Source organism: Neovison vison, chromosome 12 (genome assembly GCF_020171115.1).
Source record: "Neovison vison isolate M4711 chromosome 12, ASM_NN_V1, whole genome shotgun sequence".
NCBI classification, from domain to species: domain Eukaryota; kingdom Metazoa; phylum Chordata; class Mammalia; order Carnivora; family Mustelidae; genus Neogale; species Neogale vison.
The window spans coordinates 50,954,675-51,098,853 of NC_058102.1; the positions used below are offsets into that span (position 1 = coordinate 50,954,675).

Here is a 144,179-nt window from a genome sequence, read left to right on the forward strand (position 1 = left end):
GACCCAACTCTATGTTGCTTATAGGAGACTCATTTTAGCTCTAAAGAAGAACACAGGCTCAGAAATGAAAGAATGGAGGATGATATTCCAAGCAAATGGAAAAAGAAGGTGAGCACAGCCACAGTTATATCTGACAAAATAGACTTTAAGCCAAGATGGGTAACAAGAGACAAAGAAGGTCAATATATAATGATAAAGAGGTCAATGTCAAGAAGATATGGTAATATAAGTATATATATGCTCCCAACACATGAGCACTGAAATATATTAAGCAGTTAGTAACAGATTTTAAGGGAGAAATAGACAATTCACTATGATAATTGTAGGGACCTTTAGCTAGACTAAGAGCAAATGAGAGAAAACATAAATAAATAAAATTAGAAACGAAATAGGAGACATTATAACTGATATACTATAGATGTACATGAGACTACTATGAACAATTATGTGCCAACAAATTACATAACCTAGAAGAAATGGATACATTTCTTGAAAGGAAGAAGTAAAACTTCTTATTTGCTGATAATAGGATCCTACATATAGGAGATCTCAAAGAATCAGTCAAAAACCTGTTTGAATTAGTCAACAATTTCAGTAAAGTGGCAGGACAGAAAATCAACATAGAGAAATCATTTGTATTACTTTACATTAATGATGAAGCATCTGAAAAAGAAAGAAAATAAAGAAAACCATCTCATTCACAACAGAATTAAAAAAAAAAAAACAATGGAATACTTAGGGATAAATTTAACCAAGGAAATGAAAGATCTGTAAAACATAAACCACAAGACTTTGCTCAAAGAAATTGAAAAAGACGAACAAAATGAAACCCCTCCCATGTTCATGGATCAGAAGAATTAATATCATAAAATGGCCATACTGTAGGTTCAATGCAATCCCCGTCAAATCACTGAAGACATTTTTTATAAAAATAGAAGAAACCATTGTAAAATTTGTGTGGAACCATAAAAGAATCCCAACAGCCAGAGTAATCCTGAGAAAAAAGAACAAAGCTGGAGGTATCATGCTTCTGAATTTTGAACTACACTACAAAGCCATAGTAAAAATATACTATGGTACTGGCACAAAAAAAGAGACATATCAACCAATGAAACGGAATAGAGTCCATAATTAAATCCCAGTACATAGAGTCAATTAATATTCAAAAATATCCAATGAAGAAAAGATAATCTCTTCAACATGTGGTGCTTGGAAAACAGGAGAGACAGGGAGAACAAGGAAATTGGATTCCTATCTCACACCGCTCACAAAAATGAACACAAATAGATCAAACACTTAAACAGAAGACATGATGCCTTGAAACTGGAAGAAAATATAGGGAAGATGCTCATCGATATTGGCCTTGGCAATGATTTTTGGGAAATGATGCCAAAGCAAAAAACAATAAAAGAAACAGATCAGTAAGTGAGATTACATCAGACCCAAAAGCTTTTGCAAAGCAGAAGAAAAAATTAACAAAGTGAAAAGACAACCTACAGAATGGGAGGGTTTTTTTTTTTGTTTTGTTTTGTTTTTGTTTTTTGCAAACCATATATTAGGAAGTAGTTAATATCTAAAATATATAAGGAACTAGCCAACTCAACATCAACAACAAACAATCTGATTAAAAAATGGGCAGAAAGGGGTGCCTGGTTGGCTCAGTGGGTTAAAGCCCAGAGGAAATGAAAACAGGATTTTGATAAGATATATGCACTTCTGTGTTTACTGTAGTGTTATTCACAATAGTCAAAATATGGAAACAATCCAAATGCTCATCAATAAGTGAATGGATTAAAAAAAAAAAGTGGCACATATACACAGTGGAACTGTGTGGAGTATTGTTTAGCCATTAGAAAGAAAACTCCTTTCCATTTATGACAATGTGGATGGACCTTGAGCACATTATGCCTAGTGAGATATATCAGAGAAAAATAACTACTGTATCATGTCATTTATATATCAATCTAAAAAAGTGAAACCTTAAAAAAAAATACAGTAAAATAGTGGCTACCAGGAGATGGGGTGGTAGAGGGATAAGAGAGAAGGTGTTTAAGGGTACAAACTTGTAATGAGTATTAAATAAAACCACTGAGATCAACATACAGTATAATGGAGATACTAATACTGTATGACACTTCTGTAATAAGTATATAATGAAATAAATGTTGCTATAGCAACAGCCATCTTACAATATATAAATGTATCAAAGTAACACACCATATACCTTAAACTTACACAATGTTACATATCAAATTTATTCCATTTGAAAAAAAATTTCTTTGATTCTAAGAACATTTGGTTCTTAGACTAAAACATTTAAAAATAGTTCTACAAAATGATTTGAGTATTGAGTATTTCCCAGCAGCTATAATAGTTACACATGGAAATTGAATTTAAAAAGCTGAATCATGATTTTAGGCATTTCCTTTTCTGAAGGAAAGAGTCAGTCAATTTATTTGTAATCTCTTAGGTTCTCAAGGACTACAAAGGGATAGTTTATGGGTTGTGAGCTCTATGATACTTAACTGAGTCATATCTCTCCTAGAACCCTAATTTAGCAGTATTTTCTTGGCACCAGTGAAGGGCTGACTTTAGCAGTTGAGTTGTTTTCCTTGGAGGAAGTTTAATATTCAATCCGAGAAATGTTAACTATTCCCGAACATTAGCTTATACCCTTTAATTTTTTAAACAGTTGTAGAAGGCAGTTCTCTTTCTGCCACACTCTCACACTTCCAGAGCACAGGCAGCTCCCCGGTCCTTCCAGAAAATACCTTCTTCCTGGACTCACCCTCAAGGTTTTCTCTGGATTAATGTCCTTTTCTTCAGAATCCATAAATTAAAATCTTATTCCTTCTTCCGAAAACCAAATGTTTCATTCAGCTTGTCTCCAAAATCTCTATTTCACACTCAAGTGGAGCTAGCTTCCGATAAGCCCCGAACTCCCTAACTCAGGTCAACTGTTCTAAAATGGATAATTCTCTGATTGATATACCACCGGTTTAAAAACCATGTATCTTTGTTTATACTATTCCAGAAATGTCTCTCCGAACTGCACTTCCTGATCACATTCATTGAATTAAATATTTTACAATTTTTAAAGATATTATTTATTTACTTGAGAGAGAGAGAGTGAGAGTGCAGGAGAAGGGGCAGAGGGAGAGGGACAAGGAGACTCTGCGCTGAGTGCGGAGCTGACGTGGGGCTAGATCTCATGCACCTGAGTTGAAATTAAGAGTTGGACTCTAAACTGACGGAGTCACCCAGATGTCCCCAAACATTTGTCCCCGAACATTTTTAAATTATAATTCAGGATTAGATCATAGACTTCATTTTATATCATAGACTTCATTTTATATCAGTCAGATGATAATAGAGCAATATATTCTTTACAAAGTGGGTACAGTCCAGTTGACTTCACAACAGCCATCTGAAGCAAGTAACGCTGTTCAGATTTACTTGGAAGAAGGGGGACCCTAAAGCAGCGAGTGACTTGAAAGAGATGACAAGGCCAGTATATAATGAAGTGACAACGTCAACCCACGTTGTACAGCTCCCCATCTTTTGTTCTCCCCACTCTACCACACTGTTCTGGCAATTAGCTTATTCTGTGTTTGCTTTCCTATGAAAAATCCATGCTATAAGCAACCATCTTCTCTCATGCACAAAAATAGCACTTTTTAAAAGTAAGCAAAAAAATCTAGCTTTCTTGGACGATGATTTCACTAAGAAAAAAAAAATGACCAACCAAGAAGAAAAACTGCAAAAAAAAAAAAAAGAAGAAGAAGAAGAAGAAAAACTGCATCTTGATGAAATAATTTTAAAGATCTTAGCTCAAAAGAATGTTTCTAATATATTTAAAGAGCACATCAGTATTAGAAGACTGTTTTCCTAATAACAGTTTTTCTCTGAAAGGAGTTTTCTCATTGAAAAGTTCAAGATGTCTCGGAAATATAAATAGCATCTTGTTTGTCACTAGATTTTTATAAAAGTAGGAATCCCATCCTGTTATTCTTATCTTTATATGTATACTTTCCTTCACCCTTTTCTTCTATTGCCTTCAGAAAGTCTGTGGGGGAAAAAAATTTTTTTTTAGTCAAGAGGGCAAAGGCTAAATTTTCTGAGATAACTTCTAATGAACTTTTTGGTTGGTTTCCTTCCCTCTTGTATATCACCTGTTCTAATATGTGATCATGTTTAAAATATTAGCTATAAATGCCATGGTGCCTACGACACAAGCTATACATGGTCACATTTCCTGTATCTGTGGTGTTTATAATCTTACGTATTACTTATTATTGTCTGTGACCAACATGTGAGGAAGAACAAAAATGCCTGCTTCCCACACAGATGCCATACAGGTCTTTCCTACATAGGTCCCTCATAGGCATCACCAGACATTTCCCCCCTTCATTCCCTGTGGTTTTCTCCTCAAGAAATCTATACATCTCCTGCCTTTAATTCCTTGTTCTGTACGGTCTCTCCATTCACTGGCTGGTGTTTTTGTGCATGTGTTCATTTCTTTGGAATGTGACCACCCATGACACTTATTTTTTACCCATGATATATATAAATACACATTGCCATTCAGAGGGAGTCATTTAAAACACTCCATTGAAAACCAGCATATATGTGTATAATATTTATATATATTTACATTAAGGCATAATTACTAGTCCGAGCTGTGGACGCTGACCACTCCATGCTCCAGCCTCAGAGAAGCTGTGCAGACCACACCAACAATGGAAAATTCCCAGAGAGTCTTCACAAACAGGGAAATCGCCCACCCACCTGGCTCAGCTGCTAACATACTTCCTGTCTTCTGCATGAAGTAAATATTCCAAAAAGGTTTTTAACTGAGTTCTAAACCCTAAATTTCCAGGAAGAAGTCCTCTTCCTGGAGTCGTGGTGATACCTTTCATTGATCTCCTAAAAGCTGCTGGTTAGAAATGGTGATGATTCCTGACTACACTCCTGGATTCAGGAGGAACTCGGGTACCTCTGCTCTGAGAGTTACCAACATGGGAGCGACAGTTCTTCCTCCCAGCAAGGCCGTCGCTGACACAAGAGAGCTACCTTTACGCAGATCCAAAAGTGACACAGGAAAATGGGTATATTTTTAAAACATGAGAAGGCATATTAAATACGACTTTATCTCCCTATATTTCTTATAGATCAGTGTATGCGGGGAAGATTAATGGAAATTAAACTAATTTATAAAGATGCGGTTAATAAATTCTGATGAATCTCTCAAGTATCCCAACAAAGAAATTTCCTCTTGTACGCTTTTGGGTACAAAAGGGAACCCAAATGCAGATGGGCGTGATAAAGACGTTATTTATCTAACGTGACGCAAAGCCTGGACAAAAATGCACCTCCAGAATTGGTTAATTCAGCAGCTTAAATTCAGTGGATTAAATCTGAGGCTTCAGATTCTTTCTATCCTTCTCCTCCACTATCTTCGATTTATTCTCAGCCTGTCTCCCTCAGAGCCCCCAGATGGGTTCGGCTGTTCCTGGTGGCGGTTCCAGGAATGTCCACATCCAGTGGGAGAGGTGGTTTCTTCCTATGGTCCCGAGCCAACTGCCCTGCAAGGGGAATGGGGTCGCATGATTGGCTCTGACCAACCAGACTTACCGCAGGCTAGGGACAGGGTCACTTCCTGTGAACAAAGGAAGCTGGGTAATGGCTACAGAATCGTGACTGACCTGGCTTTGCACATTTTACTAATCCCTGTCTTTGAGGGCTGTGGTAAGAAGTGCGCTCTTGACTCTGAAATTGGCTGCACAGGTTTCCTTTGCCTTGTTCGTCCTGTGTTAGGGCATGAAACTTTGGTCTTTGTCAAGCATTTCTTTGTAGAATGCACACATTTCTGTTTTCCAGTTATTATGGAGAGGGTGTCTGTGATTTTTGCTTTCCTGGTCTGTTTGGAATTTTCCTCTGGTAAATCCAGATTTGCATTCATCTCCTTGTGGACCGAAGGGTGTAGCTGTTCCTGACAGCTAGTTAATGAGTGTGCCACGCTGCCTAAAAACCAGCTGTAACTCATTGGTCATGTCCAGAAGGAATGCCAGAGATGGGTAGTAAATAACTAACACGAGCTCCTGCCCACATTCTGGATGCCGACTAAATGTCTACTTTTAATGGGAGTCGAGTGGAGTTCTGCTTGGTTACACTGAAGAAGGGCAGAACCTGCGGGTGCGCGGCGGGGGGGGGCCCGCTGGCTGGCTGGTAATAACTACCCTCTTTGTCTGACGCTGCTCTTCTGACTCCCTGTCACTTCCCGGGGAGTGCCCTTACTCTGTGAATGAGTTGTCTATTGAAAAAAAGTGCTTGTCTCTCTGTAGATGCCGTGGGCTTCAACTCCTGGCTCTAGATGATACATGTTTTGGTATGTCTGGGCTTACTGCCAGATAAGGGTAGGTATCTCTGCTCTTAGGAGGAACTGTTGGTGGTGGAAGTTTTTTCTTTTCCTTTCCTTTCTTTTCTTTTCTTTCCATTCCTTTCCTTTCCCCTCCCTCTCTTCCTTCCTTCTTTCCTTCAGTCCTTCCTTCCTTCCTTTGTTCCCTCCTTCTTTCTTTCTTTCTTTCTAAAGAGGGATGTCTATAGGGTGCTATTTTTGATTGTAGTCGCTGTTTCCAGGATACGGAAGCTGCTTTGGAGTATCACAGAAGCAGCTTTTGGCCTTGGGGAAATTCTCCCCCAAGCAACTCAGTGTCATTTGTAAGGGTTTGGAGGTGACATCTTTGTACCTGCAGAGATCCATTCCCTTCACACACAGGGAAAGGAAGTTTAAGACAGTGCTACAGAACGCGGCTCAGGAGCCAGAAAGGCCACTGAATTCAGGTCTGGGATCAACTAGGCACAGGCTATGTGACTCGGGGGCCACGTAAACCTTAATTGACCAATTTGTATAGTGTGGATACCTCATTGGTGTGTTGGGCTGATTAAAAACAATTAATGTCGGGGTGCCTGGGTGGCTCAGAGGGTTAAGCCTCTGCCTTCAGCTCAGGTCATGGTCCCAGGGTCCTGGGATCGAGTCCCACATCGGGCTCTCTGCTCAACGGGAGCCTGCTTCTTTCTCTCCTTCTGCCTGTCATTTCCTCTGTTTGTGCTCTCTCTCTGGCAAATAAATAAATAAAATCTTAAAAAAGACAAGTTTTTAATTAAAAAAAAAACCCACAAAAAACGATTAATGTCTCTTAACTACACGGCACAGCTGCCTGCTTTAAGAACTTAATAAACACTGCAGAATCGGATTAGGGAAGGTGGCGGTGCTGGTAGAGTAGGGGCAGCAGTGATGGTCGGAGCAATAGTAATCCTAGGAGTCCTAAAAGCAAGGGCAGCGGCGTTCCGCATTGTTTCGGATTTCCATTGTTCTCTATCAAAGAACGAGGTGTCCTTCTGGTGAATGATTACCGGACGGTCTGCATCACATATTTCAAATCCACACTCTCATTTGCCCGCAAGTCCCGTAGGCCGTGCCATTTCGGTGGCCTTCGAGATTCTGGTTCCGGTCACACAGGAATGCGCATGGCAACCAGAACAGGACTTTTTACGTGCTTTGTTCACCTAACTTGCGCAGGACAATGGCAATTTCCTTTGAATTGTGTGATGCAGAGTTCATAGGCAGACATTTGACAAAGATGTTATCTAGCCCAATTTCCTTCATTCAGCTCTAGTCCGGCTATTTAAAGCCCTTGATTTGTGGATAGGGATGTCCTCCCCCCACATTCTTGTAAGGCCAAAGAGGAAAAAAAAAAAAAAAGAATGGAACAAAAGATTTACAGAGAGGGCAAAGAACACACGCATTCATAATATTAACAAGGAACCATTACTTAATGGTAAAAGTAAAACGACTTAATAATAGTGGCTCGCAAACCCATCTGACCCACAGATCCCATTTGTTGAATGGATCCAGCCATAGGAACATTAAAGCTCTGTATGTGTTAGGCATGTTTGAGAATTCCCTGCAGCTTTTTTTTTTTTTTTCATAATATTCCTGTAATATGATGCTGCATCAAGAATACAGCGCCCCAAACACTTAAATGCGGCCCTGCAAGACTTTACAGCTGAAAGTGCTTCCCTTGTTCTCCTATCTTCAAAACACCCTGGGCTGCTGGGAAAGAGAGCCTGGTTTTAAAATGTACTATTGTCAGGGATTTCTTTTGAAAGGAGGCTGTATTTTATTAAATATAGTTAATGATTACCAGTAAGATTGCAAGATTAAAAAAAAAACCACACAAAAATGAAATTCTTTATTCTCTTCAAAAATGACCTCTCTCCAAAACAAACTTTCAGCAAGTTACAAAACTGGAGCTTCAGTGAAAGTAAACTTAATTCTCCTTCTTCCAGGTTATGTGTTGCTTGCAAACTAGCTCTAGAATGCTTAGGCTGTCGAGAGAGTCAAGAGATTGCTTTTTAAAAGGATAACAGCAGCAAATACTCACATCGTGTCTGCAAGTGTGTTACACAGACAGGGGGGAAAAAGCCCTAATTCAAACAGATGCCTTTAGGCTATAACGAGCATGTATAACACACAGCAATTATGCAGATATTTCTGTCAAAAACATTGCATGTATTCAACAAATTTTCGGGTAGCTACTTCTTGCTACAATGACTAACAGACTATTCTCTGACAACTGTTAAGCAGCCTCTAAGAGATGACATTTCACTCTGAGTTTACTTACTTAGCAACACTTCTAATGTTTCTGATAATTGATAGTGCTCCCTGTATAAACATAACCTTAAAATTAAGCTAAATTTCCAACCTATCGTTGGAGAGTCAATAGAATGCAGAGCTAATGTGAAAAAGCTTGGCTCTTCCAACAATCTAATTTTCCTGATGTTTACCCCCAAAGACTCAGCACATACAGTATCATCAGGATGCCCAGCCACACACATTCTGTACGTCTCCTACTGGGAAGCATTAAAGCCAGTACTTCTGGCTGTGGCGACACGGGTAGAAGAACCAAGGAAAGAAGAGAGGGTTTGGCAACCACTCAGTTCGGAAGCCATCTTTCTGTCACTGCTGGAACCTGTAACTGACTCCTCCGCTTTCTCTGCTCTGACCACCTGCACAAAAACCTACTCCTTTGTTCTCTCACCCTCAGGATCCCTCCAGGTTCTGCGGGATCACACAGGCTTGGCTGCCAGAAAAGTAGCTAAGTCAGAGTCTCCTAATGTCCTTGCAGATGCTACTGCTCCTTCAGGATCTTCAGGGAGAAGACGAGGAGAGACTGAGGGAGAACAATTTGAAGAATGGGAGCCTCTGAGTTGAGTGCTTACCTTCCCAGTTCCTCAGCCTACTTGTAGACCACGATCAACTTGTGAGCTTTCATTCGTATAAACAAAGGTAAGTATCCGAACAAAAGTTCCTCAGTTCTGCTCATCACTAAAAGATGGCCTGTGTGGGAGCCCCCCAAACTAGGGGTTCTTATAGAGAAAATGGAGGCACGATGAACCCAATTTGGCATGGAGGCTGAGTTTCCCATGAAGGCCAATTCTGTATCCTTCAGAATAGCCTCGACATATTAGATAGTAAAACCACATGTATATGAACAAGGGACCTCGGGTTTACGAGGAACCATTCCACATCATGAATCCCAGTATTCTTTTCATAAAAAGCAAAGAGACTGAAGCATAAAAAGATGCTAATACTAATCAAGAACTTGACCACTGCTTACAACTGGAAAAAGTGCCACTGGATCCAGACAATACTGATTTGTCTACTTACATTTTACCAATGTCACAAAGTACCACAGTTGAAAATCTGTATAAATTTTTGATTACTCAAACTGTGTTGAATAATATCATACAGTATATCCTTTAAATGGGACTTAGAGCCTTGGCACCATATTTTCTTTAGGTGGTTCTTTTTTTTTTTTTTTAAATTACACAGAGAAAGAAAGCCTAAGCAGGGGGAGTGGCAGGCTGAGGGAGAAGCAGGCTCCCCACTGAATAAGGAGCCCGACGTGGGATTCGATCCCAGGAATTTGGGATCATGATTTGACCTGAAGGCAGACGCTTAACTGACTGAGCCACCCAGGCGCCCCTAAAGATTTTTATTTACTTATTTGAGAGAGAGAGAGAGAGAGAGAGAGAGAAAGAGTGCATGCACAGGCACAGGCAGGGGGAGGGGCAGCAGGAGAAGGAAAGAGAATCTTCAAGCAGACTCCCAACTGAGCACAGAGCTAGTTGCAGGACTTGTTCCCAGGACCCTGAGATCATGACCTACGCCAAAACCAAGAGGAGGACAATCAATTGACTGAGCTACCCAGGCGTCCCTAGGTGGCATTATTTTTTTTTAACCAGATGGAAGAATTCTCTTATCTGTGAGGGCTACTGTCATGTGACCACACAAACACATGTAAACATTTTCTCAGAAATTCAGCCAGCTGACAGAGACTTAATATCTTCCAAAAGAGAGACAATGTTATGGCAAAGCGAGGCAAAAATGGAGATAAGGTATGGTTGATACAGGTGTTTACAAGATCTCTGTGGCTGCTTCTGAGAGCTCCTTTCTGCACAGGCTTTAGTCCCAGAACAGTTTCATGCTGCGGATAAAGTGGGTCCCGCTGGAACTGCCTTCCACACTCTGTGCTGATGTTTGTGATTCGTGTCTCCATGGTTTTAAGCAAATTAAGGATAGGCTGATTCTCCTTAGACATGGTGAGTAACACTTTAGTGGTTAGAAAGTATCTTCACTTTTGTTTATTGCTTACAGAAAGCAAGCTAATGTTAAAAAAGATAAAGATGGGGGAGCGCCTGCGGTGGTTCAGTCAGTTAAGCATCTGCCTTCAGTTCAGGTCATGATTCCAGGGTCTGGGGATTGAGTCCCTCATTGGGCTACCTGATCAGCAGGGAGCCGTTTCTCCCTTCCCTCTGGCTGCTACTCTGCCTGCTTGTGATCTCTCTCTCTCTCTGCCAAAAAAACCCCAAAAAACAAAAAAACAAAAAAAGATAAAGATGGGGACACTGGGTGGCAGTCAGTCAGACAGAGGGAGCCCTGTATCGGGAGCATGCTTCTCCCGATGCTTCTCCCTCTCCCTTGACTGCTACTCTGCCTGCTTGTGCTCCCTCTCTGAAATAAATAAAATAAAATAAAAGATAAAGATATGTTTGGTAGATAGTTCCCGCCATCTTTTATATTTATTCTTTCAGTGAAGAACCTTTTCAGAACAATAGACTTACCTACGGAAGGCCACTTGAGGAAACGGTATCATTTTGTGACTATTTTTGGTGATCTTTGTATCCCTTAGCATTAATTACCTTTGATTCACTGTACAGATTATTCAGTATATGAAATGGGTTTTTTTTTTAAAAGACTTTATATATTTATTTGACAGTGAAAGACAGGGAGAGAGGGAACACAAGCAGGAGAAATGCAGAGGGTAAAGGAGAAGGAGGTTCCCTGCTGAGCAAGGAGCCCAAAGCGGGGCTCGATCCCAGGACCCTAGGGTCATGACCTGAGCCAAAGGCAGATGCTTAGAGATTGAGCCACCCAGATGCCCCTATATGACATGTTAATACAAACTGGCTTTCATGAGAAATTCAATCTATTTTCCAGACTCTATAGAGATTATTTAGATGGGATAAGTGAAAGGGTAACTTGCAGCACAGCTTATGCACAGAGGATGCATATTGAGGAAAGTTGAAAAAACATTTTGAGCTTGGTGTGATTACTGATCAGGTGGAAGCAATCTTCTGATAAGGGTAGCAGTAATCCAAGTAACCAGCTTTTACGGAGGCTTGTCAAGGTCTTTTCTATATATCTCCACCTTTATGAAGACAGAGGAATGGACTGAAGTTCCCCAAGACCACCCAGGCAGCTGATAAGCAGCTCATGATAGATGATGCAGACGTTTGAACCTACATTTGTCTGTCTCCAAAGGCCACAATTTCCCTCCACATTATGCTGGAACAGGTGTGTCATGATGGTCAAGTATTGGTATGAATGCAACCCACCCCCCAAAGTATCCTAGCCCTAATTCTCAAAGTGGGGAGCAATGCTGTTCTGGGGCAGCCCAAGAACAAACAGTGTATGTGGAACGGAGCCGCGCTGCACAAAACTGGCAGGCTGAGGTCTGTGATGTGTGCCAAGAATAACAAAATGGCAGCAGCACGGAAAAGACCACTGACTGATATTGTTGGGATACTTGCATTTTTTTTAAAGATTTATTAATTTATTTGAGAGACAGAGGGAGTGAGAGAGAGAGAATCCCAAGCAGACTCCATGCAGAGAATGGAGCTCCACGTGGGGCCCAATCTCCGGACCCTGGGATCACAAACTGAGCTGAAACCAAGAGTTGGATGCTTAACCGACGGCACTCTCTTAGGATACTTGTTTCTTAAGGAGTGAGGGAACTCTTTGCAGAGGTGGCTGCTCTAGTTTTTTGACTTGAACACTCATTTGGCAGGTGGTAGCCTTGTCGCAAGGCTCAGGGAGTGCTGCAGCTGCGTAGGTTTCTTCCAATTTCATGAGACAGTGGTCAATGATAGGAAAGGTACTGTCATGTTCTGAGTACTTTTCAAGGAGGGACTGGGAAGCACTGGCCTGGGGATGAACATATTCGTTCCTGTAGTCCACATAATTTGTGACCCTATTGCTCTGTCTATAGTCTCGGCTACCACTGTGTCTGGTCCTACACCCAAAACAATTGAATCTTTGAACTCAATCTGTCCCCACAACTACCTACTGAACTTATTGATTCCTTTATTTCTTCACTTCTTCAACACACACTCACTGAGTGCCTTCTATGCTCCAAGGATGGGATGGGGGGCATCACAGTTCCTCTCATATGGTGAGCATTCAAGAAATGAGAAAGGAAAAAGGGTGAAAGAATATGATCTTTGCCAGTTGACGAGTCTAGTGATGCTTGGGCTAAGGATCAAACATCATCGAGGAACACATAAAATTATATTCAGCGCATTGATTAATGTAGTCAGAGATACATGTACTATGTACATTACCCAGATTTTCATATATAAGAACACTATTGAAATTTAAAGTTAAAAAATTAAAGACATTAACATTCAATTATCAGGAAAATTGATATCTTCAGAAAGTCCAAAAGTAGCTGAAATTTTACAGTATCTAGGTTTGACTCCCCCTCCCCTGGCTCTTAACTTCCCCTTCCTTTTGGGATGGAAGGGGGCAATGGCAATGAATGTTGAGTATCTCGCTTTATACTTCTCAGGATGAAAACATAGATTTCTTACACTTGAAAATCTGGGTCTCAAAGCCAAACTGTGCCACACAACAATTAGAGAATGAAGACGACTATTTAAATTAGCCACATTTAATAGTTTAAATACGAATAGTTTCTTGGATTTGGTAAATATTTTCGTCTGGCATTGGTTGTGGTAATTTGGTCCCTGGCAACTAATAGGTCCACGCACTCAGAATTTTTAGAGAAAAAAGAATAGATGCCTCATCAGCAATTTGTATGCTAAAAATACTATGTAAATTTGGACACACAAGATTTTCAACACGTATGCACATGAACACACACACACACACACACGTCGCCACAAACTTTGTTAGCTCCTGGGCTCCATTCTTATTGCCCTTGATAAACAGAGGAGTTATAGTCATAGAAAGGATATTTATAGTTGTGAGAATCTCTAAGTCTTTCAACATTGGATTGCTTTATGTGGTTGTGAGATGATGGTTTTGGGAGGAGGAAAGAAGGAAATTCCAAAATGTGAATGGTATTTAAACCTCTTAAATTTTTTCTTCAAAGGAAGAGAAAAAGAATAAAATTATGTTTTCCTTATTCAACAAGATGGCATGCAGAAGGCTGTTGGGCAGCAAAGTAACTAAAAAGAATATAAAGATCCAGTGACTTGAGTCCCTTTCATGAAATATGCGAGTTTAAAAAAAATCCAATAACCATAAAACAACTTTTTCTTTGATGCTGAACAAAAAACAAGCTTGAAATTTAGTGCTGCTGAGCAAATGAATGAAAAATACAGATGTTTTTACCTCCAGCTCAACTCAGATTTGCCATGTGAACAGTCCCACGCTTAACTCTTTGTACGACTGACTAAATGTTTCCACACATTCGTTAGCAACAAAGGTTTAGAGTGAAACTTAAAAATACCTATTTTTCCTTCTTTAAAAAAAAGAAATCTCTTAATGAATTGGGAAATTCAGCTGCGTCGTATCCCCTTTTTTGTCTTCCATGAATTTAAACTTTAAAATAATTTTACAATAAACTTTAATAATAACACGTTAAGAACAAAACATGCTATGTCTTTTCCTGGTACAGTACTCCAGTTTGATTTTTTTCAAATTAACTAAGATTTTGATCGTCTTATTGAAAATGTAGGACGTTGGTGTTACTTTACTTTTCCAAATTATCGGCTCATAATACCAATTTTCCTGAAGGTTAAAAACAATATATTAAGGAAACACCACCTGCTACTTAGAGCTTCCACAGGAAATTTGCCTTTCCACTTTGTAATGTATTATTTGGGGGAGGAAATGACAACCTACTTCATTATCCAAAGCCTAGTATCCCAGTAGCTGCAAAGCAGCAGACAAAAAGAAAGAAAGCCAGTGTCCACTTGCCCACTGACATTTCATGGAAATTAAAAATTCAGTAGGCGCAAGCAAAAAGCACATGTTGCACCATGCCAACCTCCCCCAAACTCTCTCTTCTATTTCCATTAAAGCGAGGCTTGCCTGCTAGCCTGCCTGAGTGGCGCTAGTTCCACGGAGGGGCACGGAGGGGCAGGCATGGGCCCTGGGCACATTTTTCAACCTTTTGTAAACAACCGCTTACGGAATAAGGTGGTGGTCATGGCCCTGCCCTTTAACCCGCCTCCAAGAGTGAGAGAGAACACATGGAGACTCGCTTTCCAAAGCTCAAAGCCCTTTTCTACAGTGTTATTTACAAACCAAACAAGCTTGAAGATAGATGACTTCCTACTGTCCGGCTCACAGGAAAGAAGCATTTCGTTCAGGTACAGTATACACATCAGGAAACAGAGGAGTTGCTGAAACCATCTCTTACAAGCATTCAACTATGTCGGGGTTTATAATAGATTTGGCTCTGAAAATCGTGCCTGTTAACTCAGCTTTTCTCGAGTGTGTCATCTCCTTCTTTTTGCCTCTCATCTATTTCCAGCGTTCATGATTTCCCTCTCTCCACAGTTCTTACCATCATGTAAGAACAGCCTGCTCTTCCCCGGCCATACACTATACTTGGTTTGTCTGATCATTAGAGCAACCTATATCTTGGCACATTAGAAAAATTTGTTCAGTAATCAATCAGCGATTTTATCGGGGAAAGGGCAAACAACTTGTTTAACAAACTATTTTTGCCTAGTGAGCTGACCGACTATCCTGCTTAAATTACAGTTATTTTTCCGTTGGATTTTGTTTAAAATGCAGTGGAAATGGCTATTCATTGAGGAACTTAACATAAGGTACCAAAGAAGAGACGTAAGACTTATTCTGTTATCTACAGTGAGAACTGGCTGCTTAAATATGCGTGTCTTCAGGAAAGATCCAGTTGATAAGTTTGTTGTTGTTGTTGTTGTTTTTTTTCAAATTTTAAAAACAAGGGTGAGTTAAAATAGGTCTTCAGAGATGAAAATTATTTTATTTTGTGGTCAGGATGAACAATAGCTAGCAAAACAAAACCCCGCTTTTTAAAAAAGAAAGAAAGAAAGAAAGAAAGGAAGAAAGGAAGGAAGAAGGAAATATTCAAGATATGACCCTGAAATACAGGAATGGAAAACATGAGGTAGTTTTGCTCTTGAGGGAAATGGTTCAACAAACTGGCCAAAGAATACCCGAGGGGGTATAGCTCAGTGGTAGAGCATTTGACTGCAAAGAATACCCGGTCTTTCTCTGGGCAGCGGTTGTGAGAGCAGAGAAATATAGGACTCGTCTACACAGTATCCAAGTACCTGTACAAAAATGTGGGGCCAATTCCCCGAATAATTTGGTTCAGATTCTAAAAGCCTACTGCACACAGACCACGTCAAAATGGTGGGAAAATTAGAAAACAGAAATCTCAAAGTAAATGAAAAGGAATTGGATTGTTTGGTTTGAAGAAGGCAAGGATGTCAGTGACTTCAGAGCTGTCTCAAGGATAAATATGTAAAACAGAGACACATAACCAGACTTTATCTTCTGTGAGGGCACTCTAGGAAGCATGTGTACTAACTTAGTGAAGGGGTGTCCTTGGTGGAAACAACAATGAACTAAAGGAGCTATGAGATCTCGGGCAAGTCTCCCAAACTCTCTAGGTTTCCATATCTCCGTCTCAAAGCAGGGGTGGGGGGGTGGGGGTAAGGGTGTCACGGACAAAGTTTGCAATTCCAGCATTTCCACATAAAGAAATGCTTGTGTCCTTGCCCTCTTCAAAACTGAAACAATTACTGGGGCGCCTGGGTGGCTCAGTGGGTTAAGCCGCTGCCTTCGGCTCAGGTCATGATCTCAAAGTCCTGGGATCGAGTCCCGCATCGGGCTCTCTGCTCAGCAGGGAGCCTGCTTCCCTCTCTCTCTCTCTCTGCCTGCCTCTCTGTCTGCTTGTGATTTCTCTCTGTCAAATAAATAAATAAAATCTTAAAAAAAAAAAAAAACTGAAACAATTACCAATTTTGTCTAGAACCTGGCCACTTAAAAGGGAAGGATTGTCTTTTCCAATGTGGTTTAAACATCTGGCAGCACAAATGAACACCCAACAGAGGTAAAATAAGAAATCAAAAAGGCAAACAGCCTGCAATAAAGTAGAGATTCATCTCCAGAAAGCTGCAATCCTTTCCTAGAACAGATGGAAGATCACAGAATTAAATTTCAGAAAACGCTCTTGGTTTCCGTATGACGAAGGGAAGAAATTCAGTTCCTACCAGTGGAGCCATTAGTAGGCACCCGTGGCCATCACGCTCTGAGGGAGAAAGGGGACATTTTGTGAAAACCATTCGGGGCTCGAACTCAGGCTGGTTTGAAAATGGTGTTAAGTCGTACTTTTAAAACGAGTGATAGAACTCCCATGTGTTGAAAGAAGGCCATAAAACACTGCCACTCCTCCTCCCTTTACAAAAAAAAAGGACAATCCAGGCCTTTTTTTCCTAGGAGTCGGCTAGAACATACCATCCCAGGGGTGGGACGCGTGAACAGCGGGAGGACCCCTGTTCATGTCACATGTCCCCACGACGATGGCCACACAGAAGAGTAAAAGCAAGAAAACTCCCCTCCACCCTCCCCTTTCCTTGAACGAACCCAGGGCTGCTTCTGGAGTTGGAAGTTGCATTTTTCCCCCTTGCACCTCCCTCGGAGCCCAGTGTGTGTTGCAAGACAGCTGAAGGAGCTTCTTGCCCAAAGTTTCATGGGACAATGGGGGTGTTTCAGGGCTTCCCGCTGCTGGTGGTGATCCTGCTCACCCCTCCTTTGTGATTTTAGCAGTTAACAAGACTGTAAAGCAGCGTCCAAACTGATTGAATGCAGGTTTAAAGGGCAAAAGAAAAAAAACCGGTGGTTGTTTAATGATTAAACAGCTTTTTTTTTTTTTTTATGGCTAAACACTGAAGTTGTTTTATTTTAATGCATAAATCAGTGCACAGGCAGGTTGCAAACTGCCTTCGGGTGGAAACAGAGCCTCACCGCACTGTGGCGCTTGGAGGGGGTAGTGGGGGAAATGGCTGCGATGACTTTAAAAACTCAAATTTGTCAACTAGCCTTGAAGGCCTGGGCTCCACCTCTCCTCTTGCCTCCCAGGAATTAATTCTATAGAGACAAAGTTAAACACATAATTTGTAAAACTATTGAGAAGTCAACTCCTTGTTCCACAGTAACCAGGGTAGTTGTCAAAAGCAGATAAATCTTCAGCCCCCCACACTGTTTTGAAAACAATTCCTAGGCTTTGCCCCCTGTAGAAGTGGATTGAATGCACAGGCCAGAGGCCCAACTGGGCTCCCCGGCACTCACGGCTTTTAAGGACAAAGTTAACACTTCACAAAAATCAGCGGCCTCCCTAGTAAACACGATGATTTAGTAGAGGTTTTGATCATCTGGGGTTGGTGTCCCTGAGAAGACAGGTTTGATGTCTTTCGATCTAAGCAGGTGGGTGTTGAGAACAGCAGCTGTGCCGATAAGAGGTCCCTAGGACTTGGTAACAAGCACATTATCTATCCTGTGTGGTTTCCTCCCCAAATAGACTTAATGGAAAGAGGATGCCTAATACACCCCTTCTCAAAGGAAGCATGCCCCCATACAGAAGCAGTCATTCTGCAAACAACTTTCTGGCTCTGTAGTCAATAGCTCTATTTTCTCCCCTTTCCACTTCCTTCCTTTTCCTGGGGAAGAACGTGTGTGTGGACACACGCACACATTCACACATTCGTATCTCAGCACACACACGACTGAGAATGCCCCCGAGATCGGCAGCCTTACTCCTCCCTGAAACTCCGGTCATTACTTGACGCTGTTTAACCTGAGAACTTTATAATGCTTCTCATTTGAGGTCCTTTTCACTCCAGATCTGATGGGGAAGAACCATTAGTTAATTAGCCTTGGGTTAAACTTGGTTCAGGGAGCAATTACTAAGCACCCCATGCTGAAGTCTGTATCAGACACAGAGACAAACAGAAGTGTTCACAAGAATCAAGGAGCAGCGAGCAGAACACGGTGCTAGAGGTAGAGGTGGCCTCCCCAGCAGGATCAGAATGCCAGCCTCCAGATGGCTGAGTAGCATCGATCGTAAGCACACACCTCAACTGCGAGTCAGACTCCTTCCCAAGCCCTCAGGAACGAGACTTCCTGGCTCTACTTACAGTGTTTTCCTTAGTTATCTTTCATAAGCTAGAACGTTTCCTCCTGCTTGAGGCCAACCAAATCCTTATTAGAATAGAAACAGTCCAAAAGTTGAGTTGGATATCGGGTTTTTGTTTTTTGTTTCGTTTTTTTTTTTTCAAATTTGGTAGTAAATGTTTCCCGTTGAGTGATAAATGGTTAAAAAATGGTGGTTAGGGTCTCAGGCACGGGAGACAAAAACCTACCTAAAATGTAGCACGTTCACAATAGAAATTTTAGGGAAAAAAAAATACTTCTGAGCTATTCATCATTGAAAGAGTTACACAAAAGTTTGTAAGTAATATCTTTAAAATTCATCTTGGAATTTGATGTTTGAGGAATACCAGGGTTTAATAAAAGACAGTGAATGGAAATTCTTAAGAAGGGTCTGAATGGGAGCTTCTGGGCATTTTCAAGGGCTGGAGATTAATGGCATTCTTTCTTTATTCTATTAAATTTTACCTCAAAACATATGGTTTCTTTCTCCTCTGATACATGTATTCCCAGGGCCACTCTAGCAATACGACAAAATGGTGGAAGAGGCGTGGGAGGAAATGAGAAGACATGTTCTGAAGAGCTGGAAAGAGTTGGAAGAGTGAAGGAAAGGACAAGTCAAATGGATATCTGTATGAAAATATGTGTGAGACCACTATCTTGAGAAGATGCAAAGGTAGGAAGAATTTCTGAGCCACCCAGCACTCTATCTAGTCCAACAGTACAGTTCCTGCTATCCAGAAGGACTTCCAACATGTGTGTGTGTTGGGGCTGGGGGTGGGGAAGCTGAGGCAAGAGAGAGGGCAAGTGGGACTTGTAACCCCAAGGCACTTACAAAATTTGAGTGCCTATCCCGTATCCAATTCGTAGCCCAGAAATTAACAACATTGTAGAAGCTGGAGACGATCTTCAGACACGGCAAAAAGAAGAATGAGATTAGATGCAAGTCAGATGAAGATATATTCAAATCATTTTATACTTTAATTTGAAGTGGGCTCATTTATTTTTATTTTTTTTAAAGATTTTACTTATTTATTTGAGAGAGAGAGACAGTGAGAGAGAGCATGAGCGAGGAGAAGGTCAGAGAGCGAAGCAGACTTCCCATGGAGCTGGGAGCTTGATGTGGGACTCGATCCCGGGACTCCAGGATCACGCCCTGAGCCGAAGGCAGTCGTCCAACCAACTGAGCCACCCAGGCGTCCCGTGAAGTGGGCTCATTTAAAAAGAAGTTTCACGACAGGAAGGAGCATAGGAAGTAGGGAAAACTTCCACTGCGCAGAGTCAACCAAGACAAAAGAGACCTCCATTACAGCAAAAGGTATTGAAGTTAGCGTTAAGTAGTATCTTTCTCAAGACAGGCTGGGGTAGGAGTTGGGGAAAGCTTTCTTGGGAGTGTAAAAGTTTGGCATCTTTCATCACACAAACTCTAGGGTTCCCATTTGAAGCCGTAAAACGGCTTCATTGAACGTACCGTCCTGGGTTCTTGCTGGATCCTGGAACCTATAGGAGTCGTTTGATCCTCAGCATCTCTACACATTCTGTTTGGTCCAGTGCCAAATCTGGCAAGCGGAGCCCACTACTGTACCCGCTTAATCCTTAAAAGCCTGAGAACTGACAGTGAATCATGTGTAATATAGTAAGAGTGTTCTTTCATTGAAGAATCCTCCTGCTTCCCTTTCCTCCCCACGGCCCCTTGCTTGCTCATAATCTTCAGAACATCATAATCTTCAGAACATCAACTTATATAAATGATAAAAACAGAGCTGCTCTGCTTTGGGAGTGGGAAAGGACCCAGAGCTCTTAGTCCTTCAGGAACCTTCTTATAAGTACAGCCGTAGGGATATTTTCGCTTCTCTTTTACTTGGCTGATTTACCTTATTCACCAATTAAATCAGACAGAGGAACAAGTCACCCTTCCTTGGGGCACACCAATTAGTGGGGAAAAGCAGTTGCACCTGGTTTCCAATTTTGTGATACCGAAGAAAGAGTCACATCTTTCCCAAGGCCAAGTGTTTAGCAGTAGGAGAACTGGATCTAAAATACACATTTTCAACAAATTTTCCACATTTTCCTTACCCTTTTCCCTCCCCCTGTAATTTCCTATTATATTTAAATGGGCTCGCTTCTCTTTTACTTGGCTGATTTACCTTATTCACCAATTAAATCAGACAGAGGAACAAGTCACCCTTCCTTGGGGCACACCAATTAGTGGGGAAAAGCAGTTGCACCTGGTTTCCAATTTTGTGATACCGAAGAAAGAGTCACATCTTTCCCAAGGCCAAGTGTTTAGCAGTAGGAGAACTGGATCTAAAATACACATTTTCAACAAATTTTCCACATTTTCCTTACCCTTTTCCCTCCCCCTGTAATTTCCTATTATATTTAAATGGGCTCTTGTTGTTTTTCGGGAATTGATAAATCCCCCAAACTCACAGTCTCTAAATTGGGAATCCAGGAAATATTTTGCTCAGGTTTGGAGATGTCTCTTAAAACTGTATTGCTATCTAGAGGCAAGAGTTTCCTGTGCATATCCTCATACCAAAGGATAGCTCCCTCTCCAACTTTTACCAAGGATTCATTTCTCACTTGGCTGTTTTCACACAAAAAAAACCCTCCCAAAACCCAAAATGGTTCAGTGTCTTTGAGGAAGTTGCCGTGTCAACTCAAATTAGGAAAAAACCAGGTATCATCAGGATCTATCAGTGATGGGTTGGCTCACTTCATCCTCAAAGTGAACGATTTTCTCCCAAGCTTCATCTTCTAGGAGCAAGAATTCAACCTCGTGCCTGAAAAAAGTGGCAAACCTCTCAATGTCACGGACTCCAGCGTCCATTTTTGGTCACTAAAAACTCACGTTGCCTGAGGTCCAATGTATTCTTTTTAAGCAGCCTTGAATCCTCTATGGATTGAGGTAAAGTAGGATAATATTCAATTAAGACACAAATAAACAGAGAACAGGTGTGAACACTACCTGCTGAAATTTTTTGTTCTATTTTGTCACTTACATATATATTTAACTACCTGTTGGAGTCCATGACATGTCTTTGAGTGATGCTGATGGGCTCTCTGACATTTTCATTCTCATCAATCTCATGGCAAGTCATAAACTCATAAACATGTTACACTTTTCCACATTGTGCTCTACAGTTCCCGAAATGGGAAAATAGAAGATTTACATAAATCTTTCAGAATAGTTGCACTTGACTTTGAAACAATGCTTAATTTCTGTTTCTTAGATTCTATTTCATCTGCAAAGATCTGAGCTGGAAACACCTGCCCTTGCTAACTAATTACAACTTCACCTGGGTTGCGAACTTACTCTTGCTTCTAACGCCTGGAATTAACATAGGATTAGATACCTGCTTTCTGCAATCATGCTTAAGGCTCCTTCACTGTCACCTGCTCTTAGGAAAGTCAGACAAAAGTGGAAGAAGAAAAGTACACATTTTTACTTATTTTTTTATTTTTTTACTACCACCTTCATCATTTTAGGAGATCTCTCGCCTAATTCACTTTAGCTTTCTTTTGACCCGGGAACTCATGGGCAACTGCTGTGTTTTCTTCAGTGAGACTGTCTTATGTATCATTTCACAAGCACCCCCAAATGCCTAATGTATACATCAGTGTGAATGATGCAGACTTGTTATCATCCCTCCCAAGATGCCAGTCTATATATTTCTCTCTTAAACATTTGGGATTTAGCAAGGCTATGCTGCACAGTGTTCCCAAGGAGAAGTGCCCGTGACGTCTGCGAGTCTGATAAATGTTCTTATCTGATATTGTTCCATTTTCTGTTGGGAAAGTTCTATCAGATGAAACAAGTGTAGACCCCCCCATTCCCTTTCTCATCTCGCTGCTTTATCAGAATGGTACCCCTTCCCTACTGCAGAAACACGTTTTCACCTCTAGAAGTGCTTCGAAAGTCATGGTCAACCCACCGGTATCTCTTGCTTTACAGGGTCACTGACATCACTCCTAAAAATAGGGACTGCTGCCGGGAACTGGATGCGACAACTCTTATATATTTAATAAAAATGGATAACACTGTTGCCTCTTCAACAGTCTCTTTCCTTGCCCTTCTTGGAACATATGTGGTAGAACATTATAAAGTTATAAACACTTGACATGGACTATTTTCAGTCTCTAGCCTCCTGATACTTGTCAAGGTGGCCATCTTGATCCTCCCTTTCCCCCAAAGGTGAATTTTATTTCTTTTCTTAAAAGCCCGGGGAAAAAAATGTGCTCAGGTGTTTTTAAATTAGAAGAAGGTGAAAATTACACTTCTGATGCTTTCAAAGTCATTTTTCTTATTCAGATCGTTACTGCATACAAATCGGTTGAAAATAAAACATTTGACACTTTCCAGGTGTCCTGCATTCTTTGAGGGAGATCTCGCTGACTGCGTGTTGAAGCATTTCCCAGGTTCAAAGTTAATTAACTGCTCCACCCCATTTTCTCACCAGCCCTGCTTAGCTTTCCCATGTGTACATTCCACATTACTACACAAGTTTGACCTTTCTTAATAAGCCCTTCTATCACAAACCTAAATGGATGTCTGATTTCCCTCCAGATGGGCACTGCCTTTAATTCATCTGCCAATACTTTCAGGTATTCTTATGAAAATGGAGTCAGGGAAGCGAAAGCAGCACATTTCAAATCTTCTAGGCACATTTCTTCATGTTGCTTAAATTGTACTGCTGCCTCTGAAGGACGTTTCACAATGTATCTAGACACTCTCTTATGGGTAGGGCTTTGGGTAAATGATTTAGAAAACCAAAGTTTAAAAAGCCTCCTTTGAGTGGAAAAGGGGTTATTTTACTTCGATTTATCAACTGGATGTTTGCTGTGACTAAATTTCTAGATAATTATGTATTTTTAGAAAGTACTGAAAACTCGCCTTTCTTTCCTTCAACCTGTCAGTAAGTGTAGAGTAAACACCTATATTAGGTACTGAAGAGACACACCAAAGTGGTTCTTGTCTTTGCCAAGAAGCTTCAAGTCTCTATCAGAGAGACGAGATAAACATTTGAAAAACAGCTAGAGATCCACACAAATTAAAACCCAAACCCATACATTTAGGTTGTTCAAGTCTCCGACTTCACACTCCAGGAGACCCCTGGCCCTCTTCACTCACTACTCCTATTTCTCCCACCCGTCCCCTTTGTGATTTCTTCCCTTCACTCCCTTCCTCCCTTCTGCCCGTTTTATGCGTTAGCTGCGAAGTGACACTTACAGACCCTGCTCAGTACTAAGTTGCACTTACTAGTTACGATACTGTTATCCTCTTGCTCACGCGGAAAAACCCCTGATTACCCAGAACTGCTCATCTGACTGATCCATTGTCTCATTCATGCACACATTCATTCATTAAACGAATGTTACCTTACAAAGGTAACATGGAGCCAGTGAGATTCTGCCCGGGGGTTTTGCCTCTCTCTCTCTGCAGTACTCGTTTGTGTTTGTCACTTCTCCAAGAGCCATCAAATACTGGGCAAAAGCTGAACTTCTCAGCAGCTCCCTATTCCAGGGATCTGGCCGCCATTCACACTGTGATGGGATCTCCAACATCAAGGCATCAGGGGCATGTGACTTAGGCTATAGGGCTTCTCAAATATCTCTGCCTGCTTTATCTTTGCCTTTTCTCTCTTCCCTTGGTTTGTTATCACTTAGTGTCCCCTGGCCTCAGCTTGGGGCACCTTGCTTTCCTCTTCCTTCTCTACTCACTCGCTTGGTGCACCACTTGGATTCAATTAGCACCTACATTCACGTGTGCCCCAGAACCCTACCTCCAGCCAGGACTTTATACCCTCTCTTCAGCCCCATGTTTCTCAATGTCTACGAAAGACGTCAAGTGGATATTTCACTGCCGTCTAAAACAAACATATCAAAACCAGATTTTATTATCTCTCTTCCCAAAGCTGCCTATGTTGGCTGTCTCTCCATGAGCAGCAGAAACGCGGGTGTCCCCAGTTCTCTGGTCCATCTTCCACCAGGCTCCTCTTCCGACCCACTGTCCCCTTGACCCTGCACCCTCCCATCCAGTCTTCCGTAAGCCCTACTCATGCTTTTGCTGTACGATTTCCTCGGACCCAACCTCTCACTGCTATTTCCCCAGCCCAAGAACTATTCCAGATATTAGCTGTCTCCAAGTAAAAATATACATCCATATTAATACACTCAAAGAAGTGATAAACAGTTAAGCTTTCTCGGGGCATCCTGCACACGCTCAAAGAGATCAGGAACGGTTCCTGTCACATGTTTTCTAGTGATTTATAGAGCATAAAAGAAATGCTTCAAGCTGGAGTTATATGAATATTTATTAGGTTTTTCTATTTACTTAACTCAATAGTTGTTTAATTGTTATGCTCCCAGGGAGGCAATAGCCTAACAGGCACATTAGAAATGGATGGAACAAAATGGAGACCTGGCAGATTTAATAATGGCATTCCATGCGCCTACATCAGAAGACGTATCCGAAGTCAGTACAACATGCTGTCAGGAAACTCTGCCTCTCGTTTATCTTCAAGTTTCTCATTTCTTCATTTGTATCCCTTTTCACATTAAAAAAAAAATGGTTTTTTGCATTATTCTTCTACCCCCTTGAGATGAATTTAAGTATAACTATCAGTTAACTGGATAGGAGAACAAGCTGACTGAAACTTGTCACTTCCCCCATCTCCAGCATTCCCTTGGCTGAGCTTTGGAAAACTTCCACTGTTCACTGCACTCCCTTATTTTTCTATGTGGGGCTTGTCCACGGTTGTGAGCTTAGCATAAAAGGCTCTTCTTTCCTGTTAAGGAAGAGAGCATCATAGTCCTCTTAGAACCGTGGGACTTCCACTTCTCGGCAAAGTTCTCAGTGGGTGGCTTATCTAAGTCTCTCAGCAACCCCTCTCCCCTTTTCTCTCATTACCTCAGTGTAGGCCATTTAGATGCTTATTAAAGTCATCTCTAACGTCGTCTCCAGAGGGAAGAGGGAAAGCAACACTGAAATAAATCATCTATATGGATTTTGCCAATTTGCTTCTATTAGGAATCTATTAATAGAATGTTGGAGTTTTCAGGAAACTCAGCTGGGCTTAATCCCAAATTGCACAGTTTAAACATAGAGAGTACCTCCCCCGACCAACCAAAAAATGGAAGTCAAGGCAGATATTCCAAAGTGCATGTAAGGAAACTGCGAGAACCAATAGAAATAATGAGAATAAATGTGAAGCAGGGAAAAACATGTCATTTACAGACTGTAGAGGACTAACAGAGGTAGCTAAAGGAAAAGGCCAGTGGACTAAGGGACGTGTCCTACTGGATGATACCAAAGAGACAATGGAGGTGAAGTATCTTATGAACATCTGTTTTGTGAAATTAAACGATGCCAGAGCCAACATCAGGGTTTCTACAAAAAGGTTAATCCGTGCAAGGGTGCCTGAAGTCCTTCCAGCGAACCCCCTTCTCCCCTAGCTGTCCTGCCAGACATGGCACTGTGCCAGCTGAGAGCAGGTGACATTCTCTCATTTCCACAAGGTGCTTCATGGAGCTGCAGTAAAATTGCATCCCGGGGTCCACCTAGAATCTACGAATGAGTAACTTGGTATGTTAAAGTGATCTGAAGGACATCTGACATGTCCTCCTGCTGGAGAGAGCCATGGGTGAGCCGCGCAGAAGTAACCGGAGAAATTCTTCAGGGTGAAAATGAGGTCAAGAGCTATCCTGGACTCCTCCAATGTCAAGTAAGTGATTCTTTTTGAGATTGTTTCCCCATGATGTTTTCTTCTTAGAGCTGGTTCTTGGAGGTAGCACATGGCAATGGCATGAATGCCTCAGAGGGCTCTAGTGATGGAACAGCATGATAGGGGGAGGCGGAGAGCGTGCTCTTGAGGAAAGGGTAAGCAGAGTTATTTCAAATTCTTAACACTGTGCTCAGTCTTACGCTCCATAACTAGAAGGAAATGACCTGATGTAGGAGAGAAGCACCAAGAGAGGGAGAGGGGGAGGGAGCTAACATTCATCAGAGCACTGATGATATACCGAGAACGTTACAAGCGTCATCAGTTCTGGCAAGGAGCCTGTGAGATGGGTCCCATTAACCCCACCTGACAGATGAGGAAACTGTAGTTCACAGAAGTCAGGTGCTGTGGCTGGGGTCAAACATCTAGTGAGTCACACTGGCCCAGATGTCAACCCAGGTCTGACTACAAAGCCCATATTCTTTCAATTACACCATGCAGCTTATTAAAAGGCTGAACAGTATGCCTGAGGAGTAAAAGTTAAAGGAAGTTCTATAACTCATGCTTGACAAAAAAGACTGAAAAGTGATATAACGTTTTTGAAGTAACGTCTAGAAAGGACAGGGCTAAAGGATGGTAACCAGCTGTTTTCAAACTTGTTTTGAAGACATAAGAATAGGAAATGGACTTCAAGTGCAACATGAAGGAAAGCTTCCTTACCAGAAGGGTTGTGTGGAGGGGAGTTGAGGCTAAGCACCACTGTGGAATCGTCTTCCTGTGCAGAAGTCAAGACAACTAACCCCGAGGAGGACATGAAAGGTGGAATTTGTTTCAAATGGAGGAAATCGTTGAAGGAGTTCACTAGAGAGAAAGAAGAGAAGGAAAACTGCCCCAGAATGGCAGGGGACAAAACAGCACAAAATGGCAGAAGGAATGGAAAAATAGAAGAAAGGTCGGATGGGGAAATAAATAAAAAACAAGAGAATCAGGATTATAAATAATGCGGACATTTTTGGTTTTGTCACGTCTTGTGTGACTCTTTGTGAAACAAAGATCTACAACATTTCTTTCTCTGAGGGTATTTTTCAAGCAATGTAGGTTGTATAATCTGCCCCAGAGCAGGAATATGTAAGTACTAAATGACCACTTCTGGGGATTTGGCAATCCTCAAAGCAGCTTATTCTCTAACTTTCTTTCTCTATAGATTTCATAGTGATGTCAGTTTTAAAAATACCATGCCCTGTTTCATTCTCACCTTCCCCTATACATGAGGCGTAATGATCCCGTGACAATTTACATTTCAGAGTTACATAAAACTGTGGCCCAGAGAGCCTAAAGGACTTCCCTAGTTAGTAACTGACAGAGTTAAGCCTTGACATTAAGTCCTTGAATGGATCCCAAGTCCAGGATTCTTTCCAGAAACTTAACCTGCATTTCCAAACACATACGGAGGGTTGACTGTCAACCATACCACTCCGCGTTGTTCCCTTCACTTAATTCGTAAACTCTAGAGACTGCTTAAAAGGGCAGAAGAAGAACTGCAGAGGAAAAGTGACACTGAGAGTAATAGAACAATGAAAAGGACTTACGCAGACCCCCATGGCCCTCTACAGACCTGTGACGAGATTAGTTTCAAACAGCTCTAGATGTGGGAAGCGATGTCTAAAAGCTTTTGCTATGTATGTTGCTGAAGCCCACTATGAAGACTGTGCCCAGAAAACACGCTTTCTTTCATTTGCTTATTCTTTCTTTCTTTTTTTCCCCCAAATTTGAAACAGGTAAGGTCACAAGTCTTCATCCATTATTATTACAGTACTGAAAATTTTAAAGTACTGTAACCTATGGAGAAATAAGATATAAAACACACATCAAACTCGCTTTAATGTTTTAAAAGGTTTTAATTGCTTTGCTTCCTAAAATAATAGACAGAGATTTAAAGAAATTTTAAAAACACTTCTCGTTTATTTTAAGAATCCTTCTGGGAAATGCGGTAAGGATCGCAACTATTGAGTGTTTGGGGCTTGGATGGAGAACGTAAACAGAAAAACTAACGGGAAGAAAGTATAGTTACAGATAATAAATATTAAGGAATCTACAGTGTCTAACTCGAGAGTGTTCCATGTAGTATATTATCTATACAGAGAGATATGGCCAGATCCACAGAGTGCAGAATTTAGTATAGAAAACGCCATCATAATAGTCTCCTTCCTGGTGGGCCGTGCTTGTAAAACAATTTCAAGCACAAAATCGTTGATAAATGTATAAATGAATGTGCTGAATCCCAAATCTCAGATATTCATCAATACCGAAACTTCTGTGTGGTATTCCGTCCACACAGATGCCCTAAACTCTAAGTGATGGGGGAGGGCTACAGGGTGAGGAAACCCATGAAATAAAGAAATAGAATTGAAATTGTTTGATATGAGGGAAATTTAAATGCCCAATTGCTCATTAGGAGTCTTGGCTTTAGGGATGAGCTCTATTAGTGGAATTGACCATGCTAAGGCCATAGGAGAAATAGACAACTTAGAGTACGTGATCCAGCCCTGCTACCCGCCTGCTAATTTCTCTGTCTCCACACAGCTTTTCCTGGAGCTCTGCCTAGCAATGTGCCAGCAGGGAGGCTGCTGTCTTGGGCAGAGGATGTGGACCCTATCTTGCCACCTGCTTCTGGCAAAGGCTGAAAACATGTTAAGGTTTTCAGAAGGCTCACCTTCCCAATAACCACCTCATCCCCATTGTTAAGCTATTCTTTTATCTATAACTATTATTATTATTCTTATTATCATTTTAGAGAGGGAGAGAGAGTGGGGGTGCAGAGCACAGAGGGAAAGGGAGAGAGAGAGAAACTTAAGCTGGCTCCACATCCACATGGAGCCCAACTTGGGGCTCAATCTCACAATCCTGAGATCACTACTTGAGCCTAAATCAAGAGTTGGACGCTTAACCGACTAAGCTACCCAGGTGCCCTAAAACTAACTTTAAAGAGAGACAGAGTGTCTGCTATGCCAACCTTAGAATATTTGTTTTTCTAATAAAAACCCACTTCTTTTGCAGACCCAACACTGGAGCCCAGCGGAATCTTCTAAACTTGGTTGTGTCTTAAGCTTGCTAGTAGAAGTTATCAGAGTATTCCAAATGATTATACATATTAAGTCTTGTTTTGAAATAAAGAGTTGAGTTTCTACTAGATCCACATTAATTTTTAGCACTAGAAAATGTCCATCCTTCTTCTCAAGCCTCATTGCGTCATGCTGTTATTCACAAGGATCTTGATCCTCATGGCAGGGTCCGTGGGGCTCTACGCTGAAAGGAACAAGCTTCGGCAGTGGGGGCGGGGAGGGGGGAGATCCGGGGAAGGTTAAAAACCAGGTCTTTTTCCTGACATTTGGTGACTCCTCATTGCTATGACTTAGTCTATATCGTCAAAAACTTAAGAGCTGAATTTCGGGGTTTGAATTCAGTTCACCCTCAAGCAAAAGGTACTTAATTAGCCTTTTGTACGAAAAAGGAAGCACAGAAGAAACCAAAGGAAAACCATGAAGGTGTGCATTTCAGTTTAAGTTGGACAGTGCTCTGAGAATCAATAAGGAGCTATTTTTAAAAGGGGGGGGAAACAAGGAGAAAACTAGGGAAGGTGGCCTGGATCCTGTATCCAAAGTTCCCATCTGAAGATATCCATGATAAATCAGAGACCACGGTGAGGGGAGTGGGGTGGGGGTGGGGGGCAGACAGAAACACACACACACAGAAGCAAAGAGAAAGCAGCAAGGTCTTCCGGAGCATTACCAACGCCATGTGTTTATACTTGTGGCTAAAGCTATAGGACATCTTGCTCAATGATTTCTGAAATTGAAATGATAATACCACTTTTATAGAAGTGAGGATTGAGTAAGATGTCAAGGCTTTTAAGCAAGAGATAAAGATTTAAGAGAGTGTTTCAGCAAGTGGTCGCTACTTTCACGGTTGTGATATCTGTCTTCCAGACACTACTTGGATTATTGGACAAAAGAATAAAAAGACTTGGAGAAAGTATTCATTCCTGGTGATGAGGACCTGTATCATGAGAATGGTTAAGACAATGACTCAGTTAAGAGATCGAGTGGAGGCCCCTTTTTCCAGCGGGAAACAGGAAAGGAGCCTTCTGTCAGCTGTGGTGTCCCACGGGGTAAGTGTTCAAGGCTAGGCTGTGACCTGGGAAGGACTGGATGTAAGAATTATCCGGAGCACGAATAAGGGAGCTGGATAGAAGCAGACTTAGATTGCTTTGGTCTTAGCTCTTTGGTCCCCTTCCCTCTTTTCTTCCCTCTGTTTGTCTCTGTCTCTCTCCTTCCTTCCTCTCTGGCTCTTTTCAATATTTCTTCCTTTGCACTATTAACTTTTGTCTACCTTTTTCTTCGGTGGTGGGGGAGAGGGGGGAGGTTCCTGGTGACATTTGACACCCGAGATGATACGCGTGCTGCCATCTCATGTCTGAGCATCACCTGGGCCCCTGGGGGTGTCCACAGGGCATTAGTGTATTGGTGACCCAAGTCACTGAAGGTATGCCAGTATGTGGAAGGAGGACCTCTTCATTTAAATAGCTGGGTGGACATGGGTTTCTCCTTCCTGTTGAAAATCTACTATCTTCCTCCATTAAGCAGAATATAAGATTGGGTTCAGTGGATTTCTGACTATGCAGTTTATGTCTCCAAGGCTCTGCCTGTGGATGCTTGACTTCTGCATTCGTTTCTATATAGGCAAAACAGAGGCATGACATCAGGATTGACGCATAATGACTTGGTTATTTTCATCATTCTGTTTGTTTGTTTTTTGGTCTGTTTCTAAGTAGACTTATTCAAATAGAATCTCTTTCCCCCCCTTCCCATAGTTAGGTGCTGCTTTAATACCACTAGCTTTAGAGATTTTGCATTGTCAAGCGAGACTCAAGTGAGAATAAGAGGACTTTCGAATTTGTCTTCAATAAGAATGCAAATTCAAAATACGCCTGCAAAAAGATTAAACAGAAGTTAGGGATGCTAAATATCCCATATTACAAGAACAAACCAGAGTTAAAAGGAAAAAAAAGGCAATCCGTAGTTTAAATTTCCTGCCTGCAGGGCAGGCTACACCTTACATCCTCTTAAATTCCACAGGTAATATAATTTATATTAAATGGGACAGGTCCCAGCAGAAATTTGTACTGGCGCCAGGCAAAACAATTACTTTGATGTGCTCTTTTGAAAGCATTGTGGCTCCCAGGTATGGGGGTGACATGCAGACAAATGGTAGAAGAGATTTAGATGTGCTATCTGCTATTAAAATTATTAAATTGCTAACATATAATCATTGAGTAAAATGCACAAACAAAGCTAATCTATTTCTTTGGCTTTTTAAAAAAATTAATCAACAGTGTGGAAGTCAGAAAAATTAAAGTCTGATAGTCTAATAGTTTGCTAAGCTACAGTTTCCTAGAAAAGAAAGCAAACCCATCCTCTGCCAGCAGATGCGTTCAGAATGAAACCTTTTAAAGTAGATGGCAGGATATATATTGTAAAAGCAATTACAGTGGAATTCAGGTGGGGACAAAGTACATCAAGATTACAGTTCTGCAACAAAAAGCCTTTTGCTGTTTTTTTGACCACGTTTCGGGAAGTCCTCAACCAACCCTGGAGTTGAGTTCCAAAAGTCTGTTTGTAAGTTGACTGTTTGGACAGCAGAATGAACTTTCTTATTGGAATTACGACAGTCAGAAACGGGAGCGTTTATTACATACCCGTTAGATGCCGGGTAAGCCGCTGAAGATACAGGCCCCTTCAAGGCAGGGACAAACACAGGTCACATAATTCCAAGTGTCTTTGGGTTAGAAGACAGAGGCTGGGCTTGAGCGGAGAGAACACAGAACTATGGAGAGCTGAAAGAATACAGAGAAAGACGAAGGAAAGAAATGAAGAAATGATGTGGAGAGGGGAAACTACAGAGATGAGTGGACTGTATGACTGAGATGAGGCAGAGTACAGAGAAGATGCTGGAATGGGCGAGTAGGGAATTGCACAGAGTAGGAGACCCGCTGAAGAGAAGAACCACAATGTGCCTGTGAGATACCCCGATTTGAGGGGAACAGCTCATGGTTCGTGCCAATAGCTCCCTGAGGGCAAAGAGGAAGCCCACGGAACAGATGTTTCAGTCAGACATGGGTAATCCCATGGGTAATCCCAAGTCTCAGGAAAATTCTTGGTGCATTTGATTGTCTCATTTGGCTCTTTTTTCCTCCACAAGGAGGGAATTTCATTTCCTCTAATGCTTACTCCTACTCTGTAGGTACCGTTTTGGCCTGAATGTGTCTCCCCAAAAGTCACAGGTGCAATCTCAGCCCCCAGAGTGATGGTATGAGGAGACAGGACCTCTGGGGTTGATTGGGTCATGGGATTGATGCCTTTCTAGAAGAGGTTCCTGGGAGCTTGCTTTCCCTTTCCACCATGGAAAGACCCAACAAGATGTTTGCAACCCAGAAGAAGGACCTCACGAGACTGTACCACCTCCCCGATCTTGGACCTCCTGGCCTCTAAAACTGTGAGAAACAACTTTCTGTTATTTAGAAGCTTCCCAGTCTGTAGTACAGTTTTATACCAGCACAAAGTGACAAAGGCAGGTATGGTATTAGTTTTTTTTTTTTTTTTTTTTAATTAAAAAAATATTTTATTTGCTTATTTGACAGACAGAGGTCACAAGTAGGCAGAGAAGCAGGCAGAGAGAGAGGAGGGGAAGCAGGCTCCCTGCTGAGCAGGAAGCCCGATGCAGGGCTTGGATCCCAGGACCCTGGGACCATGACCTGAGATGAAGGCAGAGGCTTAACCCACTGAGCCACCCAGGCGCCCTGGTATTAGTTTTATTTAAAGGAATAAAAACTGAATAATTTAGTGGAAAGAGACAGTCAAGTTCCATTTGTACACTGGAAAGTGGCGGCCAAAGCTGACATGGGCTGCTAACATGGAACTTAGGTCACAGGAGTAGCTGATATCACCCAGGAGCAGTAGAAGGACTGGAAATTATGCTGAAAACCCAATTACATCGTTACTATCCAGGGCAGCTGCTTAATCCCATGTCTACCACATCCCAGAACCACTCAGTCACAACAGGATTGTTACCTAGAAACATCCTTACTGGAAAAATTAAGCACTGGTCCAATAATTTCCCGTTAGTGACCAATTTCCTAAATGTTGGCTTGTGTACCTCCTAAGTGGCCACTCCATCTTTCTGCTCCCTATCCCCGAATTACTGTCATTTACAAAGCACTTCCCCAAGGAACAGACCTTCCAGATGCTTCGAAAGAGGGGCATGGACTCCTTTTGAAATTTCTCCATCATTTCCCCCCTCACACTCATTTAATCGTGAATTAACTCCTAACTTCAGACAAATGCCGTGAGGCCTAGGACTCCCGGTATGGGACTCCACCAAAGTCCTTGTCCCTTTTTATTGAAGCTAACCATTCATGTGTTTGGTTTCCATTCATCCTCTGCTACAAGGTCTGCCGCATTCGCCTTGGAACCAGACTCTAACCTTACTTTGGTCCTGGTACACGGTAGATGATCAATAATTGTAAGTGAAATCCAGTTTAACAAGGCATTGATTCCTAATGTTTGTAGCAATTATGACACTCCCTTTGATGCGGAGCAGATGGAACGACTATTAAGACCTCAAAAGTCAGTATCTCAACTAGTCATACCTTACAAGCATGGTTTTCTGTCCTCAAAGAACTTACAATCAAAGAATAAAAGAAAATTGTAAATTCTTGCACTGATACAACTTCACATTCATCACGATTTATTATTTTTAACCTTTTCCGTCTTGATCTCCGATGTCCTTTTCTTCCCCCACCACCCCTAACAATGTCCCTGAACAGCGTCTGTGAGCTGAACTGACTCACGGTCCAAATTCTAAGTGTTGGTGGTGGGCAAGACGATAGAGTCACCTTCCTGTTGGAGTCTGGGTGCAAAAAACCACATGCCACTGAGAATTCTGCTTAGCTTTTCCCTTCCAAAGCCACAGAGCCCGCTAATAAACACAAAAACGTATGCAAATGCCTATTAACGAATCTTGCTGGGCTACTGCAAACAACTGTTCGAGGGCTCCTGTGAAATGGCAACAAATCCATAGGCCTGTAAGACGCTATCACCAGAGACACTGACCACCCCCTCCCCAAACCCCTCCCCCGCCCCCAGTGACCCCTCACAGTCCCCCTCTGACAAGACTTCCAGAGGAACTCCCCTCTGGCCATTGTTACATGCGACCTCATGGCAACTTCCAGACATGAGTTTAGCTGCAGGCTGATGTCTAAAAGTTCAGGCACTATAAAAACTGGTTTATTGGATGCAAAAGAGAATTAGGACTTCAAAGACTCTTACTCTGTCAAATTAAATTAACATATGGAACAGCAACTAAGCTATGATTGGTATTCATAGCATCAGCTCTTCGGGTAAGGCTCTGGCTGGCTTTTAATGCAGCTCGTTCACTGTTTTAAGTGAGCTATTGCTGATGTATTCTGGTAACTTAGAATACTTAATGGTGTGGGAAATGCTCACAGTATATTGTAAAGTGTAGAGAGCCAAATACAAATTATATGTAAAGTATAATCCAGATTTTCTAAATAAGATAGGCTCTGTATTACACTTAGTTAAAAAAAATATTCTTCACTTTGTATAAGAATTATACCAAAATACTAATGCAGACTTCCTCTGGATAGTAGGACTATTTCTTGTACTTTTATGAATTATTCAAAATTTTTAAAGGAGAGCATATTACTTTAATAATCTGAAAAAAGAATATATGTTATTAAAGAAAGTGGATTTTTAAAGGAAAATACGCCTTATGTAAGAAGAAAGGTATTGCCACAAATAGTATGCAAAACAGAGACAAGAATTTACAGGCACACTCTCGTGTGCTAGTTTCGGAATAAGTGTGGTCAAGTGCTTATGTGCCTGCGTGATACGGGCAAATGTCCATGCATGGGACAGATTTTGACATGAAGTATCTTATTTAACTTTTTGTTGATTCTTCTTTCTATTCCTCAACCTGGAAAGCTGTAATAATGAACAAAGGAACAGAATAGTGGAAAGATTTCTCTCTCTCTCTTTTTTTTTTTTTCCTGGAAGATCAACCAGTTTTAAAATACAGTGGAATGTCACTAAGAAAGTTTGATAAAGATTTAAACAAAATCAGGTAGGTTGAAGCCTCTGAAACAAACAATATTCAATCGTGTTTGTCTTACAAAGAGAGTAATTTCATTTGGTTTAACGGAATACATCAATATCACTAACTATATACAATAAATATCCATTTTTGTATTTATCCTTATTACTTTTTTTTTTTAAGATTTTATTTATTTTTTGACAGAGAGAGATCACAAGCAGGCAGAGAGGCAGGCAGAGAGAGAGGAGGAAGCAGGCCCCCTGCTGAGCAGAGAGCCCGATGCGGGGCTCAATCCCAGGACCCTGAGATCATGACCTGAGCCGAAGGCAGTGGCTTAACCCACTGAGCCACCCAGGCGCCCCTCCTTATTACCTTTTCATATACGTCTGTATGTATTTGAGTATAAAGGCAATTTACTATGACCTACATCCCCTAAAATCAGAAAGCCCAACCTATAAGAGAAAGACATTAAGACATTCATTTCAGAGTCGGATATAAATAACTTGTCTGCAAGTTATTTTTTTAAAACGCTGTTTCACTCCACAAGCCACCTGAACGAAAGCTAATCTGGCTATAGCGTTGTACATACACGGAAACTTAAAAGGTAGCTTCAAATTAGAAGGCGATTTAATCCAAATATCAAAATGATGGTTTGAATCTATTAATGCCATCATTCAGACTCATCAGACCAACCGAATGGGTGGATCAGAACCATTCTGGGTGCACCTTGCTTTCTTGATCTGTAAAACCGCAATATTTCACCTGTTAAAATCGTCACTAAAAAACTGGTTCAAGGACTAGGGGATTGGGGGATAGGAGTGCCTAGTGCTGTTATCTTGATTCTGGACGCTTTCCATGGTAAGAAAAACAGGATATGCCACAATCATATGTTGAAAGAGATTAACTGATAATTGTACAATGCCTGATATCAGAAGTTATTTCGAATTAACTGCTGTGCAACTTGCAATTGTTACAGGAGTTTATAATCTAGAAGCAGATCCAGTGACGGCAAGGCTTTGATCATTCAGCCGACTGCGTGAGCCAAAAGGCAGCGCTGGGCGGAAGCTGTAAATCCGGACTCCAGGCCCAGCCTCTCAACCCATGAGTTCTACGACCTTGGAAAAAATCTCCCAAACCTCCCTAGCTTGGGGTCCTCTGGAAGACAAAAACTCATGATTCATCTATCACGTGAAGTGGTGCTTTGCCAATTACTCCACAAATTAAATGAATTATAATTACCATTCATGATAGTCGCTTTGTGATGCGTTTGGCTTGGTCATTTACTATTACTGGCAACTATAACCCCTGCCTCCCCCAAATGAAACATTTCTGTTCCGTTTCCACGAGGAAATCAAGCAGCTCTAGGCAGCTACCCCGGAGGTAAACGGGTCAGTGTTGAGTTTTGTTCCATTCCAGCAACAAAAATGAACATTATCGGGCGCCTGGGTGGCTCAGTGGGTTAAGCCGCTGCCTTCGGCTCAGGTCATGATCTCAGGGTCCTGGGATCGAGTCCCGCATCGGGCTCTCTGCTTAGCAGGGAGCCTGCTTCCCTCTCTCTCTCTCTCTCTCTCTCTGCCTGCCTCTCTGCTTACTTGTGATCTCTGTCTGTCAAATAAATAAATAAATAAAACTTAAAAAAAAAAAAATGAACATTATCTGTTATCTGCTAATTATCCACAGAAGCCCCGTATCTCACCCACCAAGAAGCCAGAAGACACGACCTAGCGAAGGGGGCAGATATTCCTGTGATTTAATCCATATTCATTTTCAAGATGAAGGAACACTGCCCTTGGAAGGCAAACAGCTTCTCCAGGCCCAGTGATGCAGTGTTTGACAGGGCTGTCAGAAACATTTTGCTAACATTTGACCTAAATAAATACTCGCTGTGACACCTCGAACCTTTTGCATTCGATCCCTTTTACAGTGGCTCCTCTAGTCAGGGACCATTGTTCTGCCTCCCCCAGACAATGTCTCAGCCTGCTTGGCCTGCTCCTGGGACCACAGTTTATCCAGATTTCTCCAGAAGGTATTTCCCCAGAAGGGATTTTTCTCTCCTTAGATTTTACTGTGTGCTTCGGCATTTCTCCAAAATCTCCTCAATAAATAGCAATTTATATTGCTTCAAACTGTTGACTTAAAATAAAGCAATTAATAAAAAAAGAAAAAAGAAAAAGAAAAACCCACCCTTCTCTTCATTCCCAGTGTGAGTTGACCCTGTATATATTAAACTTTACAGGTTTTGGGGGGCACTACTTCAGTGAAGTGTCCCAAGTTTCAGGCTTTTTCACCAGCAAAGCCACAAGTTCTAAATTGTGTGTTTTACAGAAAACATATAAACAATGAAGTCTCAAATCAATATACAAAAATATATAAAGCAACTAAACAGAGGTGTTATTTCCCATGATACTTCAGGTCTTGGCTCTTTTTTTGCCCCTTTAATTTTTTTTTTAAGGTTTTATTTTTATTTATTTGACTGAGAGACACACAGCGAGAGAAGGAACACAAGCAGAGGGAGTGGGAGACGGAGCAGCAGGCTTCCCACTGAGCAGAGAGCCTGATGCAGGACTCGATCTCAGGACCGTGAGATCATGACCTGAGTTGAAGGCAGACGCTTAACCATCTGAGCCACCCAGGGGCCCCTTTTTTCCCTTTTAAATACACATATATCCTTAGGCTAATATTTATATTTACGAACAATGTATTCTCTCTTCCTTCTGGTATATCACACTTTGGCTTGCTTTCTTTTCTCTCTAATCATATACTACCTGGTTAATATGACCATCTCAGTCCATATGATTGAGATATAAAATTTGGGGTTAATACTGGTAAGTAGCACATTGCCATTTTCCGTGGGACAGCAGTAAGGAAGTCAGAATTCCATGGGGCCACACTGTGAGTTTAATAATTCAATTCTGTGGCTTGAGCAGGTCAAAATCTTGGCTGTACTCGAGATGACCAATGAGACCAGAACACGGTTCTCTAACTTTCCTCTGAATGTAAAACATACCAGGACAGCCAGTGCTCCGTCTTGTTCCCTCATTTGTGAGGCTATCTTCTCCTACCATGCCACCTACTACTGAAAACAGGTCTGGGCATCCAGAAGTCATTGAATTTTGTTCTTGCACTTGCAGAAAAGCATTTCCCCAGGCTACGTGTGTGATCAGCCATGATATACAGAAGAATATAAATGTGGGGCATTTTTTTTTTTTTTAGAGTCTCTTGGGGTGAAAAATCTTTTTAAGAAAGACAGAATTTTTGGATCAGAAGGAGCTGAACTCAAATCCTATCTTCATCATTTATTAACAGTATCACCTTTAATGTTAAGTAAAATGTCTCATTTTTGTATAAAATGGAGATATTAGAACCTAGCTCAAGCTTCTTTAAGAGATCAGTTTTGAGGAATGTGCCTGGTACAGAATGTAGCATGTAACAGATGATTGATATTGTTGGTTTCCATTCCATGGTAAACAGACTACCATCGGCCTTAGCTAATTCATTAACAATTTTCCTTAAGAAACTGAGATTGACCCTTTGTTTTTACAATTTATTTGAAATGCAAAAAAAAATCATGGGATGATCTGTATTGTGAACAAACATTTGAACTTGACTTGAAAAATTGGAACCCAGTCTTATCTCTGTGTGGAGCCACAGACAAAGACTGGCACACGGCTGGTTCTCAAAAAATAAATTAAGATAAAAATAAAAATCAATGCCACCAATTTTTATTATACTCGAAGCACAATTCTGTGTGCCTAACATAAAAGGCTGTTTTCTGATCTACTTTTGTGGATTTCAGATATAAGTACTTTGATTAGATTTTCAAAGACAAAGTAGGTTAGTAGTGGTGGCTTTTCTTTCTTAGGCATGTGTATGTGTGCGTGTGTGTGTGTGTGTGTGTGTGTGTGTCTTCATTCTGTCTGAAAAGTTCTGCTGGTGTCCTTGGAATAACAAGGACCTAAAAATAAAACAACAGGAATTGGTGGAGAATTTGTGAATTCAGTCATAAAGCTTCCATTGTCTTTGTTATCTGGTAAATGATTAACACCTGGCTCTCCAGGAGGGGGGGGAAAAGTGTGCCTGTATACACTTTCACAAGTTTATTGTAAGTTTTGTGACATAAAAAATGTATATTGAACAATCTCAAATAATAACAAAATTAACACTACTCTATTTGTGCATTCCAAACATCTATGACTTCAGTTTGAAATGCTGTTTCTTGCAAAATTTACTATCATTTTTTATAATTCTATCATCAAATATAGTGTCATAAAATCAGACTATAAATGAATATTTGATTCCTTTTCCATTCAGCAAAGAAATGTCCATGTAATTAACAAATCAGTACAATGCCAACATAAACATGGGCTGATATTTTTGTTTACATTAATAAGTAAAACCAAAGTGAAACTAGTCGGAACTTCACTCATTCATTCATCAATAATAAGAGTGACTTCTCTGCCGAATTGGATAAAAGTTTTTGAATACTCAAGGAATATTTACTCAGATTTTTTTGTGTTTTATTCACAATGTGAAGGCTATAGACACAACTTCCTTAAGTTTAACCTGCATTATTAAAATGTTCTTGATAACTTTTTTAAGTCTGAAAAACCACCAAAACAATATGTCAAGCCTTATTAGCAGCATTTGCTAAGTTCTGTGACATAAATGCTCCCAACCATGGTCGATCTCAGGCTACCCATGTGTCATCATTGAACACAAAGTTGGAAAGAGACACACAGTGGCACACATCATGTACTATTTTCTCCATACAGATTCAGGAAGCACATATAACCTCAAAGGCATCAATAGTAGTAAAGTTCAGTAAAATAATTTGGAAATTATTAAGTTTTGTGTGTTACCTTTTTTTTTTTTACATAATTTAAGTTTATAAACTTTGATTTTTAGTAATTGCTCCATTTAACAAAACTTTCTGAAATTTCTGAAAATTTAATAATCTGCTCCAAGTTGGCTCCTATACACCCCAAAATCTCCCTTAATAATCCTTGGGTCTATCTAGCTTTATCTGTAAACAGGTGAATTTAGTGAGTCTTTAGAAACAACTAGAGCTTCTGTTGCACAAATTGGGCTAATTTTATTCAGTTGCCTTTTCGAGAACAGGAAGCTATAAAATTGTTACTGTGGAGTCTGAGTACCCCACTCTGGGCATTTATTACAGTTCACTGAATTGGTCAGTTTCCTTTGACACAGTTGGTCCTTGACCAGTGGCTAAGGCCAGGCTGCTTTGGGTACTAAGAGGAAAAGTTAATGCCATTTGTCTGATTCCTACCCGAATCGTGCACAAGATTTCAGTCTGATATGCTCTGAGCCCCGGCACTCCGCTGTGCTCTGAACTAGCAACAGATTCTACATAGTTTGATAACACCCTGGAAAGGAATCCTGGGGAGAAGAGCCTGACCATACCCGGGAGAGTGAGAACAAAATGAGTTCTCGGAATAGTAGTGTGGGAAATGTTAAGCTATTTAATAACATAAGATCTAGTACTTTTGTAACAAAGGCTCATCATGCACAAATTTAGAGTGCAGGGGGCCTGTACTAGAGGATGTAGAAACTGATCATTACTGTCCTTTCCCTCTGAGAGAAAGCAATGACTGAAATGCTCCAAGGGGAGGGATTGCAATTCAGACAAATTGTTTTCATGGTCAACACAGCACATGTGACTTATTTGCTACTAGTAATTAGCAAAATAACCTAAACTGCATATACCAAATAGTCTAAAACAATGAAGTAATTATCCTATATATCAGGGTTTCGGAAGACAAAATATTCAGATGGCTGAGACAAAAATTTTCTCCCCTTGTTGGGTTTTATTATTTATTTATTATTTTATTAAAGTCCCCGCACAGCTGCCTCAGCGTCTGACTTCACGGGAAGTAGAAAAACCCAAGTTTCAAGATACTAGTCACATAGGTGGCAAAAGTGTTGACAGAGAAAATGTGATAGTGCTGTTGATGACAAAACTAGAAATACCCATATTCCTAAAATGGAGTCAGATATTCGTAAATTAAAAGGAAAACTATCCAAAGATCAAAGGTCTCCAAATCTCAGCATAAAAATAATGCAATCTGGAAAATAATCACTTTCTTCCTTAGCATGTAAAAATGAAAGGGTACAGACCATGGTCAAATATCTAGAATGTAGAGAATATTCTAGAGCAGTAGGCTTTTCTTTAATAGGCTTTCAGGAACTTGGCCAGAACGTTTCCATTAAATTCCCTAGGACAGAATTTTTCTCACCCAAAGATAAACTTGACTCAACACCCATCCCCATCTTCCTCTACTCAAACTTTCTGCAGTTCAGAAAATATCTGGCGGTTATCCCAAGGCAGATTTGAAAGTGCCTATGTCCTGTGCTGATGAGGAAGAAAGCCAGTGAAGTAGTGGAGTGAGTTCTGAAGCAGGAGAAAGTAGAATCTGAAGCCACTCTTGGGGTGTGGGGGGAGTTAAATATAGGTACTATAGAGAATAAATCAACACTGGAAACGACATGCTCCCAAACATGTCATAAACTACAAGCTACGAAGTATAAGGATATTTGGAAACATTTGAATATTTGACTAAACCTTTACATTTTCATCTGTTTGGAAGCATTGGTTACAGTTGGACAAGGGGTACAACAGGAAAAACACAGCCATTCCAGTTTGTAGGATGTGGTTGGAATCCAGGTCCATTACCCTCTAATACCATAACGTCCCCCAGTCCCAGCTTCCTCGCCTGTAAGATGGGAATAATTGTAGCGTGACCCTCCGAGGGTTGCCAGGAGGACTAAAGAAAGTGGGAATCAAGTCTTGATGTAGCTGTGTTCAACCTACATGGCCATCACTGGGACCATTGGAGATAAAAATGAAATTGAAGCCCTTAAAGGATGTCGAATATATTCAATAACTATGTGTGAAACATCAGAATATTAAGGAACATAGATGTTTAAAAACTCATGAAGCTTTCTTAATAGAAAAAAAAAAATTGACGCCTAGTTAGCAGGTTTTGGGGGCCGATGGAACAAGGCTCTGCAGGAAACACCAGCCGCTGCAGGTTTCCGCTGGGACCGGGAAGTTTCACTTTGCAAGAGGTGCAAAAGTCATTGAAAAGATCTGAGCACTGGTTCATGATTTACAATGGAGTGTACTGAACCGGTTATAACAAATAGCGTTAATCAAAAAAACCCCAAAAACGAAAAAAAAAAAAAAAAGCCACCCCCAAAACAAAAATAAACAAACAAAAAAAACCACATGAAACCTGAAAGAAAATTAATAAAACACTGTTGGACTGAAGAGAAGATTTTCTACCCTCGTTGTGCTGGCCGTCCAACTTTCTCCCTGCCTGACCTCCAGGGCATGTGTATTTAAAAACGTACTGACATGGGGATCTTTGGCGGCTATTATGCACATCTTAGCTGGAAAAGAGCATGGTATCACGTGTTACACACAGGGCCCGAAGCTCGCACTGAAGTGTCCCCACGGAACCACATCACACCAGAATTACGATGAAGAATTGACATCGGTGGCTTGTGGAAACAAACCATTGTGTTATCCTTTCCTACAGACCAATCATTTGTCTTTCTTCTATAAGAGAAATGGAGAACATCCTTCCTCACCCTCCCCATTGCTCTCCCTAACATCCCTTTTGAATTTAAAAACACTGATCCGCATTTTTCCTCAAAAACCCATCCGGTTTTGTCCTTTTCCCTGCCCCCCACATTCCAAAGATGGACCATAAGAAGACGCATTGAGGAACAAGTAGCCTAAAAGTCTACTTGTTCCCAAGGAAGATTTCCATTTAAGATAAGAACGTTTTCCTGAATTTTCTGGGACCCCTAAAATGAGGTAGATGATGCAACTGGCATGTTTGCTAGTTTGCCACGTTCGTTTCTCTTCCTCAAACACTCGTGTTCTGTCACCGAAGAGAACTCTGACAGCCCGATTTTTTTACTTCTTTGCTCTTGCCGAGATCAGGCTTTGGCTCATCAATTCTATGGAGACGATCCCCACAAGGACCCAAGGCACCCTGTGAAGTCTGACACTGACAAGACCGCTCGAGACGTTCCGGGCGGGGCCGTCCCCCACCAAGCCTGCTCCTTAACGTTCCGTGTTTGTTCCCACACACTCATTCACCACAACCACCAGATATTTTCAGTATTAAATGCCTGCAGGTCAGAAAGATCTCTCTAAATCAGATTCTTCATGCAGGGTTCCTCCAATGTTTAATCAATTAGAAAAACACAGACCTCCCCGCAGGCTGCGGAGCTACTGTAGATCTGCTTATAGGATCTTCGTAGGTCCGACAAAAGCCTGCAGTTGGCCACTGACTTACAAGCAGCAGCAAAGGTCAGGAGATCTGCTCCGAGAGACGGCCACGCTGTGCACACACACTGAAATGTACATTCACAAAAAGAAAGGGGAGGAAAAGACCGAGAGGAAGAAGGGAAAAAAAACCAAAAAACAAAAAGCAAAAAAAAACATAAGAAGAGAGAGAAAGAGAGAAAGCACGACACCTCTGACAACAGCAGCTTTGTGACCCCTCTGGTAATGCTACCCAGTTTTGTTTATCGTGAAAAGATCCCATTAATGCCTCAGCCCCATCAAACAGCAGACCAAGTCCATGAATGGCACCTATCAGAGCCCAGGGTAAATCCAATGATTAGAGGGAATTTGCCAAAGGGCCTTTGTAGCTGAGAAAAATGCCTACTCCAGTGAGGAATGCAGAAAATTCCTGGGAGCACAGGCCCTCCTTTGTTGGCAGTCTGGCGGTATTTTGGAGCAAATAAAGGGACAAAAATGGGATCTTAGATGCAATGAACATTTGAAGAAAATGTTTTTCAAAGACTTCCTTGAAACATTTCTTTGGAAAAAAAAAAAAAAAAAGATTCCTTGATAAAGATGAGCTACAGAATTTGGACCCAAACCACCATTTTATGGAATACTGCACCAACCTGGAGACTCTCCAAAGGAATAGAGTTTCAGTTAGCTCTCCTTTGTCCTGCTGAGTTTCCTGGTTAAACAGTAAGCCACAGTTAAAACTTTGCAGATAAGAAAATACACACATAGACACACGCACGTTCACTCACTCCCCTCAAATTTACTGACGGGATAAACTGAGTCTTAGCAACCCACAAAGGCATCGGGCAAGGAGAAGGGATAGCATCTAGTACTGAAATGAGGGGATTAACAAAACTCGGGCCAGAACAAAGCATAAAGAATATGCTGAGCTGTCACCGTTATCAAAACACGCAGACAACCAACCGGAAAGAAAATCTGCCAGGCCAACTGCATAGGAGGAAGAAGGGAAGTAAAGGTATAAGGCTCCTAGACACCCATAAGTCTTGCTCTCATGGGTTCCGTACACAAGCGTAGTATTTGTATTTATTTACTAAAAGCCCCTAAGTGAAATATGGCAAGAAGGACATGCCTGATGCCATTTTTTTTTTTTTTTTTTTCATTTTTAACCACTCGGCAGCCTCGTCTACCGGAACATGCCAAAGCAATGTTAGGCTCACGAAACTTCTCTAAGTGCAGTTTTCCTGAGGAAAACAGAATCTTCCAGTTGTGTTTGTTGAAAAGCAGCCGACAGCTCGAAAAATGAATCAGAACTTGGAGGTGCACTGGTGTTTTAAACCTTCAACCTCAGGTAGTCGTCAGGAAGGCATTTGGGACATCTAAATTTCTCATTTTTCTGAAAAGGTAAACCACCCCCCACACTCCTTCCTAAGGGCCAAACAATTTTAATGACTCTTCTGCACAATGCGCCCCTAAGTGCAATACCTTTCCTCATAAATCTTGTTATAGACTTATTTTATGTTCCATTTTAATGTTTGCTGAGTTGAGGGAGGAGCAAAGTAATAATCATGTAATTCTACTTGAAGGTTTTCCTCCCCTTTCTCGTGGGCTGAAATCTAATAAAATATTATTTATTTGCATCTTTGGACAGCTATTCACTAACATTTTCAAAAGTGCAGTAAAGTGGTTGCAAAGGTGGTGTCTTTATTGCTTTGCAAATGCTGTTCGTTTTATCATATGTTTTAAATGCCATTTTATTGGTATCAGTGGATTTACATTATAAAGCTGTAGTAGGATGCTATTTGGGATACACACAACAAACGCAAGCCTTTGCTTTGTGCTTCTCCGTACTTCTGTTTGCCCATGTAACCATATAAAACCATATAAGTCTCCCAGACTTCCCTTCCAAATAATTGAGCATACATAATTGTGGGGTTATTGCATCACTGTTTCTGACCAACCTTGCCCTTTCTAAGAGTTACTCCAATAAGTCTCTACCTTGGGGTGTACGCCTATAAAGTTTATACATCTGTGCACCAAAAGGAGAGGTCAATTTTACTTTTGCATCATTAAATATAGAGTTTTGCAAGCACTAATGAATACAATACTTTCTCAACGTACCTGATGGCTTAAAAAACAATTGGCATACTTTCCTGATGCATTTTGCAAATTTCCTCTTGTGTCTGGACTGAAAAAAAGGCTTTATTATTAGAGTTCTTATGAATAAAGTGCTTAGTTCTGACCATGTAAAAAAAGATCCATTTGAGAGAAATGTCCAGAGCAGAAATAAATTTAAGCACAGAACAAAATAAATGCTCTCAATGACCCTGATGCAGGATTCCCCATAAATGGAGTGTACCTCTCAACCACTGTAGAGTTCTCTGAAATCGAGCCAAATGCATCAATCTTGGAAATATCTCCTAAAAGATAAGAATGAGCTTGGAAAATAGATCATCAAAGAAATATGCAGAGCCTATAAAATAAACCACACACACCACACACACAATTTTCATGTACCAGATCCTCTTTCACTAATCTAGCAGATGGCAGAAGTTTTAAAACTAGTTTTTTAAACTGCAATCTGATTTTCTATTTAAAGCAGAATCCTCAGCATGGTAAGAAATATATACAGGGGATATAATATAATCACCAGGGTCACATAACCGTGCTCATGTTAAGTGGGCCATGGAAGAGAAGAAAAATTAGTAAGAATTGTGAATTCAAAAACGTAACACTCGTTGTTAGGAGTATAAATTTTTACTCCTCTGTGTCACTTCTTTATAGTACCATCATCTTAAAAAGAGCATGGATTAAAAAACACCATGCAAGCTAGGTTCTAATTCAGTGAGGGACATTTTGGGGGTACTCAGAACAAAAACAAACCATGGTAAGCATCAGCCATCCTGGACTCCAAAGAGAGCCTAAGAGTTAGACCTAAATCTTGCTTTTTTCTCTCCCTCTTAAGAGACTCAAGCCATTCTAATATCTTGGCCTTTTAATTCCCATCCTCCAAAACCAGAGCAATTAAACTTTTTGCCATTTAGTTGCTGAATGCTTGAAACCACGGCTCTGATTTAGCTGTTTGTCACCAGGGACTTCAAGGCCAGGTAGAAACCATGAAGATGAAAGTCAAATCAAAGAACGTTCTGACCAGCCACGGCTTTGGAACCTTACAATGTTTGCCACAGAGGAACCTCGTGTACAAGGAGGTGGTTTCCAGAACACGCTCTGTTCTGTCACCATTTACAAACACTAACAGAAACCTCTAGGTGGACTCGAGTGGGGGTAGTACCCCTTCTCTCCTCTGCCCCCCAACCTTTTAACATTTTAAACTGGAGCTCTCTGGAAGAAAAAGGCTTCCCTGTTGAAGCTATAAAAACCATAACAAAAGAGGCTATTTGCTCTTTGGTTCTTTTCAAATGTATCTGTTTGGTCTGTAGGCATACAAGGCTGGGTTCTGGAGTGCCTTGTAACGGCCAATGTCATTGGGAGGCCAAGCGCCTTGCAGCTCGGCCAAAACCCCACTGACTGTGAAGGGCCAGGAGATCTTAATATGAACAAAGTTGATTCTCGCTGCGGCCTCTGAGGTCCTCCTGTCCTAACAGCATTTAGAGAGCCGAGCTGTAATTCCACCCCTCCTTCACGCAGGACCTTGTCTCCCTTTCTACAGGAAATGGGGGCTGAGTTAGTGGGGCATGACTATAATAGGAATCCGTGACTGTGGCGCAGGGTAGCCATCAGTATAAATCTGTCATAGACACACTCAGAGAGGAAGAGGGACTTCCATACACTGCAGCCTTTACACTTTTTGATGCGGACACAGATTTATGGCACACGGGAAGCAGAGCGCCTTTGAGCCAAAGGGGCCCTGTGAATCAAGACCATTTTGTAAGTTTCCGCCGCTCGAAAGAGCTGCACATTTATAATTGTGCTTGAAGTCAGCTCCTTTCCAGCCCCAGGAGGCAGCACCATTTGGTTGAAATAAAACGGAGGACTTTTCCCAACAGCTGGCCAGCTCCAGTTTAAGTTTTAACAACAGGATGAATGGATTGCGGATTGCTGAACGGATCAAAAAGTATTATGCCAGACTTTAGGAGAGACACTTTACCTGGCTACATGGTTTGCATGTATCAGAGTCATTCAGGGATGATGAACTCTGCTTTGAAGAGTCCCCTTGCACTGCTCACCCAACACAGATGACTCTTTTACCAAGATCCTTAAAAATGATCCAACTGAGACCTTGAGGACATGTCTCAAAAAAGTTTCAGACAAGAGAAAAAGGAGTCCACTAGGAGTAAATGAAACGCCAGCCCTGAGTTGGTGTTAATTAATTAAAAACAAAATTTCAAAGCATCCTTAATAGAAGACTTCCTCCGTGCAGCCAGTATCTGATTCAGGGAGTGACTCAAGCAATAAAATCACAGTTGGGACGACTCTCGTGGGGCGGGCAGGCCAAGTTCAATATTTTCCCTATGAGGCATGCCTGTACTATAAAAAGAATGTGATGTTTGAAAACGAGTGTCTCTGCTCTCTCTGTGCTGGCATTAAAAGCCTTCCCTAGCCCTCCTGCCACATTTCGAGAGTACAGTATGAATCACAATCATGTGGCGAGCCTCTCCTTGCCAAATTCTTTCCCACTGCTACCACGGTGCATTCCCTCGTAGGCTTCTGCCAGCAGCCTCTGTCCCCCGGCCAAGACCTTCAGTGCAAGCATCCACGGAGGAGCAAGCACTCCGCCCACGTTCACCGACAAGGAGGAGACGAGGATGCACCGTATCCTACAAACCCGTCATCGCTGAACTGACTGAGCGGGAAGGAGAGGTAGAAGTCAGCTGAGAGAGAAGGCAAGAAGCGGTAAAGAAAGGACGGGACGCAGAGAAGAGCGACTGACAGCGTCCAGAGTGTCGTCCCTGTGTCCAGCACGGGAGTAGCTTCTGTAACTTCATGCTCTCACGTACTACTTCTGAGAAATGATCGCCGGTATTGGGGGTGAAGGAACGGAGAGCCACAGGTACTGGAGAAATGGTTTGGTGTGTTACACAGCAAAGGGCAGCTGAGCTTGGGCAGGAACTCGAGCTCTTGCCCCTGTTGCTTTCTTCTCTCTATCCTGCCTCCTCTGATTCTGAAGCTCAAGCTCAGAAAAGCCACTATCTGATGCTCTTCTACTGCCTTGATCTTTTTAATAGTCAAGTCACTCTCTTAACTACCACTGTCCCCTAAGTGCACACAATGCCACTGTCAGCAGTACCTGTTTATTAAAATATTTGTCAGCCAGACTAACATCCACAGACCCAGCTTCCACAGCCATGACCATGGAACCCACCCCAGACCTGACGGAGATCCCCGAATGCCGCTCCATGGTCATAAAGGGAGCTGGGAGAGTGCAGGGAGGGAAATATTATTGTAGTTCAATGTCATGAATCACTACTGATGGAACCACTCAAAGTTTATCCCCTACTTACATCTGCATTTCCTTTGTGTTCATTTATTGCTGTGGTTAACTACAGATTAATCGACTTGCCAGTTTTCTGGCTGAGTCTCCTGTAAGCAAGCCTAGCATTGTCTGGCCCCCATGAGGCAGAAATGGATCACGAAACCAGGAAGCTCCCTGGAGTTACAATGCTTGTTTATCCCAGTCTTCTAAGTGGCCTGTTAGGTATAAGGGTTTTGAATCAAAAAGCAGCGTTGGAGGGGCTAAATTTCCACGTTCCACACTGAAAAGAAAGCCTGTCCCAAAGGCTGGCAAGCTATGGAAAGGGGAGGTGAGGAAAAGAGTGGAAGGATCAGGTCACATGCAAGGGTGCACAGAAAAAGCAATAAAGGGTCCTCTTAATCTCAGCCTAATGCAGGAAGGAGGTAGCCCTTCATGGGGTTCTGGTCTACCTGAATGAAGGGAGGCGTGGAGATGGGGGTGGGGGTTGTTGGTTTTCATGGCACATGTAGCATGGCACATGTAGCTGGCTGAGTCAGTAGTATAAGATGGCTGCAAAACAAATAAATAGAACATAAAAGAAGGAAGAGACAGAGTGAGAAAGAAAGAAAGAAAGAAAAGAGAGGTTGATTTACATCTTAGGGGCAGTATTCTAGAAACATTATCTCAAATAATACTAGGTGCTGATCTCACTTTTCTTTGTATCCATCAAATCCCATGAATCTATTAATCAAAGATTAAGTCAGATTTTGAAAGGACTCAAAACAAAAACCTATTACTATATTCTGTCCATCCTCCATTTAACAATCATACATTGTGCAGCTATTATGTCTCAGACACTGTGCTAACGGATAGACATACAAAGATGCATAAAACACGGTCTCTGTCCTACCAGAGTTGAATACAGTGAGATAACACAATGCTCTAAGTGCTATATTTTAAAAAATGGCCTGTATGTAGTAACCGCTTGGTGGTATAACAATTTTTGAGAGTTGGGCAATTCTCACCTTGCTTAGTGTTTTTGCTGATAAAGTTAGCCCAGAGGAATTTATCAGATTCTTTGCCAGTGAGGAACTCCGTGAGCTGGTGATGCTGTTGTACAGATCCATATTTGTGGCAGTGAAGGAAAACGTAAAGTGGGTAAGAATTAGTGGGAAGACAGTTTGGATAGTCTTCCATCCAGAAGGCGGAAGAGTCTTACAGAGTGATCCACCGTACACGTGGGGTTAGGGTATAGAAAGAAATAGGGAGTCAGATATGGCGGCTCTGAAGCCAACCTGCCCTGCCTGGCTCCATCATCTACTCCTTAGCAAACCCGTCCACCCATCTGTGCCTTGGTTTCTTCACCAGTCAAACGGGGGTGACACTTGTATTACTGCATTGAGCACTATGAGAAAGAAATGAGATCATCCTTACAACATAGCCGGTATGTGTACTTTCCTAGGACCTAAACCACTTCAAAACTGAGATTTGCCAACCACGAGCCACCCACCTCTTTGAATTCGTACCTGGATTCATTCCCCATTCTAGAAAACTAGAATACTCTGTCCTATACCTTGCTGGCCTCGCCTACTGGGTGTTTCACTTAGCTTTCCTGGAGGGGAAACTCTCTACAGTACTCAGCTGACTTTATCTGTGTGTCTGTATAGTTACTAATTAGATATGTATTTATTACGTATTTACAGTAACAGGTCACCTGGACATCTACAGGGTATCTCTGAGCACCCTTGATCCAGTGTCAAGATCACTCTGTTGGGAAAGAGGAGGAACAAACACCAGATAATACTGGTAACTCACAGTGCACTGAGGATATTTTGTGGGAATTGTAGAAAAAAGGCTTTTTCTTTTCTGGGACGTGAGGGAAAAAACCTGATGGTGTTACTGTGTTCCTTACAACAATCAGTCTTATCAAATCCAAATGAAAGAAGTCTTCAATATGTGGGATACTAGAGTTTCTGCGACAAAGCAGTAAAGAAAACACCTAGGAGACTAAAATGGGCAAAATTGATACTTCTTTTAAAAGATGTTTCCTATTTTGGATATTTTGGAATAGACTGGAGGACCGTGACGTTAAAATCAAACGTATAATAAGACAAACTATCAAGCTTGTCATCCTTCTGACTAGTCCACATATGGAAGGCAGCTCACTGCTGGCAGAAAGAGCACAGGGTCGGAAGCCAAAGGACCTGAGTAGGAGCGCATCTCCAAAAATCTCCCGAGTCATCTGTGTTGTAAATTACATGAGATAATCTGATCAAAATGCCTAGAGCACCGGAGGCACACTCTGTGTATTGATGAAAGAATCAGTGAGTCAAAGGTGTAAGCCAAGTTTTACTAAAAGCTTTCTTTTTAAGAAAATATCTGCGCCTCACTAACTGGCAAACTCCATCCTATGCCCCTACTCCACAAAGGAAAAGCGCATTAATAACCTCCTAGAAACAAACTGCTATTTCTTGTAGTCTTTGTGAAGGTGTGTGTGTGCGCCTTTGTACGTGAGACAGATCAAGGGGAAACCCTAAGACCTAATGGGTAATCTAGGAGACACAGAACGCTTTGGGATCAAAGGCAAGGAAGGCATGATTAGAATAAGAAACCCAAAAGCTGTTTTGTTATTTTTTTTAAAGCTTACCTATAATAGGCTATGTTGACTATAGATCTTACTATCAAGGACCTAATGATCAGAATCCAAAGAATCTTTACTGTTTAATTAGTTTAACTGTAAAAGGTATGATCTGACTACACGGTTCCCTAAGGTTTTTAGAATTTCACAGATTCCAAGCATAAAATATCTTTTGTAATATTCCTCCATACGATGATTCATTGGAATGTCAACTTGAAAAAGAAGAGTCGAGGTAAGCATTCCGTTGCTTTCACAGAACGGGCCTCAGAGCAAGTCACGCAACTTCCGCCTTTGAAATTCCGCACTGAAATAACATTGACTCGGACGGGGCCTTTTTATTTTAGAAAAAGCATCACTTAAATTGCCAAATAAACAGAGTGAGGTGATTGGCCTTCTACAATTCTGGGCCACGAAGAACACACATTACTTTCTAAATGAGCTCAAAGTCACTAAAAATCCCAAGAATTTTATAATCCAACCTATAGTTCGAGAGTCTTGCTTCCTTCCTCAAGGGTGCTGGAGGAAGGTCAAGGATAAAGCAGGAAATGAGACGTTCAATAGGCTGTGCCTTCCAAACAGCCAGAGCGTGTTCAAGATAAGACAGAGCGCAAGACTGACCACGGCCAGGGAGCTCCTGGCTGGGAAACTGACAAGCTCTGTCTGGAAGTTGCTCTTGATTTCAATGGTACACCCGGGGTGGATTTTTGCCTCCCTCCCCAAACACCACTGTGTTGTCTTTTCCTCAAGGTCCCTCTCAGGAATCCACTGCAAGAATGATGGATCAAAAGAAGCTTCTCACCAGGAGGAGGGAAGTAAGACTGTAGGCGCTAGAGAATTTTCAACCTCAGTGAACCCTCAGCTTGAGAGCCTGAGGCCGGTCCGGTTTACATTCCACTCAGCAGCCTAACCTCCGAACGCTGTGCACCCTTGATGGAGTCCGTGAACATTTTTAAAGAACGATGACAGTAGAGGAAGAAAGCTAAGATACAGAAGCCAAATTTCAGAAGACCGACCTTTTTACGTAGTAATTTACTTTTTTTTTTTTTAAAGGGACATTTCCATGGCATAGGTCTTTGATATCATCAAATCGAATTTTATTTTTATTTCTTTTTATTTCCGAAATATTTATTTATTTGCTTACTTGAGAGAGAGCGAGAATGTGCGCCTGCGGAGGAGGACCCGAGGGGGACTGGGAGGGACAAGCGGATTCGGCGCTGAGCACGGATCCCCACGGGGGCCTCCATCTCCTGACGCTGAGATCATGACCTGAGCCGACACCAGGAGTCAGAGGTTCAGCCGACTGAGCCACCCAGGCGCCACTCAAATTGAATTTTAAAATAATTTTGAAACGGTGCTTCTCAAGTTATAGCTATTAAAAAAGTTCTCATATCATTGTTGTGATTATTGTCATTTGACCCAAGAAATGCGGGCGAGGTGTCCTGCCTTGAGATTATTTTTAAAAAGGAAATTGGGTTTGAGATACCTAGAGCGTGCTGTAAGGTGCACGAATGATCCCGCTGCCTCTAAGCAAACTATTTTCCAGCATGTTATTTATTCCCAGGGATTGCAAACATTCCAGATGACATCACCGAGGCTGCTAGTGCACAAGAAAATAAGCAAATGAGACACACATTGGCTCATGTGGCAAATCACTGGGTTTGCCAAATGGAAAAGAACAAAAACGGGGAGGGAAAACATTTTGTTTTCAATCTACAAGGATATTAATAAAACTCAAACCCAGCATTCTGTGGCTACATTTCCCAGGAAGAAGAGTCTCTTCTGGCCAAAAGAACATAACAACAAACTTTTGTATCTAGAAATATGTATCTCGTGATGTCATTTTAAAAACCGCTATTTATCACAACTAGGGCTGGAAACGTGTTTCTCTGAAACTTGGACACAAAGAACAGACACAAAGAATTATTTTAGGTAGAATTTGTCCTCGACAAATTCTACCTAAAATAATCTGTAGTTCAGCGTAAATCAGTCCAGTGAGGGTAATTTGACCCATTATATGTCACAGCCTAAAATCGAAAGCTTCTCTAGATAAAATTCTAAAGAAGAAATAAACAGCAAGTCATCGCTGATTATAGTGCCAAAAAGACAGGATGAAGTAAGAGAATATAAAAATTTCTTTAAAAAAGGGAAGACTTCTTATGCAAATGTAATTTATAGACACCAGAGAGAAATGGAAAAAAGCAAACTGCCTATTGCTGATCACCAGTTAAAAGTAGAATCATTTGGAAGGTTTATTATGATTTAAAATTTGTTGGACACTATCGTAAAACAATTCCAGTTTGGAAATCATCAGTGATTAACAACAGGAGTTAACACTTACAAAGCACTTACTTTGTGCCAGGCACAGCCTTGTGTACCATTAACTCATTTAATGCTCTCAACAGCCCAGGACATTAACATAGTGATCCCCGAACTGGTCTCATTCTGGAGCTGAGGCAGCTCAGGCCCAGAGAGATCAAGAGCTTGTCCAAAATCACGCAGGTACTGAAGTATTCGCACCTGTTAATTTAGATGAGGCTAACTAACAAAAATTTAAAGATACTAATAAATACGGAGAATCTAAAGGCATAAACTGTGCATAAACTGTGAAAGCGAAGTTTCAATTAGTAAAGTCATAATGCCACACTTATTGGGACCTCTTACTGGGAGGCTGCAAATTACTTGCACAAATGTACAACCTTCCTTAGAGATAAAGGCCAACAAATAAAGTGTAAAATCTCCCTTGATAGCAAAGGAAGATACACAGGTGTGCTGGTATCCATCAGTCACTCTCAGCTGAGCGGCCACAGTTTGGTAAACACGTTCCTTTTCCCCAAGGGCCTGGGCCTGCATTCATGGGAAAGCATCCCACGGAATTATTTTTCCCAGTTTTTAACCCCTCCTTGAAGTGTCCCATTTAAAGGACATGTGCCTACGAGAAAAACCACTGGTGCCTTGATTTGCACGGAGTAGTTGGAAAGCAAGACTGCTTATCGTACGCCGTGCCTCTTTCTGGAAACGTTTAGAATTGTCTCAGCAATCATGCGGTCCAGTCTTTCATGTCCAGGGGAGAAAGCTCCAAGCCAAGGAGATGAAAGGCACAGGTTAGTATTAGCCTTAAGAGGAAAGCTGGACAAAGCCCCGGGAACAAGAGCGTGGGAGCGCTTCAGTGCTGAGGGGCCCGTCCAGGTATTTTACTTTTTTAAGCCTCAGTGTTCTCATCGCAAAAGGGGGAAATGCAAGGTTGTTGCGGATAACAAATGAAGTAACAAACAGGGAGCGTGTGGCACATTCCCTGAGCCCCAGGAAGGGCTCCGTCAGTGGTCATTGCTCCTGTTTCATTCCCTTGACTCAGTGACTCGTAAGTGGGTCGTGTCCCAACTGGATGTCAAGCACCTCTGGAACCGGCATCGTTACAGGCTGCTTCCTTATTCCTTGGGTCTACCGAGGGAAGATCCCATCTCGTTGGTTGTTTTCCCCACACATAGTAGTATCCATTCCCTACCACCTCCTCTTTTACCCTAGAAGAATCCTTCAGCCTTTTCTCAGGTGTTTTCCATCAGGACAGAACTTCGAGGTTGACCATTTCAAATGCTCGGTCAGGAAGGCTCAGGGCGCGCTTTCACAAAGGGGATAAACATAGATTCAGGAAGTCTGAACAGCAAAGATTCCACGGCTCACATTACCTGCTTCCTCGTTGTTCAAGTCCCGTTCTTCCTGGCAGGGGGAGGAGAGTCTGCCGCTGATTAAACATTGCAGTCACATCAGCACTGGGCAAAACCACATAACCAACTTGATTTGAACTCAAGTACGCTCACCCCTACTTGGGGCAAGCAGCCCTGTTTTCAAAACCACTTGGACAGCAGATCAGGTGTTTACGAACGACTCCCAGTCTCTCCTGCTCCCCTTCAAAGAAGCGGAACAAGCAGGGAGGGAGCCAGGAGAGAGCCAGGGTTTCGTAAGCCACTGGCATTGTGCCAAGAACTCCGTCTACGTTCTCACGGAATTCTCCCAGCCACCTTGAGAGGGAGACCGGTATTCTCCTCATCCCCATTTTACAGATGAGCTGGCTGAGGCTAAGGAGAGTAAGCACCTTGGCTAGGGTCTCATCTTTAGCATCAGATCTGCTAAAAATCAAACAGCCCTGTGGACGGGCCCTCGGGAGACCTGGCTTGGCCACTGCCCAGATAGGTCTCATCCTCTCCAGGCCTCAGTTTCCCCTCTTTGTGGGGATGCAGCCACTCTTGAAGTTCCCTTCCTGCCTGACATTCTCTGGCCTGCTGCTGCTGCTGCAGGGCAGGCTTCTTTGTTTCTAGGCTCAGCTGCTCTGGCGGGGCTTCCCTGGGCTCTGCCCTGTTTTGTTTTTGCTCTGGACCTACTACAGATGGGCTCCTGGCAGCGCAGCCCCGGAGCACAGTGGAAGCTTCCTCTTTCGCTCAGTTCCTGGCCGCTTCAGCATGAACAGAAAAGGTGGGCAGGGGCCAACTGGCAGAAGTCACAGAAATAGCAGCGCATGATTCTCATACGAGCAGCGGAAAGGTCGGCACGCAGGACCCCGACGTCTGCCGAGCTCTTTCATTGACTAAGGTTGCTTTTGGCACGCACCGGCACCACGGGTTTCCGTGCTCATTTCCCTCCAGTCGGAGCCGAAGGCTTTGGAGGTAACGCTCCGCAGCCCCATGCCAGCAACTGACCGTCCAGGGACAGGAGATGGAGACATTCAACTGCAAAAGCCACCGGGGAACCCACACTCGGATTCTCTCGCCTCATTCGGCAGTGCACAACCTCCCCGGGAACCTACCGAGGCTCCGGCCACCTCGGAGCACAGGGACAAGGTGTGTGGGTCGAGGATGTGTAAGCAGCCATGGGCCAGCCGTCCCGACACAGGCGTGGAAGGCACCCCCACACCCCCACCACCACCACCGCAAGCAGGCAGGCTTCCTTCCCCAGCATGCTGCTCTCATTAGTCGTGGGGGTGGGGGGATTTGTTGGGGGTGGGGGGGTGGAGGGGGTGGGAGGGGAGGGAGGGAATGTGTGCAGTGCTGTCTGGGCCCCAGCGAGCCAGGAAGATCTACCCTTCAGCCCAGTCCTCCTCTTCTGCCTATGCCCTCCTCCACCCTGGGTCTAGGACAATCCTCCGGCCAGGCCAGTTCCAGTCATAACTAGATCTTTCCACTACTGAGTAGCACACACAGGAGGATTTGTGGGAGTGGTTTTCTGTTTTGTTTTGTTTTGCTACTATTAAGCTAGATTGCTTCATAATCCTTTAAGTGTTTTTTAGCCAACTTTTATTTACATATCTGGGCCAGCAAGCATGTGATTCACCCAAGGATGTCACGGAGGGAAGGCAGATGCTACCGCTGCGGTGGGGGGAGAAATCTGATGCTGTTTCACTGAGGACACACGAACAGCTAAGCTGTCACAAGGACAACTATCTCTCGGGCCAACACCACACCAAACTCTCAGCATCTGGACACCCTCACAGACAAGAAGAAGGAGCGGCTGAGGTAGGGACACCGATGCAGGGAGTTTTGCTTCTCTCTCTTTCACTCTATCTGCTCCAGGGACAAAGCTTTGGCAGAGCCAGATGCCCCCGGCATCTCTACGTGTGAATGGTGGCAGACGTCTGTCCATTCTCTGTACCACGACCATCCACTTAAAATGTGCTGTCTGCCGGCAACTTAGACACCGTCCGGAAAGCACGCTGCCCTGGCATCCACAGGAGGGCAGTCGGAAGCACGCCCCTAACGGCCCTCTTTCCAAGGATAGTGACTGGGTGGTTTCATGGGCTAGAATATTGTTAGATCTATCCAGGAGCTCTTCCTGTCTTTCACCTTGTGACAAGGAAAAAGCCTGTTACGATTCTTCTCCTTTCTTAAAAATGTATCTGAAGATCCATCAGAAGGTTAAATGGATCCTGAAACATCAGAGAATGTTTTTTTTTTTTAAAGTAAAAGGAACCTACAGGCTTAGATTCCTGGAATAAGGATCTCTTCCCCAATGAGAAAGCCTTAAACACTAAAATAAACACTTGCCAGGAGATATCAGTGAGGTTCTGCCCACATAGAGTCTGATTCTCAGGCAAAACACACTGCAGCACAGTTGACCTATGTAGTTCCACTAGCTCTCCACCTAGGTATGCAAGTTTAAGCGAGTCGCTGGTCTCTGAGTATGTATTTTATTATCCTTTTTTAAAGATTTTATTTCTTTACTTGTGTATTTGAGAGAGAGAGAGAGAGAAAGCACAAGTGGGGGGAGGGAGACCAGCAGACTCTGCAGAAGCGAGGGGCCCAATCTGGGGCTTAATCTCAGGACCCTGAAATCACGACCTGAGCTAAAATCAAAAGTTGGACACTGAACCAACTGAGCCACCCAGGTACCCCCTGTATTTTATTATCTTAATATGAAAGGATTCTGTTAAGGATTTCCAATTTCCCATCTAGCTGTAAAATGAAATATTTGTTTAACGCAAGCATCTATTAACATTGTCAATGGCAGCTTTTTAGTTCAATCGTTAAACACAAAGGGCAATAGTGCTTGCCGTGCAGGACAAAAATGTCTCATTGCCGTGACCTCAGAGAGGAATATTTTTAGGAAGTTTTTCTTGCTCTTCTTGGAAGAAAACACCACGTCATCGGGCCCTTTGAGTGAGGCTTGCCAGTGATACAGGACGGGGACGGGGCTTTATTTACTGGCTTTGAACTGAAAATGTTTTGGAAGTGTTAGGCTGCTCCTCATGGAAAAATGCCTTTTGCCTCTAACCTTATCTCCAGTGATCAACAGTCAGTGTCAAAGGTTTGTGAATGGATTTCAGAATGTGTAAGTGGCACCTCCCATCGTTAGCTGTCTACATTTTTTTTTTCTAACCACTTGCATACTTTTGGTCAACCGCTGTAAAATAAACAGCCCTTCCCAAATGTTTTTGTTTTCTTTGACAGCATTGCAATAATTCACTTGGAATGCTGTAGACTAGAATAGCACTTTAATGCTGTTGTAAGACTAGGTTTCTATCACTTGTATTCGTCAAGCTGTTTTTAAGGTAGAAGACGCCAGACTGAAAAGAACATAGAACACTTGGGAAGATGCGTTATGGTTAGATCTTCTTTCCCTATCCCTTCCAAATAGATACACATATGCGTATCACCACACTTGTGAATGTCCATCAACAGATGTGTATACGCATACTCTATGTGTATATTAAAAACAATCCTCACCTAATGTGTTCGCTGTTTTTGTGCCTGTACGTTTGTTTTTTTTTGTTTTGTTTTGTTTTTTGTACGTTTTTTTTATACTTGAGAAGTACAGCATCTAAATTAAGGTACAGTTTACTGTTCAGCAAAAGATGGTATGAATTCCTATTTATTCCTGCCTAGAAAGTTTCAGAAACCAGGCCCTAATACACTCTCTGCTAATTAAGTTAAAATATTCTTTCTTGATCCCTTTTTTCCACTCACGCACTTACTACAGAAGTTCAGAAAAAAAAATGTATAAAAGTTGGTCGAGAGAGCTTTATTTTCTTTCCTCTTGGCGGGGAGGGAGTGGGGATTATTGTCTCAGATTCATGTAACAGAAGTCTCTATGTCTGTTTCAAATGTGGGAGGACAAAGGTTGACTTGGGGAACAGGACAGGACTGTGTGCCCCACAGCCAGGGTAGCTTTCTAGAAGACAGCGCTGGAGTTGGGACTGTGCTCCCCTCTTATCTCAGCCATGCTCCTCTCTGAGAAACCCATCTCTAGTGCACACAGCATGACTCTTCACCTGCGGTCTACGGCAAGCACGCATGCGTCCTGTCAGCACAGAGTGTAAGTTAAGGGGCCGGGGGTCCATCCCCGGGCCACCTCACCTGTATTCCTTGCAAGCGGTTGGAGCCCAGAAGGCCTGGCTTAGCTTTGGGCTTCTCCAGCAGAGAGCAGTGAAACACTGTCAATAAACTTAATTCTGGAAACCAGAGTAGCTTCCAAGCTAAGAAAATGGCCAAGGCAGACCTGGCAGACTCATCAGAGTTGCAAGCGAACTGGGGAAACTGGGCTTGGAGATTTGAAAAGCTGGCTGTGTGCTGCAAGCTGTGCACATGTGTGTCGAGACGGACGGAACTGCGTTTATTTAGACATTTAAATGTTAGTCACAGTAGCACTGTGGAGCAAGACGGATGACCCCCCAAGAAAAAGCGTACGCTTTCCAACACGAGTTTCTCATTTTGACCACACTATTATTGTATTCTAATGCATGAACGAGGCCACCTTCGCCTGTATTCAACATTATCACAGCTTTAGCTCGGGAATCCCTATCTCAGGCCACCTACCTTGGCAGTTCTGCAATCATCCCTTGCTGGCAACGGAGGACCCGCTTGGTAGATGAAGGGCAAGAAGCATTGGATGCATATGCATTCCATAGGAGACGTGGTTCCCGAGAGCCATTTTGAGCAACTTGCAAACAGCTTTCTAGAGCTCCAGGGCAAGAGGAGGTTCACAGTGGGGACGTGTGAATGGCGTTTGTTTCCAGGTAAAGTGATTTACAAAGTGATTTACGACATTACACATGAGCTTGTTAACAATACCAGCAAAAATGCAAAAACTCCCCCAAAGACCAGCCCTTGGCTGGGTTGTGAATGGGTCCTTCTCCTCCCAGTCAACAAAAGCTGATGACAGAGAATACTAAGGAAGGGAACAGGTTTGCACTAAGCTGCTCTCAAAGAGAACAAATATTTTCACAAAGGAAGTATGAGCATTTACAATCCCATGACGTGAAGTGTGTGATCTGATCTGTTACTTTTCTTGCACCAAAAGAGAGTTTTATCCATTTTTTTTTTTTTTTAAGCAAAGCTATCAGAGAGATTTTCTCTGAAGAGATCTAAACCGAACCCAACAAAAACAAGCTGAGTGTTCATTTCCCTTGTTGAAGTAGGAAGTAACAAGGTCTGTATCCCTCACACAGACTTTTTACTAGTGCCTACATGGGCTCCCATCCGGAAACATTTTTTATCATCTTCAAGTGCGGGGTTCAGATGCCAGGTTCTCAGTGCTGGCTGCCCAAATGCTAAGCGAGGCAGGGGACACTACACATCAAAGGGGACAGGACAGCATGGCACCATGCCCGAAAAGCACGCTGTTCGAAGGACGAACTTGGAAGCGATCAGCTCACATCAAAAGCTTTACACTCCCCCAGTGACCAGGCTCGTTTTACCTTCCATGGGAACCTCCCTGCAGCCACTTGTCGAAGGAAAACTTCCCCCTTTCTTGCTCCTCTCAAAGCCCCTCTCCCGAGTACCATCTAGCAACAAGGAACATCTCGCTGCCAGAAAACTACTTCCAAGGGGCAGACAAAGCTGCCCGGTGCCCCCACCTCATGGCCAGGCTTCCCGGCCCCAGAAGAACGCGCCCGACACAGAGGCTGCCTTGCTTGGGAAAGCGCAGCCCGGCTGGTCCACCTCAACATTCCACCCCCTCGGCCTTTCCCAAGGTCTCAACGAGAAAACCATTCCCCCCCCCCTTCTTTCTTTCTTTCTTTCTTTTTTTTTGTTCTTATCAGTTCAAACAAGAACAATGAATTCCTCAAGCCCACAAGAATGTGACAAGGTGTCAACAAAGCCAACCAGGAAGGTGATGTATGGCCCAGAGGCTGCGGCTCCCATAAATCACTTCACAAACTAGAGATGCAAAGAATGAGCCCTGCAACCTGGAGCCCAGAGTGCCAACTCCTTGCACCCTTAAGCGTGTACCCCACCAGCCCTCCCCCACCACACACACACACACACACACAGTCACCCTCCTCCAGCATCCTTGCCCAAGCCCACCTGCTCAAGGGTTAAGGTCTTTTCTTTCTGTGGCAAATACTGCTTACACATGGGGGAGAACTAGATAATTTAATGCCCTATAGGGAATGGGGCTGACCTGGCTTTGTCCAAGGCTGTCTGGAAACATCTACCTAAAGCCCTAATTTCAAAGGTTTAGAAATGGCCAAAGTATTTATTCTTTGATCAAAATTTGATCTAGAAGATAAAACTCAGTGGCTAAATGATGTTCTGGTTTTCAGATATCAGATGCCAGAAATTGCTCTGCCTGCTTCATACATGATACCAAGAGAAACAGAACAACCAATCTAGAATTCCTTTCTGCGTTCCTAGAATGTGGCTTTCTTCAAAGAAACGTTGGATGTTTAGCCACGGTATGTGTGAAAATTAGGAGGGGACTTAGGGTATTTGACATTGCCTTAGGCAAAGTAATTTATAGACAAGCACAGAATTACCAAATAAGATATTCTCTGTCACTGTTTTAATGTCTCTCATGTATACCTTATACCACAATTTGGGAGTGAGCGTTCAGTGTAAGCTGCTAATGCAAAAATCTCCTGAAACCATTTAAATACAGATGATTGACTAATTTTGCAGAAACTTAAAATCTACTCTGTGACAAAGATAATACAGAAGTATGTTGTTTGAAAAAGGGTCTTAAATGCATATTTAACTAACAGACCGCAACAGCTAAGCAAATCATTTGTAAATAGGTATTCATATGACAGACGGACCCACAGCCAATTTAGTCTCGTATGCCAAGTTTAAGACAAAAACAACTTGCAAAGAATTGGTTCTGTTGAAAGCTAGAGGCAACAACAAACGAGAATAACCTTACCAGTGCCCGTGCTAATGGAGACCGGGGTCAACATTTCTTCCCTTCAACCACTTTTTTTTTTTTTTAATCAAAGATTCTAAAAATAGCAGAGCAGCAGAGACGAACGTTTTCTCTACTGACTAACCTTGCTCTCTAATGACAGTAATATTAATTCAAAGAAAGAGTGAATGATTAAAAAGAAAGTACCCACGAAACTGGTAGTTCAAACCCATAGAAAGTTGACTTACAATTGATAAGCCTTGGTCCTAAATAGGACAACTAAATATGTGAAAATCTGAATAAGGCATTCTTTGCAGCACAGTGTGATCTTTCAAATAATATACTAAGGTCATTATAAATGATAAGTTCTTCTAGGGCATGTAAAGAGGTCAACTTTGAATGATATCATTTACTCATTCAAGAACTCAGCTATTCAATTAAATGAAGTACATCTAGAATTACTACCAATTAGACAACCGACAACCAAGGAAAGTATGTACACCATCAGTGTAGCTTCTAAGACAAGAAGGGGCACATGGAAGTTAAATTTGGGACTACTTTGGAAGAATTACCTGTTCCATTAATTCTCTCTGAACAGAAACATTTCCTTTTATTTTTACACATGTGTGATTTTGAAAAACAACCAAATAAAACTCACTACAGCCATAGTATCAAGGTACATAGTAATTCTATACAGTGTTCCTAGGGGAATACAGACTTTCTGGTTGAATAAAGAAAGAAGACAAGATAGAATAAGCACATGCAGATCTTTGAGATCCCGATTTTCTTGCATTGGAATGGCTTATAGAAAGTGCTATACTTGCTTCAAAATGTGATTTTCCTGAGATGGAACTCCAAATTGGAAAAGGCAAAGAAGATGACATTGGGGATGACCACTTAAAATCTTACAATATTTCAAAGCATTCTTATGAAAATATTAAACTTCATCTACAAGAGAGAATCAGATGAATTAGAACCATGAACATCTATTCTTTCGTTAAAAAGAAAAAGAGTTTGCTAAACCTTTAGCAATTTCCATGGGCAAATCTGGGCCGCCTGCGGCAAGTTAGGAACTGGCCCAAAGAACAAGTGTACACAGGTCACCTGTACTCCACTCCAACACAGCCTGCAGGGAACCTGGAATCCCCCAATGTCTCCTTCTGGAAAAAATTCTAAAACAACAATTAGAGGAAAACTATCTTCAGATGGTTTCCTTTCTAGTGGAAACATAGGCTTTGTTATGTGAGAGCAATCTGTCCCCACTGAAAAGACAATGTTTAAAGTTCCCTAAGTAGGTTAAGCATCTGTCTTTGGCTCAGGTCCTGATCTCAGTGTCCTGGGATTGAGTCCAGGGTCCCTGTGGCTCCCTGCTCAACAGGGAGTCTGCTTCTCCCTCTGCCCATTCATCCCGCTCCCTCTGCCCCTGCCTTTGCTCCTTCCCCTTCTCCTGATTTTGCTTGCTCTCTTACTCACTCCCTCTCTCAAAGAAATAAATAAAATCCTTAAAAAAAATGCTCCAAGTATTTGCCCGTGTCATTTAAGACTTTCATCTACATTTTTACCCAATGTATCTCAGCGAAACTGACAGAGCTTTCAACTAAGTAGCAGATTTTACATAGCTTTAAATTGTGTTCACTTGCACATATTTCTCATATATTTTACATGCGTTTACTATTTAAATTATATATTTGTTAATTTTGATTTTGTTTGCAAAACAGAAGTGAGCTTTATCTTCATAGGTAATACATGAGATCTATAAAGTATCAAGGATAAATTCTTACTTTTATTCATAATTAGTTTGTGTCAATAAACACAGACCAAGACAATGCCAATTTAATGCATATAAGGAAAAGAAGAACAATTTAAAAATCCTGCAAATTGAGCTCTGTCCCAATGTCCTTCATTCATAAAGCAAATACTTATGTGTGTGCAGAGAGCTACGGTAGGATATAGAGATACAAAATGGAATGCTACGGTAGGATATAGAGATACAAAATGGAATCTTGCTTGCCATTTCCCATTAACTGACCCACCTCAAATTGTCCTATCTTGTTACATACGTTGCCTTCTTTATATGTGTGAGATTTTGAGTTCCAGAAGGCAGGACATATATGTTAAACCCCATGGGTGTACTCTTCAGTCCTCTGTCTTTATCATGGGACATATAACAATTTTCTGAAGGTAAATATAATGAAATATAACTCAGACTAATGTGATAATGGTTATATATATTACATATGTATGTCTCTCTCTATATATATATGCTTCATATTACATATATATACATTCTTTATATGACTAATACGACACTAATTTTCTACCAAGCTGTCTTAGTATTATGGGAAATTAAACTTTATCCCTAATAAACGTGACTCACTAATAGTGACATTGGAGGTCTCTTCTCTTCCATTCTGTTCTGTTAAAATAAATACGATTCCTCACTTTGTGACCAACTATATATAGCTACATATACTTAGCCTTGGTTCAATATAAATAAAATAGCAAGAGAAGGAAATAAACCTCTTCTACCAATGCTTGCCCTGTTGGGCAGGGCACCACAGCACCACTCATTTCTAACATGTCTGGTAACAGAATCTAGAGGGATTGTGGTGTAGGTAGACGCATAGCTTGGACGAGTTCATTCCTTGACTACGTTTTATAAGATAGAAACTGTGCTATGCACTGAAAATACAAAAAGAAAGGAGATGTAGTCTGCTGTGCATAAGACACACGAGCAAACCAGCACGGTGCATTGTGAATGTGTTTTCACACACAAAAAAGCAAAGCGCTTTCAAATGCCCACAATGGCAAAGAGAGAGGGTAATTAATTTCGGGAGGGAAATACTATATTTGAATTGGGGCTTGGCAGACGTGTTGAGATTCGTCCAGATGGAGATAAAGGTAAAGAACAGGACAATCAGGCACCTGGGAGCTCAGTCAGTTAAGCTTCTGCCTTCTGCTTAAGTCATGACCCCAGGGTCCTGGGATAGAGCCCCGTGTCAGGCTCCCAGCTCAATGGGGAACCTGCTTCTCCCTCTCCCTGCTTCTCCCTCTGCCTACCACTCCTACTGCTTGTGCTCTGTCTCTCTCTTTCAAGTGAATAAATAAAACCTTAAAGAAAAAAAAAAAAAAGGACTAGGACAATCAGACAATCAGAGGGGTGCCTGGGTGGCTCAGTCCGTTAAGCAACCAACTCTGGATTTTGGTTCAGGTCAGGATCTCAGGGTCATGAAATCGAGCCCCACAATGGGCTCTCTGCTAGGCACAGAGTCTGCTTTAAAGTCTCTCTCTCCCTCTCCCTCTGCCCCTCCCCCTGCTTATGCTAAACAAATAAATAACATCTTTTAAAAAAAAAAAAGAAAGGGGAAAAAAAGGACAATCAGAGCAGAGGTGGGAAATAACTTGTGCAGGTTACAGGACAAAAAGGGCTCTCTGTACTAAGGAAATGCAAACCACAACCGGCAGATGGTAGGAGGCAAAATGAGAAACCGGAGCTTACTGCTATAATCACAGAAGAAAAGTGGACTTTGTCCCTTGAGTGACTGTTAGCCACTGAGGACTTCTGGCAGGAGAGGGATGAGCTCTCGGTCTTGAAGACAGCACTGGCAGAACAGCGGCGGGCGGTGGTGGCTGGAGATGGAGGAGATGAGACACAGCAGGGAAACTAACAGGAGACGAGTGCGGGAGTTCAAATGAGGGATGAGGAGGGCCCATTCCGAGAACACAGCAGCGGGAATGGAGGAAAAGAAAACTCAAAACACATGGAGCAATAAATGACAGGACTTGGTGAGCATCGAATATGGAGAAAGAAGGGAGTTCAGGACGACCAGGTGAACGAGAACACTCTCAAGCAAGCGGAGAGTACAGTCGGTGAAAGGCAGGTCACCACTGCAACACAGAGGTCGCCGAGAATGCACGCGCAGCCTCAGGACACGTGACTCAGGACACACGTCCAGGCCCCGTGACCCCTGGACACGAGCACCACGTGAGGGCCAGGTAGGAAAGAGAAGAACCTACCAGATACAAGGGGCTTTCAGGGACGAGAGGCAACAGCAGGACAGAGCTTCCTTCTGGGATCCAAAGAGGAGAGTTTGAACTAGAGAGGCACGGCCAATGCGTCCCATGGTTCAGAACGGCCATGGGGATGAAGACTGAGAAGGGTCCCTCGGATTTAGCAGTTAGGAGGTTATCAGTGACCTCACTGAGAATACGGTCCGTGGGCTGAAGGGGGCAGAAGCCAGATCACACTGCCCCCAGCTGGGAACGAGATGTGGTGGGTTGAGAGCCCTTTCTCCTTGGCATCCTGTTGCCTCCTCGCCATTTCAGAATAGCTTCAGCCTAAAAGGGCAGGTCCTCTTGCTAGGACCAAAGACCTTTAAACCCAAGAAAGCTACATAATGCTGCAAAGCACAAAAAAAGCTGCAGGCACAAAAGGAGATTGTAGGTGAGGGTGATGTTAACACATCAAACAGGGAAGCTAAATACATTGTTCCCGGTCAAGGTTTTTCCGCTCTCCCTGAGTCTTTCTGGGGAAAACTACCTGAATGGGACATGGGCAGAAACTGAACTGGAAGAGAATTTTAAGAGATCCTAAGACACTCATTTGGCATCATTCCATAGAATGCGTGTGAACTTTTAAAAAAGGGAGTGTGCCCAGAAAAGGAATGTAGCTCTATAACTTAAAGGGAAAACCACACTTTTGGGATCCCTATATGAAAAGGATTTATGTTCATGGAGAAAACAGATTCTCCCTCACTATTCTTTAGCTTCCAGAATCTAGATACAGAACATTCAAGAATCTCTAGAGAAGAAAAACAATAACATCTGGAGGCAAAGCAAAAGCCTTCTTGCTTTCTAGAACTTAAATTCATTTTCCATTTGCACACTGAAGGAAGAAACTCCTATAAATGGATTGAGGGCCAGAAAGACACACTCAAGCAGTGGTCAGCAAACGTTTTGTGTAAAGAGCCAGGTAGTAAATATTTTAGGCTTTGCGGGCCAGGTGGTCTCTGTGGAAACAGCTCATCTAGGCCACTGCAGCCAAAGGCAATACGTGAACCAATAAGCATGGCTGTGTCCCAGAAAAATTTTAATTTCTGGATGCTGAAGTCTTCATCTCACCTAATTTTCACACGTCACAAAATACTACTACCCTTTTTAATTTTTTTCCCCAACCATTTACAAATGTGTAAACCGTTCTTAGATTGGAGGGTCATATAAAAGCAGGCGGTGGGCTGGACTGGCCTGTGGTCCAGGTGGTCGACTCCTACACCAGAAGAACCTTGTCCATGAGCCCAGGTTCAGTGAACTAAAATTTCTGGGCGTGGAATGCACTGAACTGGAGAGACCATGGAATTGACATATTTGGCAATTTAGAGAGAACTGCTTCAGTATGCCTGGCTGGCACCGTTGGCTAAGCACTGCCTCCAGCTCAGGTCATGGTCCCAGGGTTCTGGGATCGAGTCCCGCATTGGGCTCCTTGCTCAGTGGGGAATCTGCTTCTCCCTCTGCCTGCCATTCCCTCTGCTTCTTCTCTCTCTTTCTGACAAATAAATAAATAAATAAAATCTTTAAAGGGAGAGAGAGAGAGAGAAAGAGAACTGGTTCTTTGAACCACAGCCCTTCTCACTGTGACCCTGAGCTGGTCACTTAACCTGATGCTGAAAAAGGAAGTTACGGTGCGCCTAGGAGCTACCCATCCAATTCTTCATTCATTCAGTAAGCATCCACTGAGTGACAATGGCTTCTCCAGTGCTATGCGAGATATTAAAGAAAGCAAAAATGGGGTCCATATCTTCGAGAAGTCTACATCTATTTGAGACCATAGACTCACACACTGGAGTAACGGTACAACAATTTCAGTGCAAATTCATCATATTAAAGGGAAAATTCTTGGGCTGCTAATATGTAAACCTGTTTGCTAGAGGGAGGTGAACCTTTTCACTTTCAAGTTAATCAGAGCATGTGTGGATTACCAGCTCCTAGCATTAGGAAAGTATAAAAGTCATCTCATAAAATGCTGATCTCCTATATTATAAATACTTACTTTAAAATAGATGTTTTATTAGATGATTGTAACAAATGATTCTAATTCATTGGTCATGATAGACAGAGGCTTCTGACTAAGCCTACATTTTTTTTCCAAATCAGATCATATCTGATCAGTCATCCTCTTTCTCAGAAATCTTGAGTAGCTTCTCATTTCCTGGGATGCCCGATCACCTCAGGCATGCCAGACACAGCTGGCGTGACCTGTCATCACTATTTAGACTCAGACTGTCTACATCTACCCCTGACCCACACTATGGCCCTAATTTGCACTATCCAACCCACCCTGGCTTCTCTTGCTTGAACGCACCCTCTACCTTCCTGCCTCCATTAATGTGTTCCTACTTTTCACACAGCTGGAAGGGTTTCTCTAGGAACTTTTCTTCCAGCTGTTCTATTAAAATCCTATTCATTCTCTAGAGCTCTGAAGAAGTGCCATTCACCTTTTTCATAAAGTCTTCCTTCTTTTACCTCATTGGAACAAAGGCCTCCTAGGTCTTTCTTTATGATTTTCATTTTGGCAAAAATATTTATAAAACACCTACCTTATGAGGCTCTTTTAGGATTAAATGATAAAGCAAGACAAAGTTTAAAATCACCTAGCATAACTCCTGACACATAATTGGGAGTTCGAAATAAATGGAAGTTTCACATGTCTACATATCTACCCTTACATTGTAAGTTCTTAAAGCTAAAAACCATGTTTTATTGACTTACACACAAACTTTCATGCTAAGTGCTCAATATTTTTTAATATAATTGGAATATGGAACACTACACTTTTACAGAGCATAACCAGTGTTTTTAATCCTAAAGTTAAGTGTGAGAAGGACTGAAAAACTGTATGGTTTTTGGAATGTGGAGCAGAAAAACCATGGTTTTTGGAGTAGCTTCCAGACTTAGTTTTATTACTGTGTATCTGTGCAAGTTACTAAAATTTTTTTAGACTTGGTTTCTTCACCTATAAAATTACATCAATCAAATGTGCTTTGATGGTTTGAGGTCTCTAGAACAATGCCTTGTATTTGATAGGTGTTCAGTAAGTATTGATTATGGATATTAAGCAGGGCTGTGTTTAGATGCCTCATTTATATTACCTATATTGTGGAAAAATGCTCAAAATTAGCATATACCAGAATGAAATGTGAATTGTATTTCTTGACCATTCTTTCTTTTTTTTTTATTTAAAGATTTTATTTATTTATTTGAGAGAGAGATCACAAGTTAGCAAAGAGGCAGGAAGAGAGGCAGAAGCAGGCTCCCCACTGAGCAGAGAGCCTGAAGCAGGGCTCGATCTCAGGACTCTGAGATCATGACCTGAGCCGAAGGCAGAGGCTTAACCCACTACACCACCCAGGTGCTCCTTGACCATTCTTTCTCAAATACGTAAACAGGGCAGCAGTCTCTAGCCCTTTTTGTGTGGAAGAGCTGGTGCAGTGGAAGGTAGCTTACTAGCAGTTTGCTATGATCCCTAACAAGTTACCCTCTTGAGAGCACCGTCTTTGACTTCTCCCCGATCACCTTGGCAGATAACAAGAGGGCAGTGTGGACCATGATGTCAGACCAGACATGAGAATTCATCAACCTGTCCGGTGGAACTTTAGGAGCCATGATCATTTTACCATTTGCTGGGGAGGATCCCTGAGATACAACCACTGTGTTTCATTTCCTAGTCATTGCTGCCTTCTTTCTGAGTTCCTCTTGGTTATATCTATCTATCTATCCATCTATCTATATCTCCCTTCTGGGGCATTGCTTTGATTTTTGTATGTAAATGATCATGTCAGTGCTAAAAGCCTGTTTCCAATGATGTGTATCCAAACTAAATTGGCATAGGGAAGCTTGAACAAGAATGAATCCAAGTTTATCTGGTATTGAATTGAGTGGGCAGGATCCTAAGAAAACAGTTCCTTGAAAAGGTTTATGCATATTTGACCAAGAAGTGGAGCAACTTAGTGATGCCAATCTCTGAAAACAGATGATACAGGAAATCAGGGATAATCTATTAGACTCAGTTTTATATGATGTGTTGGTGGTGTGGGGAAGCATTAGCATTTTCAGTATGACCGTGTCTATAATTGGGCTTTTGGCACAAACTCTTAATTTACTTTTCAATTCCAAAATGCAAGGACCCCATTATTCTATAAAGAGTAACCAATAGGGTGCCTGGGTGGCTCAGTCAGTTAAGCATCCACCTTCCGCTCAGGTCATGATCTCAGGGTCCTGGGATCAAGTTCTGTATCGGGCTCTCTGCTTCTCCCTCTGCCTCTGCTGCTCTCCCTACTTATACTCTCTCTCTCTGTGTATCAAATAAATAAATATTTTTTTAAAAAGAGTAACCAATAAAAACCACTAATCGGGGCGCCTGAGTGGCTCAGTGGGTTAAAGCCTCTGCCTTCGGCTCAGGTCATGATCCCAGGGTCCTGGGATCGAGCCCTGCATCGGGCTCTCTGCTCAGCGGGGAGCCTGCTTCCTCCTCTCTCTCTCTGCCTGCCTCTCTGCCTACTTGTGATCTCTATCTGTCAAATAAATAAATAAAATCTTTAAAAAAAAAAAAAAACACTAATCACCTAGTTGATAACTTGTTAACATTGGTGTTATCATCTCCACGGGTTCTAATGAGGATTGAGATGAAAGACTTAGGGGAGAATATGCAAGGCTGAGATGAGCCGGGTGTTTCCATCCTATCACCGTTCCGCAAACCATCATTTAAGATGTACTGAATCAGACAAGGACAAAAAGAGAACATAACAAGGAAACCCTTGCTTCAATATTTCTCTGTGTTCAAGGTAAATGGTGCCTTGGGCCCAAATGAGGTGACTCATTGCCTCAGTTCTCTCTTTCCTGTTTCATGTTCAAATGCAGCCAAGATTCGAAAGTAATCCAACCCCTCCCTGATCGTAGTGGACTGCTTCCAGGATGACATTTACTTTTCATTCTCCATGAGCTCTGTAAAACCACCTATGGCTCAGAGAAGCTATTTGACAGGTTCTGAACTCTAAGAACAAATGAAAATGTCATTTTGAGGGGGGGAAAAAATGAAGCCAGAACAAAGATGTCAGAAACACGATACGGCTGGAACAGGCACTTATCTGCACTGTAAGTGAAAAAAGCTTCAGATGCAAAGAACTTAGCAATTTAACTACTGGTTTTCTCCTGAGACTTCACTGTCACAAGAGATCCTTACATTTCCAGGGGCATTCAACAGACTCTCCCCTTTCACTGAGACCAGCTGCAGGAGCTTACTGCATATTTGTTCCTACTCAGACGCAGAGATTGCTTTGTGAGAAATGTTGGTGCGAGAAGGAGCTCCAAAGGGAGAGGACATCAGAAGACAAAGAGACAGGTCGACAGGTGCCTGTGACATCTGTGACCATTCTGCGCTGTGGCTGGTGGCAAAGTGGAAGGCCAGCTTTTCATAGGATTAGCAACACAGCGCCCAAGGCCCGTCGTTCAAGCTCTTGGTCAATACTGCTGTGGAGTAACGGGCTGCAGGGAATATGTCAGAAAGAGAAGCTACATCCTTGCCCTCCAGCTGCTTTCAGCCTTGTCCAGGCGACAAGCTTTATGTGTATTTTAAGTCTTGTCCTCACTCCCTTCCAGATTCCACCCAAAACTCTTCTCCCACAGGCAGCCTTACAATACCGACTAACGGCTCCCGCCTCAAGTCTGTGTGACCCCCTACCCCCCGACTCCCATTCTCCCTTTTTACACAACCGGAATTTGGCAGAAGTGCTCTTTTGTTGATTCCTGTGTGCTCAGTCCAACTGATTTGTCAGGATTGTGAGGAGAGGGTTTTGGTTTTCTCTTTCCTTTGTGTCCTTTCACAGTAATTAGTTCTGTAGCTTAAACATAATCAACACTCACTGAGGGAGGACTGGTCAGCCAATTTGGACACCTCCTGCTCAGATGCTGTTCCAAGTGTACGGGTTCCTGGCTCTCCCCAGGACATATCAAGTTCCTGGAGGTTCCCCGTCCTGAGAAGGTCTCCAGATTTTCATGCTGCCTTTGTGCTCCAAAGCAAAGATATTCTCAACAGAGAAAACGTTGGAAAAGAATTCAGTGCTTCAGTGGGCTTGACTTCTAGCTAGACTCTATCTAGCTAGACACTAGCTAGACAGGACAACTAGATGCCTTTACACAGTCTGGCATTAACCACGTTCAGAAGCTCCAGTGAACAATGGCTCATCCTCAATTCATAGCATCAATTTTTTTAGTTATTACATGAGACAGTAATTTAACCCATCACTAAGGAGTTTCACGTACCTACTTCTACCTCTTCAGAAACCCTCTGCTTTCTCCCCTACTGTGTTCTTCTGTGGTGTTTAGAAACCAGAAAACTATAACTGATTTCTCCTCCTCCATTCCTCCCCTCCCCCCATTTCTAGAGAGAAAGCAACAGCAGAAAGAACAATTTGACTCAGATGGGTAAAGAGGGCACAATGCCAGCAGTGTTGATACCCACTGGCTACAACTTAGCTGAGTGATTTTTTTCCCCAAGTTAGCACTGCTAAAAAGAAGAACAACTACTTTCATTAATGACCGCTTTGATTGCTTTCTTAAGTCTGTGCTAAAGAATAAAATGTAAGTAATTGTTCCTTTCACCTTGAAGCTTACACACAGTCACACAGATATCACCCAAATAGATAGAATGAATCCTCTCAACTTTTTACTTCCCTCTTCTGATTCTTGCAACACATCCTTGGGTGTTCTGCCTTTTCGGGTTTTTCATAACCCAGGGGATAAAAATAAAGTCGAATGCTCCATTAACCTCTCCTAACTCCCTCCTCCCATCTGCTGTTAATACAGGACGACGGATCTACCAGCTGCAAGGCTGGCTCCATCTTGTTCTTCCAGACTCGAAATCCATACAGCCACTCCTCCAGGATACCTACCCAGACAGTCCAATCTAACGCAGCCTCCCCTGCTCCACTCTTCTCCGTTATATTAACTTGGTTTACTTTTCTTCCTAACTCTTATCACTGTTGGAAATTATCATCTTTATTTTTGGGGGAGCTAGATGATTGTTCATAGCCTCTCTCTAGAATGTAAGATCTGGGAAAACAAAGGCTTTGAACTGCTCACCAGTGTAGCTCAGTAACTAGTGTGGGGTCTTCCCAGCACTAGTGTAGGCATAAGAAGCATCAACGAGTGAGTGAAGATACAGGTCTCCTTATGGGCAAGGCTAAGTTTCCACTCTTTCTCCTACATTGGTCAACTGTTTTGCTCTCCAATAAAGAGGTCTATCCTCCATGGACACAGAGGAACTATCATTTGGTGGGATCCCTAGAGTTCACAAGCTTCAATTCTCCATCATTTCAGCCAGCAACTAAAGCTTCAATATCAGTGACAAACAGATGAGGACGCACAGAGGTTTAGAACCAATGTCTTCACATCTAGGCAAAAGAGAAATGAAAAAATGCCCCTCTGGTGCATCCCACATTCGATTCCATTCAAATCTGAAAACTCTTGAGAGTCTGAAGATGAACTTGGGTTTCAATTTAATATAATAATTTTTTAAAACAACAGCTGTAATATTTTTAGGGCATATATATTTAAATATTATAGAACACTCTCAAATCTATCTGTAAGGATTTAAGTATTATAGAATGGTCTCGAATCTATCTGTAAATAGAAAGTCCGCCCTTGTGAAATCAAACAAAATTACACTAATGTACAAAAGGGCGGATGTGAATAAGAATGGGTCATGATATTTCTAGTTACAATTAAATAAACCATGGCATATCGGCCACTGACAAGTTTTATGCTCATGCTCAAGAGACCATTGCACCCACAAACTACAGGAAAATGTGCTATGTTTGTTTAATATAAACCGTATAGAATCATTTGCAGTGTGTCCTAGGAAGAAAGAGAATATATTAATATTACAATATTAATGTTACTGTCATTAATTTAGAATGCTTTGCTAGTATGCTGTTTCCCTGTATTTAAAAATAACATGACCAGTAATGGCAAATCTAGTAGTCTCTGCCAAAGACAAGGTAAATCTGTGCTACCTATAAAACAGCCAACAATGCAGACAGCAACATAACAGATTTCAAAGAGGTGCCAGAAAATGCTATTATTTGCCTAATAATCATAACTGTATTTCTGAATATGTAATTTTGGCTTTACAACACTACTCAATGAAATTAACAGGTGAGTCAAAAATTATCATCTTGGCTGCTATGTGGCATTCTTCAAATCTCTTAAAATCCCTTGCTTGAGTCTGCTTTTCTGAAAAGCACTTACCCACCTCTCCGGAGTGTTATATGAATTAGGATTCCTGGAGCCCACAGAGTCTAAGCATGGCCAGCAGGTTGGAAGCTAATAAGCACAATGGAAATGGGCCCTACTTAGTTACTATGGATACCGCAGATATAAAGGATTCCTAGTTGTGGTACTCATCAGCAACTACTAACACAAAATCCCACATGCCGCTTGGACCTAAATATGGTCATAAATGTTTACTGCACACCCATAATATTCATACAACTGTGCTAAGGCAGCAGAACCACAACACAGGAAACAATATGTTTCTTTCCTTCAGTGTATTTGCGTACCCCATCCTCCATCTGGAGAAGTTAAAGTTTTGCTTTGTAATTAGCTTTACAGAATATTTTTTTTTGTCGTTGGATTACTAACACTGCTTGGCCAAAAGCGGATGGAAGCACAAAGCCCACGAGGAGTCACTGGCTTACCCAAAAGCTGTGCACCCATAAAAGGTTTGAAAACCTCGCGCTGCTTGATATGAAGGCTGCAATTACCATGTCCTACAAACAGAGTCCCCTTATAGGTCAGAGAGGTGGAGCTGGGCGCAGAGCCTGGCTGTTCCTGACTCTTACTGTCCTATTCATGTGAAAACCTCCCATACCTTTTCTTGTGAATGAATCCCAAATTACAACTTGATTTCTCCTTGTCTGATCCATGCAAAGGATATCCTCTTGCCCTTTTTTTTTTTTTGCTTTGAAATCTAATAATCCTTGAAGGCAAGGCTGTCTGTTAAAACCCTCCGGGGTCATTTCACTCTTGCTTACAGATGCACACATCACACCTCAGCAAGGAAGGGGAAGACAATAGCTGGAATCAAGACTTACACTTGTGCCTGATTTGGCTAAACAGTTTTGGGAAACCCTGAGAAATCCTCTGCTCTGTAAAGCTGACAGTGCAACAAAACCTTAACATTCTAGATGGCTAAGGAGATGTTGTAGACATGAATTTGTGATCTGGCCCCCAAAGGATTCTCCTTGGTTTCATTCCCTTGCTTTCTCTGAGTTGCCGAATGCATCACCAGGATTTAGGGTTCACTGCTGTTCACCGTGTGCCTCCAATGAGCTCACGGGAGCAGCAAGCAGGCCAACGATCATGAGCTGATCACAAGCGGAGTGTGGGTGAAGAGGGGCCGGGGAACCCCACACAGGTGCTGTGTCTGGTGGGAGACACGGAGAAGCATGCCATGAGGAGCACAGGTCCACATGCCACCACTGTTAACGGACAACCTATTTTATCTCCTTTGCCTGCCACGGCCCCCAGATTCCCCTCCTTCTCCGCTTTCTGCATCGCTTTTCTTTTTCCACGTTCTCTCGAGATCATTATCCACAGCCACGGCTTCAATTACTGCTGCCAGTGGCCGCGTAGCTCTATCTGCAGCTCAACCCCCTTGCCCAAGCTTCCCATGTCCACAACGGAGAATGCAAGGGCTTCCTCTGCACTTGGAACTCTAAACTCATTGTTCTCCTTCATGGGTTTTTCTCTTAGGTGGGGGCAAGCTTGTAATCCTTGACACTTCCCACTGTTTCAATGCCTGGAGTACAACAGACTTCTAACACCCGGCTTCTATTTTGTACAAGCAGATTAATTGTTCTAAAACAGTCTTTTAAATATACTTTCAGAGATACTGAGTTTTTGCTCAATTCCTGGGTCATATAAAAGTGTAAAAGTACTTAAAATATTTAAGCCTCTTGGTAGTCACAGTGGGATGCAGGGAGAAAAGGAGGGAGAGAAAGCCATTTTTTGCTCTTTGAGGTAGTGTGGGGTGTGTGTGTGTGCGTGTGTGCGCACGCGTGTGTGTTGGTGGGTGGGTTTTGACAAAGTTTGCTGCAAGATTCTGAGAAAAAATAAGCATATCCAATGCTTATTCTTTTGTTTTCAGCCTTTAAATGCTAAAATCACACTGTGGAGTTAGCCACAATATTCATACATTAATCGATTTTTGCAAAAATGCGTTTTGCTATATTAAATTTTAAAGTTTTATCTATTCAGAAAATAGTTACAATATTCCTTTACTGAATTTCTGTTAAGAGCTTACCGTTGTGTTTACCACAGACATACATGGTATATAAATTAAACATATAAAGTATGTAGGTTTTTACCAATTGAAGAAAACTTGACATGACCTGAAAAGATATGAAGCTACCGTGGCAATATTTAGAAAAAGAAAACTAATTTATTTTCTGAACTCAGTCTTCCATAGTGACCCACATGTATTTAAAAAATGATTGAAAAATATAAAATACGTTTACATACAAGCTTTGCTACAAGGAACTCTGTTTCGTCCATTCCAATCAGCAAATGCTGCTTCTCTAAATGATCTTTTTTTAAAAAAAAAAAAACAATCAATCACAGACACACTGTTTTTGTTTTTTTTTATTTAGAGGAAAATTCCCCAGACACAACTCTTTCCAATTGTGGAAAGAACACGCCACCATGTTGTCAATACCAGCCTGGCAGCTTCATCTTAGACTATGTCCTTTTTTTTCTTTAATTTTTAACATTTCTATTTTTAAGTAATCTGTACACTCAATGTGGAGCTCGAACTTTCAACCCCAAGACGAAGAACTACATGCGATACTAACTGAGCCAGCCAGGGACCCGAGGCCCCTATCCTGAAGTAATCCTAACAAGACTTTCCACACTTAAAATCTTTGGAGGTATTTTTTTTTTAAGATTTTATTTATTTGACCGACAGATCATAAGTAGGCAGAGAGGCAGGCAGAGAGAGAGAGAGAGAGAGAGGAGGAAGCAGGCTCCCTGCTGAGCAGAGAGCCCCATGTCGGGCTCGATCCCAGGATGCTGAGATAATGACCTGAGCCGAAGGCAGAGGCTTTAACCCACTGAGCCACCCAGGTGCCCCAGAGGTATTTTTCCAACATCTACTTCTAAGTGTACTTTCTATTTTGAAATCTCATTGAATGCGGTAGCAGCGTGAATGTCACTTATATTTATGTGTCTCAGCATTGGATCCAAGAGATTAGCAGTCGTAGTTACTCTTCAGGGTATAGTAATTAATGACATAATACTGTGAAAATGCCTTTTTTTTTTTTTTTTTTTTTTAAGCTTGCAATCACACAGTTTTAAACAATCATCTTGTGGGAATGACCCAAGGAGCCTAACCATATACTTTGTTTCTTCATCTGACAAATGTGTATTAAGCAACTACTGTATACCATGGTCCTCAGTTTTGAAGAAAATGCTAAGCACATGGCTCTCTCATCTCGGGGAGCTTACAAAACTGGTAAACAAAGATAAAACAGGTTCAGAAGTTACCAGGACAAGAGAAAATGGATAATACTGTAAGCAAGGCATTAATAATGACATGTTCATGTTCCAGGGACGAGTCAGGCTGCATCTGACTAAGGGTGGCATGAGACACACCTCCTGAAAAAAGCTGGTGTCAAAACCAGACTTTGAAGCTGAGGAAGATTTTATGCAGTTGAATGTGGGAGAAGGAAATTCTAGGGAACTCAAAGGTAAGAAAATGTTCTGTGGATGGAATAGGAAGGTTATTTGTCCGGCTACACGTCTATGAGGAAAATGGTAACCAGAGAGCTAACTGGTCCTATCTATGTGACCTGGAAAATTTATAATATATTCAGTCACGAATGAGGCAGTTGGTCAACAGAGGAATGACCGGATAGAGAAATGACCTGAAAGAATAATCTGGAAGCAGCCAAGGAACACAAATGTAATGCGATTAGGGGAAGTACAAGGCGTGTGTGTGAGCACATAAAGACAAATGTAGTTAGGGTAGTCATAAGGATTTGCCCACTCCAAATAGGGCATCCTGGGGAGTGAGAGAGGATGCTATTGCTAACTATTCTGGAATACAGGAACAAACTGGGGCTGTCGTGAAAAAAAAAAAAAAACATGACATATGGTTATCTTTTTTTTTTTTTTTAAGATTTTATTTATTTATTTGACAGAGAGAGATTACAAGTAGACAGAGAGGCAGGCAGAGAGAGAGAGAGAGAGGGAAGCAGGCTCCCTGCTGAGCAGAGAGCCCGATGCGGGACTCGATCCCAGGACCCTGAGATCATGACCTGAGCCGAAGGCAGCGGCTTAACCCACTGAGCCACCCAGGCGCCCCGACATATGGTTATCTTAATCAATGGGCACTAGTACGGCATTTTAAGAGATGATAGATAGCCTTATGCTCTATGAAGCACCTTATTTAAAAATGTTTTGGAAGCAAAAGCAAACCCCTTAGAAATAAAATCAGATTTGTGTGTGTGTGTGTGATATCGCCCATCCAAAAGCCATAAACTCAGGAAAACCTACCTATGACTTATGCTGGGCTATTGCCAAACCATAAATTGTCTGTTCACCTGGGTTCTTTCTATTCTGTAGAATCCTTGAGGACTAGGAGTATGTTTTCTTTGTCACTGAACTTCCTCCAGGTCCAAGCACAATGGCTTATAAAAATTATTTGATTTTTGTCGTATTGTATTAGGTAAGACATCAAAGGCAGAATATGGCAAAAATTTTAGCTGAAGGGCATTAAGGTCTCCTCTAGGGGCCAGTGGCAATTAGAATTGGAATCAGTACAAGGTATCATAAAGGTAAAAAGGACAGATACGGAGGGAAAGCAGAGACATGAAGGATCCAAAGGTTAACTGTACGATCCAACACAGTAGCCTTTAGCCACATTTAGCCATTTAAATTCAAATTCATTAAGGTAAATAAAGTCAAATGTTCAGTTCCTCAAACACACTGGCTATACTTCAAGTATTCAAGTCACTACATGTGACTAGTGGCTAACATACTGCATGGCACAAATACAGAACACCTACTTCATCGCAGAAAGCTCTACTGGGACAGTTGCTCTAGAACTGGGAGAATCCTAGCACCTATGGGACAACAACAACAGGGACAGAAAGCAGAGGGGTAGGTTTAAGAGGCAAAGCAACATCTAAGCTTTTCATGGATGCCAAAAGTGAAGGAGAAGGAAAACAGAAGTAGGCTGGAACACTTGAAGACCTTAACAAAACAGGCTTAAGAAAGTTTGACTGTCCGTGAGTTCATCAATGTGAACACCTACTTGAGGCTGTTAAGTGAACTTGATGAAGAAGCAGAAAAATGGGACAAGAAATTGGGGACCAAAAGGATAAGACTTCTTAGTTTGACTCATTACTTTAAGTACAAATCTGGTTTTTCAAATCCTCCACCAACCACGTCCTGTATCTGAACCTTGATAAACATGGCGTCACTAGCTGGTATTAGAGATCAAAAGGGTCCACGGGCATTGTGCTTGGGTGATACAGTCCACGTTTTCCCACAAGTTCAAGGATGGCAATACTGTACGGTTGTCAAGATTTCTCTTTGTGCCTTTCAAGACTGCTTCTAGATTGGTTTTGTTAATAATTTAGATAAAAACATTGGAATGGGCCCATTGATTAAGATCGGAAGCAGAAATGCCAAAAGGGCTATCTTTTCAAAAGCACCAGAGAGGAGCAAGAGGGGCAACATTTTGACACTTTGGCTTCAAGTCTGGGAGTTTATGGGCATTTGTGTTTTGTGTCAAAATATTGGAGTATTTTATATACATAAACCTCGTGAAATGTTGAGTAACAAAGTTGTGTGCTGCTTTTTTATGGATTCAGTGTGTAAAGGTGTAAATGTAAGGCTGTCTGTTATGTAAGTGATAGAGAGAAATCAAAGAGGGGCAGCAAAATTATTCCAGGGTTAAAAAAATATTCTTGCAGCATGTTATTCTAACACGAGCTGGAAAATAAACTCTTTTTTCACTTCAGAACACACATAAAACTTGAATATTATTGGAAGTTGATAATAGAAACTGGTGTTTCCGAATAAGTCACTGAATACACTTTTAAGCCTCGATCCCACATAGGAATGACTGAATCAGATTTTTTTTTAAGTGGTAAAGGTTGAGAACTGTAAAATCAGTCATAAAATATGTGGAATACTGAGGGATGATTCAAACAATCTGACTTACTATTGTATGTATACACATTCATTTTTTTTGAATTCGTACATACCATTGGAAACTGCATCAACCCATAAAAATAACTCATACGCCCATTATGTTTTTCCATTTTAAGCTTGTAATAGCAATAACGACCTTAGCAAAAGACATTTCCTTGGAATTAATGGCTGGCTGGGAGGCAGAGCCAAGGGCCACTGGTTCCTCCCAGCTGGTCATTAATCCTCAGGAAATGCCTGCACCTCCATCATTATTGCTAAAGCACCATTACAGAAAATTCTCACAGTTCCAATATATGGAAATTTGAGGCTATTTTGCAAGCCCACAGTATTCATGTTAGTTAATAGGCCACCACTGAGCACAGAGGACGTAATTATCAAAACGACAGAAGGAAAAATATTGTTCTCCTAGGTCTGTAAGATTATAGGAAATTGGGACTAGCCTTATGGGAAGAAGTATATTTGATGCTAGGAGACATTAATTTAAAGGGATATTTGGAATCCTTCTTTTAGAGTTAATAAAAGACACAGTATCCATTCCCGTTACTTGGTTAAAAAATATTTTTTAAAACAGGTACAAATTAAGGTTATATGAATCTTTATTTTCTCTCAAGCTGATCAAAGAGAATCAGGCCAGAAAGACTGTTTATGAACACAAGTTATTATATTCAACTAGTGAAGTTTAGGGAAATGCATACAGTTGAAAACAAATTTCTTTCTTTTTAAGTCTTACTTAAAAATTTGTACACATCCCATTAAATATTATATAGCAAACATTTGTTCTAGACTTTATTACCCCAACAGGGTTTTTTTTCTTACCTTGGCTAGAGGCTTAGCACATGCAAACAAGCATCTAATAACTGAAGATCAAAATGATAAATACAGTGTTGGTGTTCTGAGGTATAGTTTTCAATTCTCAAAAAAAAAAAAAAAAGAAAAAAAGGGGGAAAAAAAGCGCAACAATAAAAAACCCCACAGAAACCCACAGATTTACTGGTTTCTAGGCTAAGATGAAAATTAGGTGTTTTTAGGTCTATTCATTCCCTCCTTTAAATAAACAGGGCCCAACAAATGGCTTCAAAGTAGGGAATTAATCCAAAAATCACACCCAAAACAGTCTATAAATCTTTTCAATGTGTTATTGTAACAAACTACAAATGTTGGATATGATGCTTTACATGTAATGAAATTCACTGCAGATTCTCACTGTGTATTACAAATACTTACCCAGTTCTAGAGCTAAAGAGACCTGCTATGGGGGTAAATTGGGCCCCCACCCCCAAAAAATGTTGAAGTCCCCGTGTATCTATGAATGTGCCCTTATTTGGAAATAGAGTCTTCACAAATGTAACTGAGTGAAGATGAGGTCTTTTGGGCAGGCCCTAATCCAATATGACTGGAGTCCTTTCTAGAGAAGAGGAGATGTATAGACACATGATGGGAAGAACATCATGAGATGACAGAGGGAGAGACTGGAGTGATGCAGGCCAAGGAACATCCAGAGCTACCAGCGACCCAGACGCCAAGGAAAAGGCAACGGAACAGATTCTCCTCGCGCCTTCAGAGAGAGCATGTTCCTGCCAAGACCTTGATTTCAGACTTTTGGTTTCCAGGACTGTTAGAGAATAAATAACTGTCACACTAAGGCACCCAAGTCCATGGTGTTTTGTGACAGCAGCCCCCGGAAACAATGACAGGATCCGAAGGAAGAGGTTCATCAGAAGAAATGTCAACATTACAAATGAAAACCAAGAAAGACAGGTAGGGTGACAGGAAACTGCTCCCTATAGTGGAAAAGCAGTGGAACTAGAAATCAGGAAGCCTGGTTCTTGTCCTAGCTGATGAGGTTGAATGACCTTGAACTGGACACTGCATTGTTCTCAACTTGCATTTTGTCACCTGCAGAATATGAGAGAATTCAACTACAGAATCTCTCCACTAAGTCTAGGGTTACTGTGGGGTACATCAAGCACCAAACAGACCAACAATTCCATATCTACTCCCCTCCTCCTCCATCACTATTTTGGCTAAGCTTGGATGAGACCTCAGTGACAGACAACAGGATATAGAAATGTAAGCTTTCCTTCACCACTTCCATGGCCACAACAGCAGTGTGACCACATTTATTTGGATCAAGTAAGGCCTAAGGGTGTTTGCTATGGAAGTCATAGCAGCCTGTTCTGACATTCTTTTTAATATTTTTCTTTAATATATATTTTTTTTCTGAACTTCTGAGATTCTCAAAATGTCTCCAGCTGATTTAAAAGTAAGCTTTGGTTTAAATAACTGTTATCACCAAAAATAAAGAAGGTTACTCATAAATCATGAGGTTTTAAAGTGACAGTAGGTGGGGCACCTGGGTGGCTCAGTGGGTTAAGCCGCTGCCTTCAGCTCAGGTCATGATCTCAGTGTCCTGGGATCGAGCCCCAAATCGGGCTCTCTGCTCAGCAGGGAGCCTGCTTCCCTTCCTCTCTCTCTGCCTGCCTCTCTGCCTACTTGCGATCTCTGTCTGTTCAATAAATAAAATCTTAAAAAATAAAATAAAATAAAGTGACAGTAGGAGAAGGATTAGTCCAAAGAGGAAAAGAAGTGCTTTATATGCCATAGCATAGCTGGGACTTAGGCTTTGATAGAACAGAGGTATCAAATATGTTAACCTTGTTCTCCAAAAGGACCCATGGTGATCAGATTCACAACCTGTTGCTCACTGGTTATGTCCAAACATCATCATCATCACCATAAATGTGGTCACCATATCAAACACTCAGATTCCAGGAGGGACCAGTAGAATACGACAGACCTTTGTTGTCACCCAATGTTAATACTCAACATTTGAACTACTTGTAAATCCAGTGTTTCTCAGACAGGAGCACAAGACTGATATATTTAGCTGGTGAGGGAGCTTGGCCATCTGCCAATGTGTGTACCTCAGCACAACTTTGCTCTGTGTGTGTGTGTGTGTGTGTGAGAGAGAGAGAGAGAGAGAGGGATTGCGTGTGTATGACAGAGAGTTGCGATTTTTTTTTTTTTTTAATCGGGAAACCTAATGTTACCGCGTTATTCTCAAATGGGGATATTCCTACAGGTCTCAAGCTAATAAGAGTCTATTGCAGTTCGTCCTAGAGACCGGCCCAGATCGCCAAAGTACAATTAACAGCACATTTCCCCAAAGAATATCTGTTCTCGTGGACATTCAAAATCTGTGTGAAATGGATTTCTAGAGGGAGAAAAGTATTTCTCCACAACTTCAGGACTCTGGACACATGTTTCAGTATATCCCAAGAGGGCAAACAGGTACTCAAATCAGCCTGTTGTTGTATGTGGCCTCAGGAAAAGCAGGTGTGTTACCCTATGAGGCCAACTCTTTTGCTTCCTGGCCTCTGAAATTGGCAGAACTCTTAACATCATACAAAAGCTTAAGTTACTCCAGGCAAATAGTTAGCTGTGTGCCAAGCCCACCTATGATTTTGGCTGGGCCAACCAGCCCTTTCTAATGAGGGAATGTGAAAGAGGAACTACACAGCCACAGATAGGAACCAGGGGCCAGATTTCCACTCTGCCTTCCTACAGCCACAAAAGGCTTTTGCGTGCTTAGAAGAGAAGACGCTTAATGTCTGTCATCACAGGAGATGTCGAAAACTCATCCAACCTACAGTCTTAGAATACTTCTGGAGGTCATACATGAATTACACAGGTGGTAAAACTGTAGAGAACTTAATACCCACTGATACACACGCATGTGAGTACAATAAGCATAAGAATATGGGAATATGAAAGGTGGATTGTGTTCATGCAATATCCTAGCTTTCTTCTGTGCTACAGCTTTACAAAACACCACCACGGAGAGGCAACGGGGCAAAGTGTATGAGGGACTGTTGCATATAATTTCTTACTGCTGCAAAGGAATTTACAGTGATAGGAGTTAACAAGAACGATAATGTTACATTTGCTGGAATTTGGAGTAGAGGAGAAAGGGAGAAAGTAAGAGAGTCTAATTTTTCTCTCTGCCAGAGAAAGGGCAAGAAAGAAACTTTGATATTTAAAAAAATATGAATGCATGAGGTTCTCAAAAGGGGCCTTTCTAGTTTGATGTTATTCCTATCTAGGAATTTGGAAACAATGTGGAGGGCCTTCCTTTTGATCTTTTTTTAGGGGAGAAGAAGAGAGGTCACTAAAATCCAAACCATGTTGGGAGAAGACAACATATCTCTACATAGGTACCCCATCAGCCTTTTTTCATACTGAATACTTTCAAGTGTCACAATATTCCACACAGTTTACCAATTTTGTATTAAGTTAAAAGTCATTCATCCCTTTAGAGATTTTACTATGACTCACGAGCATGGGAAGCTGTGCACTGTAGACCAGTGTGATCATCTTCTGTAGATTAATTGGAGTCTGGAACTGTATTCCCTCACATCTGCCTCAGCTTTCCCTATGGATTTTAATCAGGGAAATAATGCTATACTGGTGTTCTCCAATTTGGATTTTTCTACTTGAGGTCCAGAGAAAGACAGGAAAAGCAACTAAATTTATTGAGCACTCACTATGTGCCAAGCACTGTGTATTGAGCTGCCTAGACCAGGAAGGGTGGGACCCGTGTGTGGTGAGGGTACAGGCGCATGCCCCAGACATGACATCACACTACCGCTCTGCCCACTCAGAATCACTGGCTTAGGAGGCCAAAAACGATTACATGATTCAGTGGCTAAGGTCACAGACAGCCATGGAGGAAAGGGCCCCAGGAAAGCAGCATCTATAAATCCCAAATGGACAGCTGGATCGTTGTGGCTAGTTTGACTGGAATACACAAACACGGAACATAATCAACAGGGATGTTTCACCAAAATCCACTCTCTGCTACCCAAACTTGAGTTCTTTTAGCCCTGTAATTAAACATAAAGCCAAGCTGAATTGAGGCAATAAAACAAAAAATGAGTATGATACAAATAAGGGGGAAAACTGCTTCTAGAAACATTAACTGTATATCCAGTAGATTTTTTTAAAGAAGATAACAATGGAAATATTCATTTGAATATCACTGTGTCCACTCTACTTTCTTTTCCCCCAAGTTTAACTCTCTTGGACGACCCTCAGAGCAGAAGCACTTGGCAGTCCTACTGGTTTCCCCCAACACCACATCCTCAGCTCTCCACAGACTGACCTCCCCCCATAGCCTGCATCTCTACAGAAACGGGTTGTCATCTACTGCCTGGGATCACTGCAACCTCCAAGGTCACTTCCACTGTAAGGGATGCTCCGTGTCCCAAAATTTCCCTTCTCATTCAGGTGTGTTTTGAGCATGCCATTCTTCTGTTTGGAACTCCGCAGTGACTACCTGAGGAGACACGGATCTATAATCCTCTCCTTAAATGTCCATCACTTGAGACACCTTCCTTGCTCGTCCACTTTTCCTGGGTCGCTTTACCCCTTTAGTCACACACTTTGATCCCCTGGCTGGCCCCCCTCTGAACCTCACCCAACACTGCTGTTGACTCACTCACTCTGCACACAAGTAGAATCGTATCCTGTTGGAACTGTTTTAATATATGTCATTATACTTCTGAACATTGTCCATGTTAGCCTACCAACCAAAAGAGCAGATGAAAATGGAAACAGAAAAAGAACAAATGCCTCCTAATTGTTACGTAGGACAAGGGCGAGGATGAAGATGGTGACTTGAGTTTTAAAAGTTTGGAGTAGAGGAGAAAGGGAGAAAGTAAGGGAGTCTAATTTTTCTCTCTGCCAGAGGGGTGCCTGGGTGGCTCAGTGGGTTAAGCCCCTGCCTTCGGGTCAAGTCATGCTCTCAGGGTCCTAGGATCGAGCCCCTCATCAGAGCTCAGCGGGGAGCCTGCCTCCGCCCCCCCCCAACCAATCTCTCTTCCTACTTGCGATATCTCTCTGTCAAATAAATAAATAAAATCTTTAAAAATAAATAAATAAATAAGGTATATAAACAATAAGCAATTTCATTCCCCCTATTATAAAGCATTAAATTTTAATTGCCAATTATCTTTACTGCAATCACCTTATGACTGTATGGTGCTTTGTGACCCTTACATTACTTCTTTCCATTATTCTAACCACAACCCAGAGAGGAAGCCTCAGGAGATACGATACTTGTCATCCCCATCTTGCATCTGAGGAAACAGGCTCCAGGGTGTTAAGTGACTTATCCAAGGACATAGAGTTACAAATTCATTAACTCAGGAAGCAAGCCCAATAGACCGTCCATGGCAAACCTAGCCTTCCATCGACAATACCATCTGAAGTCTCATTTAGAGCCAAGATTCGCAGTTTAGAAACACAAGACAAAGTCAGAAAAATCTGGGAATGTTACCATGGGAAAGAAAAAGCTGCCTTCATAAATGCTCGCAGGTTTTAACACTAATGATACAAGGTACTATATTTTGTGCATTTGCTAGGAGCTGGACACTTTGGCTAAAACTGCAAAGGAGGGAGCATGAGCTGTGTTTTACAAAAGAAGACACTGAGGCTCAGAGAAGCAATGGCAACTTCAGGCTGGTAAGGGCTAAGGCCCAGACTCAAACCCAGATCTGAAGTGTGTCCACTTTTACTGCCCTAAGCGAGAAGAATTATTTTGAAGAGAGACATACCAGCTGTTCTCTATCACCAAGAAGAACAACACAAAAGGAAATGGACTGAGAACCATACAAGGAGAAATTTAGGTTGAATATAAGACCCTCCTGTGACAGGCGGGTGTTTAAATTTGCACACCATGACCAAGGGTACTCACAACATCTTTCTAGACAGCTTTTTCTCACATACAAAGAGATTTTCTACCAAAGATAGTTTTGAGAGCATAAGTAGATCAATAGAAATATTTTCTCAGGCTCAAAAATTTTATAGAAAGATAAAACCTCAAAATAAGACACCTAAATTTTCACTCTGATTTTAAAAGTTGTGCTTGCCTTACGGATATAAAATGTCAGCTTCTCAAATGGGGGACACTAAATTTTTATGGGAACATAATTACTTAAAAGAATCGGAAGTAACAATGATGAACACATACCACATTTTAAGAATCCTGGGCAGAAAACTCCTTTTTTCGGGGGGGGAAAAAAAAACATTCAGTCACAAGGAATTCTTCATACTGTGACTTGACCATGTATGGCCAAACCCTCTCCAACTATACAATCAAGCTGAACATCCTCCTAATCCCATAATGTACATGATGAATATAAAAGCTCACTCACTCCATCATAGCAGGAAACAATGTGGTACTTACTGTATGGTCAGAATTAGCTCTCTGTGAATACTCAGGAATGCTTAAGAGGTAGATAATAGAGCAGTTTTGTTCCCATAGGTGTTAACGACTGAAAAGAGTCCCAGTTGATATCCACTGAGATTAGTGATTTAATGGCAAAGCAGATTAAGATTATGTGTTAGACTAAGTCACCGTTTTATTGTTTAGAAAATTACAGATTTTAAATCTGTAATTTAAAATTTACAGATTTTCGTCTTGTATTCAACCTAAGTTTAAAACAGATTTTAAATGGTTTTTGTGTAGCTCATTTATTGTCTGAACAGGATGTTATAAAGCAACACACAAAGTCCTAAGCCTGACTGATTCATGGATAAATTCGCATGTCGTAAGCTACCCCCGGAAGAAGAGAATTACTGATAAAAAACAAAACAAAACAAAACAAAAACAACACACAAGATCTACCAGTGCCTTGGTTTGATAGCCTGGAAATGAACACATTGTACACAGCAAATCCAAACAGAACGTCATTAAACTCTATTCCACTGCAATGCAAGGAATGCAAAGGGGATGAATTAGAGTTGAGAATGAGTTGGCTTTCACCCACCGCACATAGGAATTATATGGTCCAAAGACAAGAAAGGGGAATAAAGAATGTAAAATCAAACTTTACTTACACTTAAACAAGACATTTAAAATTTGGGGTGCTTGGGTGGCTCAGTTGGTAAGTGTCTGCCTGAGGCTCAGGTTGTGATCCCAACGTCCTAGGATGAAGCCCCATATTGGGTTTCCTGCTCAGCAGGAAGCCTTCTTTCCCTCTTCTAGTCTCCCTACTTGTGTTCCCTCTCTCACTGTCAAATAAATAAATAAAATCTTAAAAAAATTTTTTTTTTTAATTTACTGAGAACACAGAATGAAAATGCTATAGGATGGACAGTATTATCACACATTGGCTTTCCATTCTTTCTGATAAACCCATAAGGTGTGCACCCATCATCAGGGGCGACGCAGGGGGGCATGGAGACGGTCATGTGCATACTGTCCAACTCCATCAAATGAGAGATGCTTCAGCCATTTCCATTAAGGAGTTTGGAGAACATTCAAGTTGGGTCCTCTAAGAGAATAGCGACAATAAAGAAAACGTAGGGATGGAGATCCTAGAATAAGGAAATGATACTGTAGGATTAGCCTCTGACACGCACTGGTATCTGTCTTCCCTGACCTCAGAATCATTTGGAACAGTGAATGATAAAAGACGGCAGAACAAATGCTCCTTTAGCGAACATTATCAGCTATCATCTTATGATTCCCTGTTCCTAAACAGGGTAATTCCCTCACCTCCCTGGGCTTTGGTGGTTCCCGTAATAGTGTGCTCCCTCAAGACTGAAAATTTCTGGGGGCGCCTGGATGGCTCAGTGGATTAAGCCTCTGCCTTCGGCTCAGGTCATGATCTCAGGGTCCTGAGATCAAGCCCGCATCAGGCTCTCTGCTCAGCAGGAGGCCTGCTTCCCTCTCTCTCTCTGCCTGCCTCTCTGCCTACTTGTGATCTCCCTCTGTCAAATAAAGAAAATTAAAAAAAAAAAAAAAAGGTTGCCCTAACTTGATCCAACTTATTAAAAAAAAAAAAAAAGACTGAAAATTTCTGGATCGTCTGGAAACTCGTCAGGCCTGCACTTCCTTTATTGGTAATGTTAATGCTTAAACTTCCAAGTCAGGCCACATTGCTACCTTTGTTATCCCGACTGTTGAGTCCTCACCCCTTTGGTGGTATAAAACCTACTGTATTAGATCCCTTGCTTTACGTGGGGTGCTTTAAAATGTCCCTGAAAGGAGTCAAAGATACAAAAAAATTATTGCCTGATGTTCCTCTCTTGTTTATTTTCATGTGAACACTAAAAATTAGGAGTGAATGATAGGGGAAATGCAATTGAAGTAAGTTTTTGTGGAAGAAAACTTAGCGACTATCTGAGAAGACTACTCTGTGAGGTTCTGTCAACAAAGCTTTCTTCTGTTTTTCTGATGGTCCAAAGCTGTGACAAAAATTCTCTGGAGGTACAGGGCTGGCGTGTCTATTTTGGAAAGCAGAATGCTATTTGCAGGAGCGAGGGAATGGAAAGATGAATACAGGGCAAGGCATTCGGTCTGTATCGGGCCCAGGTGATAGTGGCTCACAGCTTACTTCTTCAGTGGAAGGGCAAAAGCTGGAATTTGAAATTATTACAAACACTGCCTTGATGCCTATGGTTTGGGCTTTTAAGCCCTTTGTGTCCTCTTTGAAAATACAGACCATCAGATTCAAAAAAAAATTTAAAAAGACAAAGCATGCGATTCAAATCTACATTCATACCAGAAAACAAACATTCAAAGCCCACACTTTATACATAGTAAAGAAATGCTGTCATTCTATTCAGCCAACATTTATTAAGTCTTGCTTCAGGCCTGAAATTATACTAATAATCAACAGTGATGATCTACAGACTGCCTGCCCCACGGTGAATAAAGTTTTTCGGTGGCTTCTCATTGAATTTTTACAATTCCTATGCAATGAAAACTATTACGACCCTTTGCTCCAGACACAAAAAGACCAGAGCTGGTGGCCATGAGCAGCTTGCCTTGCTAAGCGGCTAACTGACCACAGGCGGGTTGAGCTCTTAATCGTTTGCTGACTTTCCTCCTAGGTCCTAGGTGCTGAAGGTAAAAGGATAAATGTGATATGCTTTCCACTTTCAAGAGTCATTTTTTAAATACAAAGGGTAGCAGTATCCAGAAATATTAAGGAGTGCAATTCATCGTTTTGACACCAGGTGATTTTAAAGTTATCTGATTAAACAAATTATCAGCATGAACAAAGAGGAAAAAAAATAGAGCAATGTGTGTTGAGGCCGTGGCCCAAAAGAATTATCCTGATCTTTCTAATTCCCTGTCCTTCTTTCTTGGTACCAGTATCTGGCAAGTTTTTTTAAAGATTTATTTATTTATTAAAGATTTATTTATTTATTTACTTATTTGACAGAGAGAGGAAACACAAACAGGGGCAGTGGGAGAGGGAGAAGCAGGCTTCCTGCTGCGCTGGGAGCCCAATGCGGGACTCGATCCCAGGACCCTGGGGCCATGACCTGAGCTGAAGGTAGACGCTTAACAAATGAGCCACCCAGGAACCCTCGCAATTTAATACCTATCTTTTTATAACTCTACTAACCAGATGAAATTTGACTCACTGTTTTGATAGATCAAATGTGTGTATATTTGATATTAACCTGGATTTTGGCCATGGTGATAAGGAAAGAATGTAACTTCAGCCCACTTATACAGCTAATTCATAGATAATATGTATAGCTATATTCAAATAATGACATAGAGTGTCATCAGGATTTGGAAAACAGCAAAATCATGTCTATGGAAGGATTGTTAAATTCTGAAGAGCTCAAAATACTTGAAAACTGGAATTTAATTTAGCTTCTCAGCATCTGCAACACAGAGGAGTATCTAAGGGGCTGACACCAGGTTCTCCTCTTTGGTTCTCCAGAAGGTAAGTGCCCCAAAGGCAGCCCCCATCTATCCTGTTGGGCTGGGTAACCCCAGGACCCAGCACAAGGGCTTGATCCATTGCACTGTCAGAGACTTGAGTAAAATGTTCAGATAAACGGAAAACTGCAAAATCAGAGGGTCTTGCCATTGCAGCCTTAGGGTTTACGTGGTCTAGCCAAGCAAGAGAGAAGTAAACCAACAAGCAAATGAACGAAAACAGTGTCCAAAACAGTCCGGTTAAGCATCTGACTCTTGATTTGGGCTCAGGGTCATGAGATTAAGTCCTGCGCTGGGCTCTGTGCTGAGTGCGGAGCCCACTTAAGATTCTCTCTCTCCCTCTCTACCCGCTCCACCCAGCCCAAAAACAAAAAAAAATGAAACACGGTCTCTAAGCAACTTCTTGTGTGTCTGTGTTGTCCATCTTACATGCTTAGGCTTCTGCAGGATCCTCTGTTCAAAGAGACAAAAGTGCATTTTCTGGGTGAATGGATTGAAACCCCAGCACAAAATAATGACAAATCTTCCCTTCCCTTGGTCCTACAGCGAGGATTAACTATATGATCATTGCACACCCAAACAGGACTCTCTGATGAGGTGCTCTCCCTCTTCCTGAATTCCATGAACTATCATTCCACAATGTAATGTAAGAGTAAGTCTAATGTAAGACTTCTGAATCTGAACAGGGGGCAAAAGCCTGTTAACCCAAGCCTGATTTGCAGCCACTCATCAATATGGACGAAACATAATTTTTAAAAAGAGACCTTTGCTTCCCATAGCATCCTAAAAAAAGGCAGCATACTTCTGAAGTTGCATTTAGTAGAGGAATAAATAAAGCATGAGTGAAAAACAAATTTCAGGGTCATAACTACAGTGGATTACTCCTGAGGATGGAGTCTGGGTAACCTGGGTCTAGCAATCAACAGATAATCTGAAAACCTTATGTCTGCCATTACTCCCTGCCTCTTTCCCCAGCCAAGTCTTTTACCAGAGATGAACCCCCTCCCTGTTTCTGGCTCTGCCCCCCATCTGGTGGAGGTGCTAATGAGTAGTGAAATGGCCAAAGGGCAGGGTGGGGTGGGGGATGAGGAGTGCCTTTGGGGGGTGTGGAGAGGTGGGGGTGGAGGGAAGGCTGGGGAAACAAAGCAAAGAAGGAGACAGGAGGCTGGATCATCTACAGACTCCCTGGGTAACAGAGCTGGGTGCCGCAGTAAAGGTTCTTGTGTTTTACAGCCCTCCATGCTTAAGAGCCACTGGCTGCAGAGAGAATATTCCTGTTCGGTACTGAACCAGGAGAAAAAGCATGGGTAAACTGAGCAACCTGTCCGAATGTTTCCAGCTCATCAGAACACAGAAGTCCTGATTTCAGTCCGAAGTAGGCAAAGGAGGCTCGATTCAATCCCACCAAATGGAAATTATGCCAAAAATGGTGAAATATTTGTGTCTGATATTGAAGTGTTCAGAATAAGGAATTCCTGGATTAAACAAAAAACAAAAAACAAAAAACAACCAATTTGAAATAAATCCAGATACCACCCTTAAAAACGGAACAAAAATGTTTTCTTGAAGTGTGGTGTAGTTTCACCTATGTTGCCTGGTAAAAAAAATACACACACACACACACACACACACACACAGAGCATATTAACTGCATTTATATACATCATGAGAATTTCTAATATGCCACCCATAAGTTCTCAATTTGGGGTAAGCATGGGTAAATATGCGTATGGTGATATGGATAAAGTTTTAAGCACCTCTGTCATAGAATTCCATATTCTTTTTTTTTTTTTTTTTTTAAAGATTTTATTTATTTATTTGACAGAGAGAAATCACAAGTAGATGGAGAGGCAGGCAGAGAGAGAGAGAGGGAAGCAGGCTCCCTGCTGAGCAGAGAGCCCGATGCGGGACTCGATCCCAGGACCCTGAGATCATGACCTGAGCTGAAGGCAGTGGCTTAACCCACTGAGCCACCCAGGCACCCTAGAATTCCATATTCTTTGAATTGCATAACACCTGACATTTTATTAGAGTGGAGTTGAGATAATGGTCTTAGACAGGATTTGGCCGAGCTGATTATTTTGCGTAGCGAGATAGGACATTTATCGGAACTAATTCCTGTCTATAATTTGCCACTCAATCAAGCGTTCTATTATAGTCTGCTAAGACCACACAGTTTTCGTGGAACTGTGGCAGACCCCGAGGTCCATGCTGTACGGCCCTGAACAGTCAGGATCTGGTAAAAGTTGGCCAGGCCAGACTGAGCCGGATGACAAAACAGGACAGGTTATCAACCTTTTCCTTAAAGACTTCGTTTAATAGTATAATTAAGGATAGCATTCCAGGGACGCCTGGGTGGCGCAGTTGGTTGGACGACTGCCTTCGGCTCAGGGCGTGATCCTGGAGTCCCGGGATCGAGTCCCACATCAGGCTCCCAGCTCCATGGGGAGTCTGCTTCGCTCTCTGACCTTCTCCTCGCTCATGCTCTCTCTCACTGTCTCTCTCAAATAAATAAATAAAATCTTTAAAAAAAAAAAAAAAAAAAGGATAGCATTCCAACATTCAATCAAATAAAAAAAGATATTAATCTTGAATCAAAATATGAATGATCAAATCCAATTCTTGATTCATTTCTTAGTATTTTTATATTTAATCTTGCATTTTTAAAGTGTGATTTTTAGTAAATTTTCCAGTAAACTATTAAAAGAGAAAGTTTAATCACTTTTGTCCCACAGAGTTCTGTTAGGATTTGCGAAGTACTCCATTTTTATCAGAAAATATGGCAAAGTGGATGGCTTCAGAAAACATGGCTTACCAAATTTAAACACATTATATGCATCGGAAGACTCATGTTTGAGTTACTGAGCATACAGCAGAGAACCACGTGCTTTCAGGAGAACATCTCCACTTTTAAATGCATGTTATTACGACAAGTTTCCCGGGGAAAATGGTTTCACCTCCCCACACTCCATTAGCGGCTCTTGATGTCATATCAAAGTCATTTCTTCCTCTCCGACTCCCATAAAAAGTTACAATTATCTGCAATATGCATTATTAGCTATTTCTTTCTAAACTTCAAAGTTATACTTCAGTTTAAACAAAGCAAGTGTTAAATTACAAATGACTAAAAGTTAAAAAAGAAAAGGGAGGGGGGGACAAACATCTGGAGGGGAAAAGTCATGGAAATGAAAACCTAATGTTTGAACTTCAACATCAGATTCCCAGGTTCCTCGATGCACTAATGCTTGGGAGCTTTAGAAGAAATCCAAAGAGTTTCAATCAGTCTAGTTTGTAATAGGTTTTATGCTGATTTAATTTCCTGTACTTGATCTTCACATCATCACTTAAGTTTCTAGATGTCTTCAGACTTGAAAAAACAAAAAGCCTTTGTTGTCTATCTAGAATCCTTACATGTCTGACCAACAGCTGAAATTACATCACTTTCCTGTGCATCACAAGCTCTGAAAGACAACTGCCTCCTCAAAAGAGATGGAATGGAAATGCATATTTTTAAACCAGTGCACAGCACACACCCCATTACCAAATAAAGAAAATGAGCAACCCCTCCCCCACCAAAACAGCTGGGCCTCGTTAGTGACCAATCGTGGTTCAGCAAAGGCAGCTAGTCCTTGGTTCAATTTCAAGGTCAATCTCAGCATCTCCAGAGGGCTGGTGGATTGGTTGGTTTTTACCCCTTACAAACCATCAGTTCCTATTGGGAGTATACTCCCCTTCTGTCCTGTTTCCTTTCTCATAAAGATATTCTGAAAACAAAACACCTACAAACACCTTTGTTCCCACTGATTTACTCTTTATTACTCTGTTCTTGCCTCTTTTCTAGTAGCACTAGTTGCTTCCCTCAGCAACATCTGGATGAAGCCTTCCACCCTCCGGGTTCCCACCTTCTTGAGCCTTCACTCCATTGCCTAAAACTTTTTCCAAATATTTTCCATCACTAACTCTATTCTGGGATGAGCTCCCTTCCTAAGCTAAAACTAAGGAAGGCAAATATTAAATGCCTCGTCTCAACTGGCAGGAGGGCTGAGTAATGGAACTCTATGGAGCCTCCAAGAAACCAGCACGTCTCTGGGCGTGCGTATTCTGACCCACAGGAGGAACCATGCTTTTCAAACTGATGAACTACACATGACGCCAAACCTCGACCGTGAGAAGAAAGGCTTATAAGTGGCTCCGTACAATGCTCCCCTGAATGGAAAATAGACTTAAAATGAACTTCAGGATTATTTATAAGCAGTTCTTAAGCTTGATGATACTCAACTGAGACCCACTAAAGACATAATGACACCACCAAGGGTGTTTGATTAGTTGATGCCTGACTGTCACCTTGCCCCTTGTGTGTGCCTACGGGTACTGTAAGTAAGTAGGGTGTAGGCTGACGGTGGTAACTACATGAAAATGTAGACAGGAATGAGTCGTTGTGTCTAACATTATTTGGGCATTCGCATGTGCTAAGTCTCTTATTAAGCCCTTTGCATGCGTGATCTTATTTAATTCCCACAACAACTCTATGTATGAGAAATGTATCTATCTAACAACTATGAAAAATGTACTGCTCTTGTCACCTTTTTAGAGAGAAGGAAACCCAATCTTTTAAAGGTCACATAATTGGCTCAAGACTCCACGGTTAGTCAAGTGATACGGCACGATCTGCACCCAAGCCATCTGAATCCAGACCCTGAGCTCCCAGCTATGAGACCAGGAGGAAATGGAGGTCCTATTTCTCTCTCCTGCCTTTACATCTTGCCTCCTTCACACCAAAAATTTTTAAAAAGCAGAATTTGGGGAGTCTGGGTGGCTCAGTGGGTTGAGCCTCTGCCTTCGGCTCAGGTCATGATCTCGGGGTCCTGGGATAGAGCCCTACATTGGGCTCTCTGCTCAGCGGGGAGCCTGCTTCCCCCCTCTCTCTCTGCCTGCCTCTCTGCCTACTTGTAATCTCTCTGTCAAATAAATAAAATAAAAATCTTTTAAAAAAATAAAAAGCAGAAGTCCAGACTAGTTCACTGAAATAATAGACCCAAAAACTCTTTCAAACTCAGGAGGCTGGGGAGGGCACAAAAGAGAATAAAGGAAAGAACAGAAGTACTCCTAATCAAAATCCAGTTAATATACTCACTGGATTGGCCAATGATCCATCCCCTTGATGAAGCAAGACTGATGCAAGTTTCTGCCCTACATCTACATGTATACTTTTGGTTAGTCAACTCCTGAGTAGCCTACCATGTGTCAATTCCAGTCACAACAGATGAGAGGGTTCCACGACAGACTTTTTTTCCAGGCCTATTACATGACACTATAAGAGTTATAGGACATCTTTTTAAAAGTGAAAGAACTTTAAAACAAAACAAAACAGCTCAGAAGAATAAAGGGGTGGCAATTTGACTTTGAGGCCATGTACTTAGCAAATCTAGTCAGTTGAAAAATATATCTCTAATACAAGGAAATCGGTGAATGACACTGTTGGAAAGAATTGAACTCACTATGAAGTACAAGCCCATTTCCTATGGAAAATGCAGTAATTTATTTCTTTAGCACCAGCCTTCCAGCACAGAATGCCACTGAACTGAATGTCTGGCCATGAGTGGCTGCAGACTCTACCCAACAGAATATACACAAGCGAAGAGGAAACACACCGTCTAGAAAAAATACACAATTTCCTTTTACTTCCTCTTCTAAGTAGAACAGCTCTTCTTTAGGGACCGAGTCAGGAGGCTGTGACAGTTCACTCACTATACAGTATTTTTCATTCTCACAGCCTGTAAGATTTAGAAATCACCACCGTCAATGGGGATGACCCAGTTATTCCCAGAAAGCAAGGGCCTCCCCGGTGGATGCCTCTCATGGGCTTCTTATCCAGCATGAAGATCAGATACCTGGAATCCATATCTCCAACGAGTAAGAACCCATTAAGGAGGGGCACCTAGGTGGCTCAGTGGGTTAAAGCCTCTGCCTTCGGCTCAGGTCATGACCTCGGGGTCCTGGGATTGAGCCCCTGCAATTCTCAGCAGGGAGCCTGCTTCCTCCTCTCTCTCTGCCTGCCTCTCTGCCTACTTGTGATCTCTGTCTGTCAAATAAATAAAATCTTAAAAAAAAAAAAATCCATTAAGGAAAAAAAAAAAACAAAAAAACACATAGGTCCTTGGCTGAAACTGGCTGTGTAAAGATGAATGGTGGGAAGAAAAGCCATAAAGATAGGTGGGTGTGAACAACCTAAACTTAATAGAAACAGAGAGTAGAATGGTGGTTGCCAAGAGTGGAGTGTGGGGGAAGTGAGGAAGTGTTGGTCAAAGGACACAAATTTTCGGTTATCAAGCCTGGGGATCTAGCATGCTGATTATAGTTAACAACACTGTGTTACATGCTTGAAAGTTGTTAAGAGAGTAGATCTGAAATGGCCTCACCACACAAAAAAGGAAATGGTAATTAGGTGAGGTGACCTTAAACAAATGTTATGGCAGTAATCATTTTGCAATACAGAAGTATCAAATCATATTTCATATTCCTTCAGTCTACACAACATTATATGTCAATGATCTCTCCGTGAAGCTGGGGGATACAAGAGAGGCCACACTCTCACGCCCCCTAACTTTCATTGTCTTGGCTTACAATTCATTTCATTTTAGCAACATTAATCTCGTGACTTCCAAGAACTTATCATTTTCTATAGAAAATATACTCTCATGAGTAAAAGTGAAAATAATTACTCTGAATCTTCCCAGGAAGGAGGCCTTAGGGACAGTGAGCAGAGGCTGCAGGGAGGCAGATTGAAGAATTTTCTAATTCCGAAAGTTCTGAGCTTTCCAAGAAGGAAGAGGCAGCCTTAAGAGGTAGTGAGTTCCCTAACACTAAGGATCTCAAAGCAGTCCAGATGATTACCGCGTGGTGAGTAGATCTGGAGAGAATTCACTTATTGACCAGAAGGTTGAATGAAATGCTCTTACTTTAAGGTTACATTGCAACGCTGAGATGTTTTTAATCAAAGATCATCCCCATTTCCTTGTGCTAAGAAATCTAATCCCAACACATGTTGAGCAGAGGAAAAAAAAAAATACAAGATGAATAAATTAAATGAAAGACAATACCACAGTATAAATAGAAAATGATGTAGAACTCTAGAGGAGAAAGGAATGGCATTCCAACAGGAAAATATAATATAGCAGAGCAGCAAAGACACTTAAAAAAGATGAAGCCTGGGGTGCCTGGGTGGTTCAGTGGGTTAAGCCTCTGCCTTCCACTTCAGTCATGATCTCAGGGTCCTGGGATCGAGCCCCACATCGGGCTCTCTGCTCATTAGGGAGCCTGCTTCCCCCTCTTTCTCTTCCTGCCTCTCTGCCTACTTGTGATCTCTCTCTCTCTCTGTCAAATAAATAAATAAATAAATAAATCTTTAAAAAAAAAAAAAAGGATGAAGCCTGCAGGATAAATCAGGGAAGAGAGAAAAGGAAAGCCAAAGGTCCCATTGCAGAGGATATGTCCTATAGAGGATGCCTTTATCTTTCTTGAGAAATGACTTTATTCATTTTTAAGGTTTTCCTCCTCTGTCAATGGGGCAAACAGATCAGAAGAATGTGGGTAGTGTGGCAGCAAAGGGAACAAGGTGGTAAAATGAGTGAAGCTCCTTGGTGAGCTCTGGATTTCTGGCCTCAAGTTGCTGCAGCATCAGTGTGCCTGTTGATAAAGAGCACCTGCCTAGAAGCCACAGTCATTAACGTCAGTCTGCAGGAATGACCACTAAGGGAAGCAAACATCTGAAACTGAAAACCTGGTTTCCTAAAAAGTCCCTGTAAGAAGGAAAAACACAAGCCACCTCGAAAATGAGATGTGTCCAAAGCAAAGCCATGAAGGAAACAACAAATAAAGAAAGAAAAAGAAAGAGAGAGAAAGAAAGGAAGGAAGGAAGGAAAGAAAGAAAACGTTACAAAGTTATCTCATACACATTTCATCTGAATTTTATCACCATTTCTAATCAACTTCCAAGGTTTCATAATAGCCTTTAACCTTTGTTACTCAACCCACGGAACAAGTCATCTCATTGTTACCCGGGTTTGAAGGAAGAGTGGAGACTCTTTCATGTTGATAAGAGATAGAAAGAGGAGTCACTCCCAGGAAAGAAAAGCATTGTGAGTCAACTCCTGGAGCCTAATGGTAAAGGGCACGAAAATTCGGTGCTTGCCTTAACCCTTTCAAAGACCATAGAACCAGAAGACAGAAATACATGTAATTGATAGAAAATAAAAGTAATCTTCATTTAAAAAAAAAGATAAACAGAAAATTTTCATTACCTTAAAAAAAAAAACAAAAAACAGAAAATATATCTGATTACTCACCCATTTTCTAGGTCTGCCTCTTGGCCGTTTTTCTCCAGTGGCTTCTGCTTTCTGCAAAATGAAAAAGGAAGTCATATTGTTTCCTACCTGACATTATTTATAAGCGCTGCACCAAGGGACACATTCCAAGTAAGACTGTTCTGGTTTGCGATGAGGTATGGAGATTGCTTTAACAATCCCGTTCTCCTTGAAGGCTCATCTTGTGGTCGGAGTAGCTCCTCCTTCCCCAGTGTTTCATGGTATGATGCACAGAGACATCTACTCATCTCTCACCCTCAAACACTCCCCTGGAATGATCTCCTCTGAAATGCATGAAAACGCTTTAAGTAAGCCATTTCGCTTTTATTTCTATCCACAATTTAAAAAAAAAAAAATTACTCCCACATATCCATAATTGTATAAAGGAGTATTTTAGAAAAGTAATGGCTCTTTTTTTTTTTTTTTAAGATTTTATTTATTTATTTATTTGACAGAGAGAAATCACAAGTAGGCAGAGAGGCAGGCAGAGAGAGAGGGGGAAGCAGGCTCCCTGCTGAGCAGAGAGCCCGATGCGGGACTCAATCCCAGGACTCTGAGATCATGACCTGAGCCGAAGGCAGCGGCTTAACCCACTGAGCCACCCAGGCGCCCCGAAAAGTAATGGTTCTTAACTCATTTTCTTTCCGTATCACAGCTAAAGTTACAAAAATTAAAACTGATTTGTTGCTTTATAACTTACAAAGCACTTCCACCTACATTGCTAATCCAAGTTCCAAAGTAGGGAAGAATACATTGGCTTCTGAGTCAAATAAAATGAAACATTTGCATTCTTCTACATAGTTAACTTTTTTGGGGGGCAGTTCCTTGCCAAAAAGTCAAGTGTCAATCAATTCATTGAAACAGAATGAGAGAAGTTGGCAAAATCATCCATGTGTGTCCCTGTGATGCAAACTAGGGGTGCCAAAAACCAGCAATTAATATAAAATGCAGGATTATTACCATTAAGTCCCTACTCAACACAGACCTGACATGAATGTATTTCTAACTACCTTGAGAGTTTGTTTTATTGCTTCAGAGATTTTATCTGGTATTCCAGTTGTTTTTGCCTTTTGAATCAAATTTTAACATCATCTATAAAGTGATTTCCTTATATTTACGACCCCTACTGCAATCCTTAAATACACCAAAACACACATACATACACACAACATACGTCTCTTATAAAAACGCATGATTATACTTCTCAGGAAAAAGAGAAGTTAGTACACACTCTTCTATAGAAGAATTACCCCAAGGCTATATAAACACAAAAATACAGGTAACCTGGGCCAGCGTAACTTGTTTGGCATCGTGCTTTTGTTACCTAAAATTAGCAGCCGGTAGGTGCTTGCTACGGTGATACTAAAATTACCTGTCAAAACTGTCTGCACTGCCAAGTGAGATTCTCCTCTTTCTCTTTTCAATCTGCCTTATAAAAAGAGATGGAGATAGATGATAGATAGATAGATAGACAGACAGACACAAAATAAGCCGCAAGATTCCTCACAAATAGCATCTCCCTGTCCTGGCATGACTACGCAACAGGCCGTAGGAATTAACCCAAGTTCTGTATGATTATGATACCATTAGTTCACATCTATTGAGCACATGTGTTATTTTCATCCTCAATCTTGACAACAGCCTTGTACAGTAGGTATTGATTTAATTTTGCAGGTGAGCTACTAAGTTTTAGAGAAGAGAGGAAGGTCACACACAAAGGCGGTACAAGGCACGCAAGGGAGCCTGGGATTTGAGCCCAGTTCTGTTGGCCTGTAGAGACTGGCTCCCCCCCCACCCCAAGAGTACTACCTCCCCTTATCGTATGTGTATTCACTACCATACGGGAGACATTTCAGTCAACTAAAGTTGGGGCTGACTCAGCTAATCTCCCTGAACAGAAGGAAACCTGGTGGCCTTTAGAAGCTCAGCCTAACGGTCAGATTTGGGCGTCGTGGATCATTTGTCACTTGTGAACGGACTGCACAGAAGAATCGTTTATTGTCGGGGTTAGTGGCACTTGTCTTACTTTTAGTTGTAAGGGCATGAATTAAATTAAATGGAAGCCAGGAGTGCCCAGTGAATCACACCCTCTTTCTGAATGCTGTCATAGGGAGAGGGAGTGGTCTAAAGAGAAACAGAGACTCTACTTTGGAAAGCTTGGACTCAAATCCTGGCTCTGCCATTTTAGCTTTATGACTTTGGGCAGGTCTCTTGAGAACCTTAATTTGGTTTCATGTATGAAATGAAGATAATGCCTCCTGGGAGGAGCCAAGTGCCCACCATAAATGAGCTGCTTACTAAGTGCTCTCTCACCCCCAACAAGGTGGAACTCTTCAAGGGACAGTTTTCCTTCTAGTTAGTCCGATCTCCAAGAATTCAGTCAATGCTAATATTCCTTTACACCCATCTGTCACCTTTCCAACGAAGCTTTTAAGAAACCCTTGGGCTAGTACATAGTGAGTTCTAGGAGTACAAAATTCCCTAATACAGAAACAGTGTCTAATTTAATCCCTGGGATCAACTGTGAGATTGCAGTTTATCCAGCAGTAAATTACACAAACATGGAAGATAGAAATCCTTTTTAATGGGCACAGGGATGGTGGGTGGGGTTAAGAGAAGGCAGCTATTGACCTTCAGGGCTAAGAGGGCCACACCAAGCTTCCTTGGTTCATTTGTTATGTTTCAGGGGCCACTAAGGGATCCGGGCATATCTAAAATCTGCTACAGAGAAGGTTGTTTTCTAAAAGGGTTTCGCTGCATTTCAAAGTCAGAGAAAGCAAATCTCTTCAAGAGAAAGCCCTGCAAATAAGAGGAGTTTAAAATGAGCATCTCATTGACAAAAAGCCCATTCAAAAATAAAATTCGCACCATTAACTAAAGGGCAAAATATCACAATTATCACTTGGACTTGTTAAAAGCAAACTCACTCCTTGGTCTCTAGGCCAGTGTTATATGTAAACTGAAACCCTGTTCGGAGTCTACATCTAGGAGAAACACATTAGCTGTGCTGTGTGGTGTCGCTCTGGGAGGTTTTCATTGTTCTTTAAACCCACATTATTTAATCATTCTGATCAAACTTCACAAAGGCTGCAAAACAAGTTAGGATTTTACTTTGTAAACCAGCAGAGATCCAGGGTTTTTATACGGAGAAAAGCACTGGCTTTAACTTTTTCCCCTGTGTTTAATGCTCTTCAGAATATTACTTTTCAATAGGAGAAAAACAAAACATTTCAGGGGCTCGTTTTGCTTTTAATACATCAACATATACGATGTTGTGGGAGTATATATTTGGTTTCCCTTCTCCAGAGTGGAATTTGGTTCTATACGACTAACCCATGTATAACTGAGACAGTAACTTGTTCTCAGTATTTAGAGTTTCTGGGGGTGGAGGGGTAAGGGGAGGGAAAAGAGGCTGTGAATTCTGCATTTGTAAAAACTGAAATTTCAGACTATGGCCACACGGTTTTACGATTTACCACATCATATCTTGTTAAAAGTGTTACTTATTCTTTGCTTATATTCATGTTTTGCCTTTAAAAAAAAGTTTAGGTTCAGAACTGTTATGTTTAATGGTATAATATGGTTAGAAGCAAGTTCATGAGGGTTGAGAAGAACGTTAAGTGGGAAATGTAATTTTTTCTCTTTCTAAGAAGTCTGGTACTTCAGGCTCTTACATGTACTCCACACACACACACGCGCGCGCGCACAATTAATTGAAAAAGGAAATTCATTTAACAAATGCAACTCTTAAGCTTGGCAACAGTACCTACATTAGCACCTGGTACCTAAGATGTGCTCACACTCTTATTGAATGAAGAAGGAAGGAAAGAGAAACACTGGTGTTTATATATGTCTTATTTCCTTCTTCCCATCAGAATTCTACAGCTTGGCAGCTTTAGCAAGCATTTTGTCTAGACCCCTCACTGAACAAATAAAAAACACTGGATGGGTTCTGATCTCCAAAGACATATAGCCCTGTGAGTTCTGGGGCCCAGAAGTCTGGGGGTATCAGCTGCAGGAGGCACCTATTTCGATTCCCTTTAAAAGCCTGTAGAGAACTTCTCTCCAAAGGGTTTCTTGAAACCTGACTTCTAACATGCCTTTCAGGTTACTGGAGAGAACATAACCTACATTGTAGCAAATATTTTACAAAACATCTGACAGCAGACAGTGTATAGTAGTGGGAAGGTCCTAAGCTTTAGAGTGAGATTTGAATTCAAGGCCTTGGGCCATCATTTTTTAGCGTTGAACATGAGACATGAATCATGGTTTACATCTTGAAATCAGTTTTCTCATCTGTGAAATGAAGACCATAATACCTATGTCAGAGGACTGAGGAGTTAATATTTGCATAAAGTGACTGAGAAAAGCTCCCAGCACCTGGTGGGTACTCAAGTGTAATTTCTTTTCTCCTTCCATATTTTAAAATGTTACCCTTAAAAAGAAAACCTCCTTCAAATAAATAAATAAATTAGTTTAAAAAAAAAAAAAAAAAGAATACCTCTCAATTCTTGACTGATTTTTCTGAGCATTCTCTTACTTAAATAGGACAGCAATTACGTACTCAGTGTCACAAAATGTGAGATCAAGCCAACTGCCCACGTTCCTAAGTAGTGAAGCTGAGACCCAGTGTGATTTTGAGGCCATAAAGGGTCTGTTCTTCTGGGAGATATTTCATAGAAAATAAAGGAGCCATGGGCAGATTCAAAAAAAAGAGAGACAAGAAAAACTTCTAGGGTGAAAATCAAAGGAGTCGTTAAAAGTAAAACATTTCCAGGTTTCCTATAAAGACATGGAGAATTGCTGAGATTGGAAACCAAAAGAATTATCCAATTCTGACTTCTTGGTCAAATTTAGATAGCTACTAATTTTTGTTACTTTAATGCTCTCATCACATTTTATATACTGTGATAATGCATGAAAACCTTAACTCCCTCACCCCAAATCAATCAGTGCCTCAGCACACAGATGGGGGGTAGCGGGGTGGGAAAGCTAGAAAAATATCTGGGCAGAGTACCTTATTTTGTTTTCAGGTATCTTTACAGATACGTTTTTAAGATTAAGACCTGTAGACAACAGCATATGGAGCGAACTATTCAACGTCTAGAAAGTCACATTTTATTTCTTCCAGCTGTCCTTTTAAACATACAAACAGGCAAATCAATGCGCACTGGCATCAAAACCAACTGGAATCATCGATCAGGCTAAGCACTGGGTACTTCTCATTTTACTTGATTGATCATCCAGCTCTGTGGGGTTCTAAATGTTAAGTGCAACCATTTTCACTCTTCAAGAGAAGTTGCAAGTTTGCCATCACTCCATACAAGTGAATTCTATCGTTCATTGTAGTTCATGCTAGTTTCAGCCAAGGAAGCCCTTATTGTCAACTCTCATGTCATTATTTACACATGCCTGTCTTCAACTAGACAAACATTAACTTAAAGCCAAGGCCAAAATGACAGGAAGAGCTATTTTCAAAGTTTAAGACTTTCCTCCTATCAACCATCATGCTACCTTTTCTGTGATCAGAAGAATCAATAGCTATGAGACAGGAGTTCACGGGGGTTACCTTCTGAGCAAGGTACCCCCCATATCACCCTGAAGAAAAGACAGTGACTATATTATTCCTCTAGAAATCAATCAGAAGATGCCATTCAAAACTGTTCAGGGTCCTAAAACAACAGAAAACAAAGCCCTAGCCTAAACTAGAATCACTTTTCAACCTGTTTTTCCTGAGTAGAACAAAAATTCATAACTGGAAGTTTTAGGATCTAGGATAGTGAAGTTCATTGTTCTACGCTTGTGCCAAGCTAAGTGGTTCCAAGGTGAGCTCTGAAAACCACAGAGGGTGAGCTGACAAGATAGGCTGGAATGGCTTTAACAGACATAAAAATCTCTTCAGCCTCCATCTAATTGATACTCAAGAAAGAACTAAAACACGATTGAATGCCAGTCTGGTATGTTCTACCTCCTTAGCGGAGTGGTTAAGTCTTGACTCTGAGATAAAAATAGGCCAGGGTTGTGGGTCAGTCAAAGCAATGAGGAGCTCTGGATGGTGAGTTCAGAAGAGTGATAGCTTCCAGAAAATTAGAACTATGGGTCCCTTGAAGTAAAGTTACTTCATGAAAGAATCCAAATGTTTTTGAATTGCCCATATTTGGATCGTAATCTGTGATGACTCAAAGGCTTTGCCAGGTAGAATTTACTGATGCATTAAGGTTTGGTCCTCCATGGCAAATGAAGTGGAATAAAAGAAAAAGAGTCAATTGCTTAGGTAAATCAGCATAAAATATCAAGATAATGGAGACAACACTTGGGTTTTATTTAATTCCACCCATTTGGATACATGTGTCTAACTCAGATAGGGCCCTGAATCCCAGTGGAAATTACCATTCAAACACACAGGAATCAAACAAAATCCTACTACTCACACAGAAACCATAGGCTGGAACTGTATGACAATTTCCAACACCCATCCTTCCGTGACTTACGTAACAATGATGCCTTTGGTTACTCTCTTCAGTTGGGCCTATTAAATTCTTTAAAAAATCTCGTCCTCACTCAACATCCATGCTCTAACATTTCTCTGAAACGATGAATAAAGCCTACATTCTCTCATCATAAAATACCTGTGCTAGTAATTATTTATGAAAAATCAACCACATTTCTAAGAATGCAGTTAGAAAAAAGCACAAATCTGCCTTTATAGGGTCCAATCAACACCAGATCTTCTTTGTACAAGCAAATGGAAGATACAGATCGAATGTTTACTTGAGCACATTACTTGAAGTGTACATACTTTATGTAGATATTTTACTTCTGCACCTTGCTCTCTAGCTCTGGTTATTCAACCTCAAGTCAAAAGAAGTTCAGGGGTGCCTGGGTGGCTCAGCGGGTTAAGCCTCTGCCTTGGGCTCAAGTCATGACCTCAGGGTCCTGGAATGGAGCCCTGCTTCGGGCTCTCTGCTCAGCGGGGAGTCTGCTTCCCCCTCCCCAGTCTGCCTGCCTCTCTGCCTACTTGTGATCTCTGCCTGTCAATTAAATAAATAAATAATCTTTAAAAAAAAAAAAAAGAAGTTCAAACAAACCTATGACTCTATGAAGTAGTGTTGTCTCACACCTGAGATCTCTTTATATGCCATTTCCTTCTATTAAAATGTAATTCAGTCTCAGAAAAAACATTTTTTGTCCTCAAAGTACCTGAATGAGAATTGACTTGAGGCTTACAGATGAACTTGACTTTGACCTTAAAAGCTGGAGAATGAGTGACAGCCCCTCCAGTATTCTCTCATGATTACAAAGCCACAGCAAAAACCCTAAACACAAAGGAGATTATATCTTTCTCTCCTCTAAAGAGGCAAAATGCAAAAATACAAAGTATTTCCATGCAGCACAAACATGAGAGGGAAACAAAACAAAACAAGAAATTGAGAGACAACTGGCCACAGGTATATCTCTAAACTAAAACATAAACTACAAGGACAAGACACACACACACACACACACACACACACACACAACACACACCCCAACAAATTATTTATTCAGGAAAACATCAACTTCTGATTTCCTTTATTAAGATAGCAATATGAAGCTGGTTCTGGGACAGATTTTGAGCCCTCATTTTGGACTTCTCAGGAAAAACTAAAATTGCTACCTAATGGTCATCCATGGGAATCTGTCATGATGGAGTGTAAGTAGATTAAAGAATCATTACCTTGTCTTCCAAAAGTTCCAAGCAGAACAAATTGTGCTTTTATAAATGTTTGTTTTATATATCACCCAAATCAATTTCATATTGAATAGGGCCTGAAATTTAAGTGCTTCCTAATTGAGTAGTTGTCCACTTGGTCTTGCAACACTCAGTGTGCACTGTCAAGTTTCACATTGCTAATTTTCCAACAAGCAGTTTTGTTTTCAAATGCCCCAAGGCCAGTGGCTGAGTCCAAACACAAACTTTGTAAGTAAAGAAACCCCAGCAAGAAATTTTAAACACCCAACATCATCAGGACTTCAGTGTATGCTGCATCTCTTCTAATTTTCGAGTTCTGTTCTCCTATATACTTACCAGTTTTGTTTTGTACTTTTTCATTTTGATGGATCTCAGTTTGCACAAGAATACCCAATTTATTAATCATAGGAGACTTCCCACATCTACTCTGGTCACTCTAGCAGGGTATGATTATCTTACATGTTATGAACAATAGAACTTTTCCTGAAAAAGATTGCTTCTCAAAATCCTAACACACACACGTTTTGTCAGAGTACAATATGTGTTTGATAAACAAATTTATGTTTGATAACCATGTTTACATAGGGTAGTAGCAAACTCAATAAACACCAATTTGAAAGTGAAAATACCTTAAGTTACACATGCCATGAACAATTCATCAATGTCATTCATTCTTTTGCAAAGTATTATCTTCTCCAAATGAAGCGTAATATATAAAACTGAAGAAATACAACAGTGTTATGGGCAAATATATTTGCTCATTTTTATTGGAAGGGACTTTCAGAACAGAAGTGTGTGAAATAATTTTTTCTGGATGAATGGAAGATATCAGAGAAAGATTACTATTGGGAAAAAGAAAATCTATTTCTATTTTAGAAGTTGTAATAATGTATACATACACATGAAGAATTACCAGAAAGATGAGCAGCCTAGTAGAATCATCTGTAAAGGCCTATTACTAAAACAACTAAAAATAAATCAAACCTTATTTGGGACGAGACCAACTTTTTTGTTATTTTGCTTTAGGTAGTAAATTAGACACAAGTCTCAGCTTCCCTTGTGTCAATAAAGATTTTGTTAATCAGTGGTAAACTTTTCAAACTGAAGAGAAGATAATGGAAACATCTCTTTAATCATTCAAAAAAAATGTAATATACTGAAATGTGAAAGATGAGATTCATTTTCCTTTTCTTTGCCTAAAATTTTAAATCAGTTTTTTATGACAAGGTATGCAGATTTCTTCCTGGGAGATGCTATAATGATGCATTTTTCAGAGCAATTACATCAGAGTTTCAATGTTTGTTAGCTACCTACTAAGATATTCTTTTGCCATTTCATTAGAGTAAAATTAAGTTAGGCAAATCCCACACTTATGCAACATTTAAAAACTCCTTTGTTAAATTAGCCCCTTTCGGTTAATCGCATAAACCAGGTAAAAATATAACAAATAGGAAATACTCATATTAGAAATATGAGACAATATACTGTCAGTTCTAAATGACAAGGTAAATTAGAGCCACTTCAAAGTTTATGGATTAAATGTGGGTCATAATTAAATCTTCAGTCTGTGAAGCAGTTATAATTAAATACAGTAGGAATCTGCTCCTTCCCTTCAGCTCTGTTCAAGATTATTAAAATAAAACAGACAAGAATTCATAGTTACTCCCTAAACCACTTTATATGTATCACTGGTTGCTCTAGCAGTTTACAACACTGAAAACTATCACATCTAACATGGCTAGTGCCCACAGTCACAGAGAAAAACCACACCAAACATTAGTCCCCAAAGATGATCTTATGGGCCCTTTTTAACAAATACTGTACATGAGGTACTCAAATCCACTAAAAAAGGGTATAGGAAAATGTACTTCTGAATTTTGAGCCTTTGTTTTCAACTAATATACAACCCTACAAATAAAATACACTTTTTCTGATTCCTTTATAAAGCTAAAAAAAAAAAGTGAGTTTTATATTCACCTTCGCTTCTTTGTACATGCATTGACCCTGAGATATTTCCTCTTTGCTAGCTCAAATACAACCAACATGAAGTTACATGAAACTGCAATTTACAATTTATAAATAAAAACACTGGAACTTATACTTGACTGGGCTCTAGCCTGCCCCAAAATACACAATAAATGAATCAAATACTTGTTTAAAAAAACTTCTCATTGTCCCATTTAGAGCACTGCTGTACCACCTGATGGATGGAGGCATTTTGAGAGATTATGGTATACTACATTGCAAGTTTATTGTAAACAAATAGCATACTTTATCACCACATTTAAATCTGTAAAATTCATGAAAATTTTTTTCCAGTATTGCATAATTGGATTTACTTCTAATTATCATTTGGCAAAATACTTAACCTTATAGAAGGATTTGGTTTTGCAGTAATCATGTAAATAAGCAGAAAGTAAATCAATCTTTATTATTTTTGAAGGAAATTGCAAACAACACCAACAAGCAAATCCTACAGTTCTGACTTATTTTTAACTCTTTCACAAAGGGTGCAGATCTTAATTGTGTCTTTCTCCACTCCCCCTCCTCACCCTCCCAGCCCCGGTTTTGAGTTTCAAATTATTTGGTGATTGTTTATTTAAGAACAACACTGGAAGCATCTTCATAAAGTTTTTAGGTTAAGCAGCTATGCTTCGAAATCTGATTTTGCTTAGAAATAGTAAGGGTAGGAAATGAGTTTTGGGTTACCCAGTTGGGACAAATCCTTAAGTCTGGATCTAGAATGGGGAAATTACAGGGAGGTTCCTGTGGTCATGGAGAAAGTTGGGGGACTTAACTTGAGAAATCTCACCTTTTGAGCTGCTTTGGAGGGACTCTTGTTTTTGCTGCCTTTGGGTCTTCCCCTGGGTCTCTTAGGAGAGGGCTCACCGGTTGGCTCCTAAGTATAGGGGGGAAAAAAGGCTGTTGTGGAAGAATGTCTGAAAGAAATTGACCCTGACTCTATAGTTAGTTTCTGCATGTGCTGCTCAAAAAGACTGTTGCAACACATTCAGTAGGAACATAAATGGAATGATGATGGTACTGAGTTTACAGAAAGGGAAAATAACTATACTTTCAATCCAAGGGTTCAAAAAGGAAATTCTATTTTGCATATGAAACTTGGGTTCTGTTTCAGCACTAAAAAGATAACAAAGACTGACAAGGTTGCATGTTCTAGAAAGAAAGTCACACAAGTTTAAGGTGTAAAATTTGAATGGTTATGTATTTGGCAACTTATAAATACTTCACAGGAATACTACTACCCATTGTACCAGCATTTCCAACAAAAGAAAGATGAAGCTAACATCATAAATGTTTCAACAATCTTCCCTATAGAAAAGATGGTTTTTAGTCATCTCTGTATATCCTCATTGTAGGTCAGTTATGACTCAACACATTGAGAGAAGTACTGGAGCAATTACCCAAGATCTTCAACCCAAAATAATAACTCCGTTCCCCCTAAGATTTCCAAATAATTATGGTAAATCTGTTGTGGGAGGTTTTGCTTGAATTATCTAGATAATTGCTTCAGTTCTCCACTTCCTTTTGGAGTTGGAGGCATGGTCTTTAGCCTAAATTTAAATGTTTTTTGATAAAAATAAACATTTTCCTCCAAAACTTGCTTTTGAGAAAACTCTCAGGGAGGGAGGAGACCGGAGAGAACTAAAAGAGGGAAAGAATGAGGGAGAATGGAAGCGTCTGGGAAGGAGAAATTGAAACTATCAATAGGGTTAGCAAAACTTTAAAGGGTTCCTATGCCAAGTAGTAAATGCTCTAGTGGTTAAGAGAATGCGATGATTAATATTCCAGATCCTAAAAATTTATGCAGTGAATCATCAATTTACAGTTCATTCAGATTCGGTGATTAAATGAGAGCAATTAACTTGAAACGCATGAAAGTCTTCAATGAAAATCCGCATCCTATTTGGAGAATCTGGGGAAGGTTCCCTGCAAGCTTCTGTGGGACCACTAGAGCCAGTGGGCATATCCGGAGCAAACACACCAGAGACGCATTTTTCTTTCTTTGTGAACTCTGCCTTAACTCCAAGGTAAAACCTCCAATCACCTCCCGATCCCACCGCAATTTCTTTGGGATACTTTTTTGGAGGTGGGGGACAAATCGAGCTAGAGAGAGCTGGGTGGCGGGTGGGAAAGAAGAGCGGGGGCGGGGGGAAGGGCAGAGACTTCCTGGGAGGTGTAAAACAGGATCCTAACGCGGTTTAAAGTGTCGCCTGGGCAGAGCGGGAAAACTCGGGGGCCTCTAGATTGGCTTGTTTCCTTTGATGATTTCAAAAAAGGTACAACCCTTTCAGTTTTTCTAAAACGCTCTGGCAAGCAAACATTGTTCGATTTCCCCCCACCTTGCTCTCGGGCAGCTTTTGGGACTCCAGGATTATTTTCTAATCGGCCTATTTGCGGTGAAGGCAGCGCTTTAAGGCTAAGGAAGGCAGGAGAAGTTTTAAAGCCCGCGGAAGCGGAGTTTAAATGTTCTCAATAGACATGTCCAGCTCCAGCCCTGGCCGCCAAGGCTTGGAAATTGCCGGGAACAAAACCCCCCGCTCTGGGCGCTGCGCGCAGCTCTGCAAGCGCCTGCTGCACGCTTAATTGGTTGCATCCGCAGACAAAACCCTCCACTCCGCGGGGTCCCGGGCGCCCCTCGATCATCCCCTCCCAACCCCCAGTCGCTCGCCCAGAAGAAGTACTTTTAAAGTCTACAGCTCGGAGCGCGGGATCCAGGGGCAAAAGGGGGACCGGGGGTCTGGCGAGGAAGTGACCCAGCTACCGTGCACACTCTCGGACACTACTTTCCACCGCGCCCTCGGCCAAACGGGTGAATTCCGTCCCGTGAGGACTCAGGCTCCTCCGAACCCCCTTTCCTGGGACACCTCCGCGGCGGCGGATAGCCGAGCGGCCGCAGCGCCACATTTAAAGAGCCCTAAGGGGACCGGGCGGGCCCACGAGTTCTTTGTCGGGAGGAAGCGAGTCTCGGGCCACCGAGAACGTGGGGAGGGCGCCAAGGGGGCGGCGGCGGCGCGCCAGTCCCCAGCCCGCGAGCAGCCCCGGTTGGCGGGAGACACAGCCTCCGGCCCCCAGGACTTCAGCCCCTCCAACCCCGACCCGCCGGAGCACCCCTGCGCCCCCGCACCACCGCCCGCACCTCCTTCCCGCCGCGCAGTTGTATAAAGCGGCTCGGAAAGTGCCCACCGAGCCCTGGGTTGCCGGATCCCGGCCGCTTCGTCACACGGACACATCGCGCCACTCGGGGCCGTGCACAATAGCGAAACTCCGAGGACGCGCTGCGCCCGACCCCACCTCCTGCCGCCTACCGCCGTTCCCCACCTCCCCGCCCCGAGGAGCGCGGGCGCCCCCGGGCTCAGCCGCGCACTCGCGCCGAAGACTCCGCAGCCCGCCCCCACGGCCGGCCGGCAGCGCGCCGCCGCTGCCGCCGCCACCGGACTCCCGCGCTCGGGTGGCCGCGCGTCGCGGGGCCCTGGCCGAGGGAGCGGAGGTGGGCTGCTGCCCCCACCCTGCCCGCGTACTGACTTGCTGCTGCTTCCTGGGTCGGCCGCGTCCTCTCTTCTGAGGCGCCGGGGCGGCAGGTTGTCCCTGGGCTGAAGTGGACGGCTGCCCGGCGCCTTCACCGCGTGCGCTCATCCTGCCTCCCGCCGCCGCCGTCGCCGCTACAGCTGCCGCCGCCGCCGCCGCTTCGCCGCCGCCGCCCCGAATGTGCCGGGCACCTTTCGGGAGATCGGGCGGTAGGGCTGGAGGATGAGGCAGGGTGGGCGAGGAGCTGGCGTGCTGCGAGGGCTGCTGCTGCTCAGGCTGCCGCCGCTGCCACCATCAACACCGGACGTCCAGCGGCTGCCAAAAAGAGAGAAGAGGGGAGGAGGAGGAGGAGAAGGAGGCGCTGCTGGTGGCGGCGGCCGCGGTGGGTGGGTGCCGGAGGTGGAGGTGGAGGTGGAGGTAGCTAGAGGAGGAGGAGAGCGAAGGAAAGGGAAAAGAGGGTTTGAAGCTGGGAAGCTCCCCTCTCGGTTTGCGATCAGGAGTTGCGGTCACCGGTAGCACTTCGGAGGCGGCTTGGAAATGGAAGAGACTTGGAGTGGATTGTGTCCCTTGAAATGTTAGGCGGGGAAAGAATTCCTCCTCCTCTTCCCCCCCGCTCCGCGCTCGCAGAGCAAGAAAGAGAAAGAGAGAGAAAACAAATCGAGCCTTGGGCAGTCAGAAAGCAGAAGGAGGATGGGGAGATTCTGCCGGGTTCGGGTCCGGCACAGGGCGCAGGCAAAAGGACGGAGCAGTGGGTGGCACCGCGCCTCCTCGGGTGGCGGGAGCAGGCGGCAGCGGCACCGGAGAGTCGGAGGGGGACGGGCCGCTCGCTCCTGCGTCCTGCACCAAGCGCGCTCTTCCCGGGCTGGAAGTTTTCTGAGTTCCTGCCCCAGGATTCAAGTGGGAAGAGTGTGTGTGTGTGTGCTTGGGGAGGGGGCGGCGGGGTTGGAGAGTGGGGGGAGTGCCCACCTCTAATCGTGGGCGGATAAATGGGAGGGGGCTGCGCAGGAGGAAAAGTATGAGGAGGAGGGAGGCCAGGCGGACCGCCGAGCCAAGGCGCCTGGCCGCGGGCCAGAGGCTGCGTTCGAAATACAACTGCCTCGGCGGCGGCGGCGCCCGGGTGCCACCCGAAGCTCCGCTCACGTGCTCCCGCCTGGCGGCGGGGTTAAAGGGACAGGCCGGGGATCCCGGGACGGCTCGCTGCCGGCCTCGTCCCGCCTGCCGCCCGAGGTCGCCGCTGGGCGGTTGTCCTAGTAAGGCACGAGAATGCGACCGCCCCAGAGCCGCGTTTAGGGGCTTGGCTTTTACCTGCACCTCCACGACGCGGAGCCAACACTCAGCAGGAAGCGTCTAGCTGCACGCGCGGCAGAGTTCTGGTTCCCTGTGAGTGGGAAGGAACCGAGGAGAAGCAGGAACCGGCCCCCGGCAGCCTTGCTTTGCCTGGGTATACCCTCATCACAGACTGCACGACCCCGAAGCGCGCGCGCACACAGACACGCAGGCACTCAGCTCCACATATGCACACTCGTACAGGCACACACATGCACGCACATTCGCGGACACATGCACACGTGCAAACAATGTGCACACATGCACACGGAGCGCGCCGTCCTCTTCATTGAGTTGTTTTTTGTTTTTTTTTTTTCCCCCTCCGGGAAAGACTAGAGGCGAAGCAAAATCTCCCCCACCTCGGGACTGGTGCGACTTACCGGTGTTCCTACGCAGAGCAGAAGGGTTGCCCCACGCGGGAACCCCGTAGTTTCCTTAACACTAAAACTGCGCCAACTGTCCAACTCTCCCTGCAACTTACCCTGATTTAACCTTTTCCCTAGGAACTCCCTTTCTGCCAAGTCCTAATTTTATTGCCTGGGCTGTTTCTGAGTTATGTGAACACTGTAATGACCACAGTCCGTTTTAAAAAGGTGGAGTACATTTAAAAATGCACCTCTTTTCATCCTTGAATAACAAAAAACTCCGAAAAAAATTAGGTTCAGATTTTCACACATCACGCCCCAAATTATTTTGGACCAATTCCAAAATAAAAACTTTCAACCGAGGGAAAAAAAAATTTTTTTCTTCCCCAAAATACAGACCACCGTGGAATAAAAACGCCTACTTTACAGTCCTAAGGAGGGAGTTAGGCACAGCCAGGTTCCGCTGTGCCTGTGGAGGAGGCGCGTGTTAATGTCTGCTTCGGCGCGGCGGCGCTGATTGGTCCGCGTTGCCATTTTAAATCCATTTTCAGCCGCCCTTTGCAGAGCTGGGACACTTAGCTGCACGTTGAGTGCCCTGCAGAAACCCGGGGTTTCTCCTGGGTCTGGGAACGCTTAGCTGTGATGCAGAGGGAGAGCCTCCTTCCCTCCGGATGGAGCCCAGCGGTTGCTTGCGGAGGGAGGGGTCTAACAGGAACCAAAGGTTTTCTGCCGGGGCTTGGCTAAAAGATGGTATCTTCATCAAAGGGATTGAAGTTTCACGTACTAAGGATTGCAGTGACATTTCCTAACTGCCAAGTTTGCACATTTTTAATGTGATCGCATTCGTACTGTGGTGTGCTCATTTGACTTACACATACAAAAAGGGCTTCTAGGTTTGTTTTTGTTTGCTTGCTTTTGCAAGAACTAGAGATAAAATTCTGAGGATGAATGTAGGAGAAATCACCGAGGATTTCAGCCAGCCAATTTTTTCCCGGGTACGTTGTATCCTCCGATATTGCTTTCACATGCACAGAGGCTGGCAAGAAGAGGATTCCAAAATTTGATTTTTGCATTAATCCTTGACTCTAAGAAAAGCACCAAAAAATTGGGGGTGGGAGAAGGTCTGGCCACTCGTTTTCAGCCCACCATCACTTTGCTATCAGATTATTTGACTCCTTTGGAACTTATAGCAAGGATATAAAACAAATATTGCATCAAATTTTACTTAAACCAGTTTCATGCATTTTAATTCCCAGACTATATTTAGTTTTTTCAGGTTTTTGTTTATTTTCTGTTAGGAGAGACATTAAAATTTGTTTTCATCCCTGAAGTTACTTGAGACTTGAAAAAATGGTGTCATATTCTTTTTATTAAGTTAAATGGTTATATTTTAAAGAATGGATTTTTTTTCCACATCCACATTTGTGGTGTCCCCCCACCCTCCAGTTTAAGTTGCTCAATTGTTTACTTCTTCTTTATCTCACCGTATTTTAGCCATCCATTCAGGGTTAAACTCTTATTTCTAATTTGAAACCTTCCCAAGGTGGTTTCTGTCCCCGTGAAACTATTTTTTTTCTTCTGCGCTTACTATCAAACTGAACAATTAGCACTTTGGTTGCATATGTTAACAAGATTTCTAATTATCTGTGATACATGATTTAGTGTTTGGATCAGGTCAGCTCATTAGTGGGTAGTAAAATCAATTCAGTGGACCCACCAAGACACTTAAAAAAAAGAGAGAACAATAGATAATATCACAGGAAAAAGTTCTGCTTTAGTTACATAGTACATGCATGTAGAAGCTGTATTCAGATTCTTTTTTCCCACCACTTTAGTATTTTGGTAATTGATATTTATCTTAAAGTTCAGGGTCTCTTGGCACTGTCTTATCACATCTTAGCCAGTGTATTTCCTATTTTTGTGATGTATGTAATACGGATGGCACCATAGATCCATAAAGATATGTAGTGAAGTCTCTTTCTTACCGTGGATTGCAGTGTTACCTGTTTAAATGCCACGAACTTCAACAGTTATGAGAGCTGGATTCCTTTACAACTCCACTAAGCCAGCTCTGCCATCTTTGGTAAATTATTTCCCCTCTCTTGTAGTTCAGTGTCCTCACTGCTAAAATGAAAAGTCAATATAATCTCTGAGGGTTCTTCCAGTTTTGACAGACTTCACAACATGTGTGATACCTTGTTCTCTAACTGGGTTTTGTTTATATGTAAATGATATGAAGATTCTATAGAGACGGGTAGTATTTCTAACACCTCTTTTTAGCACCAGTTACGTGTAGATAGTGTTCAGTAAAACACTTTTGGTATTTACTAATTTATTGCTATGACAAAGTTACTCTGAATAAGCTACTATTTTATAAGTGTATCCCAGGATGAGACAAGCAATATATGAATTTAAATATCTTAACGATTTTTTGACGAAAGGAAGTTGCATCTGCGATGAAAAGTTTGAAGTTCGCACATGGTACTTTATCACATTATATTAATACTTTAATACAGCCATAAATTAAGGAATAATTTAAAAATTTTCTCAGATTATAACAGATTGACTTAATCATGGATGTATTCCATATGTAATTAAACAGATTTATTATAACCAGATATTTTGAAAGTCAATCTATTGGGGGGGTCACAGAAAAAAATTAAAAATTATAATATTTAGTGAACAGAATGCATAGTATACACACACATAAACATATATATGTAATAGTATATGGAAGCTTGGTCTATAATACAAGGTAAACATATATTTCTGAAAAATATTTCCAGTGTTTTGATGTAGACTCATTTGCTGTGCTTAAACTCACAATTTTAGGGATTGTGTCTTTTTTAAGATTTTATTTATTTATTTGAGAGAGAAAGAATGAGAGAGAGAGAGCATGAGAAGGGGCAGGGTCAGAGGGAGAAGCAGACTCTGCCGAGCAGGGACCTGATGACGGATTCAGTCCTGGGACTCCAGGATCATGACCTGAGCAGAAGGCTGTCGCTTAACCAACTAAGCCTCCACCCAGGCACCGGAGATTGTGTCTTTTAAAATAAGCTTAGTGTTTAACGAAATGTAGCAAAAAGAACCTCTAAGACTTTCCCTACATTATTACCAAAAAAGAATATAGCTGCATAGTTAACATTTTGTTGGTGGGGTGGGGGGTGGGGAGGTGGACAGCTTTCTAGTCCCATAGAACAAGGATCACCAAACAAAATGAATTTGTCTACATATTCATTCAGTCACTCAACAAACATATATTAAGTTGGTTTTGCACGAATCTCACCCATTGTCCTCTCAGGAAGGTCATTCATGTGGAACTGGAGAAAATTTCTTTTGAAACAGCTTTAAAGTCTATTTACCTATTATGTTAAGCTTTTCACTTACCCTTACACTTACCCTTCACTTACCCTTACCTTATTTGTTCTCCTTTATCCAATTCATCGTTCATTCAACAAATATTAAGTACCTAATATGTGCTAGGATTCACAGAACACTGTTTTTGACAAAAGTCAAGGAAGCAGAAGTGGAATAGTTTTATTTCCATCTTTCATCTATTGACATTATACTGTCATCTCCAAACAATCTTGGTCGAGATATGCTATCAAGGAGCTTTGGACAGCAGAAGGAATATGGACTTTTTTAAAATCAGATTTAGGTATAGAAGGTGTGGACTGCAGAATGTTAAAAAGGACCCCCGGTGTATACATTGTCATAATCTATGAAGGAATACTCCTATGATAAGGTAATATTCCGTGGTACAGTTCACCTTAAGATAAATTATCCAGGTGAGCCTTACTTAATCATATGCATGCTTTTAAAGCAGAGCCTTATCGCTAATTGATTTTAGGAGAGGAAGTTAGAGATTTGGGGCTTGAGAAGTATTTGACTCGCCATTGTTGGTTTGAACACAGAGACAACACGTGGCAAGGAATGTAGCTGAGGGCAGCCCCAGGCTACCAGCCTGCAAGGAAACAGGGACCTCTCTAGCAGAACCACAAGGAACTGAATTGTGCCAAAGAGAACAAGCTTGAAGTAGGATCTTCCCCAGAGCCTCCTGATGAGAACTCAGCTAGACCAACACCTTGATTTCAGCCCGGTGATATCCTCAGCAGAGAACTCAGTCAGGTTATGTCTGACTTCTGACCTACAAAACTGTAACCTAATAAAGGGGTATTTTACTGGCATTTAATGTCATTAAGTCTGTGCAACAATATAGAACTGATAAAAGGAGGATCTGGTCAGATAAACTTCCCCTCATTTTTCTATCTCATGTACTACTTCCAAAACACAATTACTCATATAGTTTACCTGGAGATGTCCCAAGTTGTCCTACTGCGCACCTACCAAGCCACCTGCTAAGTCTCTTTGGGCTTATAGGGAAGCAATCGCCAGCAGGAAACACATCATCTTGCATTGTTTTCCATCCTTCTCTCTTCTCTCTCTCTCTCCCCCTCTGCCTTTCTCCCTTCCTCTTTTTTATTCTCCTCTTTCTCTATCTCAGTACCTTAGAATTCCTAAACCCATCATACTGTAGAGACATGGGGAAAGGTTACATATTTAGATAGTTCCGGGTCTCCCCCCCCAACCCCTGCCTCAAAATCACCCCAAAGGTGATTTTGATAAATAGAGGTAAAATAGATCAGAGAGGAGAGATCCCTGCTGAGCCTTGCCCCAGTTGCAGATTTATAAATCAAATAAATATTGTTTCTGTTCTTAAGCCATAATTTTGGGGTGGTTTGTTATGTAACAATAGAAACTGACCCATCCTGTTTTCCCTAAAACTAGTCTCTTTTTATTTACCTCATCCCAATGAATAATCTTAAAGAAGTGATTTGCTTAGCTGGAAATCAGTCTTACCCAGAAATCACTCTAAATCTTTTCTCTTTCCCCTTCAAGTGATCACTAAGTCCCTCCAGTTCTGAAGTCCCTCCAGATTTCTTGAATCTGTCAACTCTGAATCTCCAGTGTCATTACCTTAGTCTGAGCTCTCTCCAGTTCTGATATGGATAACTCCTGTGTCTTTCTCTCTGGTCTCTTAGCCTTCAGTCTTATATTTAAAAAAACAAAAACAAAAACAAAAAACATTCTCTACAATGCTTCTAGAAGAGTCTATTTTTTATCATTATACTTTTTTAAAATCACAAATGTAATTTGTCCTTCTAGACTTTTTTTTTTAAAGATTTATATATTTATTTATTTATTTATTTCGGTGGGGGATGGAGAGACTCTTCAAGCAGATTCCTCACTGAGCACGGAACCAACATGTGGCTAGAATCCAGGATCCCTGAGATCATGACCTGAGCCCAAAACAAGAGTCAGATAGATGCATAACCAACTGAGCCACCCAGACTCCCCCTTTTAGACTTTAAATGTACTAATATAGGTTCATGCAACACATTCTGTTCCAAGGCTTATTTTTATGCAAATAATATATCATGAAGATTTTATGTCAACAAACTTTTTTTTTTTTAATTTTATTTATTTATTTGACAGACAGAGATTACAAGTAGGCAGAGAGGCAGTCAGAGAGAGGAGGAAGCAGGCTCCCCGCTGAGCAGAGAGCCTGATGCGGGGCTCTATCCCAGGACCCTGGAACCATGACCTGAGCCGAAAGCAGAGGCTTTAACCCACTGAGCCACCCGGGTGCCCCATTGTCAACAAACTTCTTACAGCACCAGTTCTAATGGCTTTCTTTTATTCTACAGTAAAAAAAAAAAAAAAAAAAAGTATATATACATACACACACACATACATACATATATATATACACACATATCTATATCTGTGTATATATATGTATATTAATAAGATAGAGCACCTGGAATAAAGTAAGCATTTGATAAAAATTTTTATGACATCCTTGTGAAAAAATGAAGAAATATGGGTTGAATGTTGTGCATTCTTTTATGCTGATGTCAACTTCAAAGATAGCCTCTTTATCAGCAGCCTGGAATAATTTTCAAATGTCCTTATATCCTGAAGATAGGAAAGAGAGCTAACTATTGATGCCCAAATTAAGATTCAAAAAGATCTCAACAACTCATAACAGTTAAATTTCTGTCTACAACCTTGTTATAATCACTTACTATTTATAGGATTTTTTCGAGGGGGAGTCAAAGGTTTGCAAATTGCTTTGTGAACAAAAATGGTTTTATTATTTCCTTCCCAACCTCCATACTTTTTATTCCTTTTCTTATCTTATTGCATTAGCAATTCATCAATTACATTTCAGGTTTTCCTACCCCAGTACTGGTTCTGCAGTGGTTTATGCCCTGGCAAGTTGTGATTCTCTGTATTCATCTGTCTCTTCAATTTTGAGTCAGTGATTTACCCGATAATCCCATTTCTCTTATGCATCTAAAAATTGTTTTCTCAGTTTGTTCAACTCTTTACTTGGTAGGACAGAATAGTAATTTCTAAGCTTCTTACATCCAAGATTGGAACTTAAAAGTCCCACAACTGGTCCTTAAATACCCAGAGAACAGAAGGTAATAATATCACTATACTTTGTCCTTCTCAGTGTACACCAGGAACATTATTTTCAGTTCTAGGCATCATGTTTTAAGAGGGATTTTGAGGAAAAAAAAAAAAAGTGATCCAAGTGGATTTTCTAGATATGTCATATGAAGATAATTTGAAGGAAATGGTTTTTAGCCCAAAAAGAGATTGTGGAAGTATGATCTTCCTAAAGGACTGCCATTCTGATGAAGTAAATTTAGACATATTCTTTATAGTTTCAAGGAGAAGAATGATGGGTAGTCATATTTCAGTCAGATATAAGATAAAACATTATAGACTTAGGGTCATTTGAAAACATACTGTTTAATTGCAAAGTAAGTGAATTCCCAGTTAGTAGAGATGTTTAGGCAGAGACTTAGTGACTAAAATGAAAGATACTATGGTTAAAGTCTGTAGCAGGAGGACAGATTAGGTTAGAACCCTTTCTTCAAGGGAAAGCCATATTGAAGATGTCTCAATCTATTCTCACTCCCAGAAATAATCTCTAGAACTTCCCAGAATAGAGCTTTAAAAGACTAGATTACAAAGTAGGTTGAGAATTCTGACTCCAACCTCATAATGCTGAGTAGCCTCAATTACAGATTGGTATTTGCCCATACATAATTTTTTTTCTTTGCTACCCCAGAAAATATTGGGAAAAGAGTCACTTTGTCACCTGAAAACTTCTAAATAAAAATAAAATCCCCTATCATGTATGTATCATAGGTACATGATTATTGCATATTTTAATTGTAACAACTACATTTATCACCAAAAAGAAATTTTAGTCTGTACCTTCATTTTCTTAATTTTTGTAAAGTATACATTATCATAAATTAGTAACTGGTACCTATCGTAAGAGTAATAAGCAGCAGTAACAAAATATTAAGAATGAATGATAAAACATCCATTTGGTACTAAGTCTTGTTCTGGGTGCTTTTGAGGAAGGAGGGAAAGTTCAGGGAGAAACATAAAGGAAAGAAAGAAAAAAGAGAAAAACAAAACCAATCAGACCTAGGTGTGGGTTCAGACTTCAAAGAATCTAAAAAATGCCCAGAGTTAAATGTACATAAGTTACTATAATTTAAAGCAGAAAAAGATAATCACTCTCAAGTGTGTGCTGAGTGAGTTCAAGGAAAGAAGAGATTTCCACGGTGTGGGGATTAGGGGGGCTACTTGGGAACACTGGTGTTTGAGAGGGCCTTGAAGGACAGCTAGACCCAGAGATGAGGGGAACAAAATTTCAAGCAAAGGGAGGATTATGAGAAAAGTTGCTGAAATGCAAACCTGAAATGCATATACTAAGAGAGGTTTTACTGCATAAGTTAAATGCCAGCTGGAAACAATTCATTGCAGATGGTTTTATGAAGACACTTAACCGTAAGACCACGTAGAGAGATCGGGCAGTTATAAGTACAAACAAGGAATGTTGAGGTACCCAGACACTAGCAATACTGGGGAACTTTACCACCCTAGGGATAAAGAGTAAGTAAAGGAAGTAGTATTAAGGATCCTAGGGAAAGTTGGAGCCCTAGAGGGAGGGCTATATGCTAGGAGCTGAGGTCAAGAAGGCATGTTACTACTGCCAAAGAAGAGCATGAGTGGGTTGGAAGAAATGTCCTCACCTCCTTCTCCTCCTGCTCTGCTTCCTTATGCCAAATTCAACCAGAAGCCATCAAGCAAGATATCCTGAGAGACTTGGGCCATTAGTAGCGCCTCCAGCTGGGGCACAGAAAAAGGTTGAGACACAGAACAAGGTAGAGAGAGACAAAGACTAGATCTAGGGTGGGTAGTTGGTTGAGGGAACAAAGAATATCATGAGATAGAAAATTAGAAACTTTACAGAAGATTCTGGAACATCTTAATTATCATTTTAAAAAGTTTCTAAATTATTTGGTAGTTAATATAGAAACACTGATACCTTATCGGCAAGAGAGTAATATAGCAAAAATCCCCAAGCTGGGCCAGTAAGGTAGGAAGAACTCCATGATTATCTGTGTCCCATGTTCCTTCTTCCATTCTGCACCCCAATTCTTAGCACATGGCTTTCACCTCTACCTCTACATCTAGTCACCTCTACCTCCAGTTTCACAACCATATCCTAGACAACAAAGAGAAGAAGAAAATGACAAATAAACTGAACTTATCCAGAAACAGATTTTCACCATGGGGTTAAACTTGGCTGCAAAAGAGGGAAGCTGGGAAAAGGCACATTGCTACTCTGAATATAGGGGTTGTTTTTTGGTTTTATTTTTTAAGAAAGAAGAGGAAAAAAAATACTAGGTAGAGGTTAGAAGCATTTTATGTAAAAGAAAAGAAAGCTTGATGGGAGAAGGGCTCTCTAATTCTTAATTATTTGATCATCTAGTAATACCATATTTGGGTGTTGTTGCCCAGATGGAGAAGTTGGGAGAAGTTGTTTGGGAAATACAAAGGATATCTGAGATTTGAGACGTACTGACTTTTGAGTGACAGCAACATGTAACCCCTAATGGGTAAGCTATGTTAGAAGTTAGGAAAGAGGGTAGAACTGGAGACAGGGAATTGAATGGATTATTGTTCCCAACTCTCTAATTCCATACTTAATAAAATTATACACTCATGCCCTTTGCCACTGCAAGCCAGGTTTGCTTGCCAGCTCCACTGAAGTTGGGTTTGGCAACATGAATGTTTTGAACAATGGCTTGAGAGCAGAAGTGAAGCATCAATTTCAGGTCACGGAGTATTTCTGCTCGCTGCTTGAGATTCTGAGCTGCGGTATGAGAAGAGTACTCCCTGGTCCTAGGGTAAATATTCATGAAGTACATCTGAATGAATGCCCAGCCAAGCCCAGCAGAGCCACAGTCAACATGCAAACCTATGAGGGAGAAATAGATCTTGTGGTTGAACTCATCACGGAAATGTGAGATTGTTTTTATTATGCCGAGCTATTGTAGCAGAAGTCTAACACAAGAGGTCATTCTCAAAGACACAAGAAGAGATGGAAAAGACTTCACCCCCATTAGGGGTCATCCCCATAGTCATTAGGATGACTGTGATCAGAAAGACAGAAAAAACCAGTTTGGGCAGGGATATGGAGAAATCAGGACACTTATATATGGCTGGTAGGCATATATGACATGAAACAGCCTCCTTGGAAAATAGTCTGGAAGTTCCTAGGATTATCATATGACCCAGCAATTCTACTCCTAGATGTTTTACCAAAATGAAAATAGAGTCCACAATAAAGCTTAGTTTACATGTTTACATGTATTATTATGTACATTAATGCAGCATTATTCACAATAACCAGAACATGAAAGCAGCATAAATGCCCATCAACTGATCAGTGGATAAACAAATTTTATCCACAGCAATAAAAAGAAATGGAATATTACAGAGCAATAAAAAATGATGTACTGACACATGCTACAAATTAGATGACCCTTGAAAACATCACAGTAACTGAGAGAAGCCAGACCCAAGATCACATATTGTATGATTCTGTTTAAATGAGATGTCCAGAATAGGTAAATCCGTACAAACAGAAAATAAATTTGTGGTTTGTGGAAGATGGGGAGAGAGATGAATGGTCACTAAGGCATAAGAGATTCCTTTTGGAGGAGACCAAAACTTCCTAAAACTTGATTATGGTGGTGGTTTCACAACTTTGTGAATGTACTAAAAATTAGTAAATTGTGTGACTGTAAATGAATGAGTTGTATGGTATGGTTTCAAACAGTGAACAAAGGACAAAGCCACAAACCTTCAAATAAGACATATGCCGTAAGCTGGGGGCAATAAAACCATTCCCCTCTCTCACCTGATCTGTGTTAAATGGCATATGTAGCTGTGCAAGCTGGCTGGCGTCAGTGGGTGCAGTCTTTCTCAGACACACAGAGATTTTCTCTATGTGGCGTTAACTTGCCTATGGAGGAAAGAGAGATATGCATGGCTTCATTAATACCATGAACTAAACGCAGTGGTTTTTAAACTCTGTAAAAAATCTTTTTTCTGTAAAAAATCTTTCCTTTAAGGGTGCCTGGGGGCTCTATCGTTGGCCATCTGCCTTCAGCCCTGGTGGTGATCCTGGGGTCTTGGGATCCAGCCCCACATCCTCTCCCTGCTCAGCGGGAAGCCTGCTTCTCCTTCTCCCACTCCTCCTGCTTGTATTCCCTCTCTGGCTGTGTCTCTCTCTGTGAAATAAATAAAATCTTTTTTAAAAAAAAATATTTCCTTTAATAATGTACACAAGTTATACTTGAAAAAAATCTGGTTATAGAATATTCAAAGAATTCAGAAATATTTGGAGTAAATCATGAACGTATGGAAGTCCTTGTTTACCAGCCTACCAACTCCACATATTCTCCCAGAGGTAACCACTGAAAACAGCTGATGCATAGCCTTTTAGTCCTTTATTCTAATCATTTGCATACATACATAGGCAAATGTACAGCTTTGTTTTGCAGAAATTAGACCAAGTACTGAAACTTGCTTTTAAAAAACTTAACATGGGGCACCTGGGTGGCTCGGTGGGTCTGCTTTCAACTCAAGTCGTGATCCCAGACTCCTGGAATAAAGCCCTGCTTTGGGCTTCCTGCTTAGCGGGAAGCCTGCTTTTCCTTCTCCACTCCTTTTCCTTTGCCACTCCCCCTGCTTGTGCTCCCTCTTTCCCTCTCTCTCAAATAAATAAAAAAATAAAATCTTTCAAAAACTTAACATGTCCTAAAGGTCTTTCCATGCATTTTGTCAACTGTATGGTATTTTTATAGTACGGTTATATCATAGCTTGATTTTTTATTCCTCTATTGAAGAATATTAAATTGTTCTCCATTTACCACTATTACAAAACAATGATAAAGGAATTCTTGATATATACATCTTTAAGCATGTGTGCAAGTATATCTGCAGGACAGTTTCTAAAAGTTACATTTCTGAGTCGAAAAGAATGCACATCTTAAATGTGAAGTCACTTATTTTTATTTTTATTTTTTTTGGCCATACAAGATCAGCATCCTCTACATATGTTTGGGAACTCCCATTTAATACTTAATAGGGCACATCTTGGTTTTCAATATAAAAGCTAAATTGCCAGATATTCTGAACCAGTCAAAACCCTTTAAAAAAAAAATCCCCCTTTCTGACAAAATTAGCCTAGGAGGGTTTCTCCTGCTTGGAACTCAGTATAGATACCTACCTGTGTATACACATACATACACATCTGCATGTATATATGAAAAGGTAAACTTTTAGCCAAAGTTGAATCATAAAGTTTTTTTAGACTCTCAATCTTTGCTTTTTTCATAGCCACTTACTTATTTTTATGTCCATTTTTAGCATCATTAAGGTCTACCATTATAAAGATTTCCTTCATGCCCCTTTTCTAATGGTTGGTTCAATTTCTCATCACTCTAGGGGTAATCTATCTTTAAAACATCAGCAAATCCACATTTCTCAGAACTGGGATTGGTTCATAGGCTGATCACAAGACCAAATCTTACAAATCAGGCCAACAAATTCTGGGACTTTTAAAAAATATATATTTAATTAATTAATTAATTAAATTATTTATTTTGTGAGAGAGAGAGAGCGGGTAGGAGGGGCAGAGGCAGAGGGGGAGGTAGAAGCAGACTCCCGGCTGAGCAGGAAGTCCCATGTGGGGCTTGATCCCAGGGATAATGACCTGAGCTAAAGGCAGATGCTTAACTGACTGAGCCACACAAGTGCCCCCAATTCTGGGACTTCTGTCTACACTGCATTCCCCCCACCCCACCTTCTCAATTGAACAGGATTCCCAATCCCCAACTTAACAGGAAATATATACTTAGCTCTAAGTTGGAGGCAGTCATTTTGAGACTAGGAGGGGGCAGATTGCTAGGGCCCAGGGTCAATATAGTGACAGTAGAGCAAAGAAATGGAGAGAAATACAAGCGTTTTGGTGACCTGGATAAAGCCTTGCCTGAAGAACTATTCATTAACATGACTGGACATACTTTGTTTTGTTTGAGACAGTTTAGGTCAGGGGCTTTCTGTGACCTTCATCCCATATATTTGTCATGAGGTTAAATGATTTAATATATGTAAAATGTTTAGAATCACACTTACACGTGGCATTTGCTAGATTATGGCAGCAGAAATAACAGGCATAATACAACACACACGATGCAAAAATCTTCCCTTTGTCTTCTTTGTCCCTGGTGGTCAAGCAGCTCTTATTCCATTCCCCATTCCTTTGGGATTCTAACCACTCCTGAGTACCCTCTGCTACGGTGTCACCCCACTTTCCTCCCGTTTTTCTGTCCTCTCTCCATTCATTTCATCTTTCCCACCTTCACTCCTTTTCCAAAGCTTGATATGGCAAGTGGATGCAGAGTTTAGAATCAGGGAGAGAAACCCTGGAAGGTGATGAAGATAATGCTTTCAGGCCTATTAAAACAAGGTCTTCGTCTTATACTACTTTCTCTCTCTTCCTTCTTGCTAGTTACAGTCATAGCCTTACTTACCTACTTTCACTCCAAAGCCTCTGTTATTAATAAACAAATGATAATTTAAAGTTAAAATCATGTCTCACCACACTGTTTGTGAAAACATACAGTTGGGCACATACCCCCTGAATATATACCCAATAGAAAGGCAACTTGTTCTTCCTTTTGATTCCATCCTTTGCCAAGCGTTCTATACTATTTTGCACTTTGTCCTGTATTTTCCTTTCCAGTGAAATCTTTCCATCAAATATTTATGTGTAAGTATCTTTTATGTTCAGATGAGCAATCGTGTAGCACAAGGAAAAAATTCCATTGAGGTGTTTGGATGCTTCACAGTATAGACAACTGAATTTTTGGTGGCTTGGCGGCATCACTTCAGAACAGAATTTCTTTTGGGATGCAGTCCTAGCTTTAAACTGGACACTTCTCTAAACTGTCATTATGAGGAGACAGCATAAAAATTACATTAATGTTGATATAATAAAATATTTTATGAATACAATACAGTCCTGATTACTAATCTGACTTCCCTTGGAACCTATAAAATACATAGACATTTACTGTGGGAACATTCTAGTTTAAATTTTAATGCAAAGTAAAGAAAAAGAGACTGATTCAGAAGACTGTATTTTTCTCCTGAAGCACTAACTTAAACGTGATTCAAATTTATTCTGCCCAGTTATGTCTTCCCAAATCATGACTTAAATTATTTAATGTTGATCTTCTGGCTTTTAATCTACTTATTTCTTATTTGCTCATATATGCAGTCAACAAAGAACTATAGAGTGCCTACCATGTGCAAAGCCCTGTTCTAAGTATCGGTAAAAGGGAGAGAAGGAAAGAAAAGTGAATTAAGTCCTTTTACCTAAGGAGCCTCCAGTCGATTAGGAGCGAGACCCAACACACAAATAACTCTAAAAAATAAATATGGAGCTGGGAGCTCTACAGGAGCAGGAGTCTAGGTCAAACAAGAAATGGTTAATCCAAGAAAGAAGTGGAAAGCATGGGACATACATGTGACTTAAATTATCCCATTTAGAAGGATGGATGGAAGGGAGAGGTAAGAAAGAAGGGCAGAGAGGGAGGCTGGGCTGGACCACGGAGGGTCTTGAAGGCCCGTCTCAAAACTTCAGGGCTGACAAAAGCTGAAGGTTATTTGAAGGGACTCGAAAGCTCAAATCTGGGTTTCAGGGATTTTAATCTGTCAGAATTGTACAGAATGCAAATTGTTACAGACTGGAGACACTGGAACTGAGGATTTTTGTGCCCAATACTTAATTTTCCTTAGGTATGTATTGTTTCACCAACATTTGCGCCACGAAATGACATTTTTACTGACATAAATATTGGGGTTGACAGAGAATGAAGAGATGAAGCCTGAAGCCCAGTCAACTGCTGAAAATCTAGTCGTTGTGTCAAAACCAAGGATACTGAAACATCTGCTGAGAATGCTTCCTCTGCAAGGAGCAGGGTTTCCCCCACGCTTGGGATGGTCACTGTGGATGGAGACGGCAAATTAGGCCCCCCATTCTTTTAACCCCATCATGCCGCACCATATGTTTGCAAATAGTGTTTTTTGTTGTGAGCCTAATTGAGGGAGATTTAGTGCTGTCCCTGGCCTATTTCTGACTCAAAATTGTCTAAGATCTTGCATTCTCTGAAAAGTTGAAACAGAAAATCAGAGTAAATTACACATATCTGCTGCCTAAAGGATTTATGTTTTCCTTTTGTTTGTTCTTAAATATCATCATTCTACTTATCTGCTGACTTTTCAGTTGCAGGACGTAGGGCATCAAGCCAGATATCCTGTCCCTGTGCTCCCCTACCCTACTTACGAAATTAACAGGGAAGGGAGGGCTGTGTGGATGGAGAAGACGAAAGAGGCAGAGGAAGTTCTTCTGTTTTACTAAAGACCTCATCCAAAAATAAAAGGAAAATGTTAGTGTAGATACCACTACAAAGAAAATTTCTGATTAGCCAGAAGCTTGCAGTGTTGTAGCAGGCGCTGAATCACTTACTCTTACCCAAGGAGAAATACAGACTGCATGGACTTCAGCAGCACATTGAAGCTCTTGGTAATGGCACTAAATCTCAGCCTAATGTGCTGATGGAAGGGGCTCACCTGCCGTGTCACCCAGGACTGGGTCTGAGTTAACGTGTGTGATGACTTACGGCTGGTCTCCTTCACCAGTGCTTGTCCCTGGGGCTCCTCTGTCTTGCTTTTGGCAACTATGCCCGTTCATCCTGTAGTCAACTAAGAAAGTAGACAAGGTTTGATTTAACCATAGATTCAGAGCAATCTGATCTTAATATTAATGTGCTCTATTTCATGTTCCATCTATCAATAGAGCTCTTCCTTCCTCCTTTCTTCCCTTTCACTCAGTTTTCCTTCTCTTTCCTCCCTCACTTCATGCTTCCTTCCCTCTTTCCCTCCCTCTCTTTACTCCTTTCTTTCTTTTCTCTTCCCTCCCTTCCTTCCTTTCCTTCTTCACTCTTCTTTTCAAGGGGCAGTAAGTCACTTCATATTACGCATGTTAAGAGAAATTAAAAGAGACATCGTATTATATCAGGAAACAACACACTGCCGGAAGTTAATGGTACCTGTTGCCATCGGACTTACAACGTCGCAGGACACGTGGGTTCCCCTTAAGGTCGGTGTGTAACTGTAGGTAGTTGGTGTTGGCATTCCTGATCAAGGAAATCTGTACTTTAAGGCATAGGAGAAATCATGCTGGTTTTCTGTCACACTAAGAACTCTAAACAAACCCCAAGCTTTTGTCCTGGCATGGTGTTCCCACCATTGATGCCAATAAGTGGTTTTGTGGGTACCCATTTCTGTGACTAAAGCAGCTGGTGGTGAAGCATCAGCTATTTTGCCTTCTGTGCTGTGATTGTAACATATTCTCACAGCTTTTAGGACCAAAGAACTCTCCCAAGAGTCATACCAGACACTCACCCTGGGTATGTTTCTTAGGGCTGCTATAACAAATTACCATAAACTCAGGGTCTTAACACAACAAAAATGTGTTACCTCACGTTTCTGGAGGCCAGGAGGCTGAAATCAAGATGTTGGCAGAGTTGGCATCTTCCAGAGGCTCTGAGAGAGAAGCTGGTCTCTGTCTCCTAGCTTCTGGTGACTGCTGCAATCCTTGGCAACCCTTGGCCTGTAGACTCATCACTCCAAGTTTTGCCACCATTTTCACGTGGCTTTCCCTTCCATGTATCTGTGTCTCAAATTTCCTCTCCTATCTCTATAAAGACAACAATAATTGTATTTAGCCCCCTGCCATGAATTCTCAAAATAAGATAAAAAAATAAGATCATCCTGGATTCATGGGGAGAGGGGGGCAAATTAAGTTAAATTGTACCTCCAGTGACTCCAAAGTCAGATTTATAGGTATCAGCAATTAAGACTTGGACATATCTTCTTAGAAGATATAGTTCAACCCAGTAAAACAACAACAACAAAAAATATCAAAGATTAAAATCTGTAAAGCCACTACAAAACCAAATCAACATTAAGCCAGTGGGAATGGAACTTTGAGCACCAGGATTGATCTGAGACTTGCCATTAAACCACAGGAAAAACACACTCTTTTATCCACAGACTTTTTGTCTAGAATGGTTTCTGTTGAGTTTTGTAAAGGGTGCTCTCCTTAAACACTGAGGTCTTGTTTATAATCATTCAGAAACCCAACAGAGGAAAACATTGCTGCTGAGTTTCTTCCAAATGTTTTACTTAAAAAATTAAAAATGACTGCAAGGAGAAAAACCATGTGGATGGCTTCACTAAAGATTACCTTGGGGTTAAGTACCATGCTCTATTAGCTCAGGCTTTCTCTCTCAGGAGACAGAATTCAGAGAAAAGTCAAAAGTAGTACTGATTAATTCAATTTAGTGCTCTTAATACATAAAAGTCCAGTGGTCAGTTTGAAAAAAAAAAGAAACTTGTCAACTTCACTCTTCTGATCTTCAACGAAAATCAAATGATAGCTTTCATTTCATCAGAAAGCTTTTGATATTCCATAAATTTCTCTTGATTCTAATATTATGATCATGTTATACCCCTGCCTCAGAGTGGGGAAAAGTATAAGCCAGTGGCTCTAATAGATTAGGTTTTTTCTGTAAGCAGAGCGGCTGGCACACTTTTATAATTGCTGACAACTCTGTCTTTAGGGACACCTCTGTTTTGTTAATACTTCTGCACACTCGATCAAGGGAAAACCCACATCTCTTTCTCAAGTGAAAACCCACATCTATTTCCCGATACGTTTTTTTGTTATCTCAGATATTGACTCTGTATGTAGAGAAGTCCTTTGAAAAGCAAATACGCCAGGAAGATGGCTATGTGAGCACATCTTGTCCTCAGTCTGAAGGAGTGGAGACAGTGGGTAACCATCTCAAGACCCTGGAGCAAATAGCAACGTAGGACCTTACCTTGAAATTGAATTCTTAACATACGTATTCAAATGGGACTACAATAATGCAGGCAATTATAGTGGTTTTCACACCATTTGCCATTTGGGATGACCCAAGTCTCTGAGTCCATCCAACAGTGTAGGTTAACAGGAGCTTACTTTACCTTTTCACTTATCTCCAGAAACAACTCCACCTGCAACCGTGAGCCAGAAAATGGTTGAAACTTACGCTATAATGTTAACTCCCATGAAAAGGTGGCTTTTGAGATGGAGCAGCGCTCAGATTTTGGACTCGAAAAACTGGCAGCAATTTGACAAGAACATGTAGTAGTTTGGCAATATGTTGACATGACTTCGATAAGAAAAACTTGTCAACTCTAACTCCTGGTTCTATAGACATTTGGAGTTTCATATATCTGCACTCTCAGAAACACAGAATGGGACCCTCTATACACCCATGCAACTCTTGAATATATTTGTGGATCTAGCCACTAACACCTGTAAAAATACATATGAAATATAAACCTTAATTGAAATATGTTCATCATGCTTAATTGAAACATGCTCCCAGGAAAGCAGAGGAGGTTTCGCCTATGTAAAAAATGGAATAGACCCCGAAGGTAACACGATATTCTTCTATTGGTGGAGTTTTTTATTTAATGAAACTGTAAGCCAAATATCTCATGTGCCTGGCTCATTAACAATACTTATTTTTTTTATCAGAATTAATATTCTTCCCTATTTTCTTTGGAAATAGCAATATTGATGTTTATATGAAAGGCAAACAAATGACACAATGTTTCACATTTTCCAGTTTTTCACTGTGATATATTCATCCTCTAAAATTTCATGTTAGCACAACTAAAAACAAAGTGCTTCCACAGTTCATTTCAAGATAATATATTGCTCCATAAAAGCAAATGCAATGCAATTTGGGCTTCAGAACTGGAAGCTAAAGCAGTCTTTGTACATGAGCTCATTAGATCTCGAACAAGGCTCTTTTCGTAGGTCTCAGACCAGTGATAAGTTATTAAAAGATACAATTTCCATGCGAGTGGCAAAACTTTTCAAACACACAGATGCAGATAAAGATACAGATACAGATCTATTTCAATGCACTAACTTGTAATGTTTTGAAGGGAATATCCTTGGCAGCCAAGAGAAAATTACAAACATGCAATTCTAACTGGACAAAAAAAAAAAAGAGAGAGAGAGAGAGAGAGAGACAAAGTTTACAAGAAAAAGAAAAGCTGACTCTTTAGAATTTAGTGGTTCAGTGAATGATAGACCTCACTCAGCAAAATCATGTATCTCTAACCTCCACCTGTTTACTTTGTCACTAAAGCATATTAATACATGTTTTTATATGTAAATATCCATATAATGTTTCAAAAATATTAGAAATTTTTAAGAAGATAAGCTCAGTTTGAAAACTCTAAGTCAGTCAACTTCTTTGACTCTTGGTAGAAGAAGCTGAGCATAAGCATCAAATTATGAGTAACTGAACTGAACTATGGACTGAACTATGAACTGGACTCTGAACTATGTCCTTAAATTCCATTGATTTCTTGGTGTATGCCAAGTATACACATATAAGCTTATGAATCCTCATAAAAAATCCTTAGAAGTAGGTATCTTGCTGATTTCAAACAAGCAACCTGAAACTCAAGAGAAATTGGATTTCCCAATGTCACATCTTGAGTAAATAGTAGAATCTGCACTCTTAACCACAGCCTCCTAAAGATGACTCAAATTACTCATCGTGTATTTCCTAAAAGAATCACTTGCATATTATATACTCTATTTTCTATGTTAAATTAAGCAAAAATAATTTTCTCTTGTTTAAATTGAAAAATGGGAATTTTAAGTTATTAAAATATTTGAGCAATGTACACTAACACCAAGTACTAAATAGAAAGGATGACATTATACATATTTTCATAGGAATAAGATCTTTCTGGAAGATCACAAATATTTAAGCATAAACATACCATAGAGTCACAACCAGGACAATTTTTGATTCAATATGGAACGTTCTCTGCACAATCTGAATTTACTCATTAGTTGCCAAATATCCACTTTGCTTTGGAATGAGCAGATCTTTAAGCTAGATCTTAACTCTCAATATATTTAACCTCCAAGACCCCGAGAAGACCCTGTGAAAGTAATGCATAAAAGGAAGTAGTCCACAATCATCAATTTTTATGTTCTTCCTTCATCTAGTTCAAATAGCTCAGTCTTTGCCAAGTCTCTCCTACTCGTTTCTTTTATTTTTTTGCAATTGCTATAACTCTCTTATTTTATTTTATTCATCAATCACACATATGGCTTTAAAAGTTTAGCTTTACCTAAAATATCTATTTTCCCCTCAGTCAGAAAGAGAAATCCTGAGTCGTAGCTGGATGCATAACTTTCCAGAATAAAGGAATTTCTTACATTTCTCAACTTCCTTTGCAGCCAAGTAAGAGTTGGTGAGTTCTAGACAATGGAATGGAAATGGAAGTAAGGAGTCCAAGAGTACCCCTTCTTTGGGTTTTCTCATAGTGTCTGAAGCTGGGGGATACTTCTTTGAACATGAAATGATCTTGGAAAAAGGCTTCCCAACAAGACAATCACCTAAAAAGAGGTGGTCCCTGCCACTGGGGACTATTCCAACCAAAATCAATTGCCTTCAGACTTTGGAACATAAGAGAAATATTCCTAGTTTGCTAATTTATGTTTTTAAAAATAATTTGCAGACAACCAATTTACCTAAAACAGCATATAATTTACTATCACCTTTAATCTTTCTTGCTTCTAAAATACCACAACAAAGAGTAGCACAGGTTAGTTTTTGAGTTCTGGTAGCAAGCATAAACAAACAGATTGGGTGATCAGAACACTGCTACATTTCGATTGCCTATGAATTTGCTGTCTGGTTTAACTTTCTTATGCACATGGTACAAAGTGAATTTTCTTTGTTCTGATTAATAGCTGACAAGGTCCAGTTCAACAGATTTTGTGGGTGAAAGGCTCTTTGAAATAGTTAAGTACCTGTGTCTCCTTACCCTACAAAGTTGTCTGAAATGGCACTTATGTCAACCACTGGGAATTAATTTGCATGCAAGTCTAGTGTTCTGTATTCTCAGGTGAGGGAGGTGGGGTAGAGATGTTTACTTGGTCAATCTTAAAGCTGCCAGGAGATCTTGGCGACTGAGGTTCAAAGCAGCTGCTGAGCTTACCTCAAGGAAGACCTCTCTCAGTTGAGGCAGGTCACTAACGGCACAGAGAGAAATACTAAAGAGACAGTTTAGCCAGCTTTGCCACAGCCTTGAATGGAATTTGAATAAGGGAGCCTGTAATGCTTTATCCTGAAGCCAGGACTGGTTATCTAGATAAACCACTGCGAGTCAGACTCTACTCAAATGTTTAGTCAAATTCCATCCAACTGTAGCTCTAGAAAACCAGTCCTGTTTTTAGTCCAGATCAGACTACAGTAAACAATTTATTGAACTTTGTAAAATTCCAAAATGAATTTTGTATCTAATTTCTCATACGATATAGCAAAAAAGAATAATTGAGTGCTACTCAATTTTATATAGAATTTTAAGTACTTAAAAGTTTGAGTTTTGAGGTATTTATACTTAAAAGCCTTTGAAAAAATGGTTGAATAACTATTTCCTTCTTGGATGGAGAAACAAATTTTCCTTTAACTTAAAAAAAAAATCACATTTGGGAGGCAGCCACCAGGGACAGTTTCACTTGGAAAGAGACTTTTTGAGAAAGTTCCAAGTGACTGAGAAAAGAGAATTATAATGGAATTTGCTCCACAACTTTTATTCTGACAGAGGGGCTATTCATCCTATGGAATTCTTGTAAAATCACTGACCTGAACAATATGCTTCTGAGAATGTTTTCCTGCTTAGCTTATAAAGATATTATTATGTATCTATGATATAATCACTAGAAAATGCTCCCTCTGGGGTATTTGTTGTTTCTCTAATTATCATAGTTGATTGTGGAACTGATATTCCTGATGTGTGTAAAGGTATAATGGGAAATTAGATATAATCTTTTATGCAAACTGTACTTTCTGTCTTCATACTAGTGTTATATATAATAATTCTGTCAATTAAAGGACATCCTATAAACAGATTATTTTAATTTAAAGGGCCAAAAATGATTATAACAAGGTTACAGTGGTTCCTATAGTTATTTGCAATTTTGATGCCAAGACAAATCTATTTTCAACTATAAGCTCCAATATAAGTGAATTCTTTGGGCCTCAGTCTCCTTTCTGGGTGGCAGAGCTGAAATACCTCTCGTTTCACAGGACTGTTTTGGGGATAAAGACAGATGACATGTGGAAAGGGTCGAACTCAGACTCATTGCTATCTATTATTACAGTTATCTTAGAAACTGTAATTCTAAAGTCCAAAGCCACGAATGATAGAAATACATATTATTTGGCATTGATTTTTCATTGTGAAACTGAGGAAAAGTAACTCGAGAAAGTTAACTGACTATGAAGAAATTGTACTCTTTAACTGTCAGGTCTTCTCACTTATTCAAAGTATTTGGGAAGATGAGAGATTAAGTTAATGTAAAAGAGCCATGAAACAAAAAAGATTCTTCACAGTTGGCTTTGGAATGTGTTTGGTTCTTACATTTGAAAACTGGTGTGTCTGGTGGTCTAGATATTCACTTCAGAGAAAATGATGAAGACATCCTGAGGAGATGTGGTTTGGGCGGAGAGAAAGATGCCTGACCCCCCTCCCGTCCCCCACCCCATCCAGTTTTTCCATCCAGCTCTTCTCTTAACACAATACTAGAAAATGTCTGCTTTCTCTTAACTGACAAAAAAAATCTTTGCTCTCTCAAAACATCCTTAAAGTAGGGAGGTGGCTAAATATTTGATCTTCAAAGGGCTTGTCTTCATGCGAACTAAGTAGAGGAAATTGAAATGTCTAAAAAGCTATAATTAAGCAGATTCCATACTAACTGCATTGAACTTGAAAGCAAGTTTATTATGGATAACCTAAACTTCTGATAAACCACACAAGGACAATACTAATCAATCTCAGTGTGCTTTGAATACTATGAGGCATAGCTCTGAATATGCCTTTAAAATAAAGCCTGCATCAATGCTTTTAGCATTTACTTAGTACTTTATTAAGTGGGCATCTAAAAACTGATACAGTAATAATATTAAACTGGAAATTTTTTTGAGAAAAAAATCACTTCCAAGAATTTCTTGAATTATTTTATTTTTGATGCAATATTGAATACATGATTTGAATCTAGGTAATAAGGCCCATTAAAGTGCCCATCAATAATGAAACTGCGAAGTATTTTTAAAGCCACACATGAATCTATGACTAGTGAAAGTGAAGTAGGCTCTTCTTAACAATGGCATTTAGCAAAGCAAGGATGTTAAATCCAGTCTTCAGAAAATCCAGAGATAATAATATGATAGTGGGTTGGTTTGTTTGCTTCTAAGAATTAATTGCAGATCATATGTGTAATTGAAGAAAAAACAAATGAGCGAAGGGGAAAAAAAAGAGTGAGAGGCAAACAAAGAAACAGACTCTTAACTACAGAGAACAAACTGATGGATGCCAGGGCAGAGGTGGGAGGGTGGATGGGGGAAATAGGGGATGAACTCTGAATAATGTATGCAAGCGTTAAATCACTGTCTTGTATGCCTAAGGCTAATATAAAACTCTATGTTAACTATACTGGAACTAAAATGAAAAACATTAAAAAAAAAAGGAATCAATTATAGAACAATTTAAAAGGAAAAAATGTTTCTAAAATATTTAAAATAGAGCTTTAGAGAAACTTGATAATGTGTAATTGTACAGTGATTTTTTTTTTTTTTTAAGCATTCTAACAAGAGTTTGGGCTGCCATGTTAGATGAGTATTATGTGGATGACTGTCCTGGGTCAGACATCAGATTATATAAAGTTAAACATGTTTCATTCTGCATTAGTTATCTGTTGCTATATAATACATTTTTCCAAAATTCAGAAGCTTTGCTGGGTGATTCTGGCTCAAAGTCTCTCATAGGCTGCAGTCAAGGTGCCATGTAGGGCTACAATCATCTGAAGGCCTGACTGGGGCTGGAGGATCCACTCCCAAGAAGGCTGTTGGAGGGAGGCCTTAGTTCTTTGCCACTTGGCCTTCTTTGACACATAACAACTGCCTATGGGTAGAGACTGCATTTCCTTTTATGATCGAGTCTTCAGACTAGGAAAGCACACACTGGTACACCTGCCATCCTCTAGTCATTAGAATCAGCCACTAAGTTCGGCCTCTATGAACTGGAGGAGGGTAAACTCTGATACTTGAAGAGAGAACTATCAAAGGATTTGTGACTCCATTAAAACATATAGTCATATCACCGTAGAACTTCTCAGAGCCTTAAATACTCTAAAGTGAATCCAATAGTGTCTGTACTATTTCTCCAGCTTAGTTGACCACTGAACTCATTTTTGTGGATTATTTTGCAGAACTGGTGTTCCACAGAGACACTTTAGAAAACACTGGAGGCTTAACACTGCCATCACACACACAAATACTTCTATAAGAAATATATAGTTGCCAGCTTTTAGTGAGGGCAATTTATTATTATCCTTGTGCTAGGTAACAGATTTCTAGGCCTTAGATAGTCAACTTTAGTCAATGAGTACTTATTTCTGTCTTTTGTGCCAGGCACTGTGCTAACCAACACTTGGCTATTTAATGGTCCTTGTCCCTTATGAGCCAATAAATGAGATACAATATAGAATACAGGGAAATAATAGCCAAGACACAGAGCGTAAATTGTGCTTGCACAGTTCTAAGTGCTTGGTACACATTAATTCATTTCATCTCCACAATAACCCTGTGAGGTGGATCCCTCTTTTACAGATGAGGAAACTGAGACAGGGAGAGGCTGCATCACATACTCAAGGTTATATAGCTGCAAAACGTGAGAGTGGGGATTTACATTGAGGGGAGTCAGTCTCCCAAGTTTAGCTCTTAGCATTATGAATACGGCACCGTAAGTATTATGCTACCAGATACTTACAGGAAAGAAGATTGCAGACCGTCCTGACCCAGAGGACTAGAGGAAAATGTCACAGCAGTGGTGACATCAGTCAGGCCTCAAAGGGTCAGCCAGATGGAAAAGGGAGAAGAGCAATACGGGGCCTCAGGACCCAGTGTTCCCCAAGACACTGTCCTATTCCTGAATTGTGGGTTTAGAGAATGCTATTGTGAGTCAACAACACCACGCATGATACAGGGTTCTGGGGGAGGAAGCTGAAAAGCTAATGGCAATTACCTGGGAAGTAAAATTCAGAACTAGAGTATTATCTAGCTCACATGTGAAAATGTTTAATATTAACATTCACCTTTGCAAAGAGAGATTCCCAGAGCCAAGAATATCTGCTTCACATAGCCTGGAATACGGGGTGTGGTAGACACTGCGATGCGCCACCCAGAACCCCTTCCAGGGATGAAAGACTTCCTCTCCCAGCTGCTGGGAGTGTTGCCAGCAGAGAGCCCTCAGAGGTCAGCCCCGCTCTCGGGATTGCATCTGCTGAAGAGAGCTGCCTCACCAAGGGCCATGACCCTTTCCTTGAACGCCGGCATCCAGTGACTGGTCAGTGTTGGGATATAAAGCCCAATTCTGGACAGCACGAAGGGCCACCCCGGCTTTGGAGATCCCCACACCGTCTGTTGCAGGCTCCATCGAGGCTGCATCCCAGGTTGACTTCTCCCTCGGCCCAATCCTGCCATCATCTCTCCTCTTCTGCAGGAAGTGATCCCAAGAGACTCCATAATTAAACTCTTGAACTTCAACTCCCACTCAGGGTCTGCCTCTTGGCGAACCCAACCAGTGCCAGTCAGTACGACGAATGGCTGAGGAAGTAGATGCTGCGATGGAGTTGAATGGAGTTGAACAGTTCTTGGCTGACCATCTGAATTCCTTCCCTGGGGTAGACAGTGCCCTCTGGTAAAAGAACATAGTACCACATAGTACCTGGTAACCTCTGGTACAAGGGCATAGTGCAATTGTGTTCACCACGTTTGCCAGTGGTGAACTGGGATGGTAAAACAGTGCCCAGTGGAATGGAAATCACTGATGGGTGTGGTGTAATAGGACTTTAGGAAATGGGAAAGAGTAACGATGAGGATGATGGGATTGGTCGGCTAGACCCACGCTCAACTGACACTCTGGATAAAACAATTATGACAAAGCGCTAAGAGTGACTGACATTTAAAACCTCAGAGTGAAAGCCAGAGACAGGCTCCTTGATAGCATAAAGAGCCTTTCGTCTCCCAGAGGGAGGGCAGAGAAAGCTGAAGGACGAACCAGGAGTTAATTATAACAGTAGCAGAGCTCAAAAGGTTAAGCTCCCAAATAAGACAGATCTGTTATGCCAATTTCAGGGCTCTGGAAGGAGGGGTTTGTGGTGGCAGGAGGAGACTGACCCTGGCACATGGACAGGACATCTGGATTTATGTACAGGAGAATCATGAATTCCCAGATTCCCCTGAACCTGTTGAGCCTACACCTGGGGCCCTCTCTTCATGTTAAGGGCTAGCATTTTCTCTTACTTGCTATGACGTCAATAGCTTAGATTCAGTCACGGTATAACCCAAACAAAGACATACTGGGCCTGATAAGGGGAGAAGGGGTCTGCACCCTCAAAGAGCTGTTGAACAGGCAGGAGCTTATGAAGATGCACTGGTCTGGATTAGGTGAATGCTTGGTGAAGGCTAGTGGAATGCAAGGCGGTGTAATGGTTAGTCTTTCCAGAAATAGGATTTAGCTACTCAGGCAAGGACCCTGGCAGATAGCACAAACACACAACTAAGATGCCTCTTAAGAATTGAGCACACTCAGTGAGGTAACCATGCCAGAGTTGTTATGATAGACAGTGAGAGGTTTTAAAAGCTGAGTGAAATGGGCATGTGGCAGCAGATAACCTACACAGGGCCAGGAAACCACCAGAGGTCCTTCTGCTGAAAGATGAGAGGAGCACCATTTGCCAAGCAACAGGGATATGCTGGTAGGGGGGCACCAGTATCTTTAAGGTCAGTGGTAACTGTCCTCTGTAAGCCATGGCTGGTAGTAGGAGAGGTCATCCTTGGTAGCAATGGGAGTGATAAGATCCCCTGCCCAAGAGAGACATAATTATGGTAAAGAGAGGCAAAGTCATAAAGGCAGACAGAGGGGGTCTATGCTCAGAGTAATATGGACATTGTTAATAGAACAGTGTCCCTAAGGGCAAAATAGCTGGGCATTGAGGGAGGATATTACTTAATCCATTAAATCAAAAGAGATTAAGGATAGATAACTAGGAGGCTGATGTCACTCATCCCAATATTTCTGAACCTGAGCCAATTTTTGGACCTGTAACCTCAAGAAGAGGCTAGGTTCCCAGGAAGAAGGACCCTGAAATACCACAGCAAGTGAACACAGTAATGATTCGACCGTCCTTCCCTAAAGAAACTTATGGCCATTTACTAGGGGAAAGGGACAATGCCACCCAGACACTCAAAGCATTTCCTTGGCTCCCTAAACTCATGGGATCACATGGGAGCTAAATAATAAATGGAATTCCGGCCTGGGTCTGGCTCCTAGTGAGTCCACTGGGACTGTGGACAAACCCAGTGGTTATTTCCCTGGCTCCCAAATGTGTGACTGAAATAGATATACTTTGTAGCTCGTTGACCCCCTCCATTGGTCCTGAGCCTGAGGAGGTCAGAGTTATCCAAGAGGCCAGGAATAGCCAAGTAGAAATCTCTGAAACTGTCCCTTCCCCTCAGCCAAATAGTAAGTCAAAGACAATATTGCATCCCAGAGAAATGACAGGGAGGGAAAGAATGTTTGGACTGTCTCTACATTTCCTATTGAGATCAATATGCTTCCTAGCTAGGTCACTTTAGGAACTGAACATCAAGTTTATGTCATCATGAAGGCCTCCAAACTAAAAAAACAATTTCTAGTGATGATTTCATTATAACCATTATAATCCAATTCTATTATGATGAAACTATTTGAAAAATCCACAAAACCTTTAAAAAGGGGTTTTGCCTATATGCTATCTCAGGTACTCTTAAAAACACATTCAACTAAAGAGTGCTTATACTGTTTGCTAAGGGGAAAGAAAAAAAGCTTTTTTTTTTTTCTATTTTACTTTATTTTATTTTTTTCCCCAATTTATTTATTTTCAGAAAAACAGTATTCATTATTTTTTCACCACACCCAGTGCTCCATGCAAGCCGTGCCCTCTATAATACCCACCACCTGGTACCCCAACCTCCCACCCCCCCGCCACTTCAAACTCCTCAGATTGTTTTTCAGAGTCCATAGTCTCTCATGGTTCACCTCCCCTTCCAATTTACCCAAAAGCACATACCCTCCCCAATGTCCATAACCCTACCCCTCTTCTCCCAACCCCCCTCCCCTCAGCTACCCACAGTTTGTTTTGTGAGATTAAGAGTCACTTATGGTTTGTCTCCCTCCCTATCCCATCTTGTTTCATGGATTCTTCTCCTACCCACTTAAGCCCCCATGTTGCATTACCACTTCCTCATATCAGGGAGATCATATGATAGTTGTCTTTCTCCGCTTGACTTATTTCGCTAAGCATGATACGCTCTAGTTCCATCCATGTTGTTGCAAATGGTAAGATTTCGTTTCTTTTGATGGCTGCATAGTATTCCATTGTGTATATATATCACATCTTCTTTATCCATTCATCTGTTGATGGACATCTAGGTTCTTTCCATAGTTTGGCTATTGTGGACATTGCTGCTATAAACATTCGGGTGCACGTGCCCCTTTGGATCACTACATTTGTATCTTTAGGGTAAATACCCAGTAGTGCAATTGCTGGGTCATAGGGCAGTTCTATTTACAATTGCACCCCAAACCATAAGATACCTAGGAATAAATCTAACCAAAGAGGCACAGAATCTATACTCAGAAAACTATAAAGTACTCATGAAAGAAATTGAGGAAGACACAAAGAAAGGGAAAAATGTTCCATGCTCCTGGATTGGGAGAATAAATATTGTGAAAATGTCTATGCTACCTAAAGCAATCTACACATTTAATGCAATTCCTATCAAAGTACCATCCATCTTTTTCAAAGAAATGGAACAAATAATTTTAAAATTTATATGGAACCAGAAAAGACCTCGAATAGCCAAAGGGATATTGAAAAAGAAAGCCAAAGTTGGTGGCATCACAATTCCGGACTTCAAGCTCTATTACAAAGCTGTCATCATCAAGACAGCATGGTACTGGCACAAAAACAGACACATAGATCAATGGAACAGAATAGAGAGCCCAGAAATAGACCCTCAACTCTATGATCAACTAATCTTTGACAAAGCAGGAAAGAATGTCCAATGGAAAAAAGACAGCCTCTTTAATAAATTGTGTTGGGAAAATTGGACAGCCACGTGCCGAAAAATGAAATTGGACCATTTCCTTACACCACACACAAAAATAGACTCAAAATGGATTAAGGACCTCAATGTGAGAAAGGAATCCTTCAAAATCCTTGAGAAGAACACAGGCAGCAACCTCTTTGACCTCAGCCGCAGCAACATCTTCCTAGGAACATCGCCAGAGGCAAGGGAAGCAAAGGCAAAAATGAACTATTGGGATTTCATCAAGATCAAAAGCTTTTGCACAGCAAAGGAAACAGTTAACAAAATCAAAAGACAACTGACAGAATGGGAGAAGATATTTGCAAATGACATATCAGATAAAGGACTAGTGTCCAAAATCTATAAAGAACTTAACAAACTCAACACCCAAAG

General features: G+C 41.4%; 1 protein-coding gene and 1 long non-coding RNA gene across 2 annotated transcripts; one reads left to right on the forward strand and one right to left on the reverse strand.

Moving 5' to 3' along the window:
* Positions 1 to 14,833: 14,833 nt before the first annotated feature.
* On the forward strand, positions 14,834 to 22,831 carry LOC122891977. Its single transcript, XR_006381345.1, has 3 exons — positions 14,834 to 14,967; positions 19,313 to 19,475; positions 22,758 to 22,831. It is a non-coding gene; the product is annotated as an uncharacterized LOC122891977 (long non-coding RNA).
* Positions 22,832 to 31,420: 8,589 nt separating this feature from the next.
* Positions 31,421 to 113,428, reverse strand: HMGA2 (high mobility group AT-hook 2). The gene is made up of 4 exons (XM_044228238.1): positions 113,294 to 113,428; positions 110,562 to 110,648; positions 100,000 to 100,050; positions 31,421 to 31,510 (listed from the first exon to the last, which is right to left on the reverse strand). The coding sequence occupies exons 1-4, from the start codon at positions 113,402 to 113,404 to the stop codon at positions 31,421 to 31,423; spliced, it is 339 nt and encodes a 112-aa protein (XP_044084173.1). The 5' UTR covers positions 113,405 to 113,428.
* Positions 113,429 to 144,179: the final 30,751 nt, after the last annotated feature.

Coding starts and splice junctions, on each gene's coding strand:
- HMGA2 (XM_044228238.1), bottom strand. CDS start 113,404: ATGAGCGCACGCGGTGAAGGCGCCGGGCAGCCGTCCACTTCAGCCCAG. Junction 110,649..113,293: donor GACCCAGGAAGCAGCAGCAA/GTCAGTACGCGG, acceptor CCCTATACTTAG/GAGCCAACCGGTGAGCCCTC. Junction 31,511..99,999: donor GAGGCAGACCTAGAAAATGG/GTGAGTAATCAG, acceptor ATCTTTTTGCAG/GCGTATTTTGAATTTGCATT.